Consider the following 134,056-nt stretch of genomic DNA (forward strand, 5'->3'; position numbering starts at 1 on the left):
AAGGCAGGAAAAAAAAAAATTAAATGATCACAAACCAATTGGCAAGCTATTGCAAATTAAAATAAGTGAATTCTAATATAGCAATAAAGTTAAATCTCCATAAATGAGGAGATCTGCTCTATCTGTGCCTGGTTTCAGTCCTCAGCATTCTTTCATTCAAAGGTTCTCTACTAGCTGATGCTTTCTCTTTTGAATTCTCACCCTGTTTTCTTCCACCAAGTCCTTCACAATAAACTGCAATAAGTACCAACACAACAAAGCTGGATTTAACTAATGAAAGCAAAGAGAGGGGGCACTGGTAGCTCAGTGGTTAAGGTACTTGACTAGTACTCAGAAGGTTGTAGAAAACAATACACTTAGTTCAACATCTAGTAAAAAAATTCACACAAAATCACATTTACAATAGTGATTGATTAAAAGGATATATACAATTACAACTGGATGTAACAATTGTTTACATGGGTACTCAAATGCATATACCCAGTGGGAACAGGTTAGCCTTCTCCATTTAAAATATTTCTGAAAACGTACAAAGTTAAGCCACTGGATCACCTTACCTTGGTGATGATCACATCTCTGGTCTGACCAAGTTGATAACACCCATCAACACACTGGTCTTCTGCTCCTGGGTTCCATGCCTAGAGAGTATGAATATACTTTATGAATGTATTTGTGTGAATACATTTTGCTTTTTACTTGGGGGGGCGGGGGGTGAAGATAAACATCATATTTGCTTTATAAACAATAAGAATACATTTTTAAACTAAAATAATAGCATTGTAAAAAGGTGCCCAACATCTACAAAAGTGAAATTAATGCATTACATCATGGCATATAAATCATTACTGAATTTGTTATCATTTACATGGCATTGGTTTCCCTTAAGGTAGACATTTCCACAATCAGTCCTGTTCCTGGAGTTTCTCCACAATGCACATATCCTGCTTCTGACAGGATATGTGCACTGTGGAGAAACTCCAGGAACAGGACTGATTTTATATTATTATTATTATTATTATTATTTATATATAAATATAAATTATGCCACTCACGGGCTCCATTAGGAAGACTTGGGATGCAGCAGTAAGATTGAGCCCCACCCCTCCAGCTTTGAGGGACAGAAGCATAATAGTTGGGCTTCCAGGAGAAGTCTTCCAGATCCTGCATTGCTTTCACTCTGGCCTTCTGTTCCATTCAGCCTGGTGAAGGAGAAGCCACATTCCCTGTACAAACAAATGCAGAACTCAATCTACAAAACACAAACATGTATCAAATATTTCCTTCAAGGTTGTGTTACAAAATGATAAAACAAAGCTAATTGATACATTTCATATCTGCTTCTCGCTGTGTACACACACACACTATTGCCAAAAGTATTCACTTGCCTGCCTTTGCACACATATGAACTTGAGTGACATCCCAATCTTGAGCCATAGGGTTTAATATGATGTTGGACCACCCTTTGCAGCTACAACAGCTTCAACTCTTCTGGAAAGGTTTTCTACAAGGTTTGGGAGTGTGTTTCTGGGAATTTTTGACCATTCTTCCAGAACTGCATTCGTGAAATCAGACACTGATTTTGGACAAGGCCTAGCTCGGTCTTTGCTACAATTCATCCCAAAGGTGTTTTATCAGGTTGAAGTCAGGACCCTGTGCAGGCCAGTCAAGTTCTTCCACACCAAACTTGCTCATCCATGTCTTTATGGACCTTGCTTTGTGCACAGTCATGTTGGAACAGGAAGGGGCCATCCCCAAACTGTTCCCACTATGTTGGAAGCATGAAATTGTCCAAAATCACTTGGTATACTGAAGCATTAACCGTTCCTTTCACTGCATCCAAGGGGCTGAGCCCAACTTCTGAAAAACACCACACCATAATCCCCCATCCACTGAACTTTACACTTGACAATGCAAATAGATAAGTACTGTTCTCCTGGAAACCGCCAAACCCAGACTTGTCCATCAGATTGCCAGACAGAAGTGCGTTTCGCCACTCCAGAGAACACTCGTCCATTGCTCTAGAGTCCAGCGTGGGCATGCTTTACATCACTGCATCCGCTGCATTGCATTGCGCTTGGTGATGCAAGGCTTGGTTGGATACAGCTGCTCAGCCATAGAAACCCATTCTGTGAAGCTCTCTATGCACTGTTCTTGAGCTAATCTGAAGACCACCTGAAGTTTGACACTGCAAAAGTTTGGTGACCTCTGCGCTCTATACACCTCATCATCCACTGACACAACTGTGTCATACTATGTGGCCTAGCACTTCATGGCTGGGTCATTCCCAATCGTTTCCACTTTGTTATAACACCACAGACAGTTGACTGTTGAATATTTAGTATCAAGGCAATTTCTCGACTTGACTTGTTACACAGGTGGCATCCTATCACAGTACCATGCTGGAATTCACTGAGCTCCTGAGAGCAACCCATTCTTTCACAAGTGGTTGTAGAAGCAGCCTGCATGCCTAGGTGCTTGGTTTTATACATCTGCGGCCATGGAAGTGATTGGAACACCTGAATTCAATGATTTGGATGGGTGAGCAAATACTTTTGGCAATTGTGTGTATATACACACACACAAAGTTATATAAAAAAGTTACACACAAAAAGTAATGGGATAAAAACTAGTACAATTTGCACCAGCAAAACGCAGCAACTCAACACTGCATCATTTCCACAAGTAGATGGAAAACGTCTGGAGGGATGTTGAGTCATGCTGTCTACATAGCCACCCACAGCTCTGAGGTATCTGTAGGTGCAGATGGACCTCTACCACATCCCATAAATGCTCTGTCAGGCAAGTCTGCAGGCCATTCGTCAGAACTTTCCAGAATGCTCCTCAAACCAATTGTGCAATTCAGCTTGGGACTGATGGCACAGTCCATTATCCTGATTGAAAATCCCATCATTGTGGGAGTACATGAAGGGAATATAGCAGGCATTCAGCATTCTCCTGATGTTGGATTCATGAACATTAACTTTAGCTAATGTGAGAGGCCTTTAGTTGCTTAGACATTACCTCGGGTTTCTTTGTGAACTCATGAATTACTACATGCCTTGCTTTTGGTGTGATCATTGTTGGTCAGTCACTCCTGGGGAGGGTAATAATGGCCTTGGATTTCCTCCATTTGTACACAATCTGTGACTGGATTGGTGGACTCCAAACTCTTGAGATGATTTTTGTAACCTTTCCCAGTCAGACAAGCATCAACAACTCTTCTGAAATCCTCAGAATTGTTTTATTCCCCCCCCCCCCGACATGGTAATTCCACAAGCTGCTAGAACCCTGTTCTTTAAATAAAAAAAAGGGTGCCCATTCACACCTGCTTGTCATCCCATTGAGTGACAACACCTGATTCAAATTTCATCTTCCAATATCTGATAATCCTATGGGTTCACATGCTTTTGCCACTCATATTTAATGTTATTCTCAATAAATAACAGTCCAATATTTTATCATTTGTCTGATTTGTTCATCTTCATCTACTTTTAGCGACAATCTAATGAAGTCAAATTTAAGCAGAAATATAGAAACTTCTAAAGGATTGACAACTTGCAAGCACCACTGTATTATATATAAAATTAATACTTTATCATGAGGCAATATAAAAATATCCCTGGATCTTTCCCTTCTTAAGCTTTGTCTATGGCATAGATATTAGGTTTGAAGGGTGATCCTACCACAGAGGCACTTAAAAGGGTTAGAAACTTGAACTGGGAGACCACCAGACACTTGATGGTGGAATATTCACTATGGAGTTTCAACAGATTGCTCATCAGGGCATCCACCTTGTAAAATAAGAGTTTAGTCATAACAAAGGTAATACCTTTACTAAAAGGTAAATGACTGCTTAAGTGAGCTCTATGGAATTAAAATTTGAATAAATCTGTTAACATTATAGTATTGATAGTTTAAGATATCAGTCACTATAAATAATCGATTATTTTGGAGATTACTAAAGATGAATAAAGATTACTTTGGCGCTAGAGTGCCATCTGTTCTTGCCATCCAAAGCCACAGTGCCAGTATCTTCTTGTTCCCCAGGACACTCCACCAGTTCTTTGGATCTGAGCACTGCAGATAGGACACCTTGCTTGCTCCTATAACAATACAGCAACACTTTCTGTAGGTTTATTCTTTTCTTCCCTTTCATATACTCAATCCACTTAATTTTATCACTTAAAAATAAAAAATAATAAATTGCATACATAGGCAAAATGGGATCCTTCACACATAGGCTTTAGAAGTTAGTAAGAAGGATTAATGAGAGACACTGGGAGAGAATGGGTACACACCTGGCCAGAGCTGATGACCTCACAGATACAGGGTCTACAGAAGACGTGGGCACAGTACGTGATAAGTGTGCCATATGTCTGGATTCTCTGCACCACCCTGTCATCTGAGCCAAAGCTCATAACCACAGTGATCTTACTGATGAGTCTGTCCTGTAGCTCACTGGGAGAGCCAGTATCTCCTGACCAAAGAGAAAACAGGTTCAAGACACCATGCCCCTCAATAGACACTTCACTTCTCCCCCCCCACCAAAGAGCAGATGCACCGAGATGTACTTGTGTGTATGTCTCTACCTCCTCATTTACATATTATCCAGCATTCTTGTAGAGCTGAAATGTTTCTTTACTCACCATGGTGAAGTTCTAACTTTATAAGAACTTTATAAGGAATCAGTCTGTGAGAGCAGACTGAGTCCTTTTACCAGAGCCTGCAGGTTCCTTACCATTCAAACATAAAAAGCAACAAATTTTGCTCAGTCAGTGACAAGTGTGAAATTCACCTTCAGGAATTACCCAGTGCTGTCCCATGAAAATTCTGTCCAGCCGGGGGTGGGGGGTGAAAATATAGACAACTGTACATCATTAATATCATCTGTCATTAATATCAGCTGTATTATTGTGATTGTTTTAACTTCTCACAAAGCATCAGGCTCCCTGGGACAAAGATGCTGCACCATCCACTGGACAAAATCTTTCTGGGCAGCTTTACAGTTTGTGAGTGGAACAATATTGCCTGTACTTGAGCCCAGCTTTGTCTTCCATGGTCACAGGCCTCTGAATGACTCTGGTCCACCATTCCCTCACATCAAATGGCTGTAGCTTTAGGAAAGCAATGAGCATCCACACATCATTTAAACAGTACTTAACGGGTGTTCCTGAAGGCCAAATGGAAGATGTTAGGTGTAGAAACCCCCCTCCCCCCTTGCTTCGCTGGGTTCTGACTTCAAATAATACCCATTTGTTAATCTATAATATTCACCACAATCGGTGATACAAATCACTCAATTTACTAACAAAGAAAAATTTAACCGTAAAAAGAGAAGGCTTACAAATAGCCATGTTCACATTCACTTATCAGAGCCAAGAGTGTACATTTTTACAACTAGTTTTAGATGAAAAAAGCTTGCGATAAGAGCATAAAGTATTCTCACCAAACAGGATCCATCTTCTCTCAGGCTTTTAGGTCCAGTGCAGCCTTGCTCTGCAGAGCATTTGGGTTCCTGATTATGTAATCTTCATCCAACACCACCCTCAGCCAGCTTACTTTGTGCAGTGGACCGTTTGCTTTGTTCTAGGTCACCATTTGGCCCCAACTAGTCAAAGAATTTGCAATGAGCCAATAAATGTTATGGCAGGCATTTTGCCAATGAATTGCTGATAGGGCTGTCTAAATGCACTCACTCCACAATCTGAGAACAGCATATTGTAGGTTGTGAGGACAATATCCTGTCCAGACAGGAAATTACCCTTGAGCAGCCATTGAGGACCCCAGTATAAGTAAACTTTCAGATTGACATCGTCCCAAACATGCTGCTCAAACTGGTCCTACAGCAGCAAAGATAAGACTAAACTTCCGCACTACAAATGAAAATGACACTGCATCTTGCTTCCTGTGTTAATACACACCAGCCAGTTGCTGATCAAAGAGAGAGGACACACAATCACTGACTCTGGCTGTAGAACTCGCCCCAGGATCAGTTTCATCACTGCCTGCAATGAACACATGTAACATTGGAACAAAAACAAAGGCCTTTTGTCCATTCTGCTGTACTAAAGCTACAGAAAAATATCATTCATTGAAGTAGAGAAGACACATATTGCCTGGACATTAAACTAGCTTATTTTTATCTATGATCTCTGCAGTTTGTTGAAAGTGAAATTGTATATCATTGATACTAGACACATTTAATGCTTCTAAGTTAGCTAATATAATTAAGCTACAACAACCGTAACAATCAAAGTGTAACAAAAACGCTTGAAACCTTTTGCATCTGGCTTCTTTTTGGACAAAGATTTAGAACCAGGATTTGGTGCTTCCTTAAACTGTGACGGTATCGGCACCGAGGGAGCAAAAGGCGTGGCTGAAAGAAGATGCTCTTTATTATCCATAACCAAAAACGCAGATAAGTAACGACCGAAAGAAAACAAAAGGCGAATGAACGCGACGTATTAGTCAGTCTTGTTACTTCAATAAGTAGTCAGCTAATGTGCAGCACTGTCCTGGGGGACCTGAGTCAAAATAGTAAGGGAGAGAAACAAAGATCAGGTGAGCGATTAGTCGCTAGGTGATTGAGAGCGGGGCAGGTGTTTGTTGTGATCCCGAGCAGGAGTGGGCGTGTCCCTCCTGCTGGAGGACCAGCCAACCGTGACAGACATGACAGGCAAATAACCACCACCTGGTTGAGATGAATAAAGCTTTGATAAACTGATATTGTAGTACAACTCATTTTAGCAGGTTGTTTCATATATAAACATTTGGTCAATTTACCTTCTTTAAACAAAATAAAATACTAGTACTTTTATTCTTTGCTTTACTGTGTTTCTGTAACTGCTAGCATTCTTACACATTTTTCCAGGGGCAAAGGTTTTCTGTTGTAGAAATTGGAAACTATCAGTGCAATGGTTGTTAGGGTTTAGTCCTGAAATAATAAACATACTACTCAAACTCTAAAAAATAATATAGCAATTGCATTTAACATCAATATTCAAAATATGCTGTCAAATCAAGTGTATAAAAACTATGTATAACCCACCATTCCTATGTCTTCAGCCAAAATCCTCCCCCCAGGGACCCTCTGTGGCCTTTCTTTCAGCAAAGTTCATAAGCATGTTAAAATACAGTTCACTCTTCTGCTCACAGAATGGGGGAAGGTCTTTGTTGTTCTCCCAGGAAGCCATCCGGCACAGTGCCTGCCTCTGGTTTGTCATCAGAGGGGTACGTACTGCTTGCATACGGATGGACCAGCAAACATAGATACACTAATGGCTGGACAGAAGGCATTATGAAAAAGTTGATAATGCAGTTACTCTCCGGGTGTCAACTTACCTCAGCTGGATCCATCTCACGCGTTGTACACTCAAATTATCAAATAACTTGTTAAAAGTATTTTTCAACTGTTAGAAATGGGAAAGAATAAGAAAAAAGATGGCTAAATGATATCACATTTCTCAGAAAAAAAAAAAAAAGATTTTGCAATATATTGCTTAACTAATGCCCTTCACATTTCACCTCCTCATTCATCAAAGGAATGGCAGTTATCTTGACCAAGCAAACCCACTGAATGTCTACCCCATGACATTTGTGATGTACTAGCTATGAAAAAAGACCTCATATCACACAGTGAATTTTGCACATAACTGAACAAATAGTTTTGCCTCTGTATTCCATCTAATTGCACTTGAAGTAAAAATAGAAGACTATGAATGTGCATACTATGAGCTTTAATATTCATCTGAATTTGGTGAATGAGGTTTACACAACTGGACAACTGATTTTTGAGAAAGGGAAATAACTGGTCTACCTTTTGGTGTGGTACTTAGTCTGTAGCCATGACATTTCATGTGACTGTGTACAGATTCTCCGTTCCCTTCTCTACCCCAGAATGTAAGGTTCACACACATGGAGAATTTATTAGTCTGTCCAAAAAGCACCACCCTATTGAGATATTACAGAAGGGCAAAAACAATGAAATTACAACAGCACTGGAAAAGTTTGTGTGGTTACACACCTGTACTATCTACAACTGAAAAATTAAATCACATTTAGATTTTTTTCCAAATCCACATATAATCTGGAGCAAATTAAATGCTGGCCTCCAAACTATGGACATTCTGCTGAAAATGAAATATTCATATAAAAATAACAGAAACACTTGACACCAAATAAATATATGCAACAAACCGAGATTTTCTCACTGCACTAATAAATGAAGACCACACAGTCACAATGTATAAGCTATTAACTTTGAAAAGATAGACTGGAGTCATTGAATGGAAAGGACATAGTTACTTGGTAATTTGTTTTTTAATGTATGTTTTATTCATTTAAAATAGGGCTTGAGATAGGGTGATGTTGTAACAAGTGAAACAAGTACATTTACATTTACGGCATTTATAAGACGCCCTTATCCAGAGCAACTTACAAAAGTGCTTTGTCATTTACTCATAGAATATATTCAAGTACAGTATAGTAGGTTAGAATTAAACATACCAATGAACTAGAATACTGTAGAATACAGGGATGAATGCTGATAGCTAGAAGTGCAAAATACATAAGGTCTATCTTAAAAAATGATAAGTGCTATAAACAATAAGTGCTAGAGTTTGTTAAAAAGCATAAATAGTGCCCTACAATAAGTACTAAATTAGTCAGTCAATATGGGAGCAGTGTCAGTTGTCCTTTAAATATTCTGCAAATAGACGGGTCTTCAGTCTGTGTTAGAAGACTGTAAGGGACTCTGCTGTCTGGACAGCAAGTGAGAGTTAATTCCACCATTTTGGAGCCAGGACAGAAAATAGTCTCGATGCTTGTCGTCCATGAGACAGACCTGAAGCAAGGTATTTCAAGCCAAGCCGTACTTGAGGTTCGAAGTACTTGGAGGTACAGATCGGGCTTTGACCATTGACCTCATGTATGAAGGGACTGGTCCATTTTTGGATTTGTAGGCAAGCAGCAAGGTTTTAAATCTGATGCATGCAGCTACAGGGAGCCAATGAAGGGAGCGCAGCAGTGGAGTAACATGTGTGAACTTCAGAAGATTGAAGACCAGTTGTGCTGCTGCATTCTGGACAAGTTGTAGAGGTTTGATGGCTCTTAGAGGAAGACCAGCAAGTAGCGAGTTGCAGTAGTCTAGCTTTGAGATCACAAGAGACTGCACAAGCACCTGGGTAGCTTCCTGCAAAAGAAAGGGTTGAATCCCTTGTATGTTACAAAGGAGGAATTTGCAAGACCGGGTTAGATTAGAAACATGAGTTGAGAAAGACAACTGGTTGTCCAAAGTTACGCCCAAGCTATGGGCAGCTTCGGATAGTGATACCAGGGAGTTCTCAAAGGAAACAGTGAGGTCATGATAAGGGTTGGGAGTACCTTGGATGAACAGAAGCTCAATTTTACTGTGGTTGAGCTTCAAGTGGTAGGCTGTCATCCATGATGCAATGTCAGTCAAGCATGCCGAGATATGTCTGGAGACCTGCGTGTCAGAGGGTGGAAAAGAAAGAAATAATTGAGTGTCATTGGCATAGCAGTGGTAGGAGAAACCATGAGAAGATATTACATCACCAAGAGAACGAGTATACAAAAGGAAGAGAAGGGGCCCCAATACTGCACCTTGTGGAACACCAGTGGAGAGTCTACACGGTTTGGATGTGGATCCTCTCCATGTCACCTGATAGGACCGTCCATCCAGATAGGACTGAAAACATCTCCAAACAGAGCCAGTCACACCAAGCCCAGAAAGAACAGAGAGAAGAATGTTGTGGTTCACTGTGTCAAAGGCTGCTGAAAGGTCTAGAAGAATCAAAACAGTTGACTGTTTGGCAGCTTTAGCGGCATGAAGTTTCTCAGTCACTGCTATGAGGGCCATTTCTGTAGAATGTGCCAGTTTGTAGCCAGACTGATTGGGATCATGCAGCTGGTTCTGGGTGAGAAAAAGAGACAATTGATTATAAACTGCTCGTTCAAGGGCTTTTGAGAGGAAAGAGAGAAGTGATACCGGTCTGTAGTTGGTAACGCTGGAGCTGTCAAGTGTGGCCTTCTTAAGGATTGGTACCACCCTAGCAGTTTTGAATGCAGTAGGCACATATCCAGAAGATAAGGAGTTGTTGATGATGACAGAGATGAAAGGAAGCAAATCTCTTGCGATTGTCTGGAACAGAGCAGAAGGAATTGGATCCAGCGGACATGTAGTCAGATCACTGGAAGTCAGGAGTTGAATAATTTCATCTGTGGAGAAAGGAGAAAAAGAAGTCAGAGAGTTGGATGTTGGGGAATGCATGTTGGTTGGAGGGGTGGGAACAGAGGAAAAGGACTGGTGGATTGCTGCAACCTTCTCCTCAAAGAACATGATAAAATCCTCCAGAGTAAGAGATGAGGAAGGAGGGAGAGGGGGAGGATTAAGGAGAGAAGAAAAAATAGTGAAAAGCTTGTGTGGATCAGATGATGATGATTTGAATTTCTCTCTGTAGTAGGATGACTTTGCAGATGTTACTTCCAATGAGAACTTGGAAAGGAGAGACTTGTATGAGCTAAGGTCTGAATCTACGTGAGATTTCCTCCACCAGCTCTCTGCAGTCCTTAGTTCTCTCCTGTGGCAGCAAAGTGTTTCTGTTAGCCAGGGGGCAGGTGGGGAGGACTTAGCGGGTCTAGAGGAGAGAGGGTACAGAAGATTCATTGATGAGGAGAGTGTAGAAATGAAAGTATTTGTAACTCTATCCAAAGAAAGAGAGGATAGAGAGTCAGGGTGAGGAAGGGTGGACAAAATAGTAGAAGGGAAGAGGGAGTTATGGAGTGCAGATTGTGACAGAGGAAGGAGGAACATGTTGGAGAGGACTGGATGGAAAGAGAAGGAAGGGAGAGAGAGAAGGATAGAAAGTGATGGTCCAAAAGGTGGAGGGGGGTGACTGCGATGTCTGATGTTGTGGTGGTACGAGTGAAGATCAGGTCCAGAACGTTGCCCGTTTTGTGAGTCGGAGGAGAGTGGTTGAGGGTGAGGTCAAATGCTGTCAACAGCGGAAGGATGCAGGAGGAATGCTGCTTGTCTGATGGAGAATGAGTGGATTTCCTTCAATGGGGAAATGACTCAGAAGGATGTCGAGCTCATCAATGAAGTGATCTAGGGAACCTGGAGGGTGGTAGATGACAATGATAAGAAGTTTGGTGGGGAAAGACACTGTAATGGCATGAAATTCAAAAGAGGAGATGGAAAGTGTAGAGAAGGAAAGTGTAGTGAAACGCCACTCTCAAGACATTAGTAAACCTGTGCCACTACCCCTGCCAAGATGCCTCGGAGAATGAGTAAATGAAAAGGCAGAGGACAGGGCAGCCGGAGTCGCCGGGTTCTCAGGGGTGATCCATGTTTCTGTCAGAGCCACGAAGTGTAGGAAGTGGAGGGATGCTAATGCTGAGATGAAGTCAGCCTGCTGGACAGCATATTGGTAGTTCCAGAGCCCTCCTGCCACCACGATATGTGATGGTGTGAAGCACTGTGAGTCAGTGAGGTTGCTGAGATTGCGACATTTATGATTGTGTCGAGGAGATCTGTGGGATATGTGGACAGGAATTGTAAAGCACATTTCAGATGCTTGATATGTGGATGTATGAGATAAAGGATTGAGATAATATGAGAAGATACTTAGCTGAGTTTGTCACTCAGCTAAGTACACCTGTAGGTGAGATGTAGATGAACTGATTGAGAACACCACCAAACCTCCTCCAGATGTTGATAGAACAAAAAAATCACCACCTGTTTAAAAAGACTGAAATATAGAGGCCACTGTAAAGAGACACAAATTGGACTGCACATACCATGTCATCAACCACGGTTTAAGCATGAGAGGCGTGTCTGAATAATGTAGTCTGAATTTCATTTGAGATCATTTGTCCTCTTGGGTAAAGCCTTCCTCCTGCTCGTCCACATTTGTTACCTCTATCCTCTCCTCTTCCATTCCCATTTTTTCTCTACTTTTTCCCAATGTTAGAGCAGTGAGCAGTACAGCTCTCTTAATGCTAATGTTCAAAAGACATGAAATTTAATTATTCACAAGCCCATGCCAGTGTGCTGGTCAAATAAACTGCCAGCTTGTTGTCCATAATATAAGCCATTGGGGCTGCCAGCTCTCTCTTTATATGTCTAACTTGTGTCCCATACATTTGACACCATCACTGCATTTCGGTCATAGGGATTCTGGGGCTGCCTCACCAGTGACACCATTTTCTAGATCAGCCGCATGCAGTAGCAAACTGGATAAATGTCTGTTGCAATGATGTATAGTATTGTAGGCCTTCGAATGCTTCCAAAATGCACTTTCTCCTCCATCTCCAAGTCTTGCTCGGTGCAAGAACCTCCTGTGAAGTTAATGATCTCCTGCAAGAGCGGGTCCATGGGCTTAGCATCAAGGAAGTTGATGAAAGCAAATGGTGCTCCACCAAATCTCCCACCTGCTGACTTGCATGTTGTTCCTGTGAATGCACTCACAAAGCACATAGCTAGACAGCTCCTCTCTATCACACATTGTTAACATTTAGGCCTAGTCTATAGCTATGCAGCTAGTTAGCTACCGCGAGTCAAATGTTGTGTTGCTCTTTGACGTCTGAAACCAAACCATTAAGAAGCCACAATTACTGGGTCTGTTTAACCTACCTATCTAGCATAGCTAAGCAAACTTACAACTAAGCAACTAAGTATAGCTTATCTGCTTATTTAGCTATAGTTATCTAGCCAGATAGATACCTGGATTTCCTATTTTTAACTAAGTGGCAGATTGTCGCCTCGAAGTTGTATTAAACCAGTGTCTCTAGTTAAACCCTTTTGCTAACTTGCGAGCAGGAATTAACCAGAGCACTCCCTTCTTTACGGTGGCCGTAAATACTCATTGCGCTGCAAATGAAAAGAGGCGCTGCAACTACAGTACACAACATATTCATCAAAATGACAACACAAATTCTTTTGGAGTAATAGAGAAATAATAATGTAAAAAAAATCATACTGTGAAAAATTCGCAGTAATTTAAATTGTGCTTGCTTATTGACCATGCTATTAAGCTTGCTTGCGCAACACTGAACATTTCACTGGGATTCTGTTTATGCTGTAATTGCTCATTAATATGAGGTTCAAGCCACCATGATTTTAAAAAAGTAGTGTGAAATAAAATTTTAATAAGATTTTTAACCAATTTATTTTAAATATATTAAGATAGAGAAATCTAAAAGGTAAATCTAGACCTCTTGTCGGAGGCTTTTGGTGGCTGGGTTTGCCTCTGGGCCTCCTTCCAGTGGGACATACCTGTAGCTATAGTGAGAGCCAACCAGGGAGCATCTTAATATTCCCAAACCATTTCAAGTGGCTCCACTCAATCTTGAGCAGCAGTGTCTAATCCAAGGCCTTCCTGGATTGCAGAGCTCTGCATCCTTGCATGGCGTGAGTGTCTAGCAACTCTGCAGAGAAACCTAATTTCTGCTGTATGTGTAACAAGCCTGCAACAAAAGGAAGCAAGTGTGAATGACGGTAGATCAACTTATTGCAGAAAACAAGGCCGACAGGGGCAAATAGGGATATAAAGGGCTGGAGAAAGAGTAAATGCCAAAAAATGTAACTAATTAATTTTAAAAAATAATAAATAAAAAAATTGAGGAAAATAAAGCTCAGAAACAGGCAAAGGAGACTTTGTAGTGAGTCTTTTAAAGGATTCAGTTAATATCCTTCAGATGTATGAGGTGGAATGGCATGTAATCAGTAAATTGGTGGGCCAGAATGAAGAAACCCGCTAGTGGACATAGCAGGGGGCATTACAATTTGCTTATGTGATTTTATTCTTTCAGTCACCATCCATATCTAGTTTCCATAGGTGAGGATGGGGACATAGATTGACCAGTACACAGAGATGTTTGTCCTAGGACTAAACATCTGTTTCACCACCAACAACTAATTCTGAGAATGCAACACTGTTGCTGCTGACCCAATCCATTTGTCAATATTAGGTTTTCTTTTTTCATTACTCATGAAATGAAATACTAAAAGTCCCCCATATAGGGGTAGCTTTCTCCCTTCATTGGAATGGAGTATTTCATTCTTTTCCAAGAGAGTACTATAACTTCAGACTAAGAGGTGCTGGTTTTCATCCCTGCTATTTCATGTTCGGCCCTGAAGCACTCAATTGTGTGCTCAAGAGCCACCTTAGAGGCTGCTAAGATAACAATATTTCTAAATAATAGAAATGGTTCCTCTAGCCAACCATACTGGACACAAACAACATTATATTTTGTATTTTGTCCTGTTCAATTCACATTCAGGCAGAATGTTTTTTCTTTTGTAATTCCACGATTTGGCAGGAAGACACTCTAACATGTATGTGAATTGATATCAACTATTTAGTCTCTATGGGGCCCCATTTCTCACTTACCCATAACACGTTACCATGTTACATGTTACCATGTTAGAGAGAATTGTAAGAAAGTATATAGCACTTCTGTTATGTTACTGTTATTTTGCTGTATTACCATTGAATTGATGCTGTAATTTTCATTGGGTAGTAGACTGTGCATGCCCAGCATAAGTCTAAATCATCTAAGATAAGAGGATTACCATGCTTGGTCGACTTCAATAACTATCATCAATTTGTGTACATCAATCGGATTAAAAGTAAGTTCATCAGTGATTGTATTATGGTACCAGATTTTATAGAGATTGTATTTCGCATAAGAAATGCTGTGAGTTTATAATCCTTTGATGGCCTGTAGTTAAATGCTAAATCAATCAATAAACCTACGGCTGGCTAAATATCTCTCTGAGCCCTGTTCTCTGACCAGAGCCTCCAGTTTCCAAGACCCACCAAGCTGGCACCAACTAGAGTACTAACTCTGCTTCAAGAATGCTGCAGTATTTTTTGATAATGTAAATATAATGTAATGCCTAATATAAATATTATTGCTTTATTCTTAGGTTACAGGTTCACCTGTAACCTAAGAATAAAGTACTCATGGCCATTAATATATGAGAGAAGTTTGGTGTTCCTGTCATTGTTTTAGTACATTAACCCATGTGAAGCTTTTTTCATGTTAAGCATTTTAGAATGTCCCCTGAGGGACATTTTTTTTGCTTCCTTTAAAAAGAATATAAGAGGTGTAGCTGCCTATTGTGATTAAAACCTGTTGCCACACATGGACAAATTGTTAATATACTAATGCAAATGTTCAAGAAATGAAAATTGCAAATAAAAATACTGCAATACAGAACATTTAAAATAATCTTTTTGCGTCAGGCAATGTGTTGATATGTGGGGGTTTTTTTTTCCGTTTCACGGCAACTGTAAAAATCACTCATTGACCATGTATGTTAAATAATCAAAGAGTTTTCATCATAGAAAACAGAAAGCAGCATCTGTTTGCACAGAATATTTCAGCCACTCCTGTGTGTTGTATCATGATGCTATAAATGTGTTAAACTTGGTGAAACTACTTTTGTGACATTACTAGATAATAACAGTATACAGAATATGATTGAGTCTCCTTTTAATGGTGAGTGGTAAGGAGGCGGAAACGTGCGGAGAAGAGCAAGATTTATTAGGGGCAAATGCAGAGTCATAGTCTTTATAACAGTCCAGGGTCATTGAGCCAATACAGAGAGTATGAGGATAAATGATACATTGATAGCCCCTGAAGGAAGCAGCAACCCACCTGTATGTAAATGGGCAGAAATGTAAATGGAATATCGTATGTCTCTGTTTATGGCCAATTAGTTATGTTTCTTTGTCTCTGATGACCAATGAAAGGTGACAACACGTTAGGACCTTTAAAATTTATGTACGAAGTGCCTTCTTTGGCGATGGTTTATGCTGAATAAATACATGCTCCCCAGCAGTGAGGGCTAAAACTTTACCAAGACATGGTGTGTTTCTTGATCAAGGCTGAAGAACACTAATTTCCACACATTATCCTCAGCATTTCTGATTTCGACTTTCTTCTACCCTTGGACTCAAGCTGACGGAGCCCAACATCACTGGTCTCGAGTGAATAGGGTAGGTGTCAGACAGAGCGGCTGAAGCAGAAGTGTGGCCAAAGAGGGGGCCTACGTGCTAGGATAAAGGCTAGGGCTGTGTGACCACTGCTACCTTCCTTACTGCTAGCAGATCCCTTAAAAATAAGATGGATGAGTTGAGGACTTGGATTGCAACCCAATGTGTATGTTTGTTTTCATGGAAACATAGCTCTCAGGAACACCAGACTCAGTTATCCAGCTTCCTACAATGTCTACCAAATGGACTGCACAGCAACATCAGAGAACAGAGGTAGGGGAGTCTGTATCTATGTTAACAAGAACTGGTGTTTGGATGTGTAGACTTTCGAGACACACTGTTCAGATGACACAGAAGTGTTGACTGTGACTGTAGACCCTTTTATCTGCCATGGGAGTACATTAATATGTCGTTCACATTTTGTATGACTGAATAAAACTTGAGGGTTTGAGGGCAATTGAGCATTAAGGGCTTGCTCAGAGGCGCAACAGTGATCATTAGAAGAGCCCACAACATCTTCTCTTCATGGACAGTGCACACGCCCAACACAGCCTCTTCAAACTCCTTCCATCAGCAAGATGATAAAGCAGTGTGAAGTCCAGAACAGCAACAATAATAAACAGCTTTTATCAACAAGCTATCAAGCTTGTGTATGACTTCTAATCATTTCCTACCTCCAACTCCCACTGCTGTCATTACCCACATACAGTGAGGGTTGGACAACACACATTCATAGATAGTAACTACCACTCCAGTGACTGAACATGCAATATTGCACACTAAATATTACACATTACACTTTATGATGACTCTATTACTGCTCTCTATTCATTGCAGTACCAAGTACTGTTAAGTCTTACTGGCCTCCTATAATCAATATGGATGGCATAACCCTAGTCTTGTTCAATATTTGCACTACAACTAGTCATACACATCTTATTTCTTTTTACAAATTTCTGCATAAATATAAATTTTTTATATAAATCTTTATACAAACTTGTATCTCACTGATGACAGGAGACTAGCAAAGTAAGAATTTCATTGTATGGTATGACTACCCAATTTACCATGCTTATGACAGACAAATCTTGAATACACAGAGCCAGGAAGAAAAAAAATAAGGCATAGAAGTCATGGTTGTGTTTCTATGCCATTAGTTCACAACAAAGTGCTGATTAGCCTCTTCATTTTGGAATTTTTTGTAGAACTTATACTTTTCCCATCCCCTTCATATCAGTTGATATACTTCTACATTATAGTAAGAATGAAAATGGTTTGAACATTTTCCACTGTGCAGCATGCTTTCTATGCATGTTTATCTGGGATTTTCTATGGTGAGTTGTAATGAGGATATAGTACATTCTAAGTGATATGATGTGTTACTGAACACTCAAGGATTACTATACTATGTCAGTTTCTTTATGTTGTAGTGAAAGTGAAATCATAAACACATGAACACTTGCTTTATTCTGATAAACACAAACATCTTACAGAGTATTAACATAATTTTTAAAATCACTTTAAATTAGGTGAAACTCCAATATCCAATGTGAAAATATCAGTGAGGCCAAGCCGCTCATCCATGAGCAGGAAGGCAAGCACAGCGCTGAAGACCGTCGTAGTAGCCCGCCACATGATATTGCCATTGCTGAGTGGCACAATGGTGAAAGAGGTATACGCACATGTGATGGAGATGACATTACACACACCATAGAAGAAGATCTGTAGTCTGTAACCACTAAGACCAAATGGTGCCTCCTGGTAGTAGATTACAGCCACAACTAACAGCACCTGGATGACCGAACGTATGAAGAGCAGCTCCAGCGAAGGAACTCTGGAGCGGTCAGAGGCCAGCTGTGTGATAAAAGCCACACAGCCATGGGCCAGTGCTGCTCCAAACAAGGCAGCCATTGTCAACTGTGAGGTGAACACAGATGCCTCACCAAATCTCTGCAGCTGACCTCCAACCCCCTTGCCTTTCTGCCCTCCACTGGGTTTTGACTGACCTTCCACGGCTGCAAAAATGTCCTTGATTTGTTTACTTTCAGTCAGCCACTTTCGATCTGATGTCTCATCAACAAATGATCTGAAATCCTCGAAAGACGGAGCATCTTCATATCCATTGTCATCAGGCTTGGGCAAATCGGTGGAGTATTTTACTGTCACTGTGTTTGGATGGATTTTTACTTTTTTCTTTGAACCAAGCAGATGTTTCGTTGCAGACTCATCCATCTTCTTCCTCCAGCTGTAAAATTTTGCTCACGATGAGCAAAATTTGGGGAGGCAGGATTTCCACTTTCGTCATTTAATCAGTTTCCTCCCATCTAGTAGATGATAATGAGATCTGTATGTGTAATCTGATATTTCAGAAAATGTATTTAGAAGCACACATTCTATTTAGAAAAATAACTTGTCTTTTTATATTTTTGCTTCACACAACCAGCCATTTGTTACCACAGATTATTTACCCACAGAATGTGTTTTTTTTCCCCTTTGGTAAACCACTTGTATCATAAACCTGTTCTTGGAATTATGCAGACCTGACCCAATTACATGGATTCACTGTATATGATTTCTGTAAAGCTTCAGTGTGAAAACATGTGTTGTAAAAAGAGCTATATAAATACATTTGAATTGAATTAAATGTTTTTCCTTCTCTATAAGAGATTACTGGAGGCTCCTTAAAAATAAATGCAGTCTCTGCATTATCTTGGAAGATTCTGAAATGCTGAAATATAGTTTTAGCCCCTGTTTTGTTTGTATACTGAAAGTGAGCACCAAAGAAAATCTTGTTGTCTTTACAGTAGATACAGTAGAATATGAACACATTCATATTACATCAAAGTTGCTGTTCCACTATTTCAACTTAGAAGACACAGACGCAGTGGAGCTTGTTTGACCGGGAGAGTATTAGGCTGTGTTTGCCTGTCAGCCACATAACAGACATTGTTGACAGTGTAGAAGTAGGTCTACCTCTTTTGGGATTTTTGAATTGCACCTACACTTGAAAGGGATTGAGGTGTTTGTATAGACTGTTATGCTACTGTCCTTTTTGCAGACAATAAGATCTATAGCTAGTTGTTAGGAAAATCATCAGGGATTGCTTTGTCTTTGTTCAATTTTCTGGTGTATTTTCTGAGCTCAGGGAGAGCACTCAAGAAGAGACACGCAATTGTCAGGTCTTAGAATTTATTTCTATTTAGAGTTTATTTTCAAACCTACTTGTCCTTAACAAGTATTGTGGTTACAAAAGTAAAAAATAACTGACATGTCATTCAGATCTCACATAGCATGGCAGGTAGTAAATCAAACCATGACTAAATGATCTCCATCATGGCCTTAGTTACAGTAAAACACTACCCTGCAGTGGCCGCATGATCATGTCATTAGCACGTCCAGTCATACATATTATCACAAAAAGGGTCATTGCCATTACCCTTCCAACACACACAATGTTTAGGTAATTTATCAATAAAAGTTAAAGATATGAAGACCCCGTTTTTATTTATCACATTTTATTTCTTCACAGATTTTACTTATCTTTCTATAAGCAAAACAGGAAAAGAAAAAAAACAAACAAACAGGCCAGTACTATATACAATTCTCTAGGTCTGTATTCTATTACAGAGCCATGGGGAAACACCACCTTGGCAACACTGAAACCAAAAGAGAGACCGCAATCAGGATTCACTTTGTCTTGGTTCAGTCAGTCAGCCTCCTGGAGTGGTGCAAGAGACTTGAGCTCAAGGAGACCACTCAAAAACAGACACACATGCAGCTGTTAGGTCTTAGAATGATATAAGGATGTTTTCACACCTGCATTAATCCAGTTAAATTAGAGTGTGGCTCATTTTTAGTACCTTCTTCCTGAATTTAATTTCTTGCTCCTGCCCCAGGTCTGACCAATAAGCAGAGAGAATATTCTCACATAGTTTGTTGTGATGCATTTTTGGTGCACTTAGATTATTCCTTGTGTGAAAAAAACAAGGGTAAAACATTCAGTTTACAAAACTCATTAACTGATTTGGAAAGAGCAAATGAACTATAGGTGTGAAAATGCCCTACGTTTATTTTCACACCTGCAATATTGTATTATGTTTGGCAAGCATTGTGGTTACAAAAGTCAAAATAACTGACCCATCACACTCAAAGAGGATGTGTGGAGCTGTCAGGTTTATAAGAAATAGTTCCACTTAAAGGTCAGCATAAAGGATGCAGAGAAAAAATGCTGATGATATTTCCATGAACACAAAGCAGAAGCATACTTGCTCAAACCATTCTTAACCATTCAATAGTTTATTGAACACTTGTATTAACACTTTCATATCCTAAAATTAGATGTGTAACAAAAATAGGATTATTATTCCTATTTCCACTTTTATTTAATTTACAAAAAATTCTGCTTGCTTAACAAATACAGATACTAATGGGACGGTGGCGGCACAGACAGAGTGAGAGGCGAGAGAAGAGCAAGAGTCTTTATTATTCATAACCACATACACAAAAAGTAAAAGTTGACAATGCAGCAGTAAAGAGTGCAAAGGATCAGTCACTGGCGATAGAAGTGACTGTCAATATGCAGTGCACATTCTAGCTTATAAAGGGGAAAACAAAAGAGGAGTGTGTGTGTGTTTGTTTGTTTGTTTGTGTGTGTGTATGTGTGTGTGTGTGTGTGTGTTAGTGAAAGTAGGTAAGTCCCTCCTGCTGGGTGGCCTGTGTACCGTGACAAGTAGACTCTTTACAAATCCCTGACACAGTTAAAAATCTACCTTTTATATTTTTTGCTATATAATTCTATTCATTGTTCTTATTATCATTTGATTATAGTTATTTCAACTGAAGAGGTTAATGTATATTTCAATTACATTTAGTTTAAATTATTCATTAATCTCAAAGAACCCATATTTAATACTGACAAGCATTTAAAGCATTTACTGGAGAGAGTTGTTTACCTCTAGTCCCCTCCTCCCCAGAATCAATACTCACATGGGTTGCCAGGTTGAGACACTGAACCTACACATATGAGCCCAAGATGATGGCAACATTAAACTATGACAATGGAAAGTCCTAAACTGTAAGTTGACCAGCTAATGTATATGCTTGCAGTGTTTTATAAATTATTACCCTGTCAAACTCAGGCATCTCTTTGGGTCTAGTAAATTGGAAGCTCTGTAAAATTTTCTTGAACCCAAATATGGTAATTATGTTCTCAGCTTCCTTTGAATGGCTGGCTGGTATCACTAATTGATTCCACACTTTGCTGACAGAGCAGCAGTGCTTAAATAACAAAGAAAAAATAAAAACAATGTAGATAAATGAATGCAGAGCTGCAGTTGAGCAAACCTTAACCACTTCACCAGTCCTTATAACATCTGTTTTCACTAAATGCTTTCAAGTGTAGTTTGATGTTAGAGATAAGGGATAAGGAGCACTACACTTGCATTATGTTTATATGTGATTGCACATGCTTCTTGAGTCCTTTAGGAAGCAGAACATAACTATTCCACCTCCCAAAAAGAGTGCTTGGCATTATTAAGGCCCAGGGGTGGACTGGCCATTGTAAGTACCAGTACAATTCCCAGTACAATTCCCAGTGGGCTTTGTTCTCTTTGTTTGGGCCACTGAGATATGCAGATTCAGACAAATGCTTGAAAATGCAGAACTTGTTTGGGTGCCAGAGTGAGGAACCGTATGGCTGAAGTACAGAAAAAGTATGCTCATAGCCTTTATTTTATTAGACAGCTTGGTAGTTCCGAATTCACACTACAAAATATTAGCCTTGATTTTCATGTAGAGTACAAACCACAATGAACTGTGATCTGAACAATTTCAATTTGTGGTCTGTCCATGCTAGTTAGTTCAGTGAGTTCAATAGTCCACAAAACAGGATTTCAGTCTAGTCAAGTAAGCTCAAAGTTGAGGAGCATCCAATAGGAATGTCCCTCAACTTCTATGTTGGCCAGTATTGAAATTGGGCTTAAGTTATTTGGCTAAACTGAGAAATCCTGCTTTGTTGAATAGCCCCCTGGTTGTCAGTTATTGTTGATGTTATTGTTGTTGTTTAATGTTGTAATTTAGTATTTTAATTTACTCCAAATGATACTGTGTTATATTTCATGTTTCACTTTGTTTCTCTTGTTTAGTTAAGTTTTTATATGTTCTCTGACATCATTTCCCTGTATGCATGTAAGACTCTTCTGAGCAACACTTACTTCTCACTCCTTCTATACCACCTTCATAGTTTAGTTTGGCACCATTTGCATTCTAGATTTTGTGTTTTCTGTTTTGAAGAATGATTGTGATACTTATACCATGGTACTAATATTTTTTCTCAATAAATGAGCAACATCATTAATTGTGTAGTGAAATGCTGATTATAGCCATTCAGTCATTTAATCAAGTTCTGTAGGGTTTGTGAATATCCCAAAAAAAGTTGATAAACCTTGGAAATTTTCAATAAAGCTAAGTGCATTAGCTGATGTGATTGTGCATCTGTTGTGGTAGCGAGATTCTGGATTGTCATTAACTATGTTTAAAATAAGGTTGGGTACAGTAATGGAAAGCAGCACACCTGACGGATACTATACTCTAGTGGGAGAGTCGAAGCTCAGCTATTTCAGCATAACATCACCCATTGGCCCCACTACGAGGGATGTGCTGCTAGAGTTGAGGGATTGTTAACTTTGCCTAAAGCCCATTTTTGCCATGCAGCAGCACTCTGTGTCTTATATTTTCGTAAGTTATTCAATGTAACCTTTTATGGTGGTATGAGCAGATACTTTCTCTTTCGCTCACCTCCTCAGTGGGCAGGCACAGTGCGTTCCCAGCATCATCTAATTGAAACTGAAAGTTTGACTGAACTTCATAACATTAACTAAACTAGCAACTGAGCAGAATATAGGCTAACAAAGGCTCACTTGTCTAATATAATGATATGTTAATAATTTTCAAAGCCAACCAAAGACACCAACAATCTCTGCAACTTTTCTTCAGGCATTGTTATTGCCTGTAATTGTTAAAACTTGGAGAATGATTAAATTGTTAATTGTTAGTTAATCAGTCAGGGATGGGTCAAAAAGGACAGGGAATCCTGATACTGCAATAATACATTTTCCCTCCATACTCCACTGGAACATTTGAAAATGAATGTTAACTTATAATGGATCCATTGTAGTTGCAAGCTAAGCTCACGGAGCAAGAAGGTACCATCTCTGAATTATCCCAACAGAATGTACCATTCAGAGACTCACTAGCAGTCAGCAATCATCTCCTTCTGAAGAAAGATTTTCAAGAGTGGCCGTGTTTAATCCAGCTGTTGTACCTGTTGCATTTCAGAAGCTTTTTCAAATCTCGTAGATTCTGTCACAGCTGGAAGTTTTTAGACTCCAGAATAGTCACTTTGCTGGGGATACAATTTCCAGATTTTTATTTATTAAAAAAATTGAAAACCATGTATCGTTTCCTTTTCACTTCACAATTACTTGTTACTTTGTGTTCATTTATCACATAAAATCCCAATAAAATACATTTAAGTTTGTAGGTGTTACAAAAAAATGTGAAAAGTTCAAGGGGTATGAATACTTTCAAGGCCATGTACATACCTGGCTCAAAGAACAAGAAGGCTGATGCACTTTCTTGCTTGTATGAAAAGGAGGAAAGACTAGAGATCAGAGAACATCTTGCCAGAACACTGTTTCCTGGCTCCCATATGATGGGCTTTTCAGCAAGAGTTAGAGGAATCTCTGTGCAAGGATCCTGGCCCAGTGGAAAGCCCCCAGGGAGACAATATGTACCCACAGTTCTGAGAGGTGATGTTGTGAGATGGGCACAAATGTCATTGTGTATGGCATTGTGTATATAATCATAATATACATATATTGTACATACATTGCTAATATATTTTGTACATACATAGAGTATATATATTTATCTTGCATATATACATTTTTCTCTATGCACCCCTTTTTCCTTTCCTCAGTTTCGACAGAGCACTCTCCACCATTTCACTGCGAGTTATACTGTGTATGACTATGTATGTGACGAATAAACCGAACTTGAACTTGAACTTGAACTTGTATGGGACACCCAGGGATTATGCGTACAACCAACCTGCTCTCTAAGAAGTATTGGTGGGAGTCCCTGGCTGATGACATTGTCATGTCCTGTCCAATATGCACTCAAATCTGCACTCTGTGCTCTCACTACTGACGAGCTCCATCCCTTGCATGTTCCCAAGTGTCCCTGGTCTCATCTCCCTGTGGATTTCATAATGGACCTACCTGTCTCAGAGGGTAACCGTGATCATGGTGGTGGTAGACAGGTTTTCCAAGATGTGCTGACTGATTCCTTTCCCTCTCTCCCTACAGCCTGTGACGTCGGCGGGTAGATGGAAGCGAGAGGCAGGTCAGCTGAGAGTTAATCTTTATTCTTTATTTCCCATCGGAAATCCACAATGGGAACACGGAATCTCAAATACAAAGAGTGGAGGGGCTAGTCCTCCTCTAGATAATCACTTATGCGTGGCTTGTCTTGACATAATAGGCCAGCTAATGTGCAGCTCTGTCTCCTCGGATCTGAGAGTAGAAATAGAGTAGGGAGTGAATGGGAAATAGATGAAAGCAATAAGTAATCAGGGGATTGTAAACGGGGCAGGTGCGAAGTGAAGTCCCTAGCAGGGGTGGGCGTGTCTCCCCTGCTAACTGGCTGACCAACCCTGACACAGCCAAGGTGACCATTGACAACATTTACTTTTGTTTTCAAAGTTTTCAGTTTACCTGAAGACATAGTGTCTGATAGAGGATCCCAATTTACTTCTCAGTATTGGAGACAATTCTGCAAGAATCTTAATATCATTGCCAGTCTTTCCTCAGGTCATCATCCTCAGTCCAACAGGGAGGCAGAGAGGACAAACTAGGAATTGGGATGCTTCCTCCAGCAATACAGTACAACTCACACCGAATGGTCTCAATACCTTCCTTAGGCAGAATATGTTCACAATTCACTCAAGCACTCATCCACACAACTAACTCCCTTTCAGCGTGTTTATTGTTTTCAGCCAGCCTTCTTCCAATGGGACACTCCTACTGACCTGCCTGTACTGGATTACTGGTTCAACAACAGTGCCAAGACCTGGGAGGCGGCACATGTTCAAAGAAGCTCTGCCATCCGCTTACAACTGATATTTGCGAACCACTGCCATCGTCCTGCACATATGTTTTGTCTGGGTCAGAGAGTATGGGTGTCCACTTGTAACATGAAATTGGGGTCCTCTTGCTGCAAATTAAGCCCCTCTTACATCGATCCTTTTAAGGTACTCAGGTGGGTCAACCCGGTTTCCTATCGTGTGCAGCTCCCTTCACATTATTGCATCAATCTAACATTTTATGTCTCATTGCTAAAACTTGTTTATTATAGCCCTTTCTCTGCAGATTCTACCGGTTACTTCTGCTACTCTGGATGTAGATGGCCAGCCTGCCTATTTAGTGTGTGAGTTCCTGCAGGCATCAGGGTGTACTACAGTACATGATCAATTGTGGTCCGAGAGGCCGGGGCCAGCCAAGGGGGGAATCGGTCTCGGTCTTCTAGAGCCACCCGTCAGATGGGGAGGGGGTTCTGTGACGGTTTTGACCCAGCCCACCAGTCTTAGCACACCCAGGCCTAGATCACCCTCACCTGAGTACTAATAGGCAACACCTGTTTATATCAATCTGCTTCCTTTATAGCCTCCTATTCTCCTAGTCCACTTTGCAAAGTAATGCTCTCCTAGTATGCATACCATTCTCTTCCCCTGTTCTTTTTCCTGGCTACCGAACTCAGCTTCCTTCCTAGACTACGCCTCGCTTCTAGCCCTTCAGATCACTCTGGACTCTGCCTATCGGTTCGGACCTTGGATTTGACTGATGACTCTGCATTGCGATCTCCCGGTTACTGACACCGATCCCACCAACTCCTCACACAGCCCCCACCTGTTTGTTGATTCTAATAAACTCTCCCACAATTGGATCCATATCTACCTGTGTCCTAGTGTTCATAACAACTATAAACAATCGTTATCGCTAAACCAGAAGCTCAAACACAAAAGTAACAAGATTGCCGCACCCATTTGTTTCCTTGTTGCACAGGGTGAATGATTCCAGCATCCCTATATTTATTACTTACAACTTGAGCTGGTGAACTGATGAATGCCTTTTCAGGAGTTTGACACATAAGAAAACATATCAGCTATTTTCCCTTTTTATGTAATTGGTTATTTTGATTCTGTACATTAAAGTTACATTATACATGTAAAGTTGAGTGGTAAGGAGGCGGACGCATGTGCTGAGAGGAGCAAGATTTAATAGAGGCAAATCCAAAATCAGAGTCATTTATACGGTCCAGGGTCACAGAGCCAACACGGAGAGTACGAGGAAACATTACAAAACAAAAACACACAAAGGCAAACTAGGGAAGCAGGCTATAACTAAGGCAAGGAAACACTCAGGACTAGGAAACACGAAGGCTAAGATAAACACACAGTCAAGGAATACAAAGAAACAACTTTCAAACAGTTAAACAAACAATGAAACAATGAACAGCCATGACCAAGGCTCACAACAGGGTTTAAATACATGAACTCGAAACAAGGGCTAGGTGTACGCAATCAATGTGAGGACAAAACGAAACTATGGAATGGAACTAAACACATGACAAGGAAAACATGGAACATGGAAGAGACTGATCATGACAATACATTTAAATACCAAAAGATACTTTTACACGTCTTTCATTGTGGCACTTAAAAATAATACTTACAATAATGTTGTTTTTATTTTGTAAAATGTAGTCTATAACCAGTATCAAAATCAATTCATGGCAGTGTTTTTTTCCATGTGAGCATGCATTTACATTTTAAAACATTGACTAAAAATGGATGAAATGTGTGAACCTCACACTTCTAGAGAATCTATCCACTACAGTAAGGATTGTAATATTACCTTCGGAACAAGGGAGGTCAGTGATGAAATCCAAGTCGATGTGAGACCAAGATCTTTCAGTCATGAGTTTTCTTGCAGTGACAGGCTTAGGAGTCTTGCTCTGGCTGCAGATAGAACATGGTGAAACATATCGGTCAATGTCACTTGTCATACATCAATACCGGTTAGCCAGGAGCTGACGAGTACATTTCTCCCCCGGATGGCCCGTAGCGAGGGAGGAATGAGCCCAGGTTATCAAACGGTCCCGACAAGAGGCAGGTGTGTAACGTTTGCCTGCCAGACATTCTGTTTGGGTGACAGTACTTTGTGTGGCTTGTTTGAGCTCTTCATCTATTTCCCTTCGTATAGATGCCAGGTGCACCCAGGTAGGTAAGATGGTTTCTTTATCGCCTGATCTCTCCTCATTCTCCCCTACATGAATATGGGACAGGGCATCAGCTTTCATATTGCGAGTTCCTTGATGATACATAACCTTGAAGTTAAACCTTGAAAAGAATAACGTCCAACAGGCTTGACCGGGGTTCAGTTGTTTAACCGCATGCATATATTCCAGATTCCGATGGTCAGTGATAACTAAAAATGGATGGTTAGCCCCCTCTAGCCAATGCCTCCGCTCCTCCAAGGCTAGTTTAATGGCCAACAGTTCACGTTCTCCTATACTATAGTTTTGCTCCGCTGGGGATAGTTTTCGGGAGTAATACGCCATCGGATATAGTTTGGTTTCATTATGACTCAGAGAGTACAGCTTCTACACGGATGTTTGAAGCTTCTACTACAAACGGGATTGTCAGATCAGGGTGTTTAAGGATGGGAGAAGTGGTGAAGGCCTTTAATCAGATGAATGCCTTCTCAGCCACTTGATTCCAACCAAGCTTGCTTGATGCTCCTTTAAGGAGAGATTTGAGGGGGCCGATATAACTGCTAAAGTTTCTGATGAAGCGGCAATAAAAGTTTGCAAAACCTAGGAAGCTCTGGAGCCTCTTGATCGTAGTAGGTACTGGCCAATGGAGGATGGCTTCAATCTTTTTGTCATCCGTTGTGATTACCCCATGGTTGTCTACATATCCCAGGAAAGTAGTAGAAGTAGTAGTATGGAACTCGCATTTCTCCCCTTCACATAAAGTCCATTCTCAAGAAGAGTCTTCAGCACAGATCTCACATATCATACGTGGGTCCGAAGATCAGGTGAGTGGATGAGGATGTCATATATGCAATCACAAATCTCCCGATTTCTTCTCGAAGGACGATAAAGGCTTGAAACACAGACGGGGCTACACTGAGACCATATGGCATCACTTTGTACTCAGTAACCCCTAGTGGTAACGAAGGCAGTCTTTCACTCATCTCCCTTCTTGATACGTATATGGTTGTAAGCACTATGGAGGTCTAATTTGGTGAAGAATTTGCCTCTCGTAGCTGTGCCAAGGCGACAGGGATGAGCGGTAGCCAGTATGCATATTTCTTGGAGATCTGATTTAGATTATGGTAATTGATGCAGAAGCGAAGGCCACCACCCCTCTTCTTTACAAAGAAGAAGCCTGTTGCCAGGGGGGAAGTGGAAGGCTGAATGAAGCCTTGCCGAAGTGTCTCTTCTATATGCTGCTCCATGGCTTTCTCCTCCCCTTGGGAGAGAGGATAGATGCAGGCCTTGGGTAATACAGCTCCCTCCAGGAGTTCGATGGAGCAATCATAGGAAAGGTGAGGGGGTAACATGGTAACTTTCTTTTTACTGAATATGCTAGCGAGGTCCTGATATTCTTGAGCAGGGGAAAAGGCTTGGTCGTCAGCAGGACTCTCTATCATTGTTTAATCACGGGTAAGGTCAAACAGTCCTTCTGACATTGAGCCAACCACTGAGTTCTCATTTTGGGGCCATGATATACTTGGGTTATGTTGTTCAAGCCAAGGTAGGTCCAGAATAACTGGGAATGATGAGTCTTTTAGGACAAGAAACGAGATGAGTTCGGAGTGTAGTGCGCTGGTGGTGAGTTTTACAGGTGCAGTGTGGAGAGATATGGAACCAGCTCGTATGGGTGATCTATCCAGAGCAGCCAGGCGAAGGGTCTTGGCTAAAGGCTCTACTGGGATATCCAATTATTGCACCAGATGGGCATGTATGAAGTTGCCCTCTGCCCCAGAGTCAACTAGGGCTGTAAAAATAGAGGACGGAGTGTGAGATCCAACATAGACAGGCAATATAAATGACTTAGCTATCATCCTCAGCTTAGGCAAGACCATTACCTGAGTTTGTGGTGTGGGAGTCATGCCTCCTCTATGACTCCTCTATGCCTCTATGATGACACTGCCTGACAAGATGACCTGATGAACCACAGTATAGAAACAGACCCTCTTGGAACCAGCGCTGCCTCTCCTCCTCAGTTAAGTGAGAGGAATCACATTGTATTGGCTCCACCATGTGTTCTTGTCTAGGCTCTGATCTGGGATGTACATACTGATCTACATACTGGGATGGGGGTAGGTGGAGCGAGTACTACTGGTTCTCCGTGGTCTTTGTTCCTGAGGATAACGATCTGGGCAGATGGCAAGAGCAATGAATTGATCCAAATTGATCTTATCGTCCCAGCAAGCTAGCTCATACAATACCTCCGAATTAAGACCATTTCAAAAAGTGACCATTAAAGCTGCATTGTTTCACCCGCTACCAGCAGCTACAGTGCGGAACTCACGTGTATAATCAGCTACGGAATGGTTGCCTTGGTGTAGTTTAGTGAGCAATTCCCCACATGCTCTTCCTTCATGTGGTTGATCAAAAAAAGCCTTAAATTGAACGATAAACTCCTCAAATTATGATTTTTGTACACTCTCCAAGATTGCAGTAGCCCAATCTAGTGCCTTCTCTGACAGACGAGAGGTAAGGAACGAAATCTTTTCTTGGCTAGAACTGGGTGGAATACTATTGAAATATATAGAGCATTGTAGTAGGAAACCCCGACATCTTTCAGGGGAGCCATCGTATTTCTCGGGTTTACTCACGGGGAAGGAAGGTTGAGTACTGATGGCAGCAGCAGCAACGGATACTGGTGCTGGGGTGAACCGGGTAGAGGTAGTCATCATTTGTAGCCTGGAGGTAAGTTCTCTGAGACACTGCCCAAGTTCAGACATTTGTGTCTATTGATCCACCTGTTGTTTGGCGATCGTGTCCATTGACCGCATGAAGCCCTCAAGCACCTGCTGGTGTTGGTTGAGTAACTGACCCTGGTTCGTAAGAGCCTCCTTCAAGGCTTCCGAATCTGCTGTCTGCATGTAAGCAAAGTATTCTGTGACAAGCCAGGCAGAATCAAACGCTTGCGGATATAAAACAGGAACTTTATTAGTGTACAATTCAGTGGTAGCAGAATAATCTAGGGTCAAAACCAAAAGAGCATAGTAAAGGGAAATCCAAATCATAGAGATAAAACAGTCCGTGTCAAAACCAGAAGAGCAATCCAAAAAACCAGGCTGTAAATCCAAAAAATGGGCAGGCAAAAGTTGACAACGTGGAATACAAAATCAGGGTATGGTAACACAGGAAGATAATCAAAAATAATACTTGGTATGCTTAGAGAATCTAGAGGCAATACTTTACAATGTCTGAGAGTTTGAGACATCAAATAATGTAATTCTAAGTGTAAGTGATTTAAAAAAAAAACAACAACACTTTTTTTGGCCTATGTTTCCTTGTAGACATCATAATTGGCCAGTCACCCAAGCCTACTGTGCGTGCTCTTCATCAGACAAATTGTACAGTCCAACCTGCAGCATGTGTGTGATTGAAACAAGGCAGACACACTATATGATTTGATAGTGTGTGGGGCTTGGTGTGCCAGTTATAGCATCTCCAAAATTATTCTCATTCTGGGCTTTTCATCTCTAAGTATTTTAAGGGTTTAAAGAAAATGCCAAAGGAGAATGGCAAGAATTTTGCAAGCAAATAGATAAACCACAACCAGGCGAACCACAACCAGATTTACACTGGTCATCTCAGAAAACTACTTTTCAGACTTTTCAGTCCTAAACTGGCTAGATTAACCAAAGACCATGTCAGGTACTGTTTTCAGAAACAAGGAACAAGAATACCAGTGTGCGGTAGGCACATTAAAATCAAAACCAAAATGATGAAAAGTTGACTGGTCAGACAAATTGAGGTTCCATCATGTTGAAAAAAGGACCAGAATTTGACACAAGCAACATCAATCCATGATCCCATTGTGTTTACTGGCAGTACAGGCCAGTGGAGACAATGTTATGGTGTGAGTAAGGTTTTATAACATGTTAGGCTTTCTGATACCTACTGAAGAATTTGTAATTGTTGCTAATAATAATAATAATAATAATAATAATAATAATAATAACAATCTAATTGATCGAACAATTGCTTATCTAATTGTTGTTGAAGCTCCTAATGGATGCATGATAACGCACCAAATATTTCCAAGCACATGACTGCAAGTTTGTCATTGCTTCCAGTAGAGTCCCTGGATCATAACCAAACTGGGCCAGTGTAATGTAATCTTAAAGGTATGATGCAAGGGGGAACAGGACGCGGAGTCACAGAAAACAAACGTTTTAATATGTAAACAAAAATGAAACAAAAACAATGGTATAAAAACAGTGAATGAAGCACGGATGTAAACAGGGGTTTAAATACATGTACAAATGAGGCGGTTAACAAGGGGCAGGTGCAACACATAACATGCTATCAAGGTAAGTGTGGAAACATGTGAATGCTGTACATGAGGAACATGGGGACACAAATGCAAAGACAATGGCAACAATAACCTAACATTGAGCCATGTGGTGGGGACGTACCACGTGGACCAGGGTTGTGGGGAGTGTACCGTGACAAAAGGGTTATTCTCGGCTAAATGCAACTCAATTTTAAAGGGATATTCTTGGTTAAACATAACTTAATCTCTATTTACTGCAAATGTAGTGAACTGTGTATTGCACCAATCAAATACTTAGAATACAACACTTAGAATACAACAACCTATTTCAGGTATGTCTTATGAAAGGATTGGCTATTCTCGCTATGCTGGCTATGGATAACCATCGATTATTCCGATGCTATATATTTTAAAGCAATTCGCTTCTTAATATTTACAATTTCTGATTATATTTAGACAACTGATCGGACACATAGCCTTGTTCTCTAGGTTTGGTCATCTTACCTTGAAAGTGAATATTTGGTTTTTGCAATTAATTTAAATGGGTTATTGAATTCCATTATTTTATCTTATCACATCTTATTTATGGTAAGGAAAGTATCCAGATAACAAAAAGTAATTAGCTAACACAATCATCACAATTACACTTTGCGTGCATCACAGACCTGGCCTTGCAATAGTCTGGCTCAGGCCCCTATGGACCTTTCTGTTGTTAGCAATTGTGTCCGCCAGAGGGCACTGTGGATCTGATATCTATATGCGCAATTGAATGAAAGAAAATGCCACCAGATGGCGGTTTAGGATTGCTACTCTTTTGCAAGGTGCTGTTCCGCACATGGTCCATATTTCAATTTAAAATATATATATATATACATAACAAAAGTTTGATCGAATTTTGAAACACAGGGATAATAATCGATGAGATCATGGCCATGAAAGGTGAGCTACGTTCTTTTTTTCTAATAGTTAAATGCTGAGAAAGATACCCGAGGTTCAGATTAAAGATGGAGGACAGTGGAAAAAGCCACGTCGATGGGGGATGGGTGGCTGCATAAAAGCTGGTCAGGGAGAACGTGTCTTATTCTAAGATAACAGTATGAGCTATCGCAAGATATTCATGTGAGGCCAGCTTGCACGACTTGTGTTCTACAGCACTTGGTCACGTTGAAAGGTATTCCATTTACCCGTGGAATGTGACTGTTATCCTACAGAAGCACAGGATATTTACCCCGTTGAACACAAGAAGGGGCTCTGATGCAGGAATCTTATGCCATGTCTATAAGTAGTGCTGCAATGTGCTTTGTTGCAATGTACTAGCTAATATATTCGCTATAACACTAACCTAATGGTTATAACACGAAAATAGCTGGATTCGTATGTCTTGAATGTTAGCTATGATTCATTTGTTTTTAAGTGATGTCATGAGCTAATCTCTAAAGTATATTCATGAACATTCAGTAAATATGTAACTCTTAGCAGTACTTACCAGATAAGTACAAAGAAGGAAACCTTTAAATGTCTTTTCTACTTGTTTTACTTGTGTTTTCGTGAAGAGAGAGTCTACAGTTGGCATAATTAGTGACCATTTGAGGCTAATTTAATCCTAATATAAATAAAGCAAGTGAACACCGATGGGGTGAGATGTATCATGTTTATCTGTGTGGTTTTGATTTTGGAGATTTAGTGAGTATGTGGGGGAGGCATGCAAAGGCTGTTTATCTGCAGTTTGTCCTGAATCACTACAACTCACGCAACCAGGCTGATGGATAATGTTGCATAATTACAGTAGGGTCACGAAACAGTTGTTACTGCCGAGTAATGTACAGTGCTATTTTGCAGGGTAATTAAGCATAGTTATTACTGCATGCTATTCTAACTATTATTACTTTCAATAACATTTTTACTACAGGTTAGTGTAACTTGTATTACTACAGTATAATGTTTGTTATGATTACAGTAAAATGAATAGAGATATTTCTTATGGACATCAGCCTTGGCTGTTTTGCAGTCAACATCCTGGAAAGCCACCATCATACTATAGTCGCAAAATACATTTTCTGCACCAAAAACGATCAGGTTGCTCAAGCCAATAATTGGGGATCTAGTTAAGCTTGATGGCTGTGCATCATGCTAACAACAGTGCTCAGTGTAACGTGTGTACCTGGTAAGTGGGCACAACCCATGTGGGTTTGCTTCCTAGAAAAAAGAGCAAAATGCATTTTTCTCATTTGCTTACACACATTTTTGGAATATAGTATCTGCTCTGCAAAAAACATATTTCTCAAAAGTTACACTTTTAAATATATTTTATATTCTATTGTGAACAAAAGTATGTAATTTGTTACTTTGTTCTTCTATATTACTCTATGTAATTACCAAAGCCTAAACACATTTCACAGGAATTACAAACTCCATAGACACATTTGTGCATAAACTCTTAACACGTTTTACTAGATTTGTTAAGTTGGAAAAATCAGTGGAATTCCCCTTTAACAGGACAGTGTTCCCGAAATGAAATGTTCAGCAAGAATGAAACCATATGATTTTATGACCATATGAAATTGCATAACAACTGTAATGGTAACCCTGTATAGAAAAACTGAGAACACATTTGTTATTTATGTAGAATAAGAGACAACAGAAATTGCAAATAAATTTACTGTTTACTTTAGTCTACTTTTGTGGTATTTACAGAAGAAACAATTAAAGCTTACAAAAATGTCCAAAATAAACAATATAATCTATTAATAAATATATTGTAAAGTGGAGTGATCACGAGGCAGACTTATACACTGAGAAGAGCGAGCTTTATTTAGGGCAAATCCATAGTCAGAGTTGGTAGTACAGTCTAGTATCAATGAGCCAATTTGCAGAGTACAGGAATACATAATAAGTAAAACAGACGATGACAAACAGGGACTAGGAATAACATGGAGGCTAGGATTCGCAAAGAATGGCTAGTAACATTGCACAGGTGATACAAATAAGGTGAAAATGAAAACAAGGACTGGAACAATAATGGAGAAAATGAACCAGTGACATGAGACAGGGAAACCATGACAATAGGACACTAGGGAGAGGCCAGTCATGACATATATACAGTATCATGCAATTAAAACAAACTCATTCAGAAAAGACAAAATGTCTAATTGTTGAAAAATTCTAATAAATGAATTCTATTCAGAATCATTCCTTTCTTTTTTGTTTGGCCACAATATTTCATTAACATCAGTGAAAATGTTCACTCCAGCAAAACAACATTGAAAAAATGATAAATGTCTTATCCAGCCCTGGCAGTCTACACCATTATCACACCATCCTTCTTCATGGCTTGAAGTAGAGTCCTGCTTATGAGAACTGCAATCACACACTTTCCAATGCTACAAGGAAAGAAATCTCTATTGTATTGAAAAAATTGGTAAATATGGTGAATATCTCTTTTTGCTGGACATTTGGATCACTTGCTCTGGAATAAGTGTCAGAGTGTCAAGGAAACAAATATGGGCAGTGTTTTGACACAATGCATATCTAGTGTGATCACAACGGTACATTATGTAAGATTTTATACAGGAAGTGCAACAGTAGAACATTCACAGTACCTGATTTGATTTGTAAACGTTCTATAAATAGAGGCCAAGGTGAGACAGAACATACTGGGCTGCATCTGTCTCTCACTCTCAAATCATGATTGATGACAGTCAACAAATTTAATTTGAGTTGATTTATTTTTAGGCAACTTCCTCTTACTTTTCTTTACTGTGTCTCTGCCCTCTCCTGTTTATACATTCTCTTCTGTGTATAGCAGTTAACATTGCAGATCTCTTTGTTAGATGTTTAACAGTTTTTCTCATTTGCTAAAATTACTCAGTTGCAAAACTGTGCACGGGGATCCACATGTACTGTGTTTATTTATGTTGTACGCACCCCCCCCCCGGAATTGCACACACGTGCACAGGATTTAGTGTTAATGTCTTACGTCTGTTTAAACCCCTGTCCGTGTGTGCTCCCATTGTTGGTCATTGTCGCTACGTGTGTTTAATAAGATCTGTGTAGCCGTAAAGTTAGTTTGTCCCATGTCAAAGTGTAGGTGTTTATCGTTTAATGTTAAGTGTATAGTTATGTTCATTGTGTGTGTTATATGTGAGTGCCACTGTTGTCTTAAATGTGTAATGTCAATAAATGTTCTGCACGAATGAGGAAGTCTGTGCATCCTGCCACACGCCCTGCAGCACGCAGGCCAGCAGCTACGTTACACTTTCACAAAAGTGGCCAAAGAAATAATTAATTGCACTATATTAATTCATTCACTGTGTTAATTCAGCAAACACATGATGTCATTAAAATTAACTCAAGTCAACACAGCCTAAACTCAAAAAGCACAACTTTCTCCAGGTGCAAATACTAAGCCTCCAAATTGTTAACACACTGAGAGGAATTGCTTGGTCAACAAATAGGGATTTGAAATAATGGATCTTAGCAAAGCCAAGGTTGCAAGACAACAAGAGAAAGAGGATGATAACAACAAGGACAAGTAATCTCAGATGCCACCCTAGTTCAACATATGGGAGGACTATGAGAGAAGCTGAACAGCTAGTGCAACCCAACCTAATATAGTTGCATTCATGGAATGGAGAGTGTACTGGGTGACAGCAACCCTTCTGGTGGCAATGGTGGTGACATCTGCTGAGTCAATCCAGGGTTTTCTGAGGTACACAAGGGCTGTTTTTCCCATCCTGCCTGCCACCATACCCTGTTGCTAGACCTGTCACAGTCATGAACTTTTAGCTGATTAGTTGTTATACAAGTAACTATAATTAGCAGTTTGTCTTTTTTTGTATTCAACTATTAAATGTCACGTTGTGGTGTGTGGTGGAAATTCAATGAAACGGGGAGTCAGATGTGGATAATAAGTAAAAAAGGTTTTAATAGAAAAGAAAGATTCCACAGAGTGTGGGGCTCACTACCAAGAGAAGCCCCGAGTCATACAGAGCATTGCTTGATATACAATTCTAACTGTATGCCTTGACCAATCACAGAAGCGTTGCTTATCTCTTTCAGGCCGGCTGGTAAGAATCTTGCTTGACTGTCATCCCTTAATTGCAGGCAATAAAGCGATTGCAAGCAATAAAGCGATTGCAGGCAATAAAGCGAGAGACATCTTCCTGCTTATCTAATCTACGGTCTCACTCCCTTAAAGTTCTTTGCTTACATAAACATTTTTCCTAGGGAACAGGATAGTGCTGAATGTATGTGAATCACTGAAGCACATAGTATTTCCTTTACATTTCCCCCCTTTGATTCTCATACAATCATTAACTAAAATCTTCAGTTATGGCAAAAACATGGAAGTTATCCTTATCCCAACATAAGTATGTATCATATCTGTGATATGATGAATTCTTTCCTGCACAATTAATTACGTCACATAAGTCAAAAGTCCATGCAGTAGAACTGCCCACCATATAGTCCAATTCTACTCCTCCATACTTCTGTATACACCAATCTTTAGATGTAATGACACTGATGCGTGATAGTATCAGGCTGATCCACAGGAGGTGCTGCATCTTGCTAGTCCTGCGGTGGCGTTTCTGGTGCCTTTTTACAATGCGTGTGATGCACCCATGTCGCTCTTCCGTCGGTCTTGACGGCGGTGTTAGTCGTCAGTAGCACTTGGAATGGTCCTCTCCACCTGGGCTGGTTCCACCGCTTTCTTCTGAAGTCCTTTATCAGCACCCAATCACCTGGTTGGTGGGTGTGGAGTGGAGTATTCCTCACCTCAGGAAGGACTGCCTTCACCTGCTTAGACACATGGGAGAGAGATTTGTGCAGAGACACACAATACTGCAAAATTGACTCATTGATCAGGTTAGTATCCCAGTCGGGCGGTCCTATCCCCGTGTTGGGGGGCCGTCCAAACACTATCTCAAAAGCTGATAAGCCTGTTCGTGCCTGCGGTATGGTTCGGCATTGCCACAGGACGAGGGGAAGGCATTTTACCCAATTCATGCCTGTTTCCTGCGTTAATTTAGCTAGACCTCCTTTAATGGTGCCGTTTGTCCGTTCTACTGCCCCTGCACTAGCAGGGTGATAGCTGCAGTGTTTTCTCATATCTACCCCTAGGTATTTAGTCAGAGCTTTTAGTCCTTCGTGTACGAAGGGTGTCCCATTGTCACTGGACACTCGTTGTGGTAACCCCCACCGGGGAATAATTTCTCTCAGTAGCGCTTTTGCTACTGCATCACTATCTTGTTTTCCCGTTGGGAAGGCCTCCACCCACTTGCTAAACATGCACACACACAAGCATGTACCTCTTTCCTTCAGCTGGTGTTAGTTCTACAAAATCTATTTGCCAATGTTGAAATGGCTCACTAGGCGGCAGGTGTCCGGCGGGTGCGTGTTTGGTATGATTGTCTCGGTGTGGTGTGTTTTGTGCACATACCAAGCATCGGGAACAAAAATTTTGGGTGTGTGTGTTTATTCCTGGTGCATACCAATGTCTCGTTATACTCTCCACTATCCCCCCTTTGCTCATGTGACTCCTCCCATGAGCAATCTCAATTAGTCCTTTCATATAAGCTGTGGGGAGACAGGGTTTGTTCATATCTGGGTGTACCCATATCCCGCCTATTTGTTTACACCCCCCTTTTTTCCATTTCACATAATCTTGTGGAGTGGCTTGTTTTTGGATATCTTTAGTAGATATTCTGGTTTCGGTATCTGCTTGTGCCATTTGTGTATGGAGCGGTTGTAACGCTGTGAGTTGAGCTACTTTATCCGCATAAGCATTCCCTTTTGATACGGCGTCATCCGCCTTAGTGTGTGCAGCGCACTTTATAATTGCTACTTCCTTTGGTAGTTGAATTGCTTCCAACAGCTCTGCTACTAGGCGGTGATTCTTTATCTTTGCCCCTGAGCTGGTGAGAAAGTTGCGATGTCTCCAAATGGCCCCAAAGTCATGTGCTACTCCCCACGCGTACCGGGAATCGGTCCAGACGTTCACGGTCTTGTCTTGTGCTAGTTTACACGCCTGTATGAGTGCAGCAAGTTCAGCTGCCTGCGCTGAGTAATTAGATGGGAGTGGTTCTGCTTTCACCACTTCTGTGTGTGACACAACAGCATATGCTGCTCGATTAGTGCCTTGAGAGTCACGTTTAGCTGAACCGTCCACAAAAAATTCCAGGTCCGCATTAAGTATTGGTTCCTCCTTTAAATCTATTCTGGGAGATGTTGCAATTTCTAACACCTGTTGACAGTCATGGGGCTCTCCTTCCTCCTCTGTAGGCAATAGAGTGGAGGGATTTAGAGTTGTGCATCGTTTCACAGTAACATTTGGCATGTCTAATAAGGCAGTGTGGTACCTAAGCCATCGCTGAGTGGACAAATGTGCCACTTTTTGATCTTGCAGTATTCTTGACACTGCATGAGGCACATGTAGGGTAAGCTTAGCGTAGCCTACTATGTCTCTGGAAGCCACTAGTGCCTTCTCGGCGGCTGCCACAGCTCTTACACATAAAGGTAGGCCTGCTGCGACTGTATCTAATTTTCCTGAGAAGTAGGCCACCGGCCTTTGTTTGTCCCCATGTTTTTGTGTCAATACACTTGTCATATATTGCCCTTTAACATCCACTGTCTGTTCAAATGGTTTGTTTGGGTTGGGAATGCCTAACGCTGGCATGACTTGTAACAGCTGTTTCAGTGTTGTGAAGGCCGCCTCAGCTTCCGGTGTCCATTCCGGCTGTGAGGAATTTGACCCTTTTGTCGGTATTATATCTCTGAGTGGTCCCTCATGTTCTGCATAGGATGGTATGAATGTCCTACAATAGGAACACATTCCTAAAAAGGACAACAGTTGTTTTTTCGTCATGGGCTTTGGTATAGTCAAAATGGCATTCACTCGGTCTTTAGTCAGCATGCGCGTTTGCTCAGTGATGTCATGTCCTAAAAAATGCACTTGCTGCTTACAGAACTGTAATTTGGATTTGGATGCCTTATGGCCTTCCCCTGCTAAATGATGTAGCAGTGCCACCGTGGCTTGTTTACACGCTTCTCGTGTTCTCCCACAAATCAAAAGATCATCAACATATTGCAGCAAGGCTATTCCCTTAGGGAGTTCTAAAGCCTCTAGGCTTCGATGTAAGGCGGCATTGTAAATGGTTGGTGATTCACAATACCCTTGACACAATCTCGTGAATGTGTATGGCTTTCCTTCAAAAGTGAAAGCAAACCAAAATTGGCTATCCTTGTGCACAGGTACGCTAAAGAAAGCGTTGGCCAAATCAACTACACTGAACCACTTACTGTCTGGTGGGATCTGAGAGAGAATAGTGTGCGGGTTTGGAACTTCTGGGGCTCTAGGGTGTACTGCCGCGTTGACAGCCTGCAAATCCTGCACAAATCTCCATTCATCTCTCCCTGGCTTCTTAACTGGGAAAATTGGAGTACGTACTGGTGAGTCTGGGCATGGTACGATAACTCCTGCTTGTTTTAATGATTGGAACACAGGCCTGATGCCCTCCACTGCCTCTGGTTTTAGAGGGTATTGGTGCTGGCGTTGTCTGTAATCAGATTTTGGGGTGATGTGGACAGGCTCACATCCTTTTATTAAGCCCACATCATTTTTTCCCTGTGCCCATAACCCTGCAGGAACTGTTTTCAGTTCCTCTTCCTCTTCCTCTGAGAGGGTAACAGAGGCTGCCATAATTACTATATTTGGACTTACAAGCTCGACCCCCCTTCTGCTATTTAGCCTATACGGGGCTGGCATTTTCCACACTTCTATGCTTGGGCTGTACATAATTTTACACTGGGGTTCTTTTATCCAATCAGTTGCGCTCAACACGCGTTTTGTCCACAACCCTACTCTCTGCCAGTCTGGGTCAACATGTGCGCTAGCCAGCGACACATGAGGTGTTGCATGTGAGATTGAATATAAAGATTTCTGTTTAGCTGAGAGCTGCACCACTCCCGCAGCCCACTCGCAGTCCCACGCTATGGCTGTGATAATCAAACTGTCGCTGCCTCCTAAGTCAAATTTCTGTTCAAAATCAACGTCACATCCCTCATGGACCTTCATTGTACAGTGAATAGAATCACTTTGTTTAACTGTCAGCTCACCAGGTAGCGTGTTAGTAACTTCAGTCATAAAATGTGTTAGTACTTCCCCCGCAGTGCACTGCAATTCATACACGTACAAAGGGGCTCCTGCCTCTAGCTGGACGCCCTGTGTAGGTGTTTCCCACGTAACAAACAACCCCTCTGGGTTGCTGCTAATTGTGCACCCAAGTTTACACATTAAATCTCTAGCTAACAAATTAATTGGACAGGTTTCTGATATCAAAAAACTATGTTTAAATTGGCTTTTCCCTAAACTACATCGGAGAGGCTCGGACATCCTTTCATCAATGGGATGACCTCCCACTCCAATTACTGTTATCCCATATCCTTGTCTCATTCTACATTCTATTAATCCTTCTTTTAACACTGAGTGGGTGGCACCACTGTCAACCAAAAACCTAACATTTTTTCCCTCTACTTTCACAGTTACCTCGGGGAGGCCTCTTGGCCCTTTACTAATCTGCTGTAATAGTTGGTAATTTAAATTTGTCACTTCCCTTTTGCTGTCTTCACTCAGTGGTCCGCTGCTGTCCTGCCTCTCCACCGCCCGTCACTCGTGGATTGTGGGATCCTGATCTGTGCCCCCGTCATACGAGTTATCCTCCTCCGGACAGTTTCTGGCAAAATGTCCAAGCTTTCCACAGTTGTAGCATTCCTGCTCTTTCATCCAATCAATTTTTCCTCCTTTTCCTCTTCCTCTGCCTCTGCCTCTTCCGCGACCACGTCCCCTGCCACGACTACTTCCTCGTCCGCGGCCTTCTCCTTGATCTCCCACCATCTGGAGCATTGTCAGCATCGCTTGGTGTGTGGTATCTGCTCGTTGACGCTCTCGTCTGGCGTCTTTCTTCCCCAGGATTGTCTCATGATGCTTGGCATGCTCCTCAATAGTAGATAGGGGAGCTCTGCTGTAGCCTATGCAGTTTTTTTCTAATGAGATCGCTGATGTCTTTTCTCATATTCATTAGGAAGCTGTTTCTCAAATGAGCTTCCCATGCACCTACTTCTCCAGGTCCTGCTGCTCGTTGTGCTGGTGTGTCAATTCCACAATGGTCAGTGTGGACACGCGTCAGACGGACGAGAAAGTCAGCGACGGGTTCGTCATCTTTCTGTTTGCATGATGCTATCACATCGGTGTTGATGGTGGTTGGATAGGCTGTTTCCACCCTTTCGATGAGTCCTCATCATCTCTCTGTATGGGCCATTCAGGTCAGGTTGGCCTTGGGGCGGTGCATTCCACTCAGGCAGGTGGAGACGGACATCTCCATCCACCCAGTTTCTATCAATGCGGTTATACTGTGGTCCGAGTCGAATCATCAATAACCGTCTCAGTTCAGCCTGTGTTGGTCTGCAGGACTGCACGAATGCCATCAGTTCTTGTCCGAAGCGTCGTCCGCCGATGTCACCTGGCTTGCTCAGGCCATCAGCCGCTTTCATGATGTCGTCTGCAGTCCAGTGACGGTGGACCATAATCACTCCCTCAGGTCCTGACACTTCCACCATCGGGAACTGTGGGGCATAGTCTACCTCAGGCTCTGCAGATGGCTTTATAGTGGTGTGACTTCGAGTGCGATGAGCCACTGGTGAGGTTATTGCCTCCAGTTGTCGTCTTAATTCGTCATATGGAGACGGCTTTGGTGTTAATGAAGTTCCTGGTTGCGGATAAGGAGGTGGATTTGCTAGCGCTTGTGGTTGCTGAATCAGCTGGGGGGCTCTCGGCGGGGCGGCATCGAGGTCAGGATCAGCTAAAGAAACACACTGAGACACTTCATTATTACCTTTTCTATGTCCTACCTGCTGCTTCTGCCTTTTCTCAGCTTCTTCTAACCACATTTTTGCCTTTTCCAGCATGTCTTCACTGTTCTCATCAAAATATTTCCGCGCTTTCTTATCAGCTTCCCTAGGCTTAACCTTAACTCTTTCAATTAATTTTAACAGGTATGCAACACTTAGAGTCCCTGAGACATTAAAACCGTAATATTTAATCCAAAATGGGACATGTTTGTTTACATGTTCCCCGTAGTCCTTATTCATTTGAAAGAGTAGGCTACTGGAGAACTTGTCCTTACTGAACTCATACTCCTTACTGTTGCCCGCACCCATAATAATAATAATAATAATAATAATAATAATAATAATAATAATAATAATAATAATAACCAATTTTTTATTTTATTTTTATTTTTTTTCTTGGATCCAGGCAACAAAAGAACAAAGGAAACTTACCTACTCTCTACAATTTTCCTATTCTTATCTTATTATCCACACCATCTACCCCCGATATGGATTAGTTCCGCTCCAGCAAATCGTGCTAGTATACTGAGTCCACTCCTTTCCCTACGGGGTGTTCTGTCGGCCCGGGCCTATTTCTTACACTAGTACGTCTACTCAGTGTGCCTATTCTCTTAGGCTGGCGGAGTCCCAGACTCCGGAGTCCTCTAGACCCTATTTTTAAGCCCTAGTATCTCATGTACTATGCTACTTTACAGACCCACCCCAGGGTAGACTCAGGCGGATCACTATGTCACTTTCTTCTAGGATTAAATTACTTCACCACTTACTTTCTGTTCGTTAGATCAGGCGGAGCACACCACCGGAGTCAAGCGGGACGTCACTCCCTGGTTAGGTACTTTCCCATATTCTTGTGGGTTTCCCTCTTTCTCCAGCTCAGTTCTCTCTCTGAGGAGCGTCCTCGAAGTTTAGTCACCGCTGCTCCGCATGGTGCCTCTCGCTGATCCTGCCAACAACGCCAAATTCTGTGGTGGAAATTCAATGAAACGGGGAGTCAGATGTGGATAATAAGTAAAAAAGGTTTTAATAGAAAAGAAAGATTCCACAGAGTGTGGGGCTCACTACCAAGAGAAGCCCCGAGTCATACAGAGCATTGCTTGATATACAATTCTAACTGTATGCCTTGACCAATCACAGAAGCGTTGCTTATCTCTTTCAGGCCGGCTGGTAAGAATCTTGCTTGACTGTCATCTCTTAATTGCAGGCAATAAAGCGATTGCAGGCAATAAAGTGATTGCAGGCAATAAAGTGATTGCAGGCAATAAAACGAGAGACATCTTCCTGCTTATCTAATCTACGGTCTCACTCCCTTAAAGTTCTTTGCTTACATAAACATTTTTTCTAGGGAACAGGATAGTGCTGAATGTATGTGAATCACTGAAGCACATAGTATTCCCTTTACACACGTCTATGGCTTCCATCCTGCCCCAAGAGAACTACATTCCTCATAATCCCCCAGTCCTTTCCCTATTCCCAGCGTGTTAGTGTCACCTGTGTCCAGTTACCCTTAATGTTTTAAACCTACCTGTGTCTGTTAATCTTTGCGAAGTCTTGCTCAGCATTGTGCATAGCATTATTAAGCCATTTCATTGTACCTATCTGGTTGTTGTGGTCCTTGTTTTTTCTGCCATCTCATCTGCTGTTTCTGGTATTGGATCTGGATTGTTTTTGGATCTCCCCATTGCGATTTCATTAAAATGATTGAATCTTTACCTGCGTGTGACTCCGCTTCCGCTCATCATAAAAGTACATTAAAGTACTGAAATTAAAGTATGCCTATAAATGCGAGAATAACCATTTAATTTAACCATTAAAATTGTATGTTTATAGTAATTGCAAAATAAACTGTATTCTAAAAATATACTATAAATCAAAATATATATGCTATGTGTCATGGTTAGTCCCTCCCAGCTTCCGTATTCCATGATTTCCCTCCCTGTCTTGTGTGTTTTTGGTCCATTCCTTTGTTTCATTTTCTCCACCCCTCATTTGGTTTTCCATGCCCCTCATTACTTTCACCTGTTCCTCGTTTCTAGTCTTGTTAAGTTAATGTTTTTAAATCCTGTCTTGTTCCCTGTGTCTTGGCTGTTCATTGAATGAATGTTTGGTTGTATGATTGTTTGTTTGGCTGTGTTAGAAGGCCTGTTTGTTTTTCCTTATATCTGTGTGTTATTCCCTAGTCTCTGTTATAGCCTTCCCCTGTTTGCCTTCGTGTGCTTTGTTTTTAGTTTATCATGTATTCTAGTACTCTACGTATTGGCTCAATGACCCTGGACTACTCCATCCACTACGACTCTGGATTTGCCCCTAATAAAACTCGCTTTTCACCACACGTGTCTGCCTCCTTACCTTACTGTGACTTCAGGTAGAATTTCCTTAAGAAAGTGTGTGGGCAGTGAATCTAGTAAGCAAGTGGAGGATTTTTAGTGCAAGTGTAAGTTAGCCAGACTGAAAGCAAGCCAGCTATTAAACATTATTCTTCTGAAGCAGGTCAGGTATGAGATGAGGATTTCCTGTTTGCAGTGTTCCATATTTTGTTCATTCAAGTACACATTAGGCCTGAAACACACAAAATTGAGTTTTGCTGTTGAATGAGTGAACAAGCTCCAGAGCTCCAGCTTTTGTGAATTTAGTGCTGAGGGAATGAAGTAGACATATTCATCTAGGCAAGATGATGTAGATTTAGAGGAAGAGCAGCAGATTCATTATTTTACATTAACATCTATAGCCAGGCTGTTAAAAGGCTAAGCCCCAGAGGAAATGCCTCATCAGAATCAGTTACTGTAGTCCCATTTACTGAGCCACAGCTGCCCTGTGTGTGAGACAGGAGGTCAAGCAAAGAGTAATAGTGATTAGAATGTTGTCATGTGTGACTGAATAATGAAGTTGTATTTATGCTAGAGAAACAGCAGTCCTCTCCTGTTTCACTGGTGTGCTTACACTATACTGCACCTATTGGTCCAGCAGTTAAAACTGAAACTTAATGATAGTCGCTTCACATAGTTAATTTGAGTACAAACACATTGTCCAAAACAGTTTAATACACCTAACAGCATAATTTGCCAATATGAAAGGTCTCTGATGCATCTTATTGTGCCTATATAATACACGTGAAGTGAAGAATCTTTTTACACCTTATTGCAGTTGGGCAAAAGGGTGATACTGTATTTTAGGTTAGTCTTTTTAGCAAGAGCAACGTAATTTAACACTATGCAGGCACAGTCATCCTTGATCATTTGAACAGTGCAAATACTACTCAACCAAAAAAAATGATCAAAACCTCCACTTTTGTGATCTATAGTGAAGTCTTCTAGTCAATGAGTAAAACATGCCTACATCATGAGCACTACAGATTGACAGTCTATGTGCTGGTATAATTCACATGCTCAGCACATTCAGCTCTGAAGATCACATAAAGACTTTCAAAACTGATCAGTGGTCTAATCTAATCTGTACATCTGTATATATAGATTTATACTCAATTACCCTGTTACACAACAACTGTAGATATGTTATTATACAAAATGGATCTGTACATTCTGTAGATTGTGTACATATATACCCAACCATATACATTGTACATTGTGTATATAATCATAATATACATATATTGTACATACATTGTTAATATATTTTTGTACATACATAGAATATATATATTTATCTGCATATATATATTTTCTCTATGCACCCCTGTTTCTCTTCCTCAGTTTGGACAGAGCACTCTCCACCATTTCACTGCGCGTTATACTGTGTATGACTATGTATGTGACGAATAAACCGAACTTGAACTTGATCTATGATTAGAATTCCACTATCCAGCATTACCCATTGAGAGATGGACTCCCCTTTTGAGTCTCAGGGTTCCCAATGTTCATACCAGCCCAAGAAGTTTATTCCTGTCCTTGTCACCCTTGTCTTTCTCAGTACCTGTCTACCCATTCTTTAAAGTTTCTTTAAGGAATTATCTATTGTAAAAGGCACTATGCAAATAGAACTTTAGAATACTGAAGGGTTAAATGTGATGCCTAAGTCCAGTGGAAAATGTGCTCTAAGGATCTTTCCTTGAAGGATGAGCCTGGGCTGGAGGATAAATGGAAAAATCATGTGTATTTTACAGTAGAGAATGAAATATGATTGTTCGTTTAGGCTTGTTAAAACATGCACAAAACCCAGTGGCTAAGGCTGACCTCCAGACACAGCAATAGCACAAGGTTTAGGCCATATGAAAAAGAAATTCACATACACACACACACAAAAAAAAAAAAAAAAAAAAAAAAAAAAAAAAAAAAAATTATATATATATATATATATATATATATATATATATATATATATATATATATATATATATAAAAGCTGTAGGCATTATGCTAATTAAGTGTCCATGTATATAGTCTGTTTGTCCTTTCTGTTTCTGTCTCTCTTTGCGTGCCTGTAAACTTCCTTCCAATCAGTCAGTCCCTTCTTAGTGAGTAATGAGTAAACCTTCCATGACAGTCATCTCCTATAGGTGAATTGTGCCCTCTGTATGAAGCAACCAACTCTGACACATCCTATAAGCCAACTTTGGCTCTGCTACTTATTTGAACAGAGTACCTTTTACAAAAACATACTGCAGTGGAAGGCATTACAATATATGATTTACCTTTAATTCCTAAACCATATTAGCAGATTTAATGTGACATTAACAGCAAACAACCACGATAATGTGTGCATAAATGTGATTTGCCAACAAATTTGAGCCTTTGCAGTCTATATGGTGCTGTGTTCTCCTTATTTGCATTGTAATTCATACCAAAAATCTAATTCATCACACTGCTTTGCAAAAAATACCACCTGAATTGTCCAGTAGTAAATTTCTTGATAAGAAGCTAATGTGGATTGGATGATCCACTGCATGATTTTATAAACAGGAATTAAATATCATGTTGGACATTTATGTGGCATAGCACAGGTTCTATGAATCTGTATATTTTAGCAACACATATTATTAGATGAAAATGCTCTCTAGCTAATCACAAATAATTTTTAGCACGTGTATTAGCATTCTGACCCAGCTCACACATTCTATTAGTGTTGTGTGTGTGATTTGAAAGATCAAATAATTTTGGCAAAAATAATGCTGGTCAGTCTTCAACCATGTCACAATGATTAACTGTCCTGTTTTTAATGTACTGCAAATAATTTTGCAATCACAATATACATTTTATTAGAGACACCCATCCAGTAGCACATTGGACATCCTTTGGCTTTCAGAACCATAGCAATTTGGCATAGATTCCACTAGGAGTTGCAGGAATCTTGGCCCATACCGAAAGGATAGTTTCTCACAGTTGCCACAGATCAGATGGACATAATGACATGCTCTGAACAGTCCATTTTACCTCATCCCAGAGATGCTATATAGGATTAATATCTGGGGACAGGGAAGGACAGGGAAGCAAGAAAACTTGCTGTGACTATTTGGCAAGGTGTATAGTCCTACTGAAAGTGTCCCTCTGCCATAGAAAGTCAAGAATGTGTCACAGATTTTTGAAATGTACCACAGAATTATGAAACTGGATGCAAGAGCTTGAACAGAATTGTTTTTTTTTAAAGATTCTCTCAGTTGCTTAATAAAGATATAGAATTTTGGGAGAAAGACCACACATGAATGTCCTGTCTTATTTCTGTCTACTTATACTTCAAAACATCCCCAATTTCCTCCATGACAAATCTTGCACCGACTAAGCAACACCAGTTTTGCAGCTATCTTGCATCTTCCAGTTTTCTTTATCCTACCTTGATGGAAGTTGAAATCAGTTAATCTGAGAAGGACCCAATTCCTAGCAGACAGCACCCCACATCTTTACCTTTATCTTGCTCCACTCCTCACCTCCAGTCTGTACTCACTACTGAATATGTAATACAATATATATATGAAACACGGGGAAAGTGGTAAAGCTATGGACCTATTGTTTATTGCACTTATTGTTTAAGATAGACCTTATTTTATTTTGTACTTCTAGGCATAAGCAGTGATGCCTATATTTCTACAGTATTCGTGATCATTTGTATATTGGACTCTAACCTACCATACTGGCTAGGATGACAAAGCACTTTTGTAAGTCGCTCTGGATAAGAGCATCTGCTAAATGCCGTAAATGTTAATGTAAATGGACCTGTTAATATCTGAAAATGTGAAGTAAAAATCTCTCTGAGAGTTGCTTAAAGAATACTAAAACATTATCAATAGTCATAGTTATATAAAAATATTATGACCACCCTTGGTTTGGAATGAACTCATGACAGTGTTTGCTGCACATATAAATAAGTGAGCATACCAATCAATTGTAGCGGAGTGCAATACGATTGTCATAGGCAAAGGATGTAATTTGACTGATGTCCAAAAGGGCTTGATAATTGGGTACTGGGCAAAGAGTGGTAGGTTCTTGAAAACTGTTAACTTCACGAGATGTTCTAGAGTTGCTGTAGTGAAGGTTTACCAGGAATGAACTTCTTGCATATTGAGTGCCACCAACAGGTACATTGCAGTATTAGCAGATCATGTGCACTTGTACATGTGACATTCTTTCCTGATGATAATGGTAACTATCAACAGGATTATGCCCCAAGTCAGTGGTTTCAGGAGCATGACAATGACTTTGGTGTTCTTCCCTGGCCAGTTAACTCTCCTGATCTCAATCCAGTGAAGCACATCTGGGAATACTTGGATTGCCAGGTTCACAAAATTTGACCACAGTAAGAAAGTACACTCTGCTAGGGAAGGAGGAAACACATGATTAGCTGCTAGTGGGGCATAAGTAGAAAAATATTGCAGACCAAAATGGTGCTTAAACTGAACCCAGATCACATTCTTTATATAGGAAGAAATGAAGTCATTAATAGGAGAGTATACTAGAGCCTACAGGTTTGCCTATATAATCAGCCACACTGGGTGAGTATCAAATACCTCATATTGAAGCCAAATCCTAATATTGGCAGCCCAATATTAAAACCTGATATTTGGTAGTGCCATCACTCCAAGTGGCCTAGGCCTTTGAAAATGTTGTGTATGCAGCCTAAGAACCTTCTTATTCCAAACTAGCAAAGATCAGGCTATCCCCTTTATGGAAAAAGGTCTGAACGAGGAAAAATGGAATGCACTGGAATAAGTAGGAGAACTGTGGAAGAACATTAATTTTTACAGATCTGACTTGAGATAAATTGAGCACTGAACAGCGTTCACAATCTTCTTGGATTCAGCTCGACAAAGGGGCAAAGTTAACTTTATACAGGTCTTCAAATCCAGGTGTAACCTACTGTAACATAATGATTGCAGAATGGCAAAAGCAGCAGGGACAGAGATGGTCAGGCAGAAAAGGAAATAATTTGTGAAAGGGAGACCTTCAATTCTACAGCATTTCTAAGTATACCTGTAATATGAGGGTTAGATTAGATTGGGTGGGAGCGTTACTCAGGAACAAGAGTGATGGCCTTTATTGACAGTCAGGACTGGTGGAGAAAGAAAAAAACAAAACAAACAAACAAAAAAACACTTAAAATATTTGTCCGATGCCAATGTAGATCTTCAAACTTTTGTTTATCCATCAGGCAAGGTGATGCACAGCACTGCCATGTAGAGACATTGAAACTTAATTTCCAGGCATGGGTGGATTTCCTATACTTTAGCAAAGGCAGCCCATTTCTTCCTATCCTAAAATCCCCCTACTCATGCAGGAGAGAGAGGTGATAAGTGCCACACTTGCCACCTTGCTGCCTTATTATGACAGCAGACATTCTGCTATTCTGACTTCACATTCTCAAGACATTTGCTCAATCCTTTTGAAGCCCACTTTTTCCTCAACTTCTTCAGGATCCTTTAATGCTCAGAATTTCCCTCTACCTCAAATATGTTTGACGCAACCCACTATCCATCCCTGTCACTAAGACATAAGCATCCTCAACCACAGTGCATTAATTTTCACTATCAAGCACAGAAAAACTGATCAACTAGGAAAGATCATACTATTTATGGCTCAGTTATGCCTTGATTTTTTACATAGCAGCATATGTTATTTGATATTGCCCCAGTTTTTTAACTATAATCTTAGAGGTGTCAAAGTTGTGGAAAAAAAAATCATTTCTGTTTTGTTCATTCAACAAGATGCTGTAAAGATTTATCATCAAGTTTAAGGTGAAAAAACCTAACCTACATAACAATCTAAACAACAAGTCCTCCATCTTTCTTAGTGCAGTTCCACTGCAAGCAGATCAATGCTACTGCTGCACCAGACCCCCTTCACACTCAATTAATTCTTTGCTGAGAGTCCTTCTGGAATCAGAGATTCAAAGGCACCATTTAACCCCTGGTAAAACAAACTCATCCATCTGTTTTTGGGTGTGACTGGATGTAATGAGGTACACACATTGCCTACAACACATTGCAAATATCCTGACCCTGAAACTGGTTCTGACAGCTTGTATATGGAATAGCTGGAAGAAATATTGAAATCCAGTGACCCCACAGGCAGTGAGCTTTCAGGCTGCAAATCACTGATTTTTCATATTCATGTGAATTCAGATAATTACAATCTTTGTTACTTATATAAAAAAATCTAATTCAGTAAGTCCTAAGATCTAACAACAAGTAAGCAAAGAAGCATAAAGAAACTACTCATGTAATGAAAGTGCGAAATAAAGATATTTAAATAAAAATTAAAAACACAGTAGTGAACAGCATTTAACCATCCTATCTATTAATTATTTGATTATCTAAATTAATATCTGAACTTGTTGGTCTTTGCCTGCAAAGCTCTGCAGCACTCTGGCTGGTTTAATAATCACAATACACTATGAAAGCACTGTAGCACATTGTCTCAAACCTCTTGTGCTTTTTCTTTTTTTTTTGCCAGCTGCTATGACCAACAGATCAAAAACGTGTGTTTATAAGAGGCAAGAAAATGTGTTTGCACATGTTCTTTTTATTACATAGTACTTAACATGCGCAACATGTATTCTAGAAGACAGGCGTTACCATGGTAACTCTTGTAGGTCATAAACTGCAGGTTTGATTTGATTGGCTGGATGGTGGGAAAGAGAGATGAGAGTCTAGAAAGCTGTGGCACATACATACAGAGGAGATTAGGCTGTAAAGAGATGTGACTCTCCCTGTGTGTGTGTGTTTGCCATTGTCAGTGAATCTATGAAAGAAATGACCCCCACAATGATAATGCTGCAGCTGCTGCAGTATATAATGTTCAGTTTTACAGGATCTTTTTCAGATGATCAGAAAAGGCTAGCCGTGGGTTGCCAAAAACGCACACTGTCACACAAAAGTAAAAAGTTGTTAGCCTAGAACTCAACCAGGATTAATCACCAATGCAGGTTAGTATTTTAAGCCTTACATTATAGTGTTGTGCCAAATGGGCTCCTGTTAGGACTGAAGAGGAGTAGATGGTGAACTAATAATAATGACATCAGAAACCAGGTTTAAATTTGAAGAAATTAAAATTGTCAATGCATTATATCTCTTTTTCCTCTAAACTACCAGAATTTACAACATAAAGAAACACAAAGAAATAAAGGATTAGAAGTGCCATTCAAATATATCCCCAGGCCCTAGGGGAAAACTTTGGTGCAAATTTCAATTTAAATCACAGTTATTTGTACATGAACAACAATAAAAACTGTCCAATGTCCAATTGTCCAATAAATGATCAATGTGTAGTTTGTCCACTAGCTTGTGTGTGTTTTCTCAGTCCACCCTGTTTGGAAAAGTGTCTTCAATCTGCATGCAATCTCTTCTCTTGGATGCCATCAGTGGCATCAGACTCCAGTAAATCCTTTAAAAAACTGACCTATGTACGCTATGCATAAATTAACTACTACATACAAAGCATCTAGATTCACTTGATAAAAGTACATAAACACGTGTATCTCACCAAAAATGAGTGGATTTTTTTATTACTTATAGCCTTTTAAAGTCAGCAAGTAATTTATTGTTTGGATGTCCTTTACTAGCATACAGTGAAATTCACTAGCTTGTAACCCACGCCAGAAAAATATATCAGAACACTCACCAATTCCTGAATAAAAGTCAAATGTACAGCTCACAGATGTTTGGTAAAAATAAGGTGATTTACTGTAGTCTGGATTGGCTGTGTTTTCGGTAGGGACTGTGCTGTAGGGAAGAGCTGTGAAATGAGGTTTAACACTTTTGTTTTGTTCTGTGCATTCAGCAGATTTTTGCATTCTTTTGAAGAATTTAATTGGTACAGACTGGACTTTAGCAAATGGTTGCTGAAATTTCCTCTTATGAGTTTGGAAGCCATATAGCTCTCCATAGAGAGTATAATACTCATACCTAGACCTTATCAAATTGGGTGCCTAGACACATTTAGCAAATAATTAATGTATCAAAATCTGGTTGAAACCACCTTCTGTCTCCTGTCAGGACAGGTATCCAACACACTCCACCAGTATTACCCCCAGGTCACAATGACCATAAGAATTTGTATTTAGAATGACAGATATATTGATAACCTTTGAAGACAGATTGTTTTACTTGCACAAACATAATGACAGTGTTAGCTTCGAACAAAGGAGTACTTGCTAGCTTACAATTTTCCAAATAGAACATGTAATAAATAAATTTACATTTATCTGATGCTTTTATCCAATTCAACTTACAATTATGCCTGAGTACAACTTAAGGGCCTTGCTCAGGGGCCCAACAACAGCAACTTAGCAGTGGTGGGGCTTGAACCAGTATTCTTCCAATTACAAGTCAAGCATCAAATTCAGAATTCAGGTACATATAAATGTCAGGAATCCTGATTCCTGGACAAATGTTGTTGTCCATGGATCACTGGTACTTTGGTCATTTGAATGGATCACGGTCAATCCAACTACATTTAATTTAAGCAGACAATCACTTGTTTCATTCCTGGTTTCCCCTAATAAATGCAGCTAAGTTGCAGAATGTTTTGCCACTCAGTCTGAGGGGGCATATTCCCGCAGGAAAGTGCAAGTGTCAGTGCATACTCTCTATACCTCTCCTATATTCACAGTCACCAAGGCTGCTACCCAACCACCCAACACCAGCACAACTCCAATACTCCAACCCCATCAGCCTACACTGTTCTCTTCCAGTACTCTTAACAGCCATTACCATGTTGCATAGTTCAGGTTATGGGGAAAAAAAAGAACAATGTAGACAACACAGATTTTACAGTCACGTGATCAGAGTGCAGGGTACTCTCATTGGTTTTGACCTTTTAAGATGTAGTGAGTGACATAATGGGCTCATAATGTCACTGTCAGATTAGGTTCAGTGACAGTAGCCATGAATCAATATGAACCAGTGACAAACAGACACACACAAATACACACACATACTGAAATTACTATTCCCTATATTTAGTAAATATGGAGTTTTTCTCTTTAAAGAATGTGTAAGACTTTCAAAGTAGTGATTTTTAAAACCTCAAAGTAAAACTACCATAGCTTCTGTTTTCATTTCTGAAAATGTAATTGCTGGTTAGAGCAGTCTTAGTTTATACAGCAAGTAATTTTTTATTGGTTCACAGCTCTCATAGAGTTAATTTATCACTAGCCTGGTGAGTCGTCTGGTAGGTGAATCTCTCTCTCTCTCTCTCTCTCTCTCTCTCTCTCTCTCTCGCTCTCTCTCTCTCACTTGCCTCTTTTGCTCTGTGTGTGTGTGTGTGTGTGTGTGTGTGTGTGTGTGTGTGTGTGTGTGTGTGTGTGTGTGTGTGTGTGTGTGTGCGTGTGTGTGAAAGGAACAACATGGTGTAATTGATCATGGTTTTGGAGCTCTGGGGCCACAGTCTGAGGCAGGGTGGAAGTGGAGTGGGGGAGGGTCATGGTGCAAGATAAAGAGGAGCTGTGTGTGCATGTTTTTTGTTTTTCCTCCTGGGGAATTGGAGGCAGCAAATCAGAATGGTCAAATGAATGGAAGAGACAGCTTCTGCCATTGTGTGTGTAGTCTGTCCGTCTTAGACACATGCTTGCTAGTGCACATAACTTGTCTGTGAATTAGTCCTGCATTATATGTTTGTGTGTGTGTGTGTGTGTGTGTGTGTGTGTGTGTGCGTTTACATCGTAACAGACTTTTTGACAATTAAGTGGCAGGCAGGAAAGATGCATCTCAACCTTTCAATCTCTAGAGACTCACTTGAAATCAGCAGGGTTTTACATTATTAGTTTAGTTTGTAGTTGACTAAAACTACATGTATATTAAGCTAGTTCAAAGTGGCATACTGATTTGTTTATATTAATTTTAAACACATTTTAAGACTATACACATATTAAGTCCATTCAAACTGGCGTATTCACAGTGTCTGAGATAAATTGTACTTTTTGGACTTTTAATAATTAGTTTTTTTTTTACTATAACTTACCTCTTAACTTACATTTTTTTAAATCCTTAAAATAGTAAATTTGTTTGTATTTTATATTTGATTGTTTATTATTTTGATTTTGTTTTAACTGAATGTTTTACTTCTCTCAATCTCTCCCCAACCAGTTCTCACATGAGAGAAGCATTTGAATGAAAACTTTCTCAGCTTGCCCCCTACTGTTAAGTCCTGTTCTGAATAAACTAAACTGTACCACACAACATGTGGGCAGTAGGCCAGCCCAAATATATATTTATGGTTGAACTAAAATATTACCCTTAGATTTAAATTAACTGATCATTTTAATGATGTACAAAGTGGTAGCTTTTGAATAGAATGGTAGCTCTTATAGCATGAAACGAAATGACTTACTGATGGTTGGTAACTGTACTTTATGGTCCACACTGCCCCTTCTGGGCATGTGCAGAACTACACAAACTCAACAACAAGTTTATGACAAGTACAGTTTGAGTCTTCATTCTGAAATTTCTAATCATGGAAAATATAAAAAAAAATATTTTGTTTCTCATATACAGTATATGAACATGTGGATATCACTAAATAATTTAGATTGGTTCAGGTCTTTACTTTCTCCTCGGTGTAAGAAGATGCTGAATTTTTAAAGGTATTACTTAGAAAATGAGATTTGGAGAAAACATTTTAACAATTCGTACAATGTCAATAAAATCACACTAATAGCATTAGTTCTAAAAGTGTGAAATGTGAATGTAAATTATCTTATTAGCCTGGAATGTTGAGCAGCCCTTCTAAAAACAAAACTGAACCTTCCTTGTGTGTGACAACAATAAAACTGAACTGAATTAAACTGAATTGAAGTAATTTCAACTTTTCTTTGTGTTCTAGACCTGTATCCATGTTGAGGAAACTTTCAAAGAGATTGTGAAAGATCCAAGCTTTCATCCCCGACCCCCAAACCTCCCATCACTCACTGCAGTGTTGTCCAAGTAACACACGACCCACTACACTGCCACCATGATCACCTCAGAGCTGCCTGTTCTGCTGTGAGTGGCACTTCTACTATATCATATCCTCAGCTACTTAAAATCAGGCACTGTTACCACTAGATAATGCCCTGCAAATATCACAGAGAGAGCGATATATATATATATGAATACGGGTGATCTTATGGAGCACTGACACATTTCCTTCAAATGTGTGTTCATAATATCATGGTTCCTTTGTGTTTTGAGAGGGGATTCTTTTGCACTTTGTTATTTATGCATGTCTGCATGCGTAAACTAGCCATGGAGGGAATGAGAAGAATTTTGCATGATTTGTTGCAGTTTTGCCACCATTCTCTCCTGACTTCTCAGTACATAAGAGGATTGTGGTAAAACTGATGCTAATCATGGACAGTTCCTCTCATCCCCTCCAGGGCTAACTAAACAGCAGAACACCTTCAGCTCCAGACTGATCCAACCATGCTGTGGAAAGCGCAAACTATGAAGTGTGTCATGCTGTTGCACAGGGACTCCTGCGGTGAGCCTGGCCCTGGGGAGGCAGTCGTTTTGAGTGAGCTCGACCACTCCGGAGGTGGCAGGACCAAGAAAAAGAGAGGGAAGCCAGGTAGACTGCTGGTACGTTAGATACTGAATGGCACCCTTGCAAGACACCACCCTGTTGTCAACTGCAACAATGTTAAAAGAGCATTTAATTTTCTCTTGAAATTTCAGCGTTTTCCAACACTTCAGATTTTCTTATGTGTATGGTCCTTTTAAAGTAAAGTAACCTGACCTGACTCTGGCTTCCACTGATCATAGTACTACATTTAACTTAAAATTATTTTGCATTGCCTCAAGCGTAATAACATTTATGTAATATCACATAATATTATATCTCAGGTTATGGATGATTTAATTATACAAAGAGTTTCTAAAAGAGTTTCTAAAATTATACAAAGAGTTTCTAAAAGCAGTTTTACCGAAATATCCTGTGTCATGAAAGCTAATGAGAATTCATTTTGTGTTTGTGATTTTACTTTAGAAACAAACATTTCATAGAACTGCCAAAATAATTTTAACAAACTGCAAATATAGCTTTTTCTTCTTCTTTCACTCCTTTATATTTATTTATTTATTTATTTAGAAAAAAAGATAGAAATTTCGTTTAAACCCTGTATTGCCCTGTAAAACGCTGTATTTATAGTTTTGTATTCTCATCACACAAGTGTTATGTTTTTGCCTCAATATCAACGACAGGCACCTAGTAAGAAAGCACGCAAGCAGAAGTGCCCAGTGGGGGTGTTGATGGGGCGCAAGGCCAGTGGAGCCGTCGAGCAGAATGGGGAGGGGAATCCCGTCACCCTGTTTGAGGTGGTCAAACAAGGAAAGAGTGCCATGCAGGTACTGGACTAGGGTTAGGAGTTATACACCCACATTACAGCACTGATATCAAAAACATCTTGCCATATTGTATGTATATTATGTATATTACTTTGCTCTAACTACAAAATAGTGCAGTGTGCTTTGTAAGACTAAAATGATTCTGTCTTGTGTCTCACCTTTTCTTGAATATGTTTCTTACAGTCTGTGGTGGATGACTGGATAGAGTCTTATAAAAGTAAAATGATTCTGTCTCCTGTCTCACCTTTTCTTGAATATGTTTCTTACAGTCAGTTGTGGATGACTGGATAGAATCTTATAAGCTGGACCGGGATCTTGCCCTCCTGGACCTCATCAACTTCTTCATTCAGTGTTCTGGCTGTAAAGGTACAAATGACACACTCATTTAGGAGCAATAGTGATTGTACGGCAGCCAGGAGACTTGGATCCAAATGAATGCTTTTATTACATTGACACACACAAACATGCAGGCATCATGAATAACAAACAGTAGACAGAAACATTCAGACAGAAACATTCAGAATTGCAATGAAACCCAAAGCAAAATTTTGCAAAGTCCCTAAGAATCACCCTGGGCTATACATGGTTCTAGAAGGAGCTTAGCTTGGAAACAGATGTGTGCCAGCATTAAGTATTTATGAAAGAGTGACGATGAGGCAGGCGATAAGATAGATTGCTAGGTTGAGATGTGACAATGATAAAGCAGTTTTCCTTTTTGATCTGCAATGAAATCTTTTTCTGTTTTCTTTAAAGGTGCTGTGAGAATTGAAATGTTTCGCAACATGCAAAATGCAGAGATCATCCATAAAATGACAGAGGAGTTTGATGAGGTATTTACCAACACGATGTGTTAACATGGCTGTCACAGCTTCCTGTGCCAATAGTTTTTAATGTCAACACTTCTCTAAACCTTTTATGAGAGACTGAATAGCATTTGTGTTTAACACTGTGTTTCACCTCTTCTTTCAAAAATGTGAGCATTTTGATTTCAAGAGCTGAATGATGGTCATTTTTCAGTTTGTGGGAAAAAGCTGCTGTAATATAGGTTTTCAGAAAATAATTAATAATAAGCAGTAATAAGTAGTTATCACTGTCACATCCCTCTTTGTGCTCAAAAGGACAGTGGGGATTACCCCCTCACCATATCTGGCCCAGTGTGGAAGAAGTTCCGGTACAATTTTTGCGAGTTCATCGCGGTTCTGGTTCGGCAGTGCCAGTACAGCATTATCTATGATGAGTACATGATGGACACAGTCATCTCACTGTTGACCGGCCTCTCTGACTCACAGGTCCGAGCATTCCGACACACCAGCACCCTCGCAGGTAACCAGCACTGCTGTGCTGTGATGGGTGGAGGCATGCATAAGTTGAACAGAACTGAGCTAGACTGTACAAAGCTGAGTTAGGCTAGGCAGAGGCTAGTTGGTGTGGGTGGAGCTGAGCTGGACTAGGTTCAGATGGACATGGATGTATGTAGAGGTTCTTAAACTGACCCCCCTAGAGGTTCACAGTGGATTGTGGTTTAATCATCACATGGTAGTCAAAATATTAATGATATTGATCATATAGGTCAACAATGACCTGTTCATGCTTTACATGGCTTCTGAACATATCTTTTTTGTTTATGATAATATTTTAGGCTGGTGATCAAAAGACATCTTTTTCTCTTGTGTTTCCTGATTTTCAGCGATGAAGCTGATGACAGCTGTTGTGAGTGTGGCACTGAACCTTAGCATCCACCAAGACAACGCCCAGAGACAGTATGAGGTCGAGCGCAACAAAATAATTGGCAAGCGAGCCAACGAGAAGCTTGAGCTGCTACTGCAGAAAAGGAAGGAGGTGTGGTATAGTGAGCCCCCAGCAGTACTCCACCCCCCTGCACCTCCACCCTTACACTGCTCCCAGCACACACTGAAAATAGAGACTTATTTTAAGCTTCTGTAAATCAAGCTTTCCTTTGCTTCATGGAAACCAACAAAAATGCTCTTATCACCACCAGAATAACATGCAATTAGTAACTTTAGTAACTTCTAAATGTGTATTTGTCTCATGTCTGCAGCTCCAAGAAAACCAAGATGAAATTGAAAACATGATGAACTCAATCTTCAAGGGAATATTTGTTCATCGTTACAGGTCCATTAGCTTTACAGAGCAGCACACTAATTGCATACTCAGTGTAACTGCATAATCATGAGCTAGTCCCTGGATCTTGTGTGTGACATGAAGGGATGCGATTGCTGAAATCAGAGCCATCTGCATTGAGGAGATTGGAGTGTGGATGAAAATGTACAGTGATGCCTTCCTCAACGACAGTTACCTTAAGTATGTAGGGTGGACTTTACATGACCGGGTATGCATCCCACAAAACCATATCTCCATGAGCTTTTACTCTGACCTGTGCTTCTTTCAGATGAGTAATCTTCTTTGCTGTCCTCACAGCAAGGTGAAGTACGTTTGAAATGCTTGAGAGCCTTACAGAGCCTCTACACCAACCAGGAGCTCTTTCCAAAGCTGGAGCTATTCACAAACCGTTTTAAGGTGATGAAAAGTGTCATTTGTACCCATCGGAATTGTCCATCCCTTTGTGTGTGCTTGATTGTAATGTTATACCTTCCCACAGGACCGGATAGTGTCGATGACACTAGATAAAGAATTTGATGTGGCAGTGGAGGCAATCAGATTAGTCACCCTAATTCTGCAGTGAGTTACAGTGTCACAGGCAGATAGGCAGACACACAGCTGAACTTCTGGCTTTATCCTTCCCTTCTCTTGGATGACATATTCTGTGTATGTGTGTGTTTGCAGTGACAGTAAGGATGCGCTGTCCAATGAGGACTGTGAGAATGTGTATCACCTGGTGTATTCTGCACACAGACCCATGGCAGTCGCAGCAGGAGAGTTCCTCCACAGCAAGTATGTTAGCCTCCCTCCCTCCCTTCCTCCCCTTGGCTCAGTACCACCCTATAATGTGTGTGTGTGTGTGTGTGTGTGTGTGTGCGTGTATAGATTGTTCAGCAGACATGACCCCCAGGTTGAGGAGGCTCTGGCAAAACGCAGGGGGAGGTGCAGTCCAAACGGGAGCCTCATCAGGATGTTAGTGCTCTTTTTCCTGGAGAGTGAGGTACACACAAACCACAAACTTACAAACACACTCATAGACAGATGCATACTTACCATACCCACCTTTCACACTTATGTCATACATTCATCATACTGAGATCACAAACTTAATCTGCAACCTCCATAAATGAACACATAATAGCATAACTGCAGAATCGATTTTTTTCGATTCTGTTTACGTGTTCAGCTCCACGAGCATGCTGCATATCTGGTGGACAGCCTGTGGGAGTGTTCTCAGGAGCTGCTGAAGGACTGGGAGTGTATGACTGAGCTGCTGCTGGAGGAGCCTACGCAGGGAGAGGAGAGTATGATCATTCAGTAGTATTACTGCACTCATACTACACTAGCCCCTACTGCTACACTCATTCATTTACAGCAGGGAGTGTATGATCATTCAGTATACTACTACACTCGTACTACAATAGCCCCTACTGCTACACTTATACTTTTACAGCAGGCAGGGTATGATAATTTATTGTACTACTGCACTGGTATTACACTATCCCTTACTCCTATACTCATCTTGAACTTGTACAGCAGGGAGAACCCTGTTATATTCAGTTACATAAATACTTCTGCATATTGCTACACTATTGCAGAGTGGACAGAACGTACACTGATTATCATACTCTCTCCTCACACATCACCTTCTGTCAGACCACTTCAATGTGTCTCACCCTATTTGCAGTTCTGTCAGACAGACAGGAGAGTGCTCTGATCGAGGTCATCGTCTGCACCATTCGCCAAGCTGCAGAGGCCCATCCACCCGTGGGCAGGGGAGCAGGCAAACGGGTCAGCCCACATGCACCTCTCATCACACTGGGGGTGTTGATCAGTCGTACTCCCAATTCTGCTGGATCTTGGTCTTGATCTTTTTAATCTTGATGGTGTGTAGGTGCTGACTGCCAAAGAGAGGAAGACACAGATTGATGACAAGAACAAGCTCACAGAGCACTTTATCATGGCTCTCCCAATGCTACTGTCAAAGGTAAGATCTGATTCAAGGTCATATGCTGTCTCTGTTCTTTAGCTACATTTGGTGTGCGATTTAAATAACACTTGTGTGTGCTTTGTGTAGTACCAGGCTGAATCTGAGAAGGTGGCCAACCTGCTACAGATTCCCCAGTTCTTCGATCTGGAAGTTTATAGTGCTGGGAGGATGGAGAAGGTCAGAAAAGCTTCAATCACAAGACTTGACACATTTAATGTTAACCAATAACATTTGTTAAACACTAACATAGGACATTGGTTAAAGTTTCACCAGCACCTTGTGTTTGCATGCGTGTGTGTGCATATATGTGTGTGCGTGTTTGCACAGCACCTGGACGGTCTGCTGAAGCAGATCAGGTTTGTGGTGGAAAAGCACACGGAAGCAGATGTGCTGGAGGCATGTAGTAAGACCTACAGCATCCTGTGCAGTGAGGAGTTCACAATCATGAACCGTGTAGGCATTGCCCGCAGCCAGCTCATCGACGAGATGACAGATCGCTTCAGTCATGCAGTGGAGGACCTGCTGCAGGAGGTTACATGGATTTCCATGCACACACACACATACACACACACATAACAGAACATATTCTTACACATATATGCAGTATTTGCTTTGGCAGTAAATATGATAATTGAAATAAGTAGACTGAACAAAGGAGGACGCTTTAGAACAAGCTAATTAAAATCTTGCTTTTAACAGCCAGATTATCACAGTCATGTCATGAGTGTAAATTCATGTAGAGTGTGTGTGTGTGTGTGTGTCTGTGTTTTGCTCCAACACTTGTTTCTTTCCTGCACCTGTCTTACCTACAGGGGGATGACGCAGATGATGATGACATTTACAATGTTCTGTCCAACCTCAAGAGACTCACTGCTTTTCACAAGTGGGTCCCAGGTTTTCTCTGAGCCTTTCAATTGTTATCCACAATTGCAAGCTGAATTGTGTGAGATATTTGATGTTTTGTACTGTATTTATCTGCTAGTGCCCACGATCTGACCAGGTGGGACCTGTTTCGGAACTGTTACCGGCTGTTAAGAGCAGGTATAGAACAGGGGTCAATGCCAGAACAGGTACAAAAGTTTGATTTTGTTCAAGTAATGCATACACGTCCACCTGAGCAAACCAGCATGCTAATTCAGGCAAATACCAACCACTTAATAACTTGAAAGCTACATTGACAACTCTGCAATTCCAGCTACAGTTTTCACAATGATTCCAATTGCTGGTCAATAAGATCTTATTCAGGACATATATAACTACCCATATTTAGCTTGGAGGGATGTAGTATGTCTTAACCAAGGATCAGGGAGGAGTGTCATCCCTGATCCTTGAAACTTGCTAAACTTGCTGTATCTAGCTGATGGCTTCTGACCAGTATTCTCTAGCATGTATAGTCTGCTCCATGTTGTCCGTTTCATTTTGTCTTTGCTACATTGTCTGTACTGTAGATTGCAGTTCAGGCTCTTCAGTGCTCCCATTACTCAATCCTGTGGCAGCTGGTGAAGATCACAGAAGGCTCCCCATCTAAGGTTTATCCCACCCTTCTGCCAGAATAAAAGTCTTTTTTTATATTAGTTCTTGTTTTGCAAACGTGATTTGGTGGTTGAACAGCAGTATATACACCTGAGAAACAGAAGATAATAAAATATTCATGGCTACAGCAACTTCATAATTTATTTATTTTTGTTTTTCCTTTCTCTCAGGATGATCTAGCAGCACTTAGAAGAGTGATCAAATCTTTTCTGTTCGTGTGTCAGCAGTGTTTATCCAATGTCAACACGCTGGTTAAAGAACAGGTGAGCAGCAGAGGTGCTGCTGGTCCAAGCGGATGTCTGAAACACTGCACTGCCATGGACATCATAGCGTCTTCCACCCCCTCTTCCTCCAGGCCTTCATGCTGCTGTGTGACCTGCTGATGGTGTACAGTCACCAGCTAACTGCGGGGAGCAGGGAGGCGCTGCATCCGCTTGTCTTCAATCCAGATGCCACACTGCAAAATGAGCTGCTTAGCTTCGTCCTGGACCATGTCTTCATCGAGCAGGATGATGAGAACCAGAGCATGGGTAAGTGTCTTAGGCTCATAATTCCATAGGCCATAGTCTCAGGTATCTCAGGTACAGATGAGTTCAAGGAAGAACAATAATCGTTTAACTAAGAGGCACCTCTTTTCTTAGCTGGCTTATGCCAGTATGTGACCCAGATTCTTGTTTTGTAGAAGAAGCCACTAAACAAATGGTACTGCTTGTTCACAGAGGGTGATGAGGAAGATGAAGCCAACAAGATTGAGGCTTTACACAAGAGAAGGAACCTGCTGGCTGCCTTCAGCAAACTCATAATCTACGACATTGTAGACATGCCCGCAGCTGCAGACATCTTCAAGCACTACATGAAGGTGCCAAGCTCATATAGCATGCTACTGATATAAAATAAATAATCCCAGATCACATAGCATGCTACTGATATAAAATAAATAATCCAAGATCACATAGCATGCTACCGATATAAAATAAATAATCCAAGATCACATAGCATGCTACTGATATAAAATAAATAATCCAAGATCACATAGCATGCTACTGATATAAAATAAATAATCCAAGATCACATAGCATGCTACTGATATAAAATAAATAATCCAAGATCACATAGCATGCTACTGATATAAAATAAATAATCCAAGATCACATAGCATGGTGTAGAATTAAATAAATTCATCAGCCAAGAAACAGCTAGTATGATACAGCTATAATGAGTCTGTAATCAGTTGTTGTTAAACTGCCTTCAGTACTGCAATGACTATGGAGACATTATTAAGGAGACACTAAGCAAGACAAGACAAATGGACAAGATCTTGTGTGCCAAGACGCTCATCCTGAGTCTGCAGCAGGTATCTGTGTGCACAGAGTTGGCTTCTTCTTCTTCTTCTTCTTCTTCTGCTAGATTTCCTCATCATTGTTTTATTTATTTCCAGTGATTTCATTGATAAAACTGCTTAATGTTGATCCTACTGAGTCACAGATTCACATGACAGTTTGTGGAGCCTGTTGTTTAATTCTTTTTTGCTGGAGTTTTTAGTAAAGACTTCATCTTTGCTTGTGTGCCATAGCTCTTTAATGAGCTGGTCCCGGAGCAGGGCCCATGTCTGGACCACACGTCTTCACCTGTCACCGGCATTAAGGAGCTGGCACGACGCTTTGCCCTAACCTTTGGCCTCGACCAGATCAAGACCAGGGAGGCCGTGGCCACACTACATAAGTAAGATGGGTACAAATGGCTCTCAGTGGAGGAAATACAGTACAGGAAAGCAGAGATCCCAACACAGGAAAGCAGAATTCCCAGTGCAGGAAAGAAGAGTTCCCAATGTAGGAAAGCAGAATTACCAGCATAGAAAATCAGAATTCCCAGTGTAGGAAAGCAGAATTCCCTGTGCAAGAAAGCAGTGCTCTCCAGCTCCAGCTAGAGAACCACAACACTACACACATTCTTGTTTTCCACACAGAGTCCCGATGGTCAGTGTGTAGATCAACAATAATTATAGTAATAATAAGCTAGATTTATATAGTGCCTTTCACAAACCCAAGGATGCTTTACATTGAGTGGAAAAAGAACTAGGAAGAATAAAGCATAGTAAAGAGGTATGTTTTAAGATGAATTTTGATGGAAGACAATATAGCAGTTATGGTGAGCATTCCAATGTTTAGGAGAAACAACACTAAAGGATTTGCCACCCAAAGTTAAGTTTCGATTTTGAGAGACAATAAGAAGACCAGAGTTGGAGGATATAAGGGTGCGAGAGGGATGATATAAGTGAACGAGCTCAGAACAGAGCTGTGAACTGTAACACTGTGGCTTCACACCAAGGGGAAGAACAGTGACCAATAACAAGGTGTACTCTCCCAATTTATCATGCCCTTGTGCAGTCTTCTTCATAACCGTTATGCATAGTTTATGTAATATTGTGCTGCAGTGAGCTGTGTTGTGTTGTGTTTTACAGTGTTGTGGGGTGCTGTACTGTATTGCCCTGACATTGAGGTTACTGTAGCCCTCTTTGCTTTTCTCAGGGATGGTATTGAGTTTGCCTTCAAGTACCAGAACCCAAAAGGTCCTGACTACCCACCCCTGAATCTGGCCTTCCTGGAAGTCCTCTGTGAATTTTCCTCTAAGCTGCTTCGGCAAGACAAAAAAACAGTGTACATTTCTCAGCTGTTTCATGTGCAAGTGTGCATGTTTGTGCATCTCTCTGTGTGCGTCTGTACTGTGCCAGGATTTAGTTAGTATTTGCAGATAAAATTCATTCTCTGCTAGTTTTGATGTAGTTGTGCAAGTGGTATTCTATACATCTTACCTACAGTATGCACAAGCGGTTTAGCTATCAAAAATGACCCACCTATATATAGAAAGATCACCCAGACCACGAATAATAGATATGATTTGATTCCATTGTATTTTGCTCTTTGTAAAGAAGATTCTTGCAGTATGCTGTATACCTGTCAGTAAAAATGCAGACACTACAAATGCCACGTAAGTTCTTGCCGTGTGTGTGTCAATCTGTGTGCCTGGTGTGTTCAGCCACTCGTACCTGGAGAAATTCCTGTCAGAGCAGATGGCACAGAGGCGGGAGGATGTGTGGCTGCCTCTCATATCCTACCGCAACTCACTGCTGACGGGTGGCGATGACGACCGTCTGTCCATCACCAGCGGTGGTAGCAGCAAGACGGGCTCACTCCGCAGCAAGAAGGGCCGGCCCCTGGTACACAAGAAACGCACAGAGGGTGAGAGACATGGAGGTCTCTGTCATTACGAGTTTTACTATAACCTGCAGCCAGTTTAATAAGTTCATGGTTCTAATGATGTGCTCTAGATGACACTTAATAAATAGAGATTTAAAATAAAGTATTATAATAGTATGTCATGCTCTGCTTTGGCATCATTGCAAAAAAAGGTCAATATCAAGTTCAGTATTCATGAACATTCAGTCTTCATGAATATTTAGTATTCATGAATATTTTGTGTTTTGTGCCATGTTGGGGTGGGTTATGATTTTTCAGAGGAGAGTGTGGAGAGCTTATGGGTGATGAGAGGTGACCAGCTGCCACTCACCCAGCTCACATCCACAGTGCTGCCCCCACCCCAGTTCACATCCACAGTGCTTCCCGCAACCAAGCTCACATCCACAGTACTGCGAGAGAAACCACAACATGCCCTCGACCATGTCCCTGGCCACGTCCCTGATCACACTCCAGAGCAGGAGTCTGAGCACAGCCCCGAGCCTGACTACGTCCACGGGTAATGAAAGAATCAGCATGAGCTCAGCACCTGCTTTATAAGACAGTATTTAACTTTAATAGCCAAACTACCAAAATACAGACATATCAGATGTCTCTGTCTCTCTATATCTAATAGTCACTCTCACTATCCTATCTCTCGTAGTACACAAATGCAGATGTCTTGGCTTGGTCAACACAAACCGGAGGAGCTGAACAGGAAGGAGCACACAGCTGTGAACTACATGAAGTCCAGGAGTGGAGCAGTTCGGCACACAGTGTAACTAACATTCCCCTTCCATCACACACACTGCCACACCCATGAGTGATGCCCCCAATCAGAAAATAGTATAAGATATGAAAAGGGGTGGAAGAAAAGCAAAAAAAAATTAAAACAAAACAAAAAAGTAAGGCAGTATACATGTGAGAAATTATTATTATTACTAGTAGTAATAGTATGTTTTATTATTATATTTTATTGGTGAATTATTATTTTAATATAATTTGGATAGAAGTAGGAAAATATGGCATATGATTGCACATTAAAACTAAATGTTTATTGAAGCTTTTTTTAGTAACAGATGGTGCGTTATGTGATAAGATGGGCTGCATGTGTTGTGTGTGTAGAAGAGGTATGATGGAAGATGATGCTGAGCCCATTTTTGAGGATGTCATGATGTCATCTCACGGACAGCTAGAAGACATGAATGAAGAATTTGAGGACACAATAGTCATTGACCTGGTCTGTTCTGCTTTAGTTTTTGTTAATTATTCTGCCAAAACTCTGATTTTCTGAGTATGTAGTAAAGTTTATTTGTGACTGACTCCTGGTATGACTGACTAGTTAATATTCTGTGAATCCTGGTATGACTGACTGATTGATATTCTGTGAATCCTGGTTGATATATTGTGGTCCTATGTTGCCAGCCTCCATCTCGGAATCGGCGTGAGAGGGTTGAACTGAGACCTGACTTCTTCGAATCTGCCGGCATGATAGAGGATGAATCGGTAAGATGTTATAGAGATGTTATCCTATGTTATGGAGCCTCTCTAAAATTATTTCCTCAGCATGGTTTAATTTCAATCCCTCAGGGGATCTGTTCAAGTGGATTTCTGCAATATACATTAATTTAAATAAAAATAGCTTAGTTTGGAAAGGTAACATTTTCTAATTCGTGTATTTTTTCTCCCAGGGTTTTACGATGCCTATGTTCTGAAATGCATATCAAATATACTCTCCTGCAAGGGCTCTTGCCACCAAGGACACACACAAACCTCTGTCTTAAAGCCCTGGTGTTCATTTCCTGCAGCAGAACCTGGTCTTTCTGCCATGTTGGATTTCAAACAGGAAGACAAGTTTTAACCAACAAGTAAAGGCAATGCCCATTTAAAAGTGCTGTAGTTTTAATGCAATCCATTTAATTCATCTGCTCGGAGAGTGTTTGTACTCCACTGTGGATGACCATGATCCTGTGATGTTTTGGAGGATCCAATTAGTTTAAGTGGTAAATTTCCTACTTTGTCTCAGTCCAGTCATATTGGGGTTTGTTTATATTGTGGTTCAGTTTTCTTCATGCTGGAGTCATATCACACACCTACAGGTCTGTTTCAACTATCCTCTTAAGATCCCTGGTGCAATCAGACCTTATTGTAGTTGTCTGTTGCATCACCAAACCCATTCTGCCATGTAAATTATTGAAATCAGTAGTATGTCACGTCACTAATCACTTCTCAAAATGTTTTAGTTTCCCACTGCAGTAACCTACCTTTCTGGTCATCCCTGTATACATGGGTAGATTTGGTTCAAAATTACATGGTCATGTAAATATTCAAAGATCAAGATGCATTTCTCTTTCTTATAACTTTTCAAAATGCATTACATTGTGTACTTTGGTTTTCTGTAAACCCCTGCTGTCAGTTCTTGTTGATGTAAGAAAGTTACATTTTTGTCACAAGTTTATACGAATCTGTTTGAACATATTTTTGCCAAACGGAGGAAGGATTTTAATGTTGTCTGGCCTGGAATGATGAAGCCCTGTAATATCATTCCACCAGGCAAATAAAACATATCATGTGGGTATAACAGAATTAATTTCCAGTGTAATACCTTGTGCTTTATTTGTCTGTCTTATGAGACATATACTGTCAACAAATTACACATCATATCAGACTAGCTACAAAATAGTTACAAAATTAAGCACTTTTCTATACTCTGTATATTCTATATACTTTTAGGTATTTACCTGTAAATTGTATATTTTGGTATATACAGTGTTCTTTTGTACAACTTAGAGCTGATGTGATGTTAATTCAAAGGGAAACTATTTTTACTCCTGCACATTTATGAAAACCCAGTTTAAAAAACTTGGATACTGACTTTTGGAGTGTTTATTGCAATAACACATACTGTACATTATTACATGTGTACCCAACGATCATATTTTGAGTAAGGCACAGTGAAAAATTCATGATATGATTTTTTTTTCTCATTATGATTTATGAAAATGTACAATGTTTTCAGGATATCAGTAAAGAGAATCTAGGGTTGCGATTTACAAGGGAATGTTGGCATGCTTTTTCCAGGGATTAGTCTGTTTTTTGCTAGCCAGCACCTCCAGGTCTCGGCAGATCCTCTTACGGGTGGTAGATGGCTGGATGATGTCATCCACAAAGCCTGAGGGGAAAAAAAAGTTTATATATGTCACTGCCCTCACCCGCTGAAATCATCCATACCTGCTGCTACTGACTACAGCACCTGTACACTCATGCTGACATGTCCAATTGTGCATAAAAATATCCTTCCCTGTCATCATTTTCATAGTTTCTTTCTCTCTTCTTCTTCCCCCTTACACTTACTCTCACTCTCACATTCACACACTTCCAAAGGCTCCTGCATCATAATAGCATGCTAGGGGAGGAGACACACAAGCCTGTGTGTCGGTCGTACCTCTGACAGCAGCGGGGAAGGGATTGGCAAACGTCTCCACATACTCAGCCTCTGCCTCTGCCTGGTTCTCCTTACCCCTGAAAATGATCTGCACAGCACCCTGGGAAGAGAGTCAGAAACATGGTAATCACATTGTACAGCTTTTCCACTGTTTTATTTAAAGAATGCTACAGCAAAAAAAAATGGAATGCACACAATTATCCATTTATAGTACATCATCCAGAACATGTTTGGTGTGTGATGTCTCTGGCATGGTTTTCATTTTTGCACTTAGGCTTCAAGGCTAACTTGGTAACAGCAACTGGCCTAAATCTTTTTCCAAATATACAATGACTTGTCTGTGTTTCAAGTCATTTCCTTTCACCACTGAAAACACTTCTTTTGGAACACACTCTTCAAAGTGAAACTCTGAAACCATAGCTTTGGTATTGTAGAATGGATAAGGAAAAACATTACTTTTGGAGAACACTGACATAAGATTCGCTCTGTGTTTCACACTGAAGAGGGGCAGTTTCAACTTTAATGGCATCACAATCACAACTGCAACCTGTAAGTAGCTAGTCATGCTATTATCCATTTTGTGCCAGTTACACAAAGTTTCAGTGAGCCGACAACGTTGTTGTTTTCAAAATTGAAAACGAGCTAGTATAGGTAATATTGGCTACTAGGAAGCTCCAAACAAAGCTAACTAAATAGTATGATAACCTAGTCACATGGAGATTAATTTTATTCTCCTGCCAGTTTCCCATTGTCATGTAAATTCCTAATTTATATTTCATCAATATAATTGAGAAGCTAAGTACTTCAGTTGCTTAGATATAGTGTGTGGGGCAGTGGTTCAATCACCCCTCTGGCAAATGCACCATGCATTACCAATAATGGTCATTCAAGGTCACATATCTTCTATGTAGACATCAGCGAACAATTTAAAAAACTGCACAAATGCATTCTTTGGCACCTTTAATTTACAATTTGGAGGAAACAATCATTTAGAGGGTGGAGGGAGCAGAAGTTGAACGGCTTTACCTTGGCACCCATCACTGCCACTTCAGCTGATGGCCAGGCATAATTTACATCTCCTCGCAAGTGTTTGGAGCTCATCACATCATATGCTCCTCCATAAGCCTGCAGGGATCAACGGGATTCAGCTAACAACCACATACATACACTATCATTCAAAAGTGTTAGATGTCTCGGTGTACGCTGAAACTAAAGTATAGAACAAAGACGATCTGAGGGGAAAAAAAGAAATCATGGACTTTGATTAACAATGCAAAATACTGTGCTAATCCTGTTCGTTCAGGGTGCCAGTCATTCTTTGTCCATTGCCAACTCTGGATACAACAAAACATCACACTTTCTCCTTTGTGCTTGACAGTGGGGCTCACAAATTGAGGAGTCATCCTTTCACCTGTTTGTGATGAACAGAAGATTTAAAATTTTGATTCATTGGTCTAGAAGACTTTCCATCCTTCAGCAGTTCACTGGCAGTGCTGCATGGCCTAGGCAAGTCTCTTTTTTTCTTTTTTATTGCCATCTTCATGCTTCTTCAAACCTGCAGCTTGAAGTCTTCGCTTCACAGTTGAAATTGAGATTTGCAACAGAAAAGTGTGGTCCTGTAATAATGCCACAGCTCTCTATGGCCAAGAGTCTCAGAAAACAAATGCTCTCAGTGAGGGAGGGGTGGTATACTCTCGCTGCTGTCCATTACAGTGACATTGAAGGATAGCACCGTCACACAACTATGATTGGCAAAAGTGTTACTCTACCCCCGGATGCTGCATGAGCCACAACTCGAAAAGATGTGATGTGCAGTTGGAGAAAGCATATGACAGCCCTCGCCCTCCCTGACTGGTAGCTGCTATGTGTCCGGGGAGACTAACCTGATGGGAAGGAATTGGATACAACTAATTTTTTTTTTCCTCCAAGTGTGTTTTGATGGTGTGGGAAACCACTCACCAACATGCTGGCTTATTTGCAGTTTCTTTAAAAGGAAAGACCTGTACTTCTTTATAATGGCTTCCCTTGTTAATTACTTAGTTTTTCTGAATTACAGTAGCAATATACTACATACTGCAGTCCAACAACATCTAAAACCTGCCCTAGATAGTGGAGTAACAGTCTGTTCCAACAATGCTTTTATATAGACAGAGGGTTTGTAAGTTAAACAGCAAAGGTTGGGAGACTTGTAGGAATTGTTTTCATCAATTTTCAAAGCTTAATTTACTTACATTGGTACAGAAAATCTGTACATTGTTCACCAGTGACTCGCTCCCTTAAAATGCAATTTTTGTACATCTCAGCTTTCAGTTTATTTTAAAAAAATTTTTATCCTTTGACAGTTTACCTCGTACAATCGTACCATTTCAGGTTATTAATAAGACTTGGATTACTTGAAGGTCAATGACAACTAGAAAAATGTGGGTGTTCTAAAACTTCTGTGTATGCATGCTTACCAATAGTGTATGCGTGTGTGCGTATGCACCCAACTATGTCCCTTACCTTTCTCGTGATTACAGTAATTTTAGGAACTGTTGCCTCTGCAAAAGCAAAAAGCAGTTTGGCTCCGTGCCTGATAATGCCTCCATATTCCTGAGCAGTGCCTGCAGAGTCACAGAATGCTAATGAAAATGTGTAAACGAGCAATTTAATTTAGGCCATTAGAAGTGTGTGACTGTGGCATGCAAGGAGAACACCATCATGAAGATGTTCATAATGAGACATTAAAGCCATTTAAAAAGATTTCAAAAAAATTTTAAAAGCATGTAATAGGTTTTGCTCTTTTCTTACCTGGGAGGAATCCAGGAACATCCACAAAAGTGATGATGGGAATGTTAAAAGCATCACAAAACCTGACGAACCGTGCGCCCTTTACTGAAGAGTTGATGTCCAAGCAGCCTCAATGTTTCAATGACAGTAAGAACAGACAGACAGAGAATGCCAGGGGTAGACATGGTGAGACAGGAAGAAAATGCAAAATAATAGGTAAAAAAAGTGAATTTAGACCATTAAATTGTAGCTCCATCCCAGGATTACATTAGTAATTATTAGTAATGCTGGAATGGGCTATATCAGTATAGAGGAATTACTGAGTAAGGTGTGGGAGCAAGGTGTGGGAGCAGGCTCTGCAGTAAGCAGCACCTGTACCTGATGCAACTTTTGGCTGGTTTCCCACAATGCCAACAGTACGACCATTCATCCTGGCAAAGCCCACCACAATGTTCTTGGCATAGTTTGGCATGATTTCAAAAAAATCCCTTTCATCCACTATCTGTGAGACAGATAGACAGGCACGATAGCAGCTCTGCATTCAAATGTACAAGGTTTAAACATCACACCTATCTACAAGTAAGGCAAACATACACCGTGAATGATGTCCAGCATGTCATATGCCTTTGTGCTTTCAAAGGGGACCAGGGTGTCGAGCCCAGGGACCAGACGATCGCTAAGAACACAAGAGTGGACAACAGTTAACAGCAGAGTGATAGACAAGTCCAGGAAAAAGACTGTCAATTAATTAACTGCATAAAGCCTCGCAAGTTAAATAATGACTCCCTCCTCCTTCACAAAGGGTGCATAATCAATTTTATTGCAGTGCAGGACTGAAAGAAATACTAATACAATGTGACTCCTGAGGGATTCACATGACCATGGATTAACAAATACATCCTAACATATCCTTCTAAGACTGGTGGATCAACATATGAACACACAATAATAATAATAATAATAATAATAATAATAATAATAATAATAATAATAATACATTTATATAGTGGCTTTCACAAACCCAAGGAAGCTTTAGATGTCCTCCTAACAGTATTGGATTTATAAAAAGTACACCAGTAGCCAGTCCCTTTACCTGGGATCATGACACTCAGTAACAGGTGCTGGGTCTTTGTTACTCAGTGGAAGGAAGTTGAAAAAGTTTCTGAGATTCAGCAGAGCATCAACATCATTCTCAAAGGCCCTATGAGCCACACCTAACAGACACAGAGGGACAGACGTGTTCCCGTTAATTATAAAGTATTACGAATAAAAGTTCTCTATAGCACTTTTTAAAACATTACATTTAAAACAGTAAAAAAAATTAAAAACATACAAAAATGTAAAATCAACTATTAAATAAAAAGACAAAGAAAAACCTATGCATCTTGAGATTAATTTTAATAGCGCAAATTTTGTGAACAGGTGTCAAGGACAGAACACCAAAGTTTGGGGTCATTATAGCTAAATTTTGCTCTTTTGTACAGGTTTTAGGGATGACCAGCATATAGGTCTACATATATGACGTACATGATTGAGGCACCCATGGGCAAATTACACATTTTGGCGTTTTTGTAATTGAGAAGTAGTAGCCTCTTTTGCTAGTCAAACAAAAATCACAATATTTTAGGAAATACTAATACACAGTTCCTCTGTCTTTTATAACATAAATTCAAAATCATCAATGTGGCCTGGGCAAATGTTTGGACAACCTGTGAGGCTGTGGTTTCTGATCGAGAGTACGCTGTGCGCAAATTGGCTGCCGCTTCTCATCAGGTGTGTAAGTGTGTTAAAAAAAAACAAACATTTTAAAGCGACTTTGAGTTTGAGAAAGGCGCTATATAAATGCAACTAATAATAATAATAATAATAAAAATAACCACCCAAGACTCACTTTTCTTTTGACAAGGTCTCAGACCTTGATTATGAAATTAGGTTTCATGCATATCATAAATTATACAGTAACATTTAGTGGAAAACAATTTCCAAGCTTTACAGATTCTCTAACTCTTTAAACCATTTGCTAACACTCAGCAACCACTCTTCGAAGCAACTCTCTAAAGATCTGAAAGTAATCAGTGTCCACACGGACAAAGAGAGAACTTGAATACTGGTAAGAAAGGCAAATCAAAACTTCCACCTAATGGTCAAGAACCTGGAAGAAGGTTCTTTTTCTATGTTATGAAAGAGTAACTGCATTATGATTTGCCGAAAATGTTGTGTTTTATGTTTAATTAGCTAGAGAGGCTGTTTACTACTTCTCAGTAATAAAACCACCAACAACAAAATGTGTAATTTGACCATTGGTTCCCAAACATTCGCATACTACTGTATCCATTTTCCTTAAGGTAAAAGAGGAGCAGGTCCAATGAAACCATTTATTAAAATGTCTCTCATCTCAGTCACAAACTGCTTGTTGTTAAAAAGAAAACAAAACAAAACTTTGCCCTGTAAAAAGCTGAAATTATGTTAATGAGCTCACACTAATTATTCCTACCACTAACATGAAGCCCTGTTGGGCAGAATACTTGCCAGACACAGCAGTGTGGGTCCTTGCTCCACCCAGCTCCTCCTGTGTCACATCCTCATTAGTGACTGACTTCACCACATCAGGTCCTGTGATGAAGAGGTATGATGTGTCCTGACAAAAAATTCAGTTAATTTAACAATATATAACAATATATTTATTAATAATACTACTACTACTACTACTACTACTACTACTACTACTACTACTACTACTACTAATAATAATAATAATAATAATAATAATAAAGTGTAATACTAAGAAGAAAAAGACAAAGAAGAAGAAGAAGAATTGTACATTTGGCCCAAGAAAATACCCCAACTGATCATGGGTCTAAAGGCAGTTATATAAAAAAAACTTTAAGTATTAATTAATATTAATAAAACAAAAATTTCATATATTCCTGATAAACCATGATAATTATATTTTTAATCTATATCTACCACTATAAAGAGATATTCTAAAAGTTTTGTTGTGTGTTTAGATTAAATTCTTTTAAGTTCTGCAAATAAATTTAACCTTAAACCTTAATGTTCAGTTCTCCTTGTATTTACAAAACAACTGTGTTTATCTTTTCTCTTCACAGGCTATCAAGGCAAGACTGTGTATGAACACGGCCATCAGCTAATGTCACCTTCAATATGACCTTTTACCTTAACCATGAAGGTGAAGTCTGTTAGTGCAGGTGAGTACACAGCTCCACCTGCACACGGGCCCATGATGAGAGAAATCTGTGGGACTACACCTGAAGCCATCACGTTCCGCTGGGATACAAAAAGGGAAATGAGAGGTCAAGATCACACCTTGCACACTTCTGTTCAGCTACACAGTATGTTTGAGTCATTCCACTTACTAAGAAGATGTCTGCATAACCTGCGAGAGACTCTACCCCTTCCTGGATACGGGCACCACCTGAGTCGTTGAGACCGATAACAGGAGCTCCCACCATCATCGCCTGATCCATAATCTACCAATCAAAACTAAACTTTACTACAACACACATCAGAAAAATCTGAGCTGACGTGTAGCTGATTAAGTAATGAACTAATAGACTGACAGGGAAAAAAAATATTGGGACATGAACATGAGTCAAACTTCATTGACTGCCATTTCAGAATTTAGATGTTTAACTTGAATCACTTAAAAAAAAAAAAACAATTTATAGATTTTTCTTCCTTTTCTGCCACCTTAGTGAAAGACACTTTTAGCAGGCGTCTGCTGAAAGGTCACTGCATTTTTCTGTCAGACTGTTTTAAAGTGTGACAATGTAGATGCCTGATTGGCTGCACAATCACAAGTGAGAAAGGATCCAGCCACACTTTACAACCAAAGATAACACTGTTATGTCTTTGGTGCCTCTGCTCTGGGCCAGCACAAAGCACAGCTTATATTGAAACCAGGACCTGCAGTTGATCAGAGCTCACCTTGCAAATCTTCTGAGCATGGGCTCCAGACAAACTGCCTCCAAACACAGTGAAGTCCTGAAATGAAAGAACAGACATGACAGGCTTCATCCCATGACATCAGTTAATCTCAAAAACAAAAAACTGCATGTACAGAGGAAATGTGTAGTGCAGATACAGATACACACCTGACTGAAAACGTACGCCAGTCTTCCATTGATTCTGCCCTGTCCTGTTACCACACTGTCACCTGGATACTGCACCCAGGTACAATGTCAACAAAATGTTTTGTTTTTTTTGTTTTTTAAAGTTCAACAGCTAGCATCTTAAAGGTTTAAAATGTGCCCCATTCATTTTGTTCAGCCCAGGGTATCTTCTGAGTCTTGGATGTGTTTCATATGACATTATGCATGTTAAGCAAAAGTTATCTTGCTTAAATGATTTCTTTGTAATCAGTTTATGCTACTGAAGCTCAGAAAGTCAGTCATTCACTCTGAATTTCTCTCATGTTATGTCCTGCAGTCATTATCATATGATAAACTCCTGTGTACAGTTTAGTTAAAATGGGTGGGATTCAAGAACCATTCAATTTCAGCAAAATTTTTAAATGAGTGCATGATCTCTTATTGTGTTTTAATTTATATATTCCAACCATATGTTCTGTATGAGGACCTTTGTTCTCACTGATTCCAAAACATTCTATATCTATCTAGAAAGTTTATAATGGTAGAGCCTAATTTGACAAGAATGTCAAATTTTGACATTGTACAGCAAATGGCCTTCTGATCAGTGTTGCACTGCCAGAAAGAGACATTTATAATCAGAACTTTACATATCTGATAAGTTGTTCATGAGTCTACACAGAACAAATACTTATGGGAGCTTTATGTGGCCATACTGCAGGGGACCAGTTTTCCCAAACTTTGGCAGTTAAATGGGATAACAATCCAAAAGTAACACAAAGTAATCAGATTGTGTTACTTTAATATAGTAATGCTTTGAATAGGTTGCACACACACACACACACACACACACTAGAGATATATATATATATATATATATATATATATATATATATACACACACATATACACACACACACACACACACACATTTTTTAAGTAACCATACCAGGTCTGCTTGTTATATTGAAATACAGTCATGGCCAAACGTTTTTGAGACTAGCACAAATTTTGGTTTTCACAGAATTTGCTGCTTCAGTTTTTATATGGTGGCAATTTGCATTAACTCTAGATTCTGAAGAGTGATCAGATGAATTGCAATGTCATTCCTTGCCATGAAAATTAACTTAATCACAAGAATTACTGCATTCCAGCCACTGCATTTCAGCCTTGCCACAAAATGGTCTGCTAACATCATTTCAGTGATGATCTCGTTCAGGAGAAAGTGTTAACGAGAACAAGGCAGCTGATATCACTCTGTCATACTGATTAGAAGAGCAGACTGGTTGCTTTAAAAGGGTGGTGGTGGTTGATGCTTTCTTCTGTTAACCATGGTTACCTCCAAGGAAATATGTGCATCAAAATGGCTTCACAGACAAGGACATTGCTGCTTATAAGATAACACCTAAATCAACCATTTATTGAATCAAGAACATCAAGGAGAGAAGTTCAATTGCAGTTAAGAATGCTTGACTTTCCTAGGCACCCTGAAGCTAACACCAAGACCATCTCCTGAAGAGGATGCAGCTACAGAATTGGGTCATCACCAGTGCAGAGCTTGCTCAGGAATGGCAGAAGGCATCTGCATGTACAGAGAGGCGAAGGCTTTGGGAGGATGGCTTGGTGTCAAGAAGGGCAGCAATGAAGCCACTTCTCTCCAAGAAAAACATCAAGGACAGACTAACATTGTGCAGGAAGTATAGGGATTGGACTGCAGAGGATTGGGGTAAAGTTATTTTTCTTTGATGAAGCCCCCTTCACACTGTTTGGGACATCTGGACAAAGGATTGTCTGGAGAAGAAAGGATTCGTGGTAGCACTCAGCTTGTCATGCCAACAGTGAGGCATCCTGAGACCATTCTTAGGTGGGGTTGCTTCTCATCCAAGGGAGTGGGTTTACTCAATTTTGCCTAAGAACACTACCATGAATAAGGAATGGTATCAACCTCCAAGAGCAACTTCTCCCAACAATCCAGGTGCAATTTGGTGCTGAACAATGCTTTTTTCAGCATGACAAGCACCAAGGCAAAAGTGATCAAGTGGTTCTGTGAACAAAACATTGACGTTTTGAGTCCATGGCTAGGAAACTTCCCGGATTTCAATCCCACTGAGAACCTGTGGTCAATCCTCAAACAGGGTGGACAAACAAATGCAGAAACTGACCAACTCCAAGCACTGATTAGGCAAGAATGAGTTGCCATCTGTCAAGATTTTGCCCACAAGCTGATATCCAGCATGCCAAGGTGACTTGCAGAAGTCTTAAAGAAGGGTCAACACTATAAATGTCTTCGCTTAAACTGGATGCATTTGTCAATAAAGGTTAAACGTATGATAGTATTGTACTTCACTATACCATAAACATCTGACAAAAGCATTTTTTTTTTAAAGTGGGCAGTAAACTTTGTGAAATCCCAAATCTGTCAAACTCAACTTTTTGCCATGACTGTACACAGCAATGCCAGATCACTCACAGCTGAGCAAAAATGGCCACATCAAATGTTTGCTTCACACGTTAAAATTAGGAGAACACCACGTAAGTCTACCTTGTTGTGATCCGCCTCCATCCCAAAGTCAGCACAGCGATGTTCAACAAACATGTCATATTCAACGAAGGATTCGGGGTCCATTAACAGATCGATTCTTTCTCGAGCGGTTAGTTTACCCTGCGAAAGTTTCATTACTAAAATTACTCAAAAATCCAGTTAATAGTTTCTGAATTGAACGGTCGATGCTGTGTACGGGTTTAGATTTTGGTTTAGTTTAGATTACCCTTTTATGCTGTGCGTCTATTCTCTTCTGTCCACCTCCCACCAGCGCAGCCCTGCGTTTCTCTTCGATTCTGTCTTGCACAGAGAGGTGACTAATAGAATACCATCGTGAATTGTGTAGCAGTCTAGATCCTATAACAGCAGTAGCAACAGTACCTTTCGTAACATGGACTAGTGAAGTAAAGGGGCATTTGATGCCTGCTAAAAACCTGCTACTTCGTACAAGGGTATAGGTCGCCATTGCTATGCACCGAGGAGGACACACGGACGTAATGCATCTGAACCAATCACAAGCTACCAGGCTTTTACAGCCAATCATTAATGCTTTTTGTGGGGGCGTTATTAAGGGAACCAATCAAAGATGTGCTAGAGACTGCAGTTTACGTATGTTATCTAAATACCAAGTACTGCGAGCTAGCTCGCTCGTATGAATCGGCTACGCCAACGAAGCATGTATTAAATTAATTAGACGCCAACAATATCAATTGTTATTAACTGATGCATCAGCTCCGTTTAAAGTATCTATGGTCATATTTACGCTGAAAGACACAACTGGCTTTCGCTTTCTAAAGCTAAGCTAGGTTGTGGTTGGTGAGTTCATGGTATTAGCCACCAGGGGCAGTAAACATCATAGCTAACACTTCTCTTTTGAAATGCTCTCGTTTTTCATGCTCGTGCGAAAGTCACTAGTATCTATGGAATTGATAACCAACGGAATGGCAGCTTAACCCTTGCTGAACGAGCTGGATATTTGAAAGTGCGGATATATCAATAACATTTGTAACACACCTTTCCACAGAACAGATGCCTGTCAGGTTAAACAAAAAGGAAAAGGTTAACATTGTGGCCAACAATATTGTTGCTAGGCTAAACCTTATGCGATAGTACTTGCTAGCTAGCTAACGTTAGCCAGCCATCAAGCTTTCCCTACGTGCTGCGGGTCTATCGATCCAGTAATATATAACGCTAACGTTAGCTAGCTTATACTATTTTAGCTACTGCAGCAATAAATGACTTCGAATCATATTTAAGAGAAGATATATGTATATATAGTATCCGTTTGGGCGTTACGTAGCTCCATTGTATATATTGGCTGGCTAGCTAGGTTACCTAGCTAGAGAACACGCGACGCTTTTTTGTTTGTTTGGATTGTAAATTTGTATTTCCTGTTTTGGCTAGGCTAGCTGCACATTTTAAACCAGAGATGCATTTTGATCATTGACAGAAGTAACACTCAGAATATACGAGAAGTGGGAGTTTACACACCCTATTACTAATAGCAAATATTAAACGTTAATATGTTAGTCAGTAAACGATTCCAACTGCCTTTGCAGCCAGTAAATCATGCTTGGATTTTCTTGTGCACATCGTTCGAGGTGTGGGATCAAGCCAGGTTGAATGCATTATCGGCATCACTGTACACTGGGAATCTCGTTCTACACGAAGATACACACCAACGTTCTCTTTAATCACCAAATCTGCTCTTTCGTTCTGTTATACCGCGCAAAATGAACCCAGTGAACGCTACCGCGCTGTATGTGTCTGCGTGTCGTGCAGTGCTTCAGTGTGATCCACAAGCCCCAGAATCTTACGGAGATCTGTTTAACGTCTTGCCTTTCTTCAGAGACTCCCTCTCCTGTCTTGTCTGTGGTAGGTAGCCCTAACAAATGTAATATATTGCATGCATTTTAACATTTACCAGAATTTTGTCTTTTGATGGATAGCTATTAAAATGTCTCCCTGGCATGCCTCTCATTAACAGGCAATTTGCTCCACGATCCTTTGGTCTCATGCAGTTCTGCTTGCCAGCACTGTGTCTGCAGAGACTGTAAAGGCAAAATGCTAAAGCTGAAGCCACCATGCAGCTGCTGCAGGAACCCCCAGCAGTTTGAAGAGAACAAGCAGCTCAAGGTTCTAGTGGACTGCTACAGAAGTCTGTGCGAATACATTGCAGCATTCACAACAGCTGAACAGACAGCATCACGAGTCAGAGGCTATGACGAAGTAATGTGCATGTTGGATGAGGTGCTGGGTGTGAAAGAGGAGCACATGGAGTCTGGTGTGTTGGAAGAGCCCAGGATAATTTTCCCACAGCAGGGCTGTCCTACAGACAGTCCTCAGCCTAAAACATTGGCAAGCTGCCTAAGACAGACTGATTCCAGTGGTGTGTCTTCGGGCCAGCACATGAAAGGTGTGCCCTCTTTCAAGAATGAGAAGTCTGAATTAGTCTCATGCAGTCCAGAAGCAACCCCTGGCAGTGGTGATCTGGCTACACCACAGCAAACATCAAACATCTCAGATGGCAGCATGAGACAGGCTGCTACCACCAGCCCTGTCCTCCCCAGTAAGGAGGAGGTTCTTGGCAGCCTGAAGTCCAGTTGTGCAAAGGCCAAGTCGCAAGCATTCGTCAGTGTGAGCTGCATCGCAGCCCAGTTGTGTGAGCAGGACTCCCAGAGTGTGACCAGTGGCGCCCTGCCGCTTGCTCACCCACAGCAGCCTCAGACGGGCATCACCTGCCTGGCCCCAGCTCACAGGAAGGTACGGCTGTGCCGGAAGCGCTCGCGATCAGAGAGTGACAGCGAGATGCTGCAGCCTCTGCCCATTGCCTGCTTCATGCAGAAACCCTGCGTGGCTGCCACCGTGCCTCCACAGGTAGCGACTGTACCCCGAGAGCAGTGTCCACCCATGTCAGTGCCCAACGGTGGAGTTCTGGAGGCCAGCAGGACACTGCTGGACTCCACTAAGAACATTCAGAAGAACACAGATGTTGGCACTAAAAAGGTGCCATCAAAGTCTAAATTTGGAGCCCCTAAGGCCAAGGTTAAGGCCAAGGACAGGGTTGTGCCTGGGAATCCTACCAAAGTGGTGTACAAAAAGTCCCAAGAAAAGAAAGGCTGCAAGTGTGGCAGAGCCACTCAGAACCCAAGTGTCCTTACCTGCAGGGGCCAGCGTTGTCCATGCTACTCCAACCGTAAGGCCTGCCAAGACTGCATCTGCCGCGGTTGCCAGAACTCCTACATGGCAAACGGTGAGAAAAAGCTGGAGGCGTTTGCTGTGCCGGAGAAAGCCCTGGAGCAGACCCGGCTGACACTGGGCATCAACCTCACCAGCATTTCAGTGATGAGTGCTGGCAGTGCGGCAGGTGTACTCAGCCTGTCAGCAGCCTCACCCATGGCATCCTTCCTTTCCGGCAGCCCAGAGAAGGAAGCCAACTTTAAAGAGCCCATTGAAATGCATTTTTAGTGTTAAAGGCTGTCCCTACTGAAACAGTGTCTGTCTTATACAGGATGGGGGTAGCAATTGGGCAGCTATGGTCATGTCCATATTCCGCTTAACTGATTTTGATTTTTCCAACCTTTCATTTGTCAGGCTGTTGTAGCCTGTAACTGTCATACTCACAACTGTACTGTACTGAGCATGTGAAGGTGGTTGCTAATTGCATTCTTTTATTCATTCTTGTTTTTAAATTTTGAACAAGTGTGAAAAGGAATGAACTTTTTTTTTTCTCCAGGTGGCAGTCAAAAAAGTGGTTGTTAGTTGTATTATTAGACATTAATTCTCTTGATCTGTTTCAGTGATTTTATAGTGATGATAAAACAGTTTAAAAAGCCAGTATTTTTGTTTGGCCAGGAGTCCAACAGTTTTCATAAATTCATAACTACTCCCCAGTATCTAGTCATACTGCCATTTAAAGATTTTTTTAATCATTTAATAATTGAACACTTAATCACTAGGAGAGTAACAATCTGTTTTTAGAAAATTCTTAATACCTGCAGGTTTTTAGAATTAAGACTATCAAATGTTTTTTTGTTTGTTTCATAAAAAGAAGTGATGACATTCACTGGTTTTCCAGCTGGTTTGTCTGTCATGGGTAAATTTTACTGTGAAAAAATGTAGGATGCAAAAAGTTATCTGAAATCTAGCACTTATACTCAGTAAAGCCAGTTCTGTCAGTCTCCAGAACTGTTGGGATAAAGTCAGATTTACTGCAGAAAATGCAAAAGAGCAATACAATTATTTACCTTAAAAATGGTCAGATTTCATATTATAAAATGACCCTATTCCGGTAAATGTACCCTGGTTATTAATGTAATGAGGAGAAAGAAATTTTTTCTGTATAATGTAAGGGGTTTGAACATAAGGAACATCAATCCTAATGATGTTCCAAACCCAGGGGGTTGTCAGGTAGCAAATACATGGCCATGTGTTCTGGAATTGTCACATAGAGGACATAAGGCCTTTTGTTCCAGATTTCCAGGAAGTTAATAGTTGGAGCCTTCACGTAGAGAAGACATGGTCTTGTGTTGTATAATCCTCCTCCATTGTCAGCTTTATGTCTATTGACAGCAAATCGTATGATAAGCTAATTCATGGCAGACTCCTCTCTGTGACATGATGGTTGAGCTGGTTTGAACCACCTCACCACATTGCCAGCATGATGTCACAAATGCCTGAATGCAGGCAAATGTAGGAATGTAGACACACTTTATGGTTGCAAATACTGGAGTATTCATTTTGCTGTTTTGTTGCCAGTGAATATTTCTCAGATGCTTATTTTTAAGCAATACATGAATCACAATCAATGCTAGTGTGATTTATGATTAAAAATCTCTTTTTTTTTCTCCTCAAGTTTGAGTATTTAAACCTGTTTGGACATAAGCACCTTGATCACCTCACTATATTGAAGTTTGTTCACTCTGATCATGTCCTGCAGTTGCAATTCCTGTTCAGTGACCAGATGCTGAGATGTTACTGTTACACTGTGCTGTTCAGTATTATACATAGACAGGGTAGGTTAAGTCTCAACCTTATGTATGAAACACTATCAGTAGTGCTTTGACCAAATATTGAAAATATTCTTTTAGGTAGATCTTAGGCCACTATAAAACACAGTTAGTTAGGAAACTAGCATTGTTTCATTCTTCTTTTACTTTTTTGTTTGGTCATTACTTGAACTCATTACTTGATTTTTTTCTAATTACATGGAACCTGATGTTCATTTATTCACTGCCACCTTTATTGAAAATTATGGAATGCTCCAAAAATAAATTATAGTTTTTTATTTCTTGTTTTTCAAGTGTGTGTCTGGCTCCTTTTTATTACACTGAGAATATAGAACCAAGTTCAGACAGCATTAATTTTACTTAGCTGCAGTTATCCACAACTACAACTCAAGGGTATTATTGCTTTAATATCTGGCCAATAATTGGTCCAATGTGACAATAGAAATGGAAATTTCCGTAACACAAAGCAATGTGGGCTTTTTGTGATTAAAAAAACAAAACAAAACTATGGAGTGGTGAAAGGAGTTGCGGCATCTCCTAAAATGGAGGTTGCTATTCTTGCTACATTCAGTGAGCCATTTGTGTTTGAGTGAGTAAAAGATAAACTGACAGTTCTGGTAAAACTGACTAACTGGTTGTATGGTTACCCACTGATTGGGTGTAAAAGGGGAAGAGGAGAGTCAAGACTATCTCTGGGTATTAATGCTCAGTATCTTTGTATCTTGTATCCTTTTATATGGATTGTTTTGAGCAGATTAGGAAAAAGAAGGTAAAGGTATTCTTGGTGTACTTTCAGAGTTTTACTCAATAGTAAAGGTCCAAGAGGTCAGAGAATAAGAAAGCTGATGAGGATTCCTCAGGGGCACCAGTGGTTTTGCAAAATGGGTCAGAGAACAAAGCTAGGCAGGTTGTTTTTGTTCAGAACTGCTTTTTTCCCTTTCAGACCCCCAGACAATCTACATTTAGGCTCTATCCTAGTTCCCAGCACACCTGTACCAAGCAGTCAAGAACACTGAATACTTGAATAATGCAGCCACATATTTTGTACTGGGAGAAAAAAAAAAAACTGTTCTGACCATGAAAACTGTTGGAAAACCATCCCAGACTTACAGAAATCTTGCATCTTAAAGCCAAAAACCTGGGTAAGATGAGCCATTTTTTTACTTATGTTGACCTATAGCCAAGGGAATATGAGACAGGAATAAACCTACTGCATACAACACAACTTCAAGATATGTGCCATCGACTGAAACCTTAGCAGTGTACCCAATTCAAATAGATAAAATATGGGGTCCTGCAATAAAATCTTGTGCCCAACTTGCCCAATGTTAGGGGTAAGCTGAACCATAAGAGAAAACAGTTACTATTTTATTAACCGGATTTTAAAGTATGATTCAAAATATCATTAATAATTAAATCTCTAATTGTATTAATAGTATTGGTGTTCATGAAACAAATCTAAATTAATAAAAATAAAAATAAAAAAAGTAATTATATAGCGCTTTTTACAACAGATGCTGTCACAAAGCAGCTTACCCACTGGCTCATCTTGCCCTGTTCTCCCCTACATAGTTTGTTAAAGTAATAATACAGTGCGTATTGCTGAACTTGTTTTTTTCCCAGCATGTAAATTAACATTTTGTTACCATCAGGCACTGGGCTTGGCAAGAGAAAGCCTTGGCATTGTAGCACTGTATAACAATGTCACGGAACGCTCCCCCCTCCCACTGTTCAAGTGGTATGGCCTGCCGCGTACAGTGGGAATTCAAGTTATTATAATCGTAACCATCACAGAAGGCATGTGATTACTGCATTCCATTTAAATGGACTCCCATCAGGGTCTCTCACTTATCATCAGGTAAACCTGCATGGACAATCTTTCTAGACTGATAAGTCATAAATCCAACATCTGTTGCAGTCTCATTAGCTTCATCTCTGCTATCTTGACTTGGAAGGACTATTGGAGCATCATGAACTATGATCTCTTCTCTTGAAAACCTAACTACACACTCATTTGTTTCTGTTACTAAGAAGTCAGTAAGGATCCAAACAATCCCACCAGTGGTTTGGAGGGTTTGCCGCCAGTCAAACACAATATACTCTCACCTATTGGTTGTACTTTCCTTGAGGGGATTATGTAGTGTATTTGCAGTATTTTGATAAGCACACTGAGTTGAGTGTCCACTTAACTACATTTTGTAATTTTGCAAAATTATCACACTATGTGGTATGACACTTTAAAAAAGGCCTTAGAAGTGTGCATACCTTACACTAATGTTCGAGAGGCCAATCAATCAAAAATATTAAACCTCCATTTGTTTAATTTCCTCTTTGCTAATATATAATACAATAATTGTTTCAGAACTTATCTTATGAAGAAATAAGGAAGCAGGTACAGATGTTCAAGAATAAATGTATATATGCCACAAAATAATGTACCTAAATTGGTTGTAAATATAGTTGGGCACAGAATTTGACACAAAATGTCATACATCATTTTGAGTATAGTTCTTCTTGAATTAGTTGCAATTATCGTAGTTGCATATTATACATGTTAATTTGTATTTCTATTCAAAATTAATTGGGTAGGAAAAAAAGGAAACAAAATTCCCCACTCACCTTCTTCCAGCAGGACCCCAGGTGTAGGCTGGGCAAAGATACCCCTGAAACAATCCAGCACACAACTATAGGATGCAAGCTGTGATAGGGGGCAGAGTATACACGGAATGTCATAACCAAGTGGCTGTCATAGCTTACAGAAATATCTGTGCCGAGTACTGGCTGGGACACCTCCCCCAAGGTGGTGGAGAATGTCCGAGCTAAGAACCTGTGGGACTTCCAGATCCAGACTGACAAATGGTAATGGCTAACCCACCAGACATAGTAATGACGGACAAACAACAGATGAGGGCCATAGTGATATATGTAGCAATCTGAATTGATAGCAACATCAGGAACAAGGACACAAAAAGGTCAAGAAATACCAAGGGCTGAGAGAAGAGCTGAAAAAGAAGTGGAAGGTGAAGGCCACAGTGGTTCCTGGAGTAAATGGAACACTAGGGGAAGTGACCCCCAAACTGGGATAATGGCTCCATCAGATTTCAGGAACAACATGCAAGATCTCCATCCAGAAGAGTGCAGTCCTGGGAACAGCTAAGATGCGCAGGACCCTCAAGCTCCCAGGCCTCTGGTAGAGGACCTGAGCTTGAAGGAAAAGAGACAACCTGAAGGGGATTTTTTTTCCCTTCCCAATAAATTATGAATACAAATGAATTTCCTACACCAAAAATTGCTGGCTAGGTTTACATTTATGGCATTAGCTGACACTTTTTATCAAAAGCAACTTACAATTATGACTGAGTACAACATGAGCAATTCAGGGTTAAGGGCCTTGCTCAGGGGCCCAACAGTGGCAACTTGCCAGTGGTGGTGCTTGAACCAGCAACCTTCCAATTACAAGTACCTTAACCACTGCCCATGTTCAAACCATGTAACCAGTTCTCAGTATTGCTGAGATAAGAACAGGGGTACTGAATATTCTCATAAAGCTTGAAAGATATTTGAATTATTTTGGTGGATTAGGTTCGTTTATTGGTGGTTCATGCTGTTATTCTCCATCAGCAACTTTTTAAATTCACTTCTGGAGTAATACCAAATCCCACATTCAATTGAGGTAATCACTAATGGTGTTAACAGAAAAATGTGTACAGGCCAAAAATCAAGGAATAATGGCCACATTATTGTCAAGCGCTCAAAACATTTCTCATGAAATACACTGAGTGATAACATCTGATTATGCATATATTTCTTATCTGTGATACAACAGCACTTACAGCAGAAATTTAATTTCAAAAGAAAATAAATGTTAGTCATTTTAATGATACATTTGCAACATTTCACTGATGCCACATCAGCCTGCCTTCATACTGATTGCGCAATCACCAAACTGATACAATCTTATATATGTTAGAGAGCAAGCAGAGAAGAAACTCCTCAAAAGCTGTATATTTCAGAGGCACTCTGCATACCACCACAGAAACATCTGTTGTCTAGGAAGTATTTAGAATCACAAAATGTGCAAAGTGCAGCAGAAGATAAAAAACCTACAGATTTTCCTGAAGCCAAGCAATGTAATCTTCCACTGCCCGAATTCCCACGGAGAAGTATAAGGGCCAGAAAGCGAAGCTCACGCAGCCATGGAAACAATCTTCATAGTGCTGCAGAGTGACGGAGACACCCGCCTGCTGCAGCCGCAGCCCGTACATGGTGCCGTCATCTCTCAGGACATCATGCTCACAGGTCATAATGTAAGCACGAGCAGCCATGCTCAGCACCTCCTCTTCTGCCAGCAGGGGAGCAGCTCGGCTATCCAATAGTGCCGGTACGTCTTTTAGGATAGACGGGGTGCCAACTGCTGGAATGACAGGCTTGTAGTTCTTCCGCATGTGCTTTGGGAGCAGTGTCATCCAGTCAAGCTTGGTGCGGTGCGGATCAGCGAGGATCTGGTCCTGGGCCGTGTGGTTGTTAAGTAGAAGACTGTGGATAAGGTTAGGGTCAGCACCCAGGTACTCCAGCCAGTAGTGAACCATCAGCTCCCGATATAGGATGGGTACATTGAGGTTCTGCTGATAGGACGCTGTGTTGAAATCCAATGCCTGAAGCACAGGGTAGATCAACACCTGGAGCTTAAGAGTTCCAGCAGTACTGTTGTCCTTTCCAATCTGTAAAAACAACAGCAAACACAAAATATGACGGAACAAATCAGCACTGCAAAGACACATTTAACACAAGTGAATACAGCACTGTGATACAACACTGAGGAGAGGGGTGAGAGTGTGGGGTGAGAGTGTGACGTGAGAGTGTGACGTGAGAGTGTGACGTGAGAATGGGGTTAGGGGTGACCTGCTGGGCCACTGCGGCTGCCAGGTTGCCCCCTGCACTGTCTCCACAAACAGCTACACGCTGCGGCTCCACAGAGTAGTGTGCCAGCACCTCAGGCCTCAGGAAGTGGCGTGTGGCCTGAAGGCAATCCTCATACTGCACGGGGAAACGCACATCAGGGGCCATGTGGTAGCTGAGGCCAGAACACACACAGTTCCACTGACCAGGGAAACCCAACCAGAAGAATAAAAGTACTGCTGAAATGGTTTGTTGGAATGCACTTACTCCACCGTTACGACAACTGCATTAAGTTCAGCAGCCATTTTCCTACAGAGTAGGTCATAAGACCCAAGTTCTCATGGTCGAATAAAAAAAGAACAAACAAATTTTACTAGACATTCACTGAAGCTTAACAAATAAAAAAGTGCATATATATTATGAAAATTACCTCTCACACGCACACACACACACACACACACACATAATACTACTACTAACTAGGAAAGCCTAGGGACCACCCTCCTCCATGGAAGAACACTACTGCTCTCCTCAGGGTGACCTGGTTCATCTGTGTGGGTTCATACACGCGTACAGGGACGCTGTGGAACTCAGCGTCATGGCTCTGGACACCCTCAAAGTCCACCGGAATCAGGCTCTCAAAAATGGTCACAGCATGGTTGATGATGTGGATGTGATGTCCCAATCCGAGAGAGTGTGTGATGTCTGCCTGAGGGAACAGCAGAGGCAGAGAGAACTGCTTGTCTTTTTAATGAACTTTCCCCTTAACAGTAACAAACAATTTTGCAATAAAGTTGCTACTGCTTTACGACATGTTTCTTGCTCTGACACAAAACATTAGTCAGGATGAAAAGAGTGCAGGCAAGACACTGTGAATACGGACCATTATACGGATCTTTACTGATGCCAGGTTGGTCAAGGGTCATCAGTGCTGTCTGTACAAGAACATATAACTGGAAACTCTCATAAGCAAACTTTCAGTAAAAGGCTTTCAAACAGGTGCTTTATTTCTTTCATAGAATTGTGAAATATCAACATGATTATAGATTATATAAGAATTGACCATTGGCATTTTGTTTTAGTATGCATGTATTCATGATGATTAATATTCTCACACAGGGAAAGGTTAGATAATGTATAAAAACCTTTAACACTATCATGAACAACATGTACAGTGTTATCATGGAATGAAACAGGCTATGCTATGATTTATACGGACCATCTTACACTGTGACAAATGACGCTAATTGAACGTATTGATTTAAGACAGGTAAGCATCTACCATCGTAAATAATACAGTACCTATACAGTATTGTCCTGTCTTTTGATAACTATCAGCTGCTATCTAAGATAGCGTCTCTTCCCAATTTTATCTTAATCTATCAGTCACTTAGATCACCGGGTGTTAAGTACAAAGTGTGGCAACTTACCACCTGTGTCACGCCGCGAAAAGCTGCCGCGACCACCAGGAGTTTCCACGGTTCCGAGAGCCTTCTAGGTAAAGGAATATACACGTAGTAGGCAACGGCAGCAGTTAATAACACGGTAAAACCACAGAGCAGCTTCATGATGAAATGACTTCGCCGTGGGTGATACGTTTTCGCCATCTGAGAATTATGCGCTGTGACATGTAGCAATTATTTAAACTGGATTTACTTGCTGGTATCATGGTTAGCCAGCCAGTCAGATTGGAGAACTGTAAACCTCTGGGAAATGTAGTGCTTTGACATATTTGCAGTACTCTGAAAGGCTTTTATAGCACAATTTTACAAATCAACATAAAAACTATAACTCTTTCACTCTTTCATCCTCTGTGTACCGTTTAAAGCATATATCATATTATAAGTAATTGGTCCTATGAATTACATTTTAGTGTATTTTCCATCACGAAATTTGAATGTTGGATTAAAAACGAATGGAAACAATGCATTTTGCATGCCTTGAATCATCATAAACTGAATAGCTACAAATGTAGCTATTTAATGTTTCACCTAAAATGTAATATATATTATCCTCCCCAACTATTCTCAAGAATTCCAGGGTAGGTCACAACAGGCTATATAGCTACAAACGAAACATTTCATTTAAATATTTTTAACTTATCTATTGTATAATTAAAGTTAGACCATCTATTAATTATGTCAGAGATGTTCATGACATGTTATATGATTAATAGGAACAGGCGGAAGTTGCAATGTATATTTATTTATTGGTTTCATATTATTAGGTTATAAATTTGCATTAGGTGGGTATGGTTCTAACAACAAGTTTCCTCTTTAGCTTGTAATATACAGTAATATATCATTTGTTTGTTTATCATTTGTTGGTTTCTACTTGGTTTATCTCGATCCATGCTATTGGTAAGTAAGACTACTCTTTGTGCCCTAGAGAGACTTGCTTGTTCATCATGAACTCATTGTCATTTTAATCTTCGGTTGAATAAATAAGTAGATTTATTCAGGTCATTATGTCTGACAAGGCAGTTTAATTCAAACAATGTCAGGGACACTGTTAGCAAAGAGATAGAATATATTTTATAAGCACGCCATGTCAGATAACAATGGATTCCATGCCGCATGTCCTCAGAGTCAGTATACATAGCAAAGGTCTTCCACAAGGAGGCAGTATTGTTTTAGGAAGGAGCTTCAGAGACTGTTATGTAAATACATAACCTGTTCAGAGTGGCAATTGTAAACTCCTAATGTGGCTCTTCACATACAAGACACAAATTTATGTCAGTAAAAAAGTCCAAACACATCTTAATGTTTTGTGGAATTTTCCATCAGTTTTTCATCTGTTGCAATTTTCTTCATGCAATAATCTTCATGCATCTGGTCTTAAAGCACTTGTGCTCTTCTGATGCATGTTTTTCATATTGGGATGAGCATTTCTGTTTTTCCAGCAACTGAATATGTGAGACATCACCTATTCTTTACCAACTCAATTTTCATTAGTGTTTACAGATGGATAATATACATTCTCTCAAAAATATTTATTGGTGTTTAGGGGAGTGAAAAATGACAGCATAAGATGTGAACTGGCAGAACACTCTGCAGAACTGGTAGTGTGTGGCAGGTATTTTGTACCCTTGCATGTGTGCACACCTATTGTATTGACCCTTGATATTCAGTCTTTGTTCCTTCAAGATTCCTGCAAATTTCACCCAGCTTTTATCTAGGAATCAAGCATGATGACTCAGAGTCTAATCAGTTCAGTGATTCCAAAACTACAGATTGAGCAGGTTTTGGAATCATGGCCCAAGATTGAGTATTAGGGTTTTATACCTTCTTTCAGTCATGTGTGGTCTGGAAGCCAGTGCTGTGTGACAAAATGCTGTAAATTTATTGAAGACTGTTATGAACACCAGGAACCATGCCCAACCCCACACTGCCGCACCTACCTCTTCTCGCACACCGATCTGGTTTGCCAGGATACTAGCATGCACCTGATCATCATTCTCCTCATTACTGCTCCCCTGCCTAAGCTCCTCTCGCTCACATTCATGTCGGGAAGTATTGCCAACCCTATGTTGCATATCCAGCTTTCCAGATTCGTGTTTGTCTTCCTGCTTTTTGACTCCTGCCTGTGTTTCAGACCTTGTCTCCTGCCTGACCCCTGGGCACCCCTCGGACTCTTCCCCGTGTTATCAACTTCGGACAAACCTGACTACAAATGCCTGCCTGAGCCCTCTAATCTGTTTGATTTCAAAAATAAAACCTCTTGCAGTTGGATCCTCCCCCTCGTGTGTGTGTGTGTGTGTGTGTGTGTGTGTGTGTGTGTGTGTGTGTGTGTGCGCAATCGTAACAAAGACCATTCATCTTGGCTTATAGATTCTTAATATAAAAACAGCATAACTATTATAATAAGAATAATACGTCTGACATCATATTAGTGTTCAATTAAATTTGGTAGTGAAATTTGGTAGGTTAGTATTATGGCAGGTTCACATTGTAACAATAAACATGCCAGCTGCCATTAGTTCCTTTATCATTCTCCTTTTCATTATTTATTGGTCTTTTATGTCAAGAACCATTTTCAAACACAATAAATTCCTTTATTAGTGCAACTGAAGGCCCACTTTCATCTGCTAGCTTCTTTTTGTATTACAGAGCCTCTGTGGTCTGCTTGTCATGCATTATTGTAATGCATCACAGCATTAGATTCTCTTATGAATAAACTAGTTTAAGTGATGAAGGAAGTAGTAAAGTTTTGTTGCTTGTCAGAATGCCAAGTTTTGCAGTATTCCAAAGCCAGTCCTCCCGCTCAAGCCCTTAGGCAAGTGAATACTGATTACCTGGCTTAGGCAGTTAGGTGGACCAGCAGAAAAAAATAGCCTGACTAGGGGGTCACTATGGCCACAACTCCATGCAGTGTAGCTGAATTGTTTTTTATTTTTCTAAAATATGTGTGCAGTTTTTTCTATACTTAATTTACCACATCCACGTACTGAATCTCTCACACTGGTACAGCATTTGAACATGCCCCATGCAGTCAGAATGACTGGAACTGTTTAGCTTGCTACTAAGCTATTATGTTATTTGTATAAAGACAGAGATGCTGAGAAGGAACGATAGCATTCTGCATATCAGTCTTATGACTGAGATGGGTGTTTTTACTGTCAACATGAATTCATCCCATGCAAAGTAGATTTTCAGCCCTCTCTTCATGAGAAAGATCACTGCTATGAGGAAAACCAGTAAGATCTAGTCATTGGATTAGATTTTTGCTACAGTAATTTGTGCCAAGATCAGTCCAAGCAGAGTCTGATGGATGGTCTGCTTAGCCTGATGGTTTGGGAGTTTTTTGTATTATATAAAATTGAAATATTTTAGACTGCCAAGGCAAGGAGAAAAAGCCCATGGTCTTTGCTGTGTGCTTGGCTGCATCTTTCTAAAGCAACAAATCTGCTTTCTTAGCAGAATACTTGAGGACAGGGTGAGTGTGAGGCTTGCTGGGCCTCAACTGGATATTAGCTGAATATACTGTACACAAGTGATATATGCCAATCAACGTAATATCCATTACAAGAGTAGATAGTTTGTAAACGGTGACTAAAAATGTGGTGTCAGCAAAAATTTAAACAGGGTTATTTAGACACAGGAAGCCTATAAAGCCCATCTAAAAACATTTCACCTAATCTGATCACAACAGATGTTTTAACAAGACTGTATTTATGCACAGTTAATTTGTAGCTTTTACTTTGAACACCCTTTGGTAGTGTAATATTTCAAATGTACTAAGAAAGCCTGACAGTCCAGGGGAATTAACATTAAACATTAACAAGATTAGCACTGCCAGAGCTATAAGGGATGTTACGAAATGGCAGCTGGATTTCTTTGGCTGCTCCATAACTAAACATGGATCACTACTGGCTGGTGGCCCTAAGATCTGTAAGGAGTTGGAGAGAAATTAAAAGTTATTTAATAAAACCATCTGTGGCGAGAAGCTGAAAAGTGAGACCAAGGCATACTAAGCCTTTATTTATTGGGAGTGATGTGTGTGTGCCTGTGTGGACGTGGGGTCTTTTGTTTTGTTTTTTGAGGTGGGTGTTACTGTACATTCATTCAATCAATACAATCATTTAGGAATGATTCACTGTGACTGCACTCTAGAGATGATCCTCTTGATTTCCTATCAGCTTTAAGACAAATTTATCAGCAGACTGGTTTTAGAATATGAGGAGTTACTAATAAGCTTCTTGGTGCTATTTAGTGACACCAGAATACACCCATGTTTTTATACACTTGGACAGTATTATATGGGGTTAGAAAAGATAATTCTACATTGAAATGTGTCTAGAAAAAGAACTTTTTTTTTTAAAGGGCTGGGAATCAGGGCTTGGGTCATATCTATTACAAAATTATTCTTCTAGCTTCAGTTCTGCTAGTTCAGCTGACATTCAACTGTTAATTGATATTTAATGAGATTTTTTTTTTTACATCAAATTAAAGTTATTATTAAATTTACATTTAAAACACATCTTAAATTTAAATCCCGTATGCATCTTGAGTTGATTCAATACATGGTAGGGAATATGTATATTGGGGCTGTCACTAAATATTGTGTATTGGGGATGTGACTAAGCTGTAACTCTTCTACGGATCTTAGGAATGACAACATCGATCTCAGTCTAGAACAGCAAAAATACTGCATATCCTCAAACTCCCAAGGCTCTGGTAGAAGGTCCTATTTATAGTGGATTCAGAAAGTATTCAGACTCTATTATGATGTGGATTTGATTTTGACCTGATGTTTTTGCCATTTTAATTAAAAATCAAAAAATGAAAGTTATGCACAAAAATAATTTTGATCCTTTGCTCCAGCATTCCAAAACCATGGTCAGGTATAAAACTTGGTTAAGTTCCACTTGTTTCAATTTTATGTGATCAGACAGTTTAGAAAGGTGCACCGCTGAGTCTATAAGGGCCTGAATTTGCACTGCATTGTCTGTACAAAAAGCAAGCCATGAAGTCCAAGGATATCTCTATGGATTTCTGTGTGGATCTCTGCAATAGAATTGTGGCAAAACATAGGTCAGAGCAAGGATATACAATATCCAGGATATCCAAGGATATCCAGCCATCTCTGGAGCAGTCCATAGCGCTCAAGCCTTTATGGCAAGATGCCAAGATAGAAGCCATTGCTGAACAAAGTTCAGCTGTCTTAGAGTTTTTTCTAAACAGTATGTAAAGGACTCTGGCAATATGTAGGAAAAGATTCTCTGGTCTCATGAGACTCTGTGAGCAGAATAGAATGTGCCATGTCTAGCAAAAAAAACCTGAAGATGGCAGTTTATACACCCTAGCCATCCAATCTGATGGTTCCTGAGAGGACCTATCTATCAGTATACTGGTGCTGCTCCTTGCCTCAGTTCCATGGTCCAGGTCCCCAGACTACTGATTGTTCATCTCCCGTCTCCGCCTACCTCACCTGTTGTTGGTTACTGGCTATATTTAAACACTGCTGATTCATATCTACTTTAAATACTGCTGATTCACATCTGCTGATTTTTAGCCTAACAGCTCAGTCTAGTCTCTCCTGCTCCTTGCTGTGCTTCTCCATACATTTTCCCCATTAGGATCTGTGCCTTGTCCTTGTTCATTCACTGCCTTAGTTTACATTGCTCTGTCTACCGGCTCTCTGACCAGCTGCCAGTTCCCTAGTTTTGCTATTAGCCTGCTATGTAATATTCTGTTATCCTGGTGTCTGACTCATGTCCTGTACTGTATGTACATCTTTGCCTATGACTGTATTTCCCAGTTTGTTGTTGCTGATCTTTGGATTGTTCTACATCTACTGCTAAATAAATCCTCCCTTCACGTGTAACCAGCTTCAGAGTGCCTCACTTATTCTACCATGAAAAATGTTATTGAATCTTGGTATTGCATAAAGGGTCTCAATACTTCAGGCTTTGATTTTAATTAGTTTTCAGAACATGTTTTCACTTCATCATTATGTCTAATCAAAACAATTCAAAATCAACCAGACAATAACGTTTGCAACAAATAAAGGAGTGTGAATACTTTCTGAATCCACATTCTGTTAGCAAAAAATGCTTTGCTGTTGAGAAAGAGCCGAAATGAATAGCCCGAGTGGTTTGAGCTGACAGGAAAGATATAGTAACTCAGCATTTTTTTTTACAACTATGTTGCACAGAAAACATCTCTGAATGCAGATGGGCTGTAACAGCAGAACAGGGCATCAGATTCCCCTCCTGTCAATCATGAACAAGTATCGGTAGACACAGGCTCACCAAAAAAGGACATCTGAAGATTGGAAAAGGTTGCCTGGTTGGATTAATCTCAATTTCTGCTGCGACATTTATGGTACAGAATTTAGTGTAAACAGCATGAATCCATTGACCAAACTTGTCTTGTGTCAACTGTTTGAGCTGTTGGTGGTGGCATAATGGAGTGGGGAATGTTTTTTCTGGCAAACACTGAGTCCCCTAATAGCAATTAAGCATCGTTTAAATGCCTGAGGCTATCTGAATATTGTTGCTAAACATGTGCATCCATATATGGCCATAATTTACCCATTTCTGAGGGTTACTTTCAGCATGATAATGCCTCATGTTACAAAGCACGGGTCATCATGGTTCTATAACCATGCCCATGACTTCATTGTTCTTCAGTGTCCTCCCCAGTCACCAGATCCAATAGAGGTGTTGAATATGGTGAAATGAGAGATTGACAGCATGAATGTGCAGTTGACAAATTTGCAGCAGTTATATGATGCAATCATGTCAGCATAGACAAAAATATCAAATCAATATTTTCAACACTTTTTGGAATCCATGCCATGAAGATGAAGAAGAGTATTACCCAATACTAGCATGGTGTTTCTAATAAAGTGAGTGAGTGAGTGAGTGAGTGTGAGAGTGTAAGTGAGAGAGACAGAGAGTGTGTGTATTTGTACATATTTCCAAAGTATCAGTATGAAATGTCTTTTGGTGTTTAATACAAGTCTGAGCTCTTAAAATGTAAGGAACACAGATCAGATTCATAATGAATAGTAACAGAATGCATTCCATCTGAATCACTGGGTCAATAAGATCAGCATTCCTAGGGCAACAGCAGTTCCAGAACCAGTGCCATAATATACCTGCTGATTAATAATATACCATAAGCCATCTTATATTTTTTGTTCACATTCTAGTTGACTACATTTTGTGTGTGGTCCAGGACATCCCAAATCCAGACCAAATTCAAAGGTAACATTCTATCATTATTCTCTCTAGAGTATTATTACAGTTGTTGGGTTACATTGTCTCCATTTGATACTGGAATAAATATCTCATATAGTAGTATGATTCCTTGAAATGTAATTTAAATGTTTTGTAGAAAAATTAAAGAAAATAAAAATTGAGTGTGTTATTGTCTGTCTAGAAAGCTTTTTGATATGAAAATGGTGATTCTCAATGGTGGAGCTTGGGTATATATGTACACAATCTACAGAATGTACAGATCCATTTCGTATAATAACATATCTACAGTTGTTGTGTAACAAGGTAATTGAATATAAATATATATATACAGATGTACAGATATACAGTTATGTTACATGGTGGTGGTGGTCCCCACAGTTGATCAGTTTCCCTGATTCAGGGCCCGAATGGCCTGTGGGAAGAAGCTCCTCTTCAGCCTCTCTGTCTTGGTCTTCAGGGAGCGAAAGCGCCTCCCTGACCTCAACAGAGAGAAGAGTCTATTGTTGGGATGGGTGGGGTCCTTCACAATTCTCCTGGCCTTGGTCTGGCACCGCTTGTAGTAGATGGTCTGCAGGTCAGGAAGTTCCGTGTGAGTGATGCGCTCTGCTGAACTCACTACCCTTTGGAGTGCTTGTCTGTCCTGCTTGGTGCTATTCCCAAACCAGACTGTGATGTTCCCCGTGAGGATGCTCTCGATAGTGCAGGTGTAGAAGTTCTGCAATACTTTGGAGGGCAGTCTGAAGTCTCTTAGGCGTCTGAGGTGGTAAAGACGCTGACGAGCCTTCTTTGCCAGGGAGTTGGTATGGCGGGACCAGGACAGGTCCTGCGAGATGTGAACACCAAGGTACCTGAAACTATCTACTCTCTCCACCGTGGTTCCACTGATCCTCACAGGTTGGTAGTGCCGCTCCTGCTTCTTGCTGCAATCCACGATCAGCTCCTTTGTCTTACTGACGTTTAGGAGGAGATTATTTTCCTGGCACCAGTTTTCCAGCTGTTTAATCTCCTCCAGGTAGGCCCTCGTCGTTGTCCGAGATCAGACCCATGACAACGGTGTCGTCAGCAAACTTGACAATGATGGTGGAGCTGGAAGTGGCTGTGCAGTCGTAGGTGTACAGTGAGTAGAGCAGGGGGCTTAGGACACAACCCTGAGGAGCTCCAGTGCTGAGGGTGAGGGTGGATGAGGCGCAGTTGCCCACCCGTACTGATTGTGGTCTGTCTGTTAGGAAGTTGGAGATCCAGTCGCACAAGGATGTATGCAGTCCTAGATCCCCCAACTTAGTAGTGAGTAGGGAGGGGATGATGGTGTTAAATGCTGAACTGTAGTCGACAAATAGCATTTTAACATAATTTCCCCTCCCTTCGTCCAGGTGAGTCAGTGTAGTGTGGAGCAGATGTGCAATTGCATCGTCAGTGGAGCGGTTGTGGCGGTATGCAAACTGCAGTGAGTTCATGGAGGCTGGCAGTGAAGATGTGATGAAGTCTCTGACTAGCTTTTCAAAGCACTTCATCACGACTGATGTGAGGGCGACAGGGCGGTAGTCATTGAGGTCGGAGGGTGGAGGTTTCTTCGGGACGGGGACGATGGTGGACCGCTTGAAGCTAGACGGGACGATACCGAGCGTCAGGGAGAGATTGAAGATGTCGGTGAATACCGGGGCTAGCTGATCTGCGCAGGCTTTGAGGACCCTCCCGCAGATACCGTCTGGTCCCATCGCCTTCCTGGTATTCACCCTTTTGAACACTCCCCTCACGTCACTCTCCGTGATGATGAGAGGGCGCTGTTCTATGGTGGGCCCCGCGCATGTGCCATTGGCTGCGCCGATAGTGCCATTTGGACTAGCGCTGTTAGCATTAGCGCTGTTAGCACTAGCGCCGTTAGCATTGGCGCTGTTAGCATTACCGCTGCTAGATGTAGCCTCGAAGCGAGCGAAGAATATATTCAGCTCGTTCGCCAGAGACTCATCCGCACTCATCAGTCCGGAGGGTGGGCTCCTGTAGTCCTTGGACTTTATCTCCAAGGAATCTTCCCATTACCTTCCCAAACTCTGATTAGCACGGTTTCATTTTCAAAGTCCAAAGTGCTTTTGACCTTGAACTTTTGACCTTGCTCACAGCAGGTTGATCTCGCACTGTCACTGTCATGAGTGCTAAATCAAACTGCTATGATGCCAAAATGCATCTGCAATGATGAACCCCATACTGAGCTTTTTTTCTTTATGAAACATTGTAGATTATATCTTAAATCTATTTTAGCTCATCTGGACTCTCTTCAATGTTTGAATTATTTGAGACGTGGCAGTGCTACATGACCTTTAATTACACATGCAGGGATTCATTCTACAATGCAGTGTGAATGTGATTCAAGGCTAACTGGATTACAGATTCATGCTCAGTCACCCTAGGATAAACCCAAGGTTTGTCTTAAACTTTATTTGGTGGTTAACTGTTACATTCTACAGTAATAACTTTGGAAAACCTAATTTTCCATACTATGCAATTTTAACAAAAGGGAAAAAAGATCTCTACTGTTACAGGTGGAGAACACACAAAAAGTAAACATGAGTCTCCAACTGAAAGTGAAATGAATGAAACAAAACAGAACATAAGCAAGCACAAAATGAAAGGCAACATAACATTAATGGCCAACAATAGGCCATACAAACACATAGGTCTTATAAGGAGCAACGTACAAGTGACGTGGCAAAAGAAGTTCAGCACTTACCGTTTGCGTGGGGCGTGGCACAAAAGCAAAACATACAACTCCTGGAATATGAGACACAGGCAGCAGTGGCAAGGCAGGTAAATAGCCACAGTGCGCAGGTACACCACCCTGTAGGAGAGATGCAGAGGGCACCACACCAACCAGAGAAGGGGGCATGGTGAGCACTGTGCTGCTTAGATCCTGGGACTCAGTAAACAATGCACCACCCAGGATCACACAGGGTTCTGGGCACAGCGAGCCCAGTGCCACCCAGAGCCTGGGGCACGCCACAAAAATCTTGGGGCACCGTGAGTCTAAAAGAGCATGAACACTGCCTCTCTTTTGTCAATGGGGGCTCTCTCTCGTTGACAGGAGCATAAAACCAAAACATGCAGCACATGCAACTGAACAACTGAAAAGCACAACATAAACAAAAGGCCAGGGCAGAGAGGTGCCGTCACACCTACAAATTGTCTGCTTGTTATTTTATTCATTTTACTGATATGACATATATATTTATTGATATTATTATAATACTGATATTAATATGAATATATGTGTTATTATTATATGTTTATGTAAAGAAAAATTCCAATGTTTTCCAAGGCTTCATGATGTTTTAAAAATAAACTTAATATATTCTCTGTAAAAGTTTATTGAACATAACTTTTGCTGGATCTTGTTAAGTGTGGAGTAATTGTAGTTAGGTCCCTGAGGCATCAAAAACAAGCCATGATAAAATGCACCTGTCTCTGGGTTTGCAAACCACCATTGACCTGCCCATACAAGCCAGACAGTATTTGCATACAGATGTAGAGGAAATCTATAGCTGAGATACCCAACCATGACATGCTGAAACCACCAATCTTAAGGCCAAAAGCTAATGAGGTGGAGAATCTGAAGCAACTTCTATCTCCTTAAAACTGTGTAATCTAACATCAGATATAATCAGTTATATCTGATTATATCTGATATAATTATATACAGCTTACAATTAATAGTAAGCTAACAATTAATTATAAAGAGTTTGCCATGCATGTTTTTAAATTCCATCACATTTCTCCTGCAGGAGTTCTTGGGAAATATGTTCCCAGACAGCATATTGTGTGTTGTCATGGGAACCCTAATCACTGGGGAAATGTCCATCCGATTAAAACATTTAATGCTATGAAAACATTTAATGCTATAATGTATGAATAAGATAATCATGATAAATTATCTCGAATAGAAAGTGCTAAATCTCATGAGTAAAGACATTTGTGTTATTGCGTGTATGTTTGTATAACTGCCTATAAAATGGTCACCTTTGCTAATGGTAACTTCTGTATTTTGGCTGTTTCTTCATGAAGTGGTAGTGGGTATACCACTATCCTATCATATAAATGTATCCAAGTTCACAGACCTCACTAAGCCTCACTGTCCAGACACACAGAGATTCCTCACTGCTCTGGAGCACTTGAGAAATTTACAAACTTTTTTGTATAGTTGATAGGGTAAATTATATTACATTATATTATATTATTTTAGTAATTAAAGTTTACATAAGTGAACTGAGGTAAAGAGGAAGAATAAACCAGATAAGCCAGTGAAAGATATGTAAAATCGTTTAGGTCTTTTGAGGATTAATGACAATGTAAAACTTATATAGGATGTTTGGGATGTGAGAACAGAACAGGAGTTCAGGAGACAATTGACTTGTAACTGTGGAGCATGAGGACTAAGAGTTTAAATATATCTTGTCTGGAGAGGTTTAGGGAGGTTTGAGCACAGCATAAGTCTATTCATATAGGCTGGTCATTGCAGCTTGAATGTGAGTGGCAAATGGATATGGCTATGAGGTGACCAGGCAGGTCCAGTGTAGAAAGCCAGAGATGCACCAGCAGGAATAGCAAGGTTTCACATTGGTGCCATGAAGCTCCATGGTGGCTCATGGAGTATGTGAGTTGTACATAGTGGCAAGATTGGACCTGTAGTGAGGAATGCCTTTTTGGAAATTTGTGTTCTGTAGCGGAATGGTAGCGCAGTGCACTTTGATAGTGAAACAGGCTTTCTATTTCCTTGAATCCCAGATATACATCTTTATTTGAAGAAACAACTGTTCTCTGAGAGGTAAGCTGTTAACTAAAGAGATAGATGTTTTGATTCTGAGTTTCAAACACATGACAAGGTTATTCCAAAGTGTGTGGGAGTGGGAGGGGGTACTTCCAAGAGAAACAAATACATGAATGACATGAACGCAAATTCTTGCACCCTTTTTGAAATACCTCTAGATGTGTGTGTCTCTGAGGAAGAGAAAGAGAGAGGGAGGGAGGAAGAGAGAGGAACAATGATTTATGACTGTCAAGTATCCTTGATCTCATTAACCTTGCAATGCCTCTCTGTAAGTTTTTGTCCAGTAATCACATTACCATAAGAGTGAGTGTCCTATCATAAGAGTGATAGCAGCAGTGTCATCTTCTTGCATGCCATTGTTCAAGCAGAGAAACAATTTCCATTCCTTAGCAACTTAATACTTGGATTGTAGCTGCATTTATTTTTAGGCAGGACATTCATTGCCATCTCAAAATCAACATGAAATCTGAAGTTACAAGTATGTACATGTGTGCACATTGAGTAAGCAGCTCTTCCTGTGTCCCAAGCCTGGCAAACATGCTGACTGGAGAACCCCTCACACAAAGGGCTGCTTCAGTGAGGTGAGGAGATACTGGCTATGGCCATGAAGATCAGATTCCAGTACATTCCTCACTGACTGTGCCCTTGGCATGCTGCCTTGCCTCTGCCCTCAAGCTGCCTGTAATCCCAAGATGATCTAATGAAGAAAGACATGGTGCATATCTGAAAGGGTCTTCAGACTTCAAAGGCATTTTTGATGCTTTCTAGTATAACAAGACATACTGATGAAATGAATAACAACCAGACAGCCTTTCACTGATACTCCAGGCCATCACTTGCTATAACTTGGGAAAATGCTGTCCATAAGGTCATGGGTCACTGTTTTTGCAACTGTTATTACAATTGGAACTGTCCTTATATTGTAAATTAGGCAGCACATCTTGTGGGTGTGTGTATGCTCACACTGGTTTGTTTGTGTGTGTGTGCTTGCGAGTCTATACAGGTCTATGAATGTTTATATATATACCATATAGGTGTGCAGGCATTCACCGTGTATGTATGTGTGTATGTATGTGTTTTGAGAGAAGTGTGTATGAGTGAGAAGTGTGGGAGGAAAGAGAGTGTTTAGCAGGCACATTTATGGTTCAACTCCTAATTTCATAGTAGCTAATAATTATGTGCAGATACACTGGCTGAAGCTGTGTGCTCTCCTGGTCTTGCTGTTATGAAAGCAGCCCCAGATGCAGAGATTTATGTATCTGTCTTCTGGCTCCAGGATGGGTCACACTGAGTTGTGTGATCCCCAAAACTGATGAGTTCATTTCAGGACACATGAAAATTGAACCTGAAAAATCATACATTCTGCTGTGTTTACCAGTGACAGAGTGCTTAGCAGCACCCAGATTACTACTGATAACCAGAGTGACAGAGACATATAACCTTTTCCTGTGTTAAGGTCCTACCCTGCAAAATAGATCATAGGAACTGCATTTCTGTTACTATTCTCTGACTGGTGTAGAGGAAAACTATCATAGGGTCTGAAATGAGAACTGTTTTGGCACATCTTTTTATTAGCATGGACAGAGAAACAAAAGGAACCCATTAAACCTAGTACACATCATATATTGGCTGGCTTCCATGAGCCCTTATACATATACTGGCTCCCAAGGTTGCTAATGAATTGCTATTGCCTGCTGTATGTATGTTCTAAGACTCAGCTGACTATCAGTCTTAGTGGCTTGATATTCTGTCATCAGACTGATGCTATCAATCTCCGCAAGTAAAATGACCCAGCTGGCCCCCATATGTTCTCAACATTTATATTTCACTATGAAAAAGAGGTAGAGGTAGGCAGAGCCTCACACTAACCAAATTAGGGGGCTTTTCTTGGTCAACAGCACCAAGAGTCAGTTGCTTGAGTGTTGTCACAAACAAAGACAAAAGTCACATGCAGTATGGTGAATGCAGTTTAATAGAGAACAGAGGTAGTCCACAGTAGTAATCCAAAGAACATAAACCAAAGTCATAAATCCAGAAGCGCAGTCAGCGAAGCAAACCAAACAGACAGTGAATAGGCGAAAAGGGTAATCCAATGAAACATGCTGAGATCCCCAAAACCAGATGAAACAGCCACGATAACAAACGATTCAAAAACATGAAACGAGTTGACGGGACTGCACAATGACTGAACACAAACATGGGATTTTAATGCAAAGACTAATGAGGACTAACAAAATACAGCAATAACTAAATGGGAGCAGAAACAAAAGAAACCAAAACAAGGGGAAACAACGAAACAAAATCTGGAAGTAAATAAACGTAGTGGCGTTGCCGCTATGCCAGGAAACATGTTTTCCACTAAAAGTGCTTAAGTGTGGTTATAAGAGTGTTCAATTTTAAGTAAGCAGGGAATTTATGTTACTATCCACAATGTTGGGTGAGCAAAATGAACCTAAATGGCCCAAAGCAGCACTTCTATATCGTGCTAAAGAAATGTCAACCAAGACAAGCCTATTCATCAAACAAGCATAAACTGACCCACAATTACATGATGCCCATGTCCCACTAATAGACATTTAATTAGCACATAACTATGTGACATTATGGGATGCCAGTCTGAACACAGCAGAGGCACATTCTATTTCAGTCACATGTTAACACCTTGGGTCACTGAGCTTCAGATAGCTTGGAAGCACATCACGTAAGTATGTTGTCTACTGACATACCTGTTGCCATCAGGGAACCCATCATCTGCATTTTCTGATGCTTCAAAAGGAGTAGGTGAATTTGTATGTGTAACACTGAGTGGTAAGGAGGCAGATGCGTGTGCGGAGAAGAACGAGATTTATTAAGGGCAAATCCAGAGTTGTAGTCCAGGGTCATATTACCAACACAGAGAGTCATAGAATACATGATTAAACTAGACAAGGGCTAGGAAAAATGAAGCACTACTCACACAGAGGCTTGAGTAAACAAAGGTGAGAATTAAAATACAGGCTAGGGAAAATGGATATGACTTACATACATTCAGATTTACAGATAATCAGATATACATTCAGTACAACCACAATGAACAGTCAACATGCAGGGCATCAGACAGGGTTTAAATACCTGAACTTAACAAGGTAGAAACGAGAGACAGGTGTGAGAAATCAAACGAGGGGAGGAGAGATTGAAACTACAGCATGGAACTAAAATACATAAGATAGGAAAAACATGGAACATGGAAGCTGGGAGGGACTAATCGTGACTGTATGCATTGTGAGGGCTTTTAGAAACATGATGTCAGGTTTTATTAATGACATTGAGTCAGAACATGTCTGTGATGCTGTGATTTCTCTAGCAGACTCTTGGGAGGTCTATTGCCTCACTTAAAAACTTGGGGCAGTTGAAGCTCAGTGCCTATGGTACTTGCCTAGTAATCAGAAGATTACTGGTTCAAGTCCCACCACTACCAAGTAGCCACTGTTGGGGCCCCTGAGCAAGGCCCTTAACCCTAAATTGCTCAAATTGCACTTGGTCATAACTATAAGTTGCTTTGAGTAAAAGCATCAGCTGAAAATTGATAGGAACATTAACTCCCCATAGGAAAGCTGTAAGTACTGCCTGAGATGTGCCTTTGAGCTAAGGCACCCAATTCTGAGTTTAACTGTGCTGAGTCACTTTTGGCAATGTGTAAAAGGGAGTCACACTTTATTATGGTGCTATTACCAGTCATGATCTGTTTTAAACTTTAATAATTAAAGTAGCGGAATTTTAACTTAATGGAAACCTAATGGATAAGACACTAACTATAAAACCTTTTACTCTACACTCAGAATGATTGGAAAGTTTAATATGATTTTGTCTATTAAAGTCCAGTTTCTGCCAGATTAAAAGAGAATGTTCTCTTTTCTTTAGCTTTAACTCTCATCTCTTTTTTGGGCCAAATTTGTCCTTTCTTTCCCTTAATTCTGGCATCTGCAGAGGTACCAAATAGAGCAGCTCAGAGGCAGACACACTGATACTCACAAACAGCACTAGTATTCCCAACATGAACAGAGACAGGCACAAAGATGTCTGGACATCAAAGATACTCTCATGCCCCAGCATGGGCTCTCTGGTTATAGTGCTCACAATTACAAGTCTGAAGGTTCTGAGCACACTCTTCCTGTTGCATTTTATATAATTTTATATACTGAATAAATGCCAGTATGACAGTCTTAGGGAATCTGATTTGAAAGTGATCAGTTACTGTATCCTTTGTGATAAGTGAATCCATCTTTATGATATACCCGTCTGTGTGAACACAAGCGCAGCTCATTCAGTGACTAAAGCTCAGCGCCTGCTGATTAATGAGGCAGGCAGAGTCCCAGCAGCGTGTGATGGTTTCTAATTCAAGATGAGTCAGCCGGTTAACAATGTCTGTATTACTGTATCAGGTTTGCTAAAGTCCAGTAAAAAGCTAGCATTGATATGAAATATATGATTAATCAAATAAACCTTTCTGCTCAGTTAGAGCAGTTATAACCACAGTTAGAGTATCTACATGTAAAAACAAACAAAAAACAAAACAAAACAGAAAACCCTGTTGTTGTTGGTGAACCATTGTCAAACATCTGACAGTGCTGCACAGTAAAGGTGAAATGAATATCTCTATATCCCAACTGAAACAGTGAAGTGTGAAAAAGCTGATGACATTCCATCTAATCAGAAAATAGTGCCTGTGTCACCAGCAATCTCATGTGGAGCCAGAGCACCAGACAGTAATTCCCACTGGTTCATTATTCACTAAAAAGGCAAAAGGGTCTATGGAACTGTTATATCACGAATCTTACCTGACTATGTTGACCAGCTCTCGTACTGACTCCTTGGGCTGATCATGTTTTTGATGGATTCAAGACTTTCACATGACATAATCTTTTTCTGGATTTTGCAGTGACTGGGTATTATTTATACCAAACGTATGTCATTTTTTTCCTTTGTTGGTTTGCAGTTATTGTTTTTAATTCTGTGTTTACACTTGGCTGGACAGAACAGCTGTGAAAACTGAGGCATTAATTGTAATGTTGTGTCCGAGGCAGATCCTCCAGTCCTCCCTGAATTCTTTGCCGTCATTGTGGAGGAGTGAAGTTCCTCATTTTCCCCCCGCTGAGTAATCTCTGGGGAGAGGAAAAAAATCTGTCTGCAGTCTGAGTGAAACTCATTAAAACACTGGAAAGAAATTTGAAGCTCAGGCAGATACACTTATAGAGACTTGGTGCATAATTCTCTCTCAATACATTAATTTTTTGAGGCAACGTGGTCATTTTTCAGCAGTTAATTTTCAGCTCCCTAGACTGGAGGGCATTACTCCTCTCTACCCCTGATCTAGACATACAAAGACTGCTGTGTTTGATTGCCAGCTGCCCCATGGCTGGACGCTGACCATGTTCCAAATAGAACAGTAATAGAGAGGCAGTGCAGCGTACCAGATTCTTGACATTTATTCCTTTCCCTAAGAGAAAGATCTCTGACTTCCTCTCTCTTTCTCTCTCTCCCTTTGGGCTTTAATGGAATCCTGATGTTGGGAGACTCCTTTCTACATTACATCCCTGCTGGGACCTTCCTCCCAGTTCCTTGTATAAATGTAACTTTACCAGATGGGGGATGAGCCCCACCAAACCCAGCCTCTGGGCTAGAGGGACAAAGCAGGCTGTCGGTGCTGGAGGTTGGAGGCTATTCCGTGAGCGAACCTGGGAAGCAAACTGGCTCTGGAAAACAAACAGGGTCAGTGAGATATATGAGGAGATACACCAGAATCCTCACTGCATGTTACAAACACTGTATGTTATTTGAATTTGAAGCATATGTTTTTTAAGAGTGCAAGTGGTTACAGCATACACCAGCCTCATTATATATACATCAATAGCAGCACATTATCTGATAACACTTTTCTGCCAGTGTAGTAATCATATGTCTTTTTATCTAAGGACTGAAATCAACAGTGAGGGAGAGCAGTTACTGCAGACCTGAGCACCCTTCCAGCAGCTGTGACAACAAATATGGGTTTGCCGTGGAACATTCTAATGGTGAAAATGGGGCCATTTTCCATTTTCATGGGGTCAGTCATCAGTCATTTCATTAGATTTGGAAGAAATGTTACATCTGAAGGAGCCAATCACATTAATTTTAAGAAAGAAAAAAAACCTCTTTATAGTAATGTCAAGGTAAGTTTGAGTTCCACAGAGAGCTAGGACGCCCTGTGATCCTCTTGTGCTGATGCTTTCTTGGGCTGGTGTACCCAGCCATCTCGTGAGCTTTTCGCCCTGGTTCAATTGTCTTGCAACTGGTAATGAAAAGAAACCAACTGACACAAAGTCACTTCCCAGAATACTTCCAGAAATTACTAATTTGTTTAGAACTGCAGATGTGAGCCAAATGTTCAATGTTTTATTTAAGATTCACTTTTTTGAATGTTCCCTATAGTGGTGATGACTTATATAATTTATATCTATTATATTTTATATAATACAATTCCAGACAGAAGAAAAAACAAACAAATAAACAAAGAAAACAATGTTGTTTCAGGATAACAAATTCACAGTCTTAGAAGCAACTTTATACTGCTAAATGTTCCAGAGATTAGTGCAGACCACATAATGCACCGTTTCAACCTTTAAGACCAAGCTCAACCATGCTGTATATTTTATTTAGAGTCAAAACTGGGCATTTCTTGTAAAAATATGCTTTGATTATTATTTACTGATGGTTATTTACTCTTTTCTTCACTGCACTGCACTCTGCAACCACAATAAAATGCCACAGGTTACTATATTAACGTGGATCATGCTTTAGTGAAAATGATGTCTTCTAGAAACTGGGCATTGACTCTGATTTAGTCCTCTCAGACAAACTCACTGTATTACTTTTATCTTATGCCGTGGTCTCAGGACTGGCTGGGGTATCCACTGTCTTTGTTCTATTTTGTATGCAGCTGTATTTTTGGCTGCTGGTGTCTGTAGCTCAGAAGTGGATGCAATGGTCTATGCCCAGAGGTAGCCAGGTGCATACTGACGTGTGATCTATCTGGGAACAGCCTATCTGTCTCTGCGGTGGCTGTGTGAATGTTTGGGTGACAGTGGGACAGAGAGACTGCTGAAAGACAAGAGTTTCCTTTCCGCATCAGCACCAGAGACTGAAGTGTGAACTACAGCCCGGACGTGATCCCCACCACTCCTCCTCTCCTAACTTTGGATGAATGACTTTACTGGCAGCTGATGCCTGAGGGATCGAAGAGGCCCAGTCTACTTTAAATATCTCTGCTCACCTTGGCAGATGTCTGTTCACTGAAGGGGTTATGTCCCCACCTTGGAAGATGATGAAAACAGATAAATGAACTGAGGAGGAAGAGGAAGCACTGTAGGTAAGAGACATATATACTAATTTCAGTCACTTCACGCCTGCATTATTGACATCATTCTTATTATGTTATAAAACTTTAAAAATGTCCATGTGATTTTTTCTTAGTACCACATAACCTTCTTAGCCAAGATCAACTCCTCAAGGGACACTATTACAAATAAACTAGCAGTGTAATAATAATAATAATAATAATGCCATAATTTTAATTGGTAGTTTGGTCCAGACTCTGTGCCCCATTGATGCATTTGGTTTTGGATTAAGTCAGCCTAATCAGGGATTCAGAAGAATATTATGTTGGGCATGTTGTCATAGCAACTCCAGTGATGGAGCAATGCCAGCTCACTGACTATTTCTCCACTCCTGGAAAAACAACTGTGCACTCACCATTACACATCTAGCCACAGAGTGGCAGGGTGATTATGCATGCATACACACGCACACACACACGCACACACATGCACACACACACACACACACACATACACACACACACACACACACACACACACACAAACATTTCAATCTAATCAATCAGTTTTCCAACTGATTATAAGGAGCTGGAATTCCAAAACCATGCAAAAAAGGGGATGTCTCACCGGGACAGAAATTAATAAATGGAGACATTAGAAAATTAATTGTAGTTTCCTCTACTGATTTATTCTACCTTAAAGAAAAACGTATGAGGAATCTCCTGCAGTATTTATAAAAGTGTTTGGACTTCCATAAGCCTCAGATCAGCTCAGTAATGGCCACTCAGTCAAACTCTGCCATTAATAGATGTAATAGAAAAAAACCTACTGGGTGCTTTTGTGCCTAAAGACATTATTACAGTCATTAAACTTATTGTTTGTCAATTACTGTCTATTTGCCATCAAGGCTTATATATAGAGTCCCTTTATGTGAATACTACTGTTCACACACATCTTTAGTGAAAAAATGATTACATGGAAACTAGTTGAGATAAGAACTTTCTCTACGTAATCATTATTTCTCAAGGTTAATTTGTTATTATTCTGGAGGTAGCTCATAGCTATCTTTATCATTAAGTAAATGTTGTTTGTTCGCTTTTTTTTTTTTTTTTTTTTTACTAATGTCTTTTTTCTGTTCACCACGCCTGGGTCACCTAGCCACTCAAGAGTCTGGTCCATCATCTGTGGTGTCCCATACAATAGACATATGGGTTTTAACACCTATAATGTAGATGTGAGAGACAATTCCAAGCATTTGCTTTGAAATGTGAACAAAGATTTGTTCATATTCCATATTGTCTAAAGGACTCAAATGCATAAGGATATCATAGTTCTATGTGGTTGCAGAGAATATTGTCAGAGACTCTGGTATTTGTGTCGGCTGGTGTACTGTGACCCATTAACACTGTCTCTGTGATACTGCAGAAGCAGGAACAGCTACAGCCTAATCACTTGTGGAAAAACACCCCGTAGTCTTGTTACTGAGCAAGCTTTCATTTTTGTTTCTTTGAACTCTTTTTAATTAGGTATGGTGCCAAAAAGACAAACGTTTCCAGTGTCAGGTGATGCAACTGGTGTAACCCCTTATGTTGTTAGTGGGGCTACACAAAAATTCCTCCTCAGTGTTCATCACAGAGAGAGAGAAAGAGAGAGAGAGAGAGAGAGAGAGAGAGAGAGAGAGAGAGAGAGAGAGAGAGAGACAGAGAGAGACAGAGAGATACAGCAGATCTGGCTCATATGTAGGAGTCTTATGAAAGCTTATAGGAATGAGGTCAAGGGAGGGTAAAGCTTTATGGGACATAGAGGTACCAATATAAACTTTCCTGTTCTTGGGGTTAACTGCACTTTCTTCAAATACTAATAGCCTATAACTGCCTTGTGTGCCTACTAGTAGTAATCACCATAATGAATAGGCTTTTTTCCAGAAGAAACGTTTGGATAACCTTTTCAGTTTATTATTAATGTGGCCATGATGACTTCAAATTGCTTTTGGTAAACATAAGGAGAAGTAGGCATGTTGTCTTGGCTTACAACCCGGCACTAGGTTAGCTTGACTGTTAGTTTCATCAGACTTAAGAGAAGCGATGTTAGAAATGCTGTTATCAAATACTGCTGAAGGAACGTTATCAAATACGAAACGTCATTCTGTAATTGCGACAATATAAAAATAAACAAAAAAAATGCAGGCAAATACTGTAAACAAACACTGCTGTACTCTAAACAACAAAACGTGTTAATACGAACAAAATTAGATAAAACATTATTTACATTATGCTATATATAACGCGTATATAGATTCCATTCAATTCCGTGAATACTTCTCAATGTTACCATTTAGGAATTCCCGCCCCAATCAGGCTGTTAGGAACTCCCCTCAGGGCGTGCTCGGTTTGCAGCTCTCCTGGCACCCTGTCACTACGCAGAGTAGAGCGGCTCACTCCGCGGACGGGCGTTACGTTGCTGCATCAGAAAACACCGCGACTCGGGGATTGGCATGCTGTTGACAGATCAGAAATGAAAGTAGCGCTCAGGATATTCGTCTGCTTCAAATAAGCAACGGCAACTCGGACACCAAACTGAACCTGGAACACGAAGGTACCTGTTAGTCTGTAGAATGAGTATTTTACGGCTCACGATACTTGTCGTAAATCTGAGTGAAAGTTACGTGTGCTTGTCAAATGTTAATGCAGGTTACCTTTAGAGACTGTTGAAGGCAAAAGTTTCGATCCACTTGTTCGTCGAAATAAAGCGTTGAGATAAGGTAATCTTAATTCTCTACGTTCGGTAGCCTATATATTTTTGGTTCGCGCTGACGGTTTACCACTCCCAGATTTGTATCAAAAAACGCTACCCGATTGGACTTTTTCACCTTCTCATTGTAACAAAACCTGTGGCACGTTGAATGATCGGAAGGGAAGGGTTCCTCCGCTGACTGATATTGTCTGAATTAAAGAGCTGCATTCATCCAGGCGGTTCAGCGATTCAGACTTGCATCATTCTAATGATTAATGCTCTGCTAACCCACTATCAACAGTGAAAAGTTTTTTCGGCTTCACCGTTTCTCCTTTTAATATACAAATCCAGAAAATTGTTTTTATTTCCCTTGTTTGATTTTTGGCTTCTCCTGTATTGTTCTGGAAGCAGTAAAGAAATGATTGTGCAACTGGCTAAAGTTTGGATTGTGAAAGAGGAGCTGATTCTCTGAAGCGTTTGTGTTGATTGCCTCCTTTCTGTGCTGATGCACCGTTTAAATGGTCTTAATGCTCTTTGCGGGCAGCGAAGGGTTGCCCGCGTATAGCACTGAGGTAGATCAGATCTCCGTAATGTCGTCTTTATAAATATATCAGTGGGGTCTCTTCCCTGCGGGTGTGGTTTTGTAGCATGCCTGTGTCGAGGAGGGGAACCTTGGGGTGCGCGCTGCGCTTTGTCACGTGCTCTAGACAGAGGCTGAGAGCGCTGGACAAGTTACGGGATCGTTTCTTGTCAAATTAGCCCACAATAGTACCGTATGTGAGCAGTGAGGTTTGTTCATTTAATCGTCTGCTAAAGAGTCGTAATCGATCATTTTAGGGGTCCGTTGTGGCCTATTGTCTTTTTCCAATCTGGTGGAAAAAGAGTAGTGTTGGAAACATTCAGTACATTTGAAGTGGAGCTTTTCTGACTCTTCTCCACTACTGGTGGTCCAGGCTGGGCTCTGGGTAGCATCCACCTTCTACTGTATCGTGCTACTGACTTGAGCTCACTGCAGGCTACGAGGAGGCTTCCCTTATTGCTGTACTGAGGTTTTTTTTTTTTTGGTAGTAATGGTATGGGGTGGGGGAAGGTGGTGTAGGTTAGGAGGTCATGCCTCCCACAGTACAAGGCTGTGGTCTGCATTGTGGTTTGTTCTAGAAACTGGCTGTGTTACTTTTGGAACATATGAAAATGTAGGTATTGAAGTGGAGAAAATCACAGATTGCAGATCATACTTCTATTGTTAGGAGCAGAACTGAATAACAGACCAATTGTTTATGCACTGAACAAAGATTCTTCAGTGATATTGTTAATCTGTTATCAAGATTGAATCTAATATTATGGTATACACATTTAACTATAGTAATGCATTTATTGTCATATTAATATTTGCATATGTTGGTATCTTATCATATTGTCAGTTTACTGATGTATTGTAACATACTAACATTAAACACCTGTAGTCCATTCAAGTCATATTCATCAATCCATTCAGCACATGCAAATTTGGAAAGCCTGGGACTTAGTGTTTTTAACTGCAAATAGTGAAGAGTTAGTGTTTTGAAGTGTGGCAAACCTTTATCTTTTTGTGCAGGTAATCATGCCCACGGCAGGAACAGAGGGCAGTAATTAGGGCTTTTGGCAAGCTTTTGTATGGTCTTACTTGCAGTGAGTCTAGCTGACAAGAACCCTTTACTCGATGTGACTCATGCCCAGCAGGTTTGGAGACATGCTGTTGCACTCTTTCCTTTTCTCAATGCTTTATTTAGTCAAAGCAAACCTTGTAATTTTGCAGATGCTTTGTTTTGCTCCATACAGTCTATTTTTGAATTCAATACTTGCATCTTTTTGGTTAAGAGATCTTAGAAGTTTGTGGCTCAGAGAAGCCACTCCCCCAAAACATGGCAAATTGATGAGCTTTGTATCAAACTTCCTACTTAAGCTTGTTAGGATTCTGTAACAGAAGTGCTCAGTCATTGACACAGAGGCTGTTGTTCATGTAGAATGGTTGTCATTTGTGATTTGAATGGTCTCAGCAAATGCAGGACAAGCAAAGACAGCTGCAATTAAGTGTCTCTCATGTAGTCCACACCTGGACAAGATCCTCGGGAACAGCAGACAGCTCTGACCAATAAACACACACACACACACACACACACACACACACACACACACACACACACACACACACACACACACACACACACACACACACATACATACATACATTGCCATATCACTAACATCTAAATTTCCCAATTTCTACTGATTTGTGTGTGTGCAGAATATTGTTTCTCAAAGTTTTCCAAATAAACCAAATAAAATGTAAATAAAAAAGATTATAGCATACATGGGATTTTGTTGATCAGTCATTTAAAACTGCTCACCTTTCAGAATATGGTCATATTGCCCACTCCTGTGTTTATACAGTTTAAGCATTGTTTAGCATCTACACACTGTGATACCTCCTAGGAATCATCCAAATGTGATCCAAGTGTGTGAGATGGAGGAAGACCCTGTTCTGAGTTCGCTGTTGCAGGAAGAGTTCATTGTATTTGTGAAGCTGCAGCTCTAACAGGTCTATTGAGCTGTGTGGCTTCTGGATTGTCCTGTTGTCATTCAGCTCAGTCTTTGCGATAAAGCCATTGTGGCTAAGGGGATGAATATTGACTTGTAATTTTGCTACAGAAAGCGAGTGTTGCTGACATTTTTTGCTGTTATTGGAAGTCTGTTGCCAACATCGGGAAAATGTGTTGCTTCAAAATATATTAAGCTTCATGCAAAAATGTTTGCTAACCTTGTTGACTTTTCAGGACACAGCCAAAATATTGCCTTCTGTGCTAGCAGCTTAATGTGTGTGTGTGTGTGTGTGTGTGTGTGTGTGCCACATTAGGATCTGGCATAGGCTAAAACAGCAATATTTATGCATTACGTTAAAGCTATGTCACTTATTTATGACTTGTTGAACAGCTGTATCACCTGTCACTGGGCTGCTTATATATACTAAGGCATAATTACAATCTAAATGAAAACTATAAGTCAAAACATTATTTCATGTGTGCAACATGTTCTAGGCTGTACATGATTCTACCCAATCGTCCACTAATAAGGCATGTTTATGGAAATTCAACTGAAGTTGAACAGATTTTTAAAAAATAATAATCTTAATTTGATCACAGTGTTTTTGATCATTTGTATACTATTAAAAATGTTCATCCCCAGGCTTATGGCAGGTGCTTCAGTAAAAAAGCTGTGTATGAAGTGTGCACGCGTGTGTGTGTGCGTGTGCGCGCGTGTGTGTGTGCGTGCGCGTGTGTATGTGTCTGCGTGCTTGGTCATCAAGCCTTTTCTCTCCTCACACCTCCCTTTCTCTAACCACCTCTAAAGACTTGAGATGGACTTAACTATGCTGGAGCATTGATCCATTTCCAAGTCACAGACTAAGGGACATTGGATGTAGGAGTCAAGGAGGGAGGTAATGGAGAATTTGAGGAAAAAAACAATAAAAATAGACACTTCTGGAAACATTTCTGATAATGTGGCATTCTATTATTCTGTTATACAATAGAAGTGTGAAAGTTTAAAAAAAACTGTAAAATGTAAAACAGATTTATTACTAAGAAGAAAATGCAGTAGATCACAGCCCATTATACACTGGAGACTGATGGTTTGTCTTTCCCACACTACAGAAACAGCAGAGACAGAACCAGAGAGGAAAGCCAGTCTAAGCTGTCAGCGTTCTCTAAGCTAATGGAGAAGGAGAGGTTTCTTACAGGGCGCAGTGGGATTACAGCAGTTTTACAGTCGCTTTTTGTTATGGGCAGTGGGGGCACTTTGTTTTTTAAATGAGCAGCTCTGGCAACTTGAAGAATTATTACTCATGCAATGTCTTTTTTTAATGAGCAGCTCTATGTACATATGACAATAAATTACACCACACTCTGCACTGTAGTGTCTTTCTTCACCTTTATCATGGTAAAATTTAATTTGGGATTGTGTGGTTATAAGAGGAATTAACTGGTTTATTATGGAATTGTTTTGAAGGTTAAAATGTCTTGGCTGGAAACTGTCAATCCACTTAAAGTGGTTGGATAAGACATGCTGTTCTTTATTTATGATTGTGTGTGTGTGTGTGTGTGTGTGTGTGTGTGTGTAGCTGTGTGTGCATGCGTGTGAATGATACACCTATGATATTTAGTTTTGGCATCTATTTTAGCACCTTAGTGTACACAGGTGTTTCATGTATTGTGGTTTAAGTTATTCTCTCCAGTACCTTTTCTCCATCAGATGAAGAAAGAATTCCTGATGTGTCTGATGACACTAAGGCTGTGGAACTTCTTTAAAAAATGAGCATTGCCATAGTAACTGCCTGTCAGTTTTATTATGATAAGCTTATGGAATATAAATAGTATATAGTCTTATCTGTAACTTAATTCACATTTTGCTTAAGCCTTGAAGGTAAGGTTCTCAAGGCTGAAGACCAGTCTTTAGGCCAGTCTTTAAAGGTGCCAGTGTAGCACTGCCTGATACTCATGTAGACAGAGTGGGGAGGACCAGTGCCTTCTGCCTTCTGCGATGTTGCTGAGTTAGGAGGTTGATGACAGAGTGTAGTAGTTTGATTATACAGTATGTCATGCATTGTTTGATTACTGTTTTGCACAAAATAGATAAACACAAAAAGTGCACAAACACACATTGTGTGTGTGTGTGTGTGTGTGTGTGTGTGTGTGTGTGTGTGTGTGTGTAGGCACGCAAACAAAAAGGATAACGTACAACAGATAATTGGTTAGAAATTACTGTTTTAATCATTTATACCAGGCAATCTTAATGGTACCGGGCTGATATGACTGAAGATTTTAGTTCCAACCAAGTAGGAACACAGATGAATCTGCTTGTTTAATCAGTTGTCGCCGGTCATCAAACAACTGATTTGTTGTATCGTGCTCCTGCTTGGTTGGGATGAGCTCTTTCTGGATAAGATTGCTTGCCCCTGTTCAAGAGGTCTGGAGGGCCACAACAAGATTTGTATTGAACCATGTCCTAATTTGGATGCCGCTGTAAATACTCAGTAGTCAAGTGTTGTGGGTCAGGGAGATTCCAGGCCTACCTCACACAATGCAAAACTAAGACTGCACAATTTAGTGTTTATTAGTTCTTTTCACAGTACTGGTCTTGGCAATTCTGATAGTGCTGAAAGTTCCAATTAAGTAACAAATACCTATTTTTATTGTATGTTGTGAGCAATGCTTTACCAATTTAGTTTTCTTTCATGCCATTCCCATGATCCACCATAAACAATATGTCATGGATGAAGGGTTTACCATTGCAACATACAAGGCATAACACAGTTTCACTGTGTAGCAGTGTAATCATAATAGTATTAAGTAGTATTTCATCCAAATCATGCAGCCCAGACAAGCCAGCATTTTGTAATAGCATCTTTTCCAGCCCAAATGTCTTGTTATAGATTACTGGTGGTCTGGTATTGATTGCTGGTGTCTTACAAATTGCTGGTTATTGCAGGTGGAGAAACTGGTGCCCATGTCCCCAGTGGGTCAAACTCAAGATGGCAGAACAAGGTGACTGGTCTTGAACCTAACACTAAACTGTCAGTTTAATATGATCCTGACTAGATACCTGTTTGCTAGCATTGTCGACTGTATTTGAGCTTGTATATGCCTCTGACTGATTAGTGCTGTGGTGAGAGGGCAGTCCTCTCCAGTAGGTCTGATGTGCATGCTGCGTTTGGGACCCTACACCCTGCTTCTCCCCAACTCTCAACTCGAGTCCTTATATAGGAATAAAGGCAGAGTGTACACATCTGTGCTTTTCTGAGTTTTCACACGTCTGGCTGATAAAGTCGGCAGAGCTGTGATGACTGAGCTATCAAAGATAACTTGAGCAAAGCCAGTGGCCTGCTGCAGATCTGTCATCAGCTTGTTCCTGTGCAGGGAGGAACAAGGGATACCTTTGCTTTTAGGGGTACTGGAGTTTACAGTATGGACTATGTTATGTAATGTTTCTTTTAGAAAGAAGACTTGCACAGATGCTGCATAGAGGTTTTGTTTGATGTCTTTTGATGTCTTTGGAATGATGTAAGCATTATCTCAGCTTCCATTTCAGTCTGTGACATTAATCTGTTTATTCATCATTTAGACCATGGACAGCATTCTAATAAAACACTGGCCTTAGACCCATGTAGCACTACATTAATGTATATGTGCCCAGCAATCACATATCTTCACTACAGCTGTGCCTGTTCAGAGGTGATAATATTTAATCTGGTTCTATGACTCCACTCCTTAATATGAAGTTGCTTATGTTTACAGTTAACATTTTTTTGAAATCCAAATATTGTGGTTCTCATTCAAATAATCAAATAATCAGAATCAATAAACACCCAGTTTAATTTGAAAAAGAAGGTAAGCACCTTCATGAGCTGTGTGCTATGAGCCTTCTTCACTACTTCCAAGAGCCCTGTCCTGGGGGCGGAGTATGTTGTTATGTCCCACCCCTAGGCCCTCTCTCGCCAGCCCCAGGCGTGTGGAATGCAGCAGGCCTGCTAGATGGCTATGCATTGAGTGCTTGATTGTTGTGTCCTTGCTCCAACACTGCCTCTCTTTGTGAACTTCCCTCAGGCACACTGGAACATTCTTCCTGTGCCAAGTTCTCCAGAGGAAGAAATACAAAGGAAGGAGAGGAAAAAAACAAAGAAAAGGAGAACAAGGCTATTATGTTGCTTCAGTGATATGCTTTCTTCACTGGTCCTGTTGCGAATATGAATGTAAAAAGTAACTATTGTGCATTTGTTTTTAAGATGATGTGAAATGTGTTATATTTATGCAGTGGGAATGATTGAGCCTGATGGCTTTTTTGGAGCCATGAGCCGAACAACCACTGAGAGTAATTAAACAGTATGAGCTTTACTGTTGGGGACAGCTTCATATGGCTCTTGCGTTGGTCTGTGTTTATCATTTGGTCTGGTCATTACAGCATACGCTGTCAGGCCATGCAGACCCATGTTGCTTCCTGCTCTGTTCTCTTCCAGAGCATTGCTGTCATAGCCAAGCACAAAGTGCAGTGGATGCTAAACTATTTAGCACATGCAGGAGAAAAAGGCTCCTCTTCCAAAAGATGACCTTTTCCATCACCCACCCAGCTGTATTCCCCACCCCTACCCCTGCAGTCTCTCACAGTGACTCACTGCAAGTCCTGACCCTTGTTAATCTCTCTGTTTCCTCTTTTTTTCCATTCCACACCCCCAACATGTCTCCCCCCTTCCTCCATGTGTATAGCAGCATGATTTCCCGCTCTCACACATCTCATTCAGCTGATGAAAGGCATGGTAATTAGCTGCTGCATTCAGGTGTGTACAAGCAGGAAAACTCAGAGGGTGTTGGGGCACAGTAACCACCCAGCTCACCAAACCCCAGGAGCTGGGGTTTACCCTAGTGTTCACCCTAACCCACCCTAATCTATACAGGGTTAACCCTAACCCCAACCCCAACACTAATGTATGGAGTTAGCCCTAACCAAGCCCACAGAGATTAACGCAAACCCCAATATACCCCAGTCAATGGGATTACCTCAACCCAAATCGCAACCCAGCCTATATGGTTAACCTCAACAAAACATTCACCCCAGACCTTAGAGGGCAGTGGTATCCATAGGAATTAAAAAAAATGAAAGAAAACTACAATATCGCTAATAACATTCTCTTCTTTCTTCCAGTGTTGTATCGGGTTGGAATACCTGTGTAGATCAGGTGTCTCAAGCATGTTTAAAGTCATCCTCCCCTGTGAGCTCTATCAGTGCAGCATTAGTCCAGGGTCTCAGACTGTGTCCTACTGTACTATAAATACAGTCTCCATAAACAGTTAAATGTAAACTGCAAGAACACATAAAATGCTGTTATTTGAAATCCTAGAGCAGCTGCAGGGGGGTGGGTGAGCTTTAATGGCTACAGCTCTCCCCCACCCCTCCGCCCTCCCAGTGGGAAAGTTTTTCTCTTATGCTATTCCCTCCAGCTTTGCTGGCCTTTCTGGGGGAACAGAGACTACAAACAGGGTGGATCCCAGTGGAAGGCGAGGAGAAAAAAAGGACCAAACAAAACAACTCTTGTCACGTCTCACAAATGCAGTGCCTGTAAACCCTAATTGTGTTTATAAATATGACTTGTAATGAGCTGAGGTAGAGTGAGGTGGGTAAGTCAGATGTCAGGTGTGGCGGTCGGGTGTGATGGTCAGGTGTTAGAGCAGGGTATAAGAACTGTGTGTTAGGGACAGGTGGGGGAACTCTTTGCAGTAGTTGGGTGATATGACTGGGTGTGAGTGTTGGATATAAAGGATGGTTGTTAGAGCTGGTTGTGGGGGTTGGGTGTGGTGACTGGACGTTAGGGCTGGGTGTATGGTAGGGTGTAAGGGCTGAGTGTAGGAACTTTGGACTGGATAGGTGTGGGGGCTAGGTAACACCTAGTCGTTACACCTAGCCCTGGGCTGTGTATATGGGTAGGATGTGAGGTATGGGTGTGGGGATTAGTATGAGAGCTGAGTGTGTAAAGGGTGACTAGTCTAGAGAGGCAGCACTAATACTGCATCCTGTTGGCTGTGCGTTGAAGGTGAGCCCTAGGGGTAGCTGAAGGTGATCCCTGGGCGTAGCTGAAGTTCAGCACCCACTCAGGTTCCTGCCAAGGCCAAATTCCACAGGTCCTTCCTGACCTGACATCTATGCCAAGAGTCATGGCTGATAGATGGACCAAGCAGGGCTCAGACATTAAGAGAAGAATGTTCAATTCACCTCTTCCGTTGCAGTAATAGGAGAATGACTCTTATGGATTTGTTACTGGTAACAAGATATAAGATATTGTCCTTGTAGTCCTTTTTGCTATTTACCACAAGTGCTTCTTTTTTTGTTATAGAAGAACCACAATTACTTAAATACTTTATTTTGTAATTGGTTTGGATTTCATTTTTATTATTAATTGATATCCATGTTTAAATATTAAAAGGTCTGAGTCCATTAAGAGCTCTAATAGAGGATGAGCTCTTCTGTAAAAATTATTCTCACAACCTGGTGTACTTCTTGCAAAATGGAGAAATCATTGTTTATAACAAAGAAATGAAATTCAGATGTAAATTCAATGAGATGGGGGAGCGGATGGTGAGGGAATTCTGAGGCTCGGACAACATCTGAGGTGCATCTTCATGCAACCACAGACTACCTGCATCTAGATGGGGTCCTGACAAGAAGCCCAATGTTAGGAGTGAATACATGGATGGCTGAAACCAAAGCAAAAGCATTCCATAAAATGGCACTGTAGCCATGAGTGGAATGGTTCTGCGCAGCCCTGTCCAGTTAGCTTTTCGTGGCTGGTGTTGCTTTTATGCATCATGTCTGCAGCATTACAAAAATACATTGACACGCTTCCTTCAGGTTGCCTTTAACTAGTTACCATGGCTACAGACACTCTTTCTGCTGGTCAAGCAAAATGAGCAAAGTGTGTGTGTGTTCATACACCCCCTCCCCATCCCTGTCTTTCTCATTATAAAAAATATATTTTCATATTTCTATATATGCAAGTTTTAAAACATCAGACTTACAGATATGTGCACATGTATATACCAATAAATATATATCTTCAAAATATTTTGACCATGGCTCAAGAAGCAGAATTTTGGTGAATACCTCTCTTTTGGGTCTTCATACAGTACAGCAAAATCTGCAGTAACAATGGCTGTGTGCCTCCCTCCCTTGATATCTTTCTCCATAGCAGTGTCCCTCTTCCTCTTTCTTGGATTGGTAAAGAATGGAGTATAATAAATTGGTGATTTATCTGGGTACCTTTGTAGCAAAGTGCAGTAGGCTGATTCTTCTATTGGCTCGAGGAGAGAAGTGGTGGGGACAGTCTGGGGATGGTCACTCGTGATTTCAAGCATTTTAATCATTTTCATACTCCAGGCATTGCTGTATCTCCAGTAGCTTTTCGTTCATAGCCTGATACGCTGCTGTAGTCGTAGGAGAGTTTGGTAGCCAGAGAAGCCTACAGTCCTACAGCCTCATAACCGCACACTCTGTCTGAAGACACACTCAGTCAGGTCCACCAAGGCATGAGCCAAAGTGGATGTGCTGAAGCAGCGTCAGCCACCTGTTCCTCCAGGTCTGGAGCTTCAGTCTGCTGTTCTCTGCTAGTCAATCAGAAAAAACTGTGTATGTGCTGAAAAAAAGACAAATTATGCACATAGATTAAAAATATATATATATTGTGTACATCTTCAGGTAATAAAATAAAAATATATTTATTTTAATTAACCATTTAACTAATTATTAAAAAAAGAAGAGAGTCGTGTGCTGATTATGATTCCAGTATTGGAAACACCAAATGCGTATATTCAGATCCTAATTTCAAGTATGTTGTAATTATACAACAGAAAAATCATCGGAGACTGTGTATAATTATGTTTAGTTAACATGGTGCCCCTGAACATTGTGTGATTTTGTGTGCCTGTGCGTCTGTATATAACTGAGAGAAATGATCATACTGTATCATATATGAGTGGATTCCTTCCCTACTTAATTCATTATAGAAAAGTTTTTCTGTTGATCATTTTAAAAAAAGGTTATGAAGTCTGTTAGTGAGGAGTACGTCTAATTTGAACTGCAGTAAGGGAGTTAGTTGTGTTTTACCTGCAAAGACACTGGCTCAATAAAGCCCTCAGTGGTTAGACTAGGGTGGATCCCCTTACCACTGCCAACCTGGTTATCTATCAGCAAACATGAGTGTGAATGATATCTGTTGTGGTATTTATGGCTACAAGATTGTAGTGGGTCAATTCTCGGATTGCAGTTATTACCAGAGATTGGTGCGTGGTTAGTGCATGCACAGAGTAAACATCTCCAATTTATCAAAATATGTGATCACTTGTGATCCAGCAGAACACTCAGTCTATGCAGCCTGGAGACTAAGTATCAGTTTAGACTGATGCATTGATTCTAAAATATGATGTTATTCTCTCGAGCCAATGTACATGCATTCTTAAAACTTCTTTGAGTTTATTAAGTTTCCTGAATTGGTTTGTGGCCTAAAATCAAAGATTATAATACATATCTTAAAATGTAGTTATTAATAGTAGCTTAGTACAAAAATAGTGTAGTATATTAATATTATTAGCATATTAATAGTATTACAACAATAACAGTAAATTAGAAATGTAAAATGTGTTTTTCTAGAAGTAATATCTATTATATGATGATTTTATATGAGCAAGTGGTATCTCAGTGGTTAAGGTACTTGACTTGCGATCAAAAGGTTGCTGGTTAAAGCCCCACCACTGCCAAGTTGGGGCCCTGAGCAACGCCCTCATTTGCTCAAGTTGTTCTCAGTCAGAATTATAAGCCCCTTTGGATAAAAGTGTCAGGTAAATGTAAATAAGGTTTATGCCTTAAGCAAAGGCACACTCCATAATGGGTGAAAACTCACTCCACAGTGGCTGGAGACTTACTTCATGATGGGTAGAGAGTCACTCCAGAGTGGGTTGTGACTGAGCAGTTGCTATCCTGCCAGTGTCCCCAGGGTCTTGTCTCTCAATATTTAAATGAGATGGATATTTGGCCACCATGTATGCTTTTAATTTGTTATACCAGTTTGACACATCATAAGCAAGCATTTTGCATGGAAAGTATGTTTTATTTGAAAATCAGTGTTCTGTAGATGACTGGTAAGGATGGTAGTGAGTAATGTTTTTCTTTTAAAAACGTACTGCTTTGTCACCACTGGCTGCACTGTGTTAGGATCCATCATAAAATGTTTGTAGCCTAACTTGGTTTTATGCCATAGAATCTTAATATGGAGCAGGATTATATTTACATGGCACTGAGCTCCAAAAATACAAATATAAATAGGCCCAGTTACTTCAAGGTCAGTAGATCAGCAGCATATTAAATAGTATGTTTATTCTGATGCTGTGATCAGTAAACATTGGTGAAACTGAGATTCAACCATGCTCAAATATGTCAAACATATTTGTCAAACATATTTCAGGCCTCTTCGCACTTAGGCCTGCTCTGGCTTGGCTTTGTGTGGCCAGCAGACCATGTGCCAAATTTGACCCTTGCTAGTTACTTTTGTTCCATTAAATGCTTTAGGCCTAAAGAAGTTCAATCAGTCTGTGAGTTATAAAGAAGGCAATGGATTGCTGCCAAGAACAATAAGCATTTAACATTAAAACATTTGGAAGTCTTGCTTCTATTTGAGTGGCTATTGGTCCTGACTCAAGGGATTCAGTCCTTTGGGTTATTGTGGTGGGAGGTTGTTGCTATTTTAGACTGTACCTAGTGAATTTTGGGAGGTCAATATGACCTGTAGTAAATGTATCATTGACGTGTACACAAGGCCAGCATAGCTATTTCATCTGTGTACAGTACAGGCTTGCAAAAAGATTAGTTATCCCACTAGTCTTGTGATGTTACATGTATCCAGTCTATATTTCAAGAAAGGTGCAATGATCTGGCAGTTCTAACAATCTTAAATCACCTCTCAGTGTGTTAATGCCTCAGTTAATAATGTAACCTGTACTTAGATTCAGCAAGACAAGATTGCTTTGCCTGTAATAAATCTCTGAAATGCCAACAGTAGAAAGTTTAACACATGCATCCGAGTCTGTGGTTTCTAAATAACCACAAGGAAAAATCTTCTTCAAAATGCAGTACCACCATGACCCATCAAACATATAAGACCATTTTTGTGCTTGTCATTAAAATTTAAATTCCATATTATTTGCTTAAGGTTATTTGTGGCATAGACCAGCTTCAAAGCAAAACCAGATACAAAAAACAGGTCTGCCATCATCATTATGCGCCAAGCTTACAGTTTCCATGCGCTCAGTAACTGGAGCTTATTATTGTGGTAGGACTTATTGAAGTTATTCTTGGGCTGCTGTTCAGATGATTACATAGCTGGCTCATTACAGTGAATCATTATAGAGTTTTTTTTTCCATATAGTACATAGCAGGAGAGCCCTGGTGCCCTACGGTGTCATATTGCACTTCAGTATAAGCCATTATAACAGTTCAATAAAAAATGAACACAGCACAATAACAAAATGGATGTGCACTGTAGCTTTTCAGTTGTGTCTTCTTTTTTGAAAATTTGCCCTTGCTGTGACTTTGCACAGGAGGAAGCAAGACTTTCCATGAACTTGTAGAGCTGTGACCTGGAGTTGTAGCAAATCTGCCTCCACCCAGGTAAGCAACGCAGCTTAGCAGTGAGCACAAGACTGGCAGCAGCACCCACACGATTGGTTATTGATACAGCTGACTTGGTCTCTTCTCTTAATTTAAAGCAGGCAAGGTTAATCCTATAATACTCACACTCAGGTACCTCTCTACCTGAGTGTGAGTGAAAAATTCCTACACAACAGTGAAATGCACTGAAGCACTACCTCCAAATGACTCAGCCCCAAAAGAACTGTAGTGTACACCTGTGCCAATTGATTATAGAGGTTTTTTTAATTCCTTCACTTTACCTTGAGCTGGATGAAGCATGGTGGTCAAGAGTCTGTAAACCTGGCACAGACCTAAGGTATGCCTGTAACGAAAAGCCTAAACACGTACTTCTCAACTGTTTACTTTTGCCCTAAAGATAACTCAGCCAAGTTTAGAGTGCAACTCCCTGGGGGGGATAAAAGAACAGCTCACTTAAAATGCATAAATCAGAGAAGGCTGGTGTGTGGTGTGTTGGCCCCACCTTGCATGGAGCCATTCTAGAAAGACCTATGTGGGAGTAACACACACTCCAGCGATGGAACAGACAAACACCTCAGCCTCGGTATGGCCCTCCCGAGACATTCTTATAGAGTGAGGTAGTGCCCGGGGAGAAGTCTCTCAGCGATTCTGTGATTCAGCCCATGGAATATTCCTCCTTATGGGAAACTTATCCACCACTCCTTTTTCAGAAGGGATCCCTTTAAACAGGGCAAAAAAACCTCCCCCACGCATATATGCACACCATGAGGGGAGTCAGAGCTCAGGAACACTAAAACCCAGGAACATAATATGGTGCTTTGTCCATGGTAAGACGTGCCTATTCACAGATATTCACTGTGAAACAATGGAGATCAATCTTGTGACGATAAAATGGGGACAGCATTGTACCTAATTTTAACCTATTTTATTGGTCCCTTTTTTAAACATTTTGTTGCTTTATGAGAGTAGTCTCTGTGTCATTAATAAGGCCTGTTATGGCTTGCAGACACAGCTGGACTCTATAATTCCAAATGGAAATGATGTATAGTGGTGAGTAACCGCTTGTCTTTTCACTAGTGTTTGCCTGAGTCAGCCCCTTTCATCTGCAGCACTGGCCATTTTGTGTTCTGTGTGCATGTACTCAGAAAATGATTTATCCATATGCCCTCTCCTGTTACCTTCTCTGCGCCACCCTTTTCCTACAATTAGTAATCAGCACCCTGCACTTACACACCACAATTATTGTCTTAACAACGCAATTAGTGTGAATGAATGCTCTTAATGATTTTATATTTTACATGATTGTCATAATCAAAACAGTCCCTGTATGAGACAACAGAACCATCATTCTGTAAAAGAAATCATTAGAGGTTTTACTGGGCTTAGTTTTTCTTAGCGCTGCAGCGTTTTCCGCCCCCAGCTGCAGCTCTGTTCCCATCAAAGTGTTTTTTATTGAAGGAAAGCCTTTATAAAGATTTTATAAAATCTTTTTATAGAAATATTTTTTTTACCTCTCTCTCTCTCTCTCTCTCTCTCTCTCATATATATATATATATATCTCTCTCTCTCTGTGAGACATCATATACCCAGCAGGCACAACAAGCCGGCCAAGAGTAGCTGCTGACATGAAAACCAGAAAGCTTCTCATAATGCACAGGGCATTTCACCTGAGATCCAGCATCTATAGGCTGTATGCCATCTGGAAGGTAGGATGAACAGGCCTACAAAGGGTGAGCTACACTGTCCAGGATGAGATATGAAACATCCAAATAATGGAAGGGCTGATGAGAGAGTGCCTCAAAAAGATGTAAGCAACGAATGTGGATAACACAAGATAATCCTACAAATGGCTGGAAAAGGTAGGACTGAAGTAGTCATGGCAGCACAAGGTCAATCACTAAGCACTATGTCAATCAAAGCTGGGGTGTGTTACACCAGCTAAGACCCAAGATGCAGACTGAAAATGAGCTTCTGAGACAATCCAGCATCTAATAGTAGGATGCAAGATGCTGGCAGGAAAGCATACATTAAGAGACACACCCAAGTGGCAGGGATCATATATAAGAACATATGCAAGGAATATGACCTAGATACCACAAGTCCAAAAGGGAGGATCCATAGAGAGTGGCAGAAAATAAGGCTAAGATCCCATGGGACCTCTAGATCCAGACAGATAAACATGTAGTGGCGAAGGATTCAGATATTGTGATAGAACATATAATGTGGAAAATAGCAATGGTAATAGATGTGACAATCCCAGGTGATAGAAACTTCCAATGGAAAGAAAATGGAAAGACCCTGAACTGAAAAAGGACACAGTGAAAATGTGGAAGGTTAACACCAAGGTTGTTCCAGTGGTGATAGGGGCAAGTTGGGCTGTAAACCCTAAGATGGAGTGGCTCAAACAGATACCAGAAATGACAATATCTATCTTAGTCCAGAAGAATCTCTCTCTCTCTCTCTCTCTCTCTCTCTCTCTCTCTCTCTCTCTCTCTCTCTCTCTTTCTCTTGCTCTATTCAAAATTGTAGTGAAGAACACAAAGTCTACAGAGAACATATATATCCAAAGAATATTCCAGTTGAGTAATAGCAGTGTACTATAGTAAAATACACACGTGAAATACACAAGGCTTTCCAGACAAACCAGGTGTTTCAGGCAGAGGTCCTTTATCAGATGTGCAAACAAAGTGCCTCTGAAATTCCAGGAGCAGGAATGAGTTTATATTAGAAAATGTACATCATAACATAACATAACATTACATTACATTCCACGATTTTAAAGTTCAGAGAGTGTAGAACAGTTCTTTGTCTTTGAGTTTCCTAAATTATTTGCTGCCATAGCAATGACTGGCAATACAAAGAGATATGTTATTAACATATGTTATTAATGCCCATTAGCATTAATTAGTACCCATTAATATTAAAATTCCTTCTCACTGGACATGACAAATCCTTAAATCTGATAGTCCAAAGGCATTCAACAAAATTATCACTAAGACTTATCTTGTTTTCTGATTGCATTTCTTCTAAGTAATATGATAGATAAGTCCAACAGTCATGCAATGGGTGAGAACAATTGATCTTTTTGTATTAGTTATTTTAGAGGTTGTGTTAATAAATTTACATGTAGCACATCTGGAGCAGTTACAGGCCACAGTACCACAGTTATTATCTGAATGTTTATTTATCTCATTCTTGACGAGAATGGCTTTGATGTTTTTGCCTTGACTGTAGATTAGTGGAGGATCCTTAAAAATAGGTGTGGTCTCTGTATCATCCTGGAGGATTCGGAAATGTTTAAGTACAAAATTAGCCAGCACAATAGGAATTTGTTGTCTTAACAGTAGGTCAGTTCTCTGAAAAGGTAAAACACGGTTATGAAAATGTTCATAAGACCTAAGCACATTTGCAGTGAGAGTAAACAGTTTCTCAGGAAAAGTATGGATATATGGATGTATGAATATAACACATAAAAAATTAAATAATAAGATAAAAAATACCTCCAGTATTAGTGGGCATATAGCTCAGTGCTTACAACCAGTTGCTAGCATGGCATTGTGTGCAGATTGACCTAAACTGACTGATCTAATTGAAACAGAAGCAGTTTTGTAGAAGTAAAGCTGGGTGAGGGACAGCCATACCAACAAAACAAGTCTGTTGTACATTGTAGCAGTTTAACCCTGAAATGTTAGATCATGGCAAGATTGAGTAAAGCAACACAACACCCAAGACAAAAAGGTGTTTCCACATGTTGAGGATGCTGAGGACAGAAAGTCAGTGGTCGGCCATGGAAACTGAGTATAGAAGTGGATTATTAGTGGAGGAAATTTACTTGATTTTTGCCTATATTTTGCCTCAGAAGCATCTCTCTTTCGTGCCCAGAAATAGTCTGCAAACATAGAGGGGGTCCACTTTTCCCTACTACACATAATAACGTGATTATAATGTAACAAAACAAAACAGAATAAACAAAAAACTATTGGTTATAGAGAAAAAAAAGGTATTTTTCTACAGGAAGCAAAATCATTGTTGACTATTGATATTGATTTGATTTAGGTTTCTAATGCTTCCTTCAAGTTTATTGGTATGTGTATACACTAGATTTTTTATTTAATTATATATATATATATATATATATATATATATATATATATATATATATATGTGTGTGTGTGTGTGTGTGTGTGTGTGTGTGTGTGTGTGTGTGACTCGTGGTACAAGTGGACTGAGCATGAAAACATCTTTTAGTCTCATATACAACTACAAGATGGGTTTTGGACAAGAAATGTTGCAATCAAGGCTTTCTTGTAAAATTTCTCTGTCCTGCATTTTTGTGTGAGTTGTTTTTCTCCCATATGTAAGGTAGCCACTATAAATAGCTATTTACAGAGACAGGATTTGCATTGTGTTTGTGTTTGCGGAGAAAAATGTCATTAGCTGAAACAAAAGAAATAGTCAAACCTGCCCAACACTAATAACTTATAACAACACTAATAATTTATAAAACTAATATATTGGAAGCATTTTTCACATGACATGTTTATTTGTCTAATCATAGCTGACGGAAATGGAATGAACAAATTTCAATTATTGAATTAGTTACTTTACTATTTTGATGAAACCAAGACCATTGTGTCATTGTGCAATCCATACATCATGGAAGGGGCACTGTGTAAAAATTAAGACTGTCTACACTCCCATGAATTACTATAAATCCATGTCTTGTCCTGGTCCATGAGTAGCCCATAAGAGGCTTGGCTGAGCTGTGTCCCTTCCGAGCCTACATGGAAGAAAATGATATCTAAGCGAGACAGCTGGAGTTGTCACATTTAATGGCTTTATGTAACCATTGCACACACAATTATTGCTGTTTATGTTAGAGAAGATGCATCATGATGTTTGTCCATGTGCAATCACTCTGAGTGAGAGCATTTGGATGCATCTCTCTGTTGTTACCCTCCTCACTCCATCACTGCTCTTTTTAATTGCTGAGTAACACAGCACTGCATTTCTGTGGCTGCAGAGAAACACTGAGAGTGAGACTGAGAGCTGAGAATAAGATGTGGCAACTGGATCTATCAGGTTTATAAACCTCATTTTGCACATACTATGTGCCTGTTGCGCATGCTTTGTGTATGCATGTGTATTTTGCATCTCTCTGCTTGATTCCAGCTCTTTCAGTTGTTACATTGCTCACTGATATGTTCCCCTTCCAGATGTGTTTGAATAAAAGTCTAAGAAGTTTCACTTCTGCTTAGCCCTGCAGATCTTGCATGCTGCAGTGAGATGAGTAGCTTCTGATGTCCGGTTGATTGCACTAGTTGCGTGCGCTTGAATATTTTAGTGTATTGTCATAGCCTTTAAGTTTTTACTTTTGCTATGGGTTTGTACATGTAATGATTTTTCAGTTTTTTATTTGGTCCATGCCGAATTTCACAGATAGGACAAAGTTCTTTTGGTATTCTGCTTTCATTAGTGTCACAAGTGGGTTTGACTTGATTTTCACTCTCAGCTTAAATAGCTGTGCAGGGTGGAAATTCAACCCATCCAGACATGTTTCAGTGTCTTGGGGCTCCTGTCGACTAGCGTGGGTTTCACAGTACTGTGTCACATGAAGTGTCACATGTGGTTTGCCAGATTAAGCAGGGGGCAGGTGGTCTTCACTGCAGGCCTTGTTTATGAGAGCCATGTTAAACCGTGAGTTCCTCTCAGAGTGGACAGTGGTTTGAACTGCTGAAACCACTTTGTCTCTGCTGAACAGCTTAGGCAGCTTGACCATCATGCTGGCCAGACCCCAGAATCTAATTATAAAATATAAACAGTATGTTGAATGAGGGGCCAGTGAGAATTACAAGCCTACTAGCCTGCTTTGCAAGGTGGCTGAGGAGTGTGTTTACAGTGTTGATAAGGGAACAGTTAAGGATTAGTGAAGAACAATGAATTTAATAGGAGCTGACTATTAGAAAGCAGTTGCTTAGTACCTGTTTCTACTTCTGTACTTTGAGGTTAATATCTGGCATTCACGAATTCAGTATCTACTAACTTGAATGTCCACAATTAGTTTCCAGACAGCAAAAGCAGATCAAACCATGGAGACCCCAATTGATAATTTTTAAAATTTTTAAATTTTTAACAGTTTATAACTGTATATCTCAGTTAAAGGCCTTGCACAATTTAGCATTTTCCTTCCTGTAGCACACCAGAGCCAGAACATTTCATGAGTACGTGGACTTCATTCGCTGTTTTTAGAAGTGTCCACTGTAAATCAACCCTCTCTGGTTTTACTCTCTTGGATGCTAAATGTACTGTCCTCTCTACAAACAAGCTTGTAAACTGTAGCTCCAAACCACACAGCCAGCATCCATTTCATATAAGAGGAGTGTTGGCCAATCAGAAAGTGTCAGGTTTCATAATAAAACACATTTATATATAACTCTGGTTCCTATATGACATACTACATTGGCTCCTGCATGACATACAACACCAGCTCCTGCATGGAGCAGACCCTTTTACTGGAGCCCCACTGCATTTATGTGCTGCCTGATGCATCCCTAATTAAAGAAATCTATATATTCTCTTATGAAATGCCAACCATAGCCAAAGCTTGCAAGGAGTAGAAAGCATGATGTTATTTGCCTGTACTAGCTGTTTGCATATGCTAATTGTTCTCCACTGACAAATTAATGAGCAGCAACTTTAGAAGGGTCCTTAGCTCTTAGTAGATATGGAAGACTTGGCTCAGCAAAGACAGGACATACTCACTTAAACACACACACACACACACACACACACACACACACATACACACACACAAAAAAAACACCACACCACACACAATTCACAGCAGTTCCCCACTACAGGAAGCTAAACTGCAGCCCAACAACCTTCTGCACTGCTCAGGTTTCCTTACTCGAGTCTCTTCGAATAGTTACCAAACCACAGGGTTCATGGTTTAACACAGATCGCTTTTGCATGAAGGCTTTAGCAATTAGCAGTGTCTGATTATAAGAAAACCCACCATGAAGTCCTGTAATTGTCTGAAGAAAAAAAACAGCCCCACAGTGAGTGAAGGGAGAAAGTGAATGGTTGACCAGACAGTTATTTTGGGTGCTGCATATTGTTTCAGCCCTTGTTAGCTATGTCTGACATTGAGCAGGTGTCAATAGGTGATGGTTTCCTATTTTAGATCCTCTTAGATTCTGAAAATGCCTAGAGTCCAGTGGAAAGTAATGTACCCAGTCATTGGGACATAGATAGGTAAAATGTATGCTGGGGATACTGGGGACGTGTCCCCACCACTTTCAGAAATGGCTGAGATAATAAACTCCACTGAAACCAGTAAGAAAATTGCTTTACCTGCCAGCTGCATTCACTCAGCTATTTCACAGAACACTGCTTTTGAAAAAAAAAAAACTTCACATTCCTGTGTATCTCAGCTTTAATGAAAATCAGGTGATGGACTTCAGACTCTTTTCTCTTAACGTTATAACACGGGTCACAAAAACAAGCTCATATCACTTTCAATTTGCATAGCCTGAAAGGAATCTGAAACTGCAGTTTTAATTCCACAGCTGGATACAAAGGTAGGGCTATAAAAGTGAAATTACAAATCAATTTAAAAAGTGTTTTTCTTCATCAAATTATTTTTGGATTGCCATTGGCCCCTATAGCGGTCTTGCATGCTGTCAGTCATATTGTATCATCACAATGTCATCAGGGCTGTATGTTCAAGTTATTCCTTGTGCATGCACATATACATGCATTGTTCACTACAGGCCCCTTACACACTGCTCCTATACTGTTTGTGACACTCCTTCATTATTGTCCTGTCTTATTAAAGACTACAGCCTTGCATTTGCCAACAACTATCTACCTTCTCGTGCTGCAGTCCAAAGGCATTAAATTCAAACTTTGAAATCGTGTTAACCCCAGAATAGCACCACATTGTCATGTGGAATGGAAGCTTTGTCTAAGCTTGCGGACTGTATGGTTTAGTCTAATGGATCAGGGAGGGTTTGACAGCAAGATCCATTTTTGGTGCCAGTAGAGGGTCAAGACTACCACTTGCATGTTTAGGACGTGATCCTTGTCCAGTGCTCTCATTTCCACAGGACTCTACAACATTTGTATTGCCAAGATGATATGGTTTGTGGATGATGATTCTATACACCTCCAGCTTTATGTACCCTCTAGGTTATGATTTACCGTACAATAATGGAATACTTCACCTA

General features: G+C 40.4%; 6 protein-coding genes and 1 long non-coding RNA gene across 17 annotated transcripts in view; 3 read left to right on the forward strand and 4 right to left on the reverse strand.

Moving 5' to 3' along the window:
• Positions 1-17,537: 17,537 nt before the first annotated feature.
• On the reverse strand, positions 17,538-18,257 carry slc35g2a (solute carrier family 35 member G2a). Its single transcript, XM_027008576.2, has one exon. The coding sequence runs from the start codon at positions 18,252-18,254 to the stop codon at positions 17,538-17,540; it is 717 nt and encodes a 238-aa protein (XP_026864377.2). The 5' UTR covers positions 18,255-18,257.
• Positions 18,258-32,451: 14,194 nt separating this feature from the next.
• Positions 32,452-69,726, forward strand: stag1a (STAG1 cohesin complex component a). Of its 7 annotated transcripts, XR_014117977.1 has the most exons (35): positions 32,452-32,601; positions 55,830-55,987; positions 56,362-56,563; positions 57,185-57,328; positions 57,598-57,694; positions 58,082-58,158; positions 58,447-58,651; positions 59,016-59,167; positions 59,388-59,461; positions 59,555-59,678; positions 59,768-59,866; positions 59,949-60,028; positions 60,134-60,241; positions 60,335-60,449; positions 60,636-60,753; positions 61,137-61,240; positions 61,344-61,436; positions 61,527-61,616; positions 61,767-61,970; positions 62,252-62,322; positions 62,422-62,509; positions 62,888-62,968; positions 63,143-63,235; positions 63,328-63,502; positions 63,692-63,831; positions 64,225-64,326; positions 64,546-64,694; positions 65,501-65,629; positions 66,009-66,211; positions 66,488-66,725; positions 66,870-66,983; positions 67,331-67,445; positions 67,631-67,711; positions 67,897-68,208; positions 69,590-69,726. XR_014117977.1 is itself a non-coding variant. In XM_081700594.1 (34 exons), exons 3-34 carry the CDS (start codon positions 56,408-56,410, stop codon positions 69,602-69,604), a joined length of 3,834 nt encoding a protein of 1,277 aa, XP_081556720.1. In that variant the 5' UTR covers positions 32,452-32,601; positions 55,830-55,987; positions 56,362-56,407; the 3' UTR covers positions 69,605-69,721. The 7 variants fall into 7 exon arrangements, 6 of the variants coding, with proteins under 6 accessions (XP_081556720.1, XP_081556719.1, XP_081556722.1 ...); XM_081700594.1 differs by lacking the exon at positions 67,897-68,208 and having other exon boundaries at positions 69,590-69,721; XM_081700593.1 differs by lacking the exon at positions 69,590-69,726 and having other exon boundaries at positions 67,897-68,922.
• LOC145651891 (uncharacterized) lies at positions 36,563-46,779 on the reverse strand. Its single transcript, XR_014117978.1, has 2 exons — positions 43,000-46,779; positions 36,563-37,458 (listed from the first exon to the last, which is right to left on the reverse strand). It is a non-coding gene; the product is annotated as an uncharacterized LOC145651891 (long non-coding RNA).
• Positions 69,074-79,569, reverse strand: pccb (propionyl-CoA carboxylase subunit beta). Of its 2 annotated transcripts, XM_027008541.3 has the most exons (15): positions 79,297-79,568; positions 79,071-79,190; positions 76,535-76,603; positions 76,368-76,424; positions 75,797-75,910; positions 75,597-75,707; positions 74,949-75,057; positions 73,513-73,633; positions 73,014-73,095; positions 72,798-72,921; positions 72,441-72,548; positions 72,153-72,253; positions 70,677-70,775; positions 69,651-69,750; positions 69,074-69,377 (listed from the first exon to the last, which is right to left on the reverse strand). In XM_027008541.3, the coding sequence occupies exons 1-15, from the start codon at positions 79,534-79,536 to the stop codon at positions 69,256-69,258; spliced, it is 1,677 nt and encodes a 558-aa protein (XP_026864342.2). In that variant the 5' UTR covers positions 79,537-79,568; the 3' UTR covers positions 69,074-69,255. The 2 variants fall into 2 exon arrangements, with proteins under 2 accessions (XP_026864342.2, XP_026864343.2); XM_027008542.3 differs by lacking the exon at positions 76,535-76,603 and having other exon boundaries at positions 79,297-79,569.
• Positions 79,570-79,683: 114 nt separating this feature from the next.
• Positions 79,684-84,372, forward strand: msl2a (MSL complex subunit 2a). Its single transcript, XM_027008604.3, has 2 exons — positions 79,684-80,945; positions 81,058-84,372. The coding sequence occupies exons 1-2, from the start codon at positions 80,804-80,806 to the stop codon at positions 82,536-82,538; spliced, it is 1,623 nt and encodes a 540-aa protein (XP_026864405.2). The 5' UTR covers positions 79,684-80,803; the 3' UTR covers positions 82,539-84,372.
• Positions 84,373-87,644: 3,272 nt separating this feature from the next.
• nceh1a (neutral cholesterol ester hydrolase 1a) lies at positions 87,645-90,614 on the reverse strand. Of its 2 annotated transcripts, XM_081700648.1 has the most exons (6): positions 90,409-90,467; positions 89,862-89,913; positions 89,459-89,687; positions 89,246-89,315; positions 88,982-89,153; positions 87,645-88,800 (listed from the first exon to the last, which is right to left on the reverse strand). In XM_081700648.1, exons 2-6 carry the CDS (start codon positions 89,862-89,864, stop codon positions 88,183-88,185), a joined length of 1,092 nt encoding a protein of 363 aa, XP_081556774.1. In that variant the 5' UTR covers positions 89,865-89,913; positions 90,409-90,467; the 3' UTR covers positions 87,645-88,182. The 2 variants fall into 2 exon arrangements, with proteins under 2 accessions (XP_081556774.1, XP_026864388.1); XM_027008587.3 differs by lacking the exon at positions 89,862-89,913 and having other exon boundaries at positions 90,409-90,614.
• A 21,681-nt stretch (positions 90,615-112,295) lies between these two features.
• Positions 112,296-134,056, forward strand: part of ppp2r3a (protein phosphatase 2, regulatory subunit B'', alpha) — an 84,828-nt gene continuing 63,067 nt past the window's right edge. Inside the window, exons 1-2 of one of the 3 annotated variants that reach the window (XM_027008601.3) lie at positions 112,305-112,448; positions 125,756-125,825. The gene's annotated coding sequence lies outside the window, so the exon portion shown is untranslated. Of the gene's footprint in view, positions 112,449-125,755; positions 125,826-134,056 lie in introns of all 3 variants that reach the window. The other 2 variants (XM_027008600.3, XM_027008602.3) reach the window with 2 other exon arrangements.

Source organism: Electrophorus electricus, chromosome 17 (genome assembly GCF_041902795.1).
Source record: "Electrophorus electricus isolate QZ-2024a chromosome 17, ASM4190279v1, whole genome shotgun sequence".
Classification (NCBI taxonomy): Eukaryota; Metazoa; Chordata; class Actinopteri; order Gymnotiformes; family Gymnotidae; genus Electrophorus; species Electrophorus electricus.

Excerpts from the sequence above, each read along its gene's own strand:
- slc35g2a (XM_027008576.2), bottom strand. The coding sequence starts at position 18,254 with ATGGATGAGTCTGCAACGAAACATCTGCTTGGTTCAAAGAAAAAAGTA.
- stag1a (XM_081700593.1), top strand. The coding sequence starts at position 56,408 with ATGCTGTGGAAAGCGCAAACTATGAAGTGTGTCATGCTGTTGCACAGG. Across the intron at positions 61,617-61,766 it reads GTGCTGGGAGGATGGAGAAG|CACCTGGACGGTCTGCTGAA; the intron begins GTCAGAAAAGCT and ends GTGTTTGCACAG. Across the intron at positions 63,832-64,224 it reads TCTTCAAGCACTACATGAAG|TACTGCAATGACTATGGAGA; the intron begins GTGCCAAGCTCA and ends AACTGCCTTCAG.
- pccb (XM_027008541.3), bottom strand. The coding sequence starts at position 79,536 with ATGGCGACCTATACCCTTGTACGAAGTAGCAGGTTTTTAGCAGGCATC. Across the intron at positions 72,922-73,013 it reads TGCTGGACATCATTCACGGT|ATAGTGGATGAAAGGGATTT; the intron begins GTATGTTTGCCT and ends TCTGTCTCACAG. Across the intron at positions 70,776-72,152 it reads TTACTGTAATCACGAGAAAG|GCTTATGGAGGAGCATATGA; the intron begins GTAAGGGACATA and ends TGATCCCTGCAG.
- msl2a (XM_027008604.3), top strand. The coding sequence starts at position 80,804 with ATGAACCCAGTGAACGCTACCGCGCTGTATGTGTCTGCGTGTCGTGCA. Across the intron at positions 80,946-81,057 it reads CCTCTCCTGTCTTGTCTGTG|GCAATTTGCTCCACGATCCT; the intron begins GTAGGTAGCCCT and ends TCTCATTAACAG.
- nceh1a (XM_027008587.3), bottom strand. The coding sequence starts at position 90,585 with ATGGCGAAAACGTATCACCCACGGCGAAGTCATTTCATCATGAAGCTG. Across the intron at positions 89,688-90,408 it reads TTCGCGGCGTGACACAGGTG|GCAGACATCACACACTCTCT; the intron begins GTAAGTTGCCAC and ends CTGTTCCCTCAG. Across the intron at positions 88,801-88,981 it reads CAGCCGCAGTGGCCCAGCAG|ATTGGAAAGGACAACAGTAC; the intron begins GTCACCCCTAAC and ends TTGTTTTTACAG.